Source organism: Gymnogyps californianus, chromosome 4, assembly GCF_018139145.2.
Source record: "Gymnogyps californianus isolate 813 chromosome 4, ASM1813914v2, whole genome shotgun sequence".
NCBI classification, from domain to species: Eukaryota; Metazoa; Chordata; class Aves; order Accipitriformes; family Cathartidae; genus Gymnogyps; species Gymnogyps californianus.
Genome location: NC_059474.1, coordinates 19,967,402 through 20,111,580, shown reverse-complemented (window position 1 = coordinate 20,111,580; position 144,179 = coordinate 19,967,402). Strand labels below are relative to the sequence as shown.

The following is a 144,179-nucleotide window of genomic DNA, read 5'->3' as shown; positions in this document are numbered from 1 at the left end:
ATTTTTAGTGAGTGCTTTAAACCTTAAGCCCTTGACCTTGTCGTCTTCTGGAAGTTATGTGACCATTCAGTTCCTCAGGACAATCCTTTTTTCCCCTTTTCTCGTGCCTGGGTTGTAGGACTCTAAAATAACTGCTTTGCTTGTAGAAGGCTGCTTAGAAAGAGAAGATTTTGTCCCATGGAAATATACCAACAGTGACAAGCAAATCTCTTAAGGCTTTTTCTAGACAAAAAGGACAGTGGGTAATCCAGTAACTGTGTGAAAGAGATTTATTCTGGAACTAACTCGTATTGCAGAAGCAAGCATCCAGCTTCCTCCATCCACCTTGAGTTGTGAAAATGTAAAACGAAGGGAGGATTGAGCCCAGGGTGTCCATTCTTGCTGCCTGAGCATTACTCTCGGGCTTGCCACGGCCCCACAGGGCTGCTACAGCCCTGCAACAGCTGGAGAAGAAGGCCTATTGTGGTGGAGAGGTGAATCCCACCTCCAGTGTTTGTCTGTCTCTTCCCCTGAGGTAGTTACTAAAATAGTTATTTTCTTGCTTTAATGTGAGCAATGACTGAGGTGCAGCTCTTACCTCCAGCTTAGAGAAGATGACTTCACCCTTCTTCACCCATGGTTTGAAAGGGAAGTTGGCAAACCTGGGTCCATCCCACCATGGAGCAGCCTTTGGCTCCCTCAGTAGTCAACGGTGGTACCTGCAGAGCTGTCCTTAGGTCTCCGGTTGGAAAGAATCACACTCTGCAGTTGGCTCTCCTTGGCTTAGTGGGAGCCCCCAGCTGCCCTCATCCTGACTCAGGTAGGTCAGCCAAGTCCTCAGGTTGAGAGGATGAAGCGAGGCCTCAGAGACGGGAATGAGACACTGGGGTAAAAAGCAACTGAATCAGCAAAACTTTGAGTGAAAATTCTGCCATGCTTACTTCCACTCTCCTTTTCTTGACTAATGTTTGGGCTTATTTCTTCCGTACCGTTACACTGGTGGTACTGAGTTATGATGAGAAAAGACTTGGTCCATCACCAAGCACTAATTTTCAGATAATTAATACTTGGCACCAGAGTAGCACTTAACAACCATGACTGGAAGATGGCTGACGAAAAGTCCAGGCATGGCATCATCTAATTATTGCTTCTTTTGTATGTGCCAAGGACTTTAATAATTTGTTACTTTTTCTAGGGGAAGGGGAAGTGATTACAAGTTTCTTATGGGAAGCAGAGGTACCACTGGGCTATCATTAGCAGTGCCATGGGTATGAAGGGCAAATTAAGCTTGGTGATCCTGCCAGGTTTACGTTCACCAAAGCCAGGCTCAGGATTTATAAATATTATTCTCTGGTGACAGACATAAGTGGCCCTCTTAACAACATGCCTCTCTGTATTTTCTGCCCTTCTGTCCTTGTCCTTCACATCAGTTCTGTCTCTTAATTTTTTTTCCAAGACATCCTGGTAGCTCCTTCTCAGTTGAACTCACTGAGTCTGTTACTCCCTTAATTTCAGTCTCCTCCTTGGTGTTCAACTCTACTTTGTGTGTTACCAAAAAGAAAAAGACTGCTCACCAGGTGGTTATCCCAATCTCTCACTGCTCTAAACTTAATACAGTTTTTTAATATAAATGAGCTATCTGGTTGGCTGGGGAAAACTGAGTGCGTGTGACAGCGTGGCTCAATCACTGGCATTCTTGCCCCTAGGCCAGAAGGTTGAACTTTCATCAGTCCCATACAAGGATGTTGTCGTGGTTTAACCCCAGCCGGCAGCTAAGCACCACGCAGCCGCTCGCTCACTCCCCCCCCACCCCTGGGATGGGGGAGAGAATCAGGAAAAAAAAACCTCGTGAGTTGAGATAAAGACAGTTTAATAGGACAGAAAGGAATGAAAAACAATGATAATGATAATAATAATATGACAATAGTAATACTAAAAGAATTAAACTATACAAAGCAAGTGGTGCACAATGCAATTGCTCACCACTCGCTGACCGATGCCCAGTTTGTTCCTGAGCCACAATCCGCCCCCCCCAGCCAACTCCCCCAGTTTATAAACTGGGCATGATGTCATATGGTATGGAATAGCTCTTTGGCCAGTTTGGGTCAGCTGTCCTGGCTGTGTCCCCTCCCAGCTTCTTGTGCCCCTCCAGCCTTCTTGCTGGCTGGGCATGAGAAGCTGAAAAATCCTTGACTTAGTATAAACACTACTTAGCAACAACTGAAAACATCAGTGTGTTATCAACATTATTTTCCTACTAAATCCAAAACACAGCACTATACCAGCTACTAGGAAGAAAATTAACTCTGTCCTAGCTGAAACCAGGACAGTATCCACCCCTTATTCTATACCATCTGCATCATGTCCAGGTCCCACACTTTCCAATGCATTTTCAATTAATCACCACCACTTTTGCTGTCTTTTGATACATATACACACAGATATCATTCCCTTAATCCCTAAGCCTTTAAAATGTCCATTTAAAATGTTCGCTGAGTTCATTCAGTCCATGACTTTGGACTCCATCTGTCATAACAGTCTGTCTGGGCAGGAGGGAGGGTGCGAAGTCCGCTCAGTCGGCAGAGCAGGATCCGGCTTTGGTGCAGTACAGCGGGCAGGTGACATTGGGCGCAGCAGGAGGATGGTGTGTAGTGTTGGATTGTTGCATGCTGCAGTCAGTTCTGGTTCCATCACTAGTGCACTTCACTTGGTTTTGTCAAAGTTCATTCTTTATTAATTTAGATAATTCTTATTGTAATACTGTTGATATAGCATATAACAACTATAGTAATGATGACATACAGTGGCAGGGTTATATAGCAATTAACATCGTACAATTTAATTCATTGGCTGTTCTCACCTAAAATCAAATCCCCTTGAGGCACACATCGGACTTCCCCATCCTTCCGCATCACCCACCAAGTGCATCCAGGTGCTTGAGCAAAAGCAATCCCACGAATAGGTTTGCCTTTGCCTGAGGCAGGAGTAACCCAGACTGTCTTCCCTAGCATATTTTTTATGTGCACTACAGGGAACTTATCCCCTTCTACAGCACGTAAAAGTTTCAATTGGGCATAGCCAGCCCGATTGGCAGATCCTCTAGTGTTGACTAACCAGGTGGCTTTTGCTAAATGTGTATCCCAGTGTTTAAAGGTCCCACCACCCATTGCTTTCAATGTAGTCTTTAACAACCCATTGTATCGCTTGATTTTCCCAGAGGCTGGTGCATGATAGGGGATGTGATATACCCACTCAATGCCGTGCTCTTTGGCCCAGGTGTCTATGAGGTTGTTTCGGAAATGAGTCCCGTTGTCTGACTCAATTCTTTCTGGGGTACCGTGTCGCCATAAGATTTGCTTCTCAAGGCCCAGGATAGTGTTCTGGGTGGTGGCATGGGGCACGGGATATGTTTCCAGCCATCCGGTGGTTGCTTCCACCATTGTAAGCACATGGCGCTTGCCTTGGCGGGTTTGTGGGAGTGTGATATAGTCAATCTGCCAGGCCTCCCCATATTTATATTTCAGCCATCGTCCCCCATACCAAAGAGGCTTTAACCGCTTGGCTTGCTTAATTGCAGCGCATGTTTCACATTCATGGATAACCTGTGTGATAGTGTCCATGGTCAAGTCCACCCCTCGATCGCGAGCCCATCTATATGTTGCATCTCTTCCTTGATGGCCTGAGGTGTCATGGGCCCACTGAGCTATAAATAATTCACCCTTATGTTGCCAGTCCAGATCCACCTGAGCTACTTCAATCCTAGCAGCCTTGTCTACCTGTTGATTGTTTTGATGTTGTTCAGTGGCCCGGCTCTTGGGTACGTGGGCATCTACATGACGTACTTTCACAACCAAGTTCTCTAGCCGGGCAGCAATATCTTGCCACAATGCAGCAGCCCAGATGGGTTTACCTCTGCGTTGCCAATTACTCCGCTTCCATTGCTGCAACCACCCCCACAGAGCATTTGCCACCATCCATGAGTCAGTATAGAGATAAAGTATTGGCCATTTTTCTCATTCAGCAATGTCTAAAGCCAGCTGGATGGCTTTCACCTCTGCAAACTGGCTCGATTCACCTCCTCCTTCAGCAGTTTCTGCAACTTGTCATATAGGACTCTGTACAGCAGCCTTCCACCTCTGATGCTTTCGCACAATGCGACAGGACCCATCAGTGAACAGGGCATATTGCTTCTCATTTTCTGGCAGTTTATTATACAGTGGGGCCTCTTCAGCACGCGTTACCTCCTCTGGTGATATTCTGAAATCTTTGCCTTCTTGCCAGTCCATGATCACTTCCAGAATTCCTGGGTGACTGGGGTTTCCTATTCGACTTCATTGTGTGATCAGTGCGATCCACTTACTCCACGTAGCATCAGTTGCATGATGTGTAGAAGGGACCTTCCCTTTGAACATCCAACCCAGCACTGGCAGTCGGGGTGCCAACAGGAGCTGTGTTTCAGTACCAACCAATTCTGAAGCAGCTCGAACTCCTTCATATGCTGCTAATATCTCCTTTTCAGTTGGAGTATAGCAGGCCTCAGATCCCCTGTATCCCCAACACCAAAACCCTAGAGGTCAACCTCGGGTCTCCCCAGGTGCTTTCTGCCAGAGAGTCCAGGTAGGGCCATGCTCCCCGGCTGCGGTGTAGAGCACATTTTTAACATCTGGTCCTGCCCAGACTGGCCCAAGGGCTACTGCATGAACTATCTCCCGTTTAATTTGTTCAAAGGCTTGTCATTGCTCAGGGCCCCATTTAAAATCGTTCTTCTTCCAGGTCACTTGATAGAGAGGGCTTACAATCAGACTATAATTTGGAATATGCATTCTCCAAAAACCTACAACACCTAAGAAAGCTTACGTTTCCTGTTTACTAGTCGGTGGGGACATAGCTGCTATTTTGTTGATCACATCCATTGGGATATGGCAACGTCCGTCTTGCCATTTTATTCCTAAAAACTGAATCTCCTGTGCGGGTCCCTTCACCTTACTTTGTTTTATGGCAAAACTGGCTTTCAGAAGGATTTGGATTATTTTCTCCCCTTTCTCGAAAACTTCTTCTGCTATGTTGCCCCATACGATGATGTCATCAACGTACTGCAGGTGTTCTGGAGCTCCACCTTTTTCCAGTGCATTTTGGATTAGTCCATGGCTCATCCCCAGTGCTGCAACTGGGTGTCATGCTACTTGAGGAGGAGGAGCTGCACTCTGGATGAAATGCTGCATTGAAGCACCTTGTCCTGGTGGCTGGTGGCCAGGTGGAAGTGTAAATATCCCAGAGAATGATTTTCTTTTTTCCTTCATTTTTTTTTAATGAATAAGGTATAATCCTATTGTCCTGGTAGTATTTCCTCTTTCAGCAGAGCAAGTACAAATGTCGAGGTCTGTGTGTAAGAGCCATAGTGGCTTCTCTGTTCAGGCAAACGGTCGCTACCTTGACAGTTTAGTAAAAGGTATTTAGGGTGCCACATATCTGAGAGGCAAATTATAAAACCGAGCTGTATTCTTGAATATAAGAAAGCACAGAAACAAAGAGCCAAGTGCTGGGTTTCATACTGGATAGCTCATTAACTTAAAAACAGAGTACGAATGTAAATTATAACCCTTGTTATTACTCATAACTACAGTTCAGACAATAACTTGGCGGTTTGCCCATGACTCTTTTATAAACCAGTAACCTCCGGAATAAATTATACATCATACATAATACATAATTGTCCTTAAAAAGGCAATAATTGTTCTAAAAGGTACAGTTTGCAGTGTGTTTCACATGAAATGTATACCACAAAGCCAGCCCAGTTGCTTGGGCTCCAGGTTTCTGGATAACCTGTGTGCTTGGCAGTACTGGAGTTTCAAGTTGTTGCCCCAAACCTGCGGTATGCCAGTACGGGACTATTTCACAAAACCAGTATGTGTTGTCTTCTTGTGTTCTGCTGTGGCAGGGATCTCTCTGCTTCCTCCAACTTGGGCTATGGCAGGTGCCCTCACCTTTCTTTGATTTCTTCTTGATGAATCCTGATGTATACAGCATGTGTCATCCTGGAAGGGCTGATATCCTGGGGTAATCGCTGGATTTAAAACAGAGTCTCATTTCTGTGCAGTCAACCTAAATCCTTCATTCTCCCAGGACGGGCCACTTATACTCAGCTGTGCTCTGAAGGGGACATCAGGACAAAGCCAGCAGTAGAAACGCATACCACGAGAAACATCCTCTCCCCAGTCTCAACACCTTTTCATGTACACAAGATTCTGTGTACACGTAGGCTCTTTCTACTCTTATGATGATATTCAGGTGAAGAAGTAATACACCGAGAGTACCATACTAGGAGGAGTTCTGATGTTTGTCCTGCTAATGGCCTGATTACCTATTCAGAGCTACTTGTTGGTTTTATGGAGACTCGTATTATCTCGGTGCCAGTCAAATGTTTTTAATAATGCGCATTTAGCAAAAAACTCATTTATAGCATTTTGTGACCCTGGAACCCTACCCCAAATCCTTTTTGAAAAACATGCTTCATCATGGTTTTTGCTTCAGATTTTTTCAGTTTGAAGTTTTACAATGTTAATGTTGGGTTGCTAGCACAAGGCTTGCTTTCTATAATCAAGCTTCCAATTAATTCTCTTTGCTTGTAGGTATTTTTGTAAGATAGACAGCAAGAAGGTTATGTGTACTTTGTCTTTTTTTTTCCCCTGTGTTTATTTCTCTGCACAAGACACATTACAGGAAACCTTTCACACGGGAGTTGCCGTGTCGCTGTAATAATTGATACCAGAAAGTTATGTGAAGGTCTTATTGTGCTAAATAAACTACGTTTTTCTCAGAATGAAAAGATAAATGGTGGGACCTAAAAAAGAAAACCCTTTAAAAATGACCTACGGTGTAAGATATATAAACTACAGGAAAAGTACCCACATATTTTTATCATTGGAAAGAAAGGTCGCTATTTTTCTACCACAGTAACAGAATAATAAGACGTTCAGTTAGCAAAAACTCGTACAAGCGAATGTTAAGATGCTAATAGATGTTGCAAGCCAGAACTTGAACAGAATTCTGCTTCCTAATGTGGGTTTGCTGCCCTTCAAATGATTAGATTCTGTCAATCAAAGACTGTTTTCACATATAAAGCTATTATAGCCTGATCTTCCTCATTTCTGAAGGGCAACCAAACTTGAATGCTCTTGGTGATAAAATACTGGTTGGTTTATGCCCTGATTTTATAGATGGATGTTAAAACAAATTTAGTCTTAAACTTTCTGTGGAAATAATTTGAAATGTAATTTGCTATGCATGTATTCATCTTCTCTCCTCTTGCTCTTCAGATTTTTCCACTGATATATTGATCATAGTGGATAAAAAAGGTTATCTCGCACCATTTTCCACCGTGGCCCATCTCACCATCTGGTCTTCCAGCTGAGCTTACTCTAAGCTATCTAAATGAAGAGCCTACAAGAAAACATATCTTTGCTCCTGAGCTAGCAGCCTAAATTTAGTGTAGGTAAGAGTGGTCTTGGAACCGGGTTACTCTGCCGGTGTAGGGCTTGTAGGCTGCCTACGTCTATAACGTCCTACTAGCCCAGGTCTCAAAGTGACGTGGAAGTCCAAACTCTTTGATGGTCAACACTACTCCCCCATTCTTGCTCTGAGGTGACTCTCAGTCAGCTGGCTTTGCATTCATGGAAATTTCCCCACTGTAAGGGGAGACAGAGTGGGAGGGGACCCCAGGGAGTGAATGCCATGGCAGCCCTGCCCCACGGACAGTCCATCTCCCCACAGCTGCCTGGGTCAGGGCTTTCACCAGGGCTCACTGTGGTGCAGCCATGGGAGGTGGCAGCAGAGCTGTAGTCGATGGAGAGAGCTGAAGAACTGCAATCAAAACACGCACAAAACCCCCCGAGATGGAATAATTTTAAGCAAACTTTAGTTAAAATCTCGGTGTTTTCTGGTACACTGTTGTGTTTTTTCTGTGTGAAATACTGGATGATAATAAGGTTCTTGTGTCAACCTGTGGTAGTGCCTGTTGAGATTTCTGAATGATGTTTATTAATTTAATTAAAGACAGAGAATTTATTTAAAGGTGTAAGCACAGAGACAAAAGTAAGGTTGAAGTATATATTCAAGCTCTGCGTTTCCTGCCTTTTTGAGCACTTGATTTCAACATTTGTGTTACAATAACACGAACAGTATTTTTGGGAGTTGTGTGTGTTTTTGACAGATAGTTATGGATACATCAGGCGCTGCTCTTGCTCTCTCAAGTCCAAAACTCTTGCTGGCTTTGGTGATGCAACGCTAAGCGTCTCGTCTTTTGGGGGTAGGCCACTATTTCAGGGTAGAAATAACAGTTACCTGATGAGGTTATTGTAAGGTTTACATCCGTAGTGATACAAATGGGACAGACTACTGCACTCTAGTCACTTAAAACTTGCTCTGTCTAAACATATCTGTCCAACTTGCCTGCTAAAATATCGCTGAAAAGGTAAGAGAAAAGGTTGCAGACATGGCTAGACAAAGTCCACTTCTTCCTCAAAATAATAATCATGGATTTAGCTATGGTACTTGGTCTAAACAGCCTGCTTTTGTCAACAGTGGGTGTCTAGGACCACATATCCTACAGAGCTGTTGACTGGGAGGCTAGATTCATCATCTGGCAGGCTGGATGCAGGGCCACCTTACAGCCCACCCAGTACCTGACTCTGAATTTACCAGAGCACTGGAAAATTGGGCAAAACTTTCCTCCTGGATGCATCCTCCTCCTGCCCAGCCTAAGCCAACGTTGGATGGCTTGTGTGCTCCTGGCAGAGGCATCTCACCCCTCCCAGTACCACGCTGGTTGGTTTGCCTTGCTGTCTCATTTATTTCAGCCCCCATATCCCCGCTATGATACGTGGCTCCAGACAACTGCCTTTTTGATTTGCCCCGCAAAGTTTTATCTACTGTCTTCCCTCCCTCCTTCACGTGTCTTTTGCAGAAAACTGTGTAATCGGGGCTTAACATACAGTGTGGCGGGATGCTTAACTGCCTGCTCTGACGCTGTTCCCTTCCCAGAGGTACATCGGCAAGTGCCAGTTATCATGTCCTTGTCAGCCAGAGGATGTCAAATAATAACTAGCTTTCAGCTGTGCAGCACGGTGCTTCCCAAACAGCGTGGGACAAGTAATTAGAAACAACTTGGCTTTTCCTTGCTTCGGCTGTGAGGAAACGCCCCCGGTTAGCCCGTGATTTTAAGCTCGCTCTGTGTTGTGGCAGAGCCCGGCTTTACCGATGGTATTGCTCCCATCAGGTTGTGATAGAGTTATGATATCTCCTTCCCTTGCATGGAGTGCCCCATGTTTGTGCGCTGCACGCTCATTAAAGGCTCATACCCGGCCAGAGTAGTTTACATTTCTTTAACGGCTTTTAGGGTGTTGTCTGTGGAGTTAGGTCTGTCTGGAGACAGCCAGAGTTTAGAGCAGTTAAAGCTTTTGAAGGAGATTACCATAATTAGAAGTGATCAACATTCAGTGCCCTCTCCCCTCCCCGCTCCCTCCCCGCTCAGCCGTTCTCCAGCACAGCTTATTGCGGGGCAGGCTGCAGAGAGGCAGCTCGGAGAAAGTGGCTTTACGGTGACAGACACATATGGACACCGTGCCCAAAGGGTGACGTCGCTGCCTACCTGCGAGACGGTTGTTGCTGTATTTCCGCCAAAGGCAACTGAATCAGCACTGTGCTCAGTTAGCAGTGCTGTTATTGATGCTCCTTACCTTCATCTGTTCGTTTGCATTTTAATCATGACCTCATCATTTATGTAATTGTGATTCTTGTTTTGTTTAAGTGCCATTCCCCATAGGATTGCTTAAGAATGCACCTACAGAAATTTTACTTAGCAATCTTCCCTCAATTACATCCCTTCCAGCACTTGCTAATGTTTTGAGGTAGTAGCCAAAAGTCACGATCGTGAAAAAAGGGTTAAAAGCAAGAAATACAAGTACATCCTGGATAGATGAATCCATTTTTCCACTAATTAATAGCATACTTCTAACAATGGAAAGCTATTAAAACATGAAGGTATGTTTTGTGAATCACATTTATCAACCACTATACATGCTGAAGTTCCATTATTTATTCTGTATTTTTAACGTAGCGTATGGATTTTTTCATTCAAATGTAGAAAGTAGCAACAAAAAACATTTTTTGCCTCCATTTAAGTATATATTCATGCAAAAGCGAAAATGTAATAAGAACAGTGCATTTTTATGTCAACAGTAACCTTTATATGGTGTTCTTTAGATAAAACTGTGAATATTGGAAAAGAAAAAAGAAAGGTAAGTGGTTCTTGTATTCATCTTAGTCCAAAATGTTTTACCCACTGCTGGTTGCTGGCATTGTTTGATGATATGACACAGTAACGGAGTATCAGACTATCAGAAAAGGAAATTCCCAATTTAATTGTTACTTGCAGAAATCAAAGCATTTTTTGCCTTTATCTTAACATCTCAAAAATAAGTAGCTGTTAAATTTCAAATCGTGTAGTCTTCCTGATTTATCATCATATCATGGATGCACTTGGTTGTCTAACATCAGGGAATCCAATAAGTCCTGTCACATAAGAAGAAAAGAGAAAATCCTATTGGATAATGGTTTGCGTTCTCCCCTACAGTGATTTATTTCTGTCACAAGACTTAATTTTATCGCGAGGCAGATGCTCCATCTATATCAATGCAATACATTGCTGCATTCATTTGTTTCACACCAAAATTGTACCTGATCTATTTTCCGATGTATTTTGGCTTATTTAGTACACGGAGTGATTAGATGGTGTTTAATCACATGTGTAATTTCCAGTTTTCATAATTCTCAAGCATAATAAAGCGAGGCCCATGTGAAGAAGCATCATATTAAATTAAATTGCAGAGAGTAGCAGTTAGAGATGCAGCTGGTGTTAACGTTTTGATCTCCAGCGTGTCACGGCAGAGCACGTCAAGTGGAATAAGCCGAGCTTACTCAGGTGATCAGGTGATCAGGCCGAGGACAGCGTGCCAAACTTTGCCTTGCATTAATTTCGCCCAGGCTATAATGAAAAAAATAGTCATCGCACCTTCTCCTTTGAAATCTGCAGCTCCTCCAAGTGCAGAAAGCCTATCCAGCATGTTTTAACGAGAAATGCGTGTCCTATCAACACTTCCCCCCACCCCTCCGTCTGCCACTTAATACAGATTATACTCTCCTGAATAATCATCTTTATTCAGCGGGGCAGCTGAGGTCCACAGGTTGGGATCCTCTGCCAAGTGTCACTACACCGTGGGAGTGGGCTGCAGCTGCTTAGCTGCCCTTGTCTGCGCTGCCGCCGGCCGGGAGAGCCGAGCCGCCTCCCTGGGACGCCGAGCGGTCCCGGGGAAGGGCTGTCAGGCTGCTGAACTTCTCAATCAGCGGAGGATACATGTGATTCCCGTTTTGACATTCTGCCTGGAGGACCATCTATTGTCAGCTGCCATTGACAAGTGACAGCAGAGCTGTGACTTCCAGGAAGTTTATTTTCTTCTTCTCCCTCCTTCCTACACTTCCCTTCTCTTTTTATAAATAAACCTTGACCAGGCACTCCTTCCTTTGGTATGGAGCGTGGACGAGTGAAGGTAGGCACGACGTAGTTTCCCAAATTTACAATTTAGTGGTAGCACTGCAAGGGAATGAGTAGATGGGGAAAGAGACCGAGTTAATGACAATTCTCTAAACAGCTGTTGCACGATTCAGCTTCACTACTTCAGTTAATTAATCAGCACCTTGCTGGCAACTCTAGGGGAGATACTCGTTAGATACTGGTAGCAAACAGACAATGCTTTCATATCAAATATGTTCAACAACATCTAATACAGCGGTAACTTCCACGAAAGAGGTCAGGGAATACGGAGGCTCATAAAGGCGCTCACAAAGCAGCATTTAATAACCTGGTACACATGGACATGCTACATACACTGCTTACTTTGTTATTGCTCTCTGGCTTAAAACACTGTGGACTAACAACTGCAAACTTTCACGTGTTCGTTAGAGGTATTTCTTTACGATAATATTTCTATATATATGTTTATATAAGTACCATGTACGAGTGCACACCATATATTGCTGCATTTGTGTATGATTTCAGAGACCATACATTCTAAATGAAACTACTCTGTATTTTGCTGCAGGATGAAAAATGGGCAAACTTAAATCCTTAATGCAAATATATCTTGTAGAAAGTCAAAATGTGATTAAGATCAAAAACTCAGTTGGGAGAGCGCTGACTCTACACATTAGGTTGGAAAATGGCTGTTGTCTCAGAGATTTCCCTCTTTCCTCTTCGGCTTAAAAAGGAGATACTTTGCATCCTACCTACTAAGTCGATAACAGCATTCATATTTTATGAGGAATAATGCACAGAAACCTTAAACCAATGAAATTACATCTCTACATTTGTAGTGTATTTTATATTTTAGTACAGTCCTAAAATTGCCATTAATGAACGTTAGCTTCAAGTTCAAGACAAAACTGGCTTTAAAAAAAATGTTACAGCCCTGTTATGACAAAAATTTCCTTCTGCCATGTTGATTTACTGGTAAATCGCAATTCAATGCACTGTAGTTCCTTTTCAGAGACCTCTTCTCTTGCTTTATTCACTTTTCTGATTTAACCCTCTTGTAGGGTAGGCAGTAAATTGCGATGAAAATGACAGCGCTTAAGAGACTGAAATATATTTGCTGTCAAATGTTCCATACATGCTCAGTTTAATTCTTCAGTTGACTTTATTGATTTATTAAGAATGATAATAGCCTGCATATCGCTTCATATACATAATTGTCACATAAATCTTCAATATTACTGGCACGTAATCATGTCCACTGTGGAACGTAGTGAACGGGTTTAAATGTTTAATGCAGTGTTGTTTGTGGAGTTCAGCGCCAGGTGGTTTTATGGGGCTTGGGGTCGTTCTGGGTCCGTCCGAAGCCCTGCGGAGCTGCAGGTAGTGGCATAACCTCAGGTAGGACTCACTGATGCAGTTGTAGGAGTCACCAGTGCTCTGGAACAGGGCTCGGAGTTGTATTAAGCAATTTATGTGGACAATTTATCCAGTCTGCCACTACGTACTGATGTAGACAATTATAGCTCCAGCTCTTTAATGAAACGTACATTATGGTAGAAAGAATATCATAGCTTCTATTATACTCAGGGGAACTATAAAGAGAAATGTCCTTTTTTAAATTAGCTTTACGGCACTGAAGCTTTTATGTATTTACATGCAAGTACACTATTAACCCAAACTACTTGTTTTGAACTCTCTCTACTGTCAGCTCTGGGGAAGTGACACAGGCTGGTAGAAGAACTTCTTTTGTGCCTACCTTTAAACATTGCTGGCCTTTCATGTTAATGGGGAGCCTGCTAAAACTTCCACTTTGCCACAGTCGTTCACACGACAGTGAGAGCGGGATGCTTTCTTAATCCTCCCTAATCTGTAGCAAAAACCTCAGACAAAAAAGGATTTTTGTCTAATCCGGCTTCTCAGGTATGGTTTACTTTAGATTTGAGCTATAAATATCTTTCTTTACTTTGTTCTTCTGAGAAGCAAACTGTTGAAAATGGGGCACAGATTCATTCTTCAGCTGCCCGTTTGAGAAAAAGAGAAAGACCATTTCTAATTTGGAAAAGAGGAAAATACAGACAGGGCTTTTGGTGTGTGTCCTCCGTTTGGTGAATGCACTTGGGAGCAAACCGTGTTGCAGAGCTGCCTTGTTGCCTTATTAACCCCCCGGCAGCCATGGGCACGGGGCGCTCAGTGCTGAGTGCTGTCAAGCATCAGGAAGGTTCAGCCTCTGTTTTCAAGGGCTGAAGACAGGTCCATCTGTACCTGAAGAAACTGTCTCCATAAACCTTGGTTTTAACATTTTAAAAATATATTATCGCATTCACGCTTATTCATTCTTATACGCTAAAAATCAAAATCGCACTGTGAAATGGAGAGATGGGGTGGGGGAGAGACTGTATGCTTGGCGTGAAATAAAATTAACAGTTTTGCCATTGACTTCTGTCAACTCAATATTTCATCTGCATTTTCTCTATTTATATACTCCACATGTCTCAGATATCCTTAAATCACAGTTGTTCTTCAGCGGCAGGCCAATCCAAACAGAAGTGAACTCAACAGATTGTTTTCCTTTGTTGCCTGTAATGAAGCTAGATGAAATACCCACTTCACTGCAGTCCAGTTTCTTGAGTACTGTTTCTTGTCTGAGGACGAAATTTGGAAAGGAGGAATAGTTAAAAAGTGAAGTAAAAGCCTGAGAAATGAATTGGAATAACTTGATACAAGAGGGTATAAAATTAATGGACTGTCTGAAAGCTTTCAATTATTCCTGTTTTCTTTTGCAAACTTTTGGGGGATTATAAATGAATATAAGAAAATTGCTGCTCAGAATTTACTTGATATCCAAAACCAGGCTTCAACAAGACTTTTCGTAAATCATTATTCCCTGGTAACAGTGTTACGATCATCTCTGTATCCGGATGAGGGCGTCTGTTTAAGGCTGTCACTGAGCTAAAAAGAAAGTACATTTATGTCATCTACCTGGGTATGGCTTTTGCACATCATTTTCCACACAGCCCCAAATCTTCATCATAGCAATCCCTGGACGTCTTTGTCCAGTCTGAATCAATTTTCCTTTCCTTCACTTTGAAAATCTACTGAAAAAATTTCCTTTTGAGAAAAAAAAAAGTGTCAGTGCCCTGCAAATAGGATAATTCTGAAATCTGTAATGTTTTCCATCTACTTAATGCAGGGGAAAGGTAAAGGGTGGGTTTTATAATCCCTTGAAACCATGTGTGTATATCATAGATATAAAATGTATATAAAATTAGAGCGAAAAGGTTGAATTTGGATCTATAGTCATTTGGAGTCAGAGATTAACGATGACAATGTCATCTGGTAATGAGGGGCTAATGGGGCTAAACTTCATCAATTAAATCCTTTTTCTTTTATAGATTCATAGATTATAATGCCAGGAGGGAATACTGTGATAATCTAGTCTGACCACGTCTTATAACATACACTATCAAACTTCCCTGAAATAATTCTTGTTTGAACAAGAGCATTTATTTCAGAAGTAAAGCATCCAACCTTGATTTAAAATTGCCGTGATTGGAAATGCCTGAGAAACCTTGATAAATTGTTGGAATGGTTAATTATATCTCTCTGTTAAAGGGGCACACCTTCTCTCTCCTCTGAATTCTCCTCTCTTCAGGGGGACCTGGAGAAGCGAGGTCTTTGTGTGCTGTGGATGTGGTGTGGTGTAGGTCGCCTGGGGGTTTCTCATCCTCAAACGAGCACTTCCACGCGGTGGGGAGAGCAGGGGGTGAGCCAGCGCCTGCTAAGCTGGGTGCGGGTGTGTGCCTCAGCCTGCCTCCCAAGGGCAGAGGCAGCAGGCGCAGGCTTGGTCAGTGCAGGGGCACTCCCCGTGGGCGTTCCTGCAGTGTTCTGCAGCGTGAGGGATGCAGGCACTCCCCGTGGGCATCCTTGCAGCACTCTGCAGTGTGAGGGATGTGGGCTTTCCCTGTTGGCCGCCTGAAGCGGGGAGCAGTCTGTGTCCTGTACGGTGTTTAGCATCCTGAGCCTTCCTGTGCCTTGGTAGGGAGCTACTCTAGTTCAAGCACACCTTTTATTTGGGGACACCGGCTGTCCATGAATATCGGGATGTGTTGCTCTCAACTAAGTACCAGCCAGTGAGTTGTTCCTTGGTGTAAAGGACAGAGTTTGCATCCTGGGACTTATCTAGGCTTTATGGGCTTGCCAGTGTTAGGTATAGGGGCAAAACTCTCTTGGAGCAGATACTGTTGAGAGTTGTTTTACTTGACTGTCTTTCTCTCTCCTGCCATACTGTCTGTCTCTGCTACTCTCCTCTTTGCTCTGAGAACGAGTTTTACAGTGGGAGATAGAGCAGGGATGGAGCGGAGAGATGCTGCCTGAGTCCAGAGGGACTTACTTGCCTGCGCTGCTTGATTCCTAACCCAGTCACTTCCTCTCTGTCGCCTCCTCGCAGTTTCTCCCAGCAGTTTCCCTGCCAAGTGGCATCCTTAGGACGTGGCTGGGATGCAGTGAGCACTCTATAGTAGTTAGCAGGGAGCACTGAGAAGAGAAGGAATGGGCAAACTAGCTCCACGACATGCTCAGCCCTGTCCTCAACTCAGCTGCTTTTGCCAGCTGCCTCTTTGGAGGAAGAAGGAATGAGGTGCGTTTCAGGGTCCTGCTGGAAGTGAAGAAGGGCATGTCAGTGCAGGGAGTAAATCATGGATGTAGCAAAGCTTTGTCCTCCATCATAAGCCTTTCTCCTCAGCCCAGCCTGTGCCTGAGCTGGCCCCAGCCCCAGCATGTTCCTGCTGTGGGGATGCAGTGCCCACTTAAGAAGTGCTCATCTAGAAAGTGGAAGTGGAAAGATTTTCTGGGAGACCCAGAAGAAAAATTACTTTAGTTAGTAATTGATGGTATTTGCACATGTCTAGCGTTTTAATATCATGCAAGGTTTTGCATGCACTGGAAAGTCCTGCGCTACTGATTCAGATGTCTTGCAAATGAGGGACATAAAAATAACAGGAATCACAGGGGGAATGTGAGATGCTGGGATGGAGAACCTGGTTCTCCAGATCAAGAAGCACATTTCTTACCGGTATTACGTTCCTAGATTTTTGTGTGGCTCATCCCAGTGTCTCTCCAGGTTCTGCACATTTTCTGCAAGGAGAAAATCTTTTGTATTGAGCAGAATATTTTTCGTGTAAAATTTTGTGACAAATAGTTGTTACTTTTCCAACCGGAGAAACTTCAGAAATACATTTAATTAGCGGGCTGATAGCATTGTGAATGTACTCTCTGTGGGATCGAGATTCTCCATTTCATGCAGTGAGAAACAAAGACACTCCATTTGGCAGCTGAAGACGCTCAGTTCGGTCCCGCAAGGGCTGGCCCGTCAAACAACAGTCTGCCATTGCATTTTTCCTGAGAACAGGAATTCTGAGGGAATAAGGATTGCTTCTGGCCAGGAGTTAGGGCAGCCCTCAAAACTGGTCAAACGAGGATTGTCAGTTTATATTATAAGCCAGATGAATATTTTTTTTTTTCTGTAAACTGAAAAGCCCTGAGTGTCTCAGAAGGAGTTTATGGCCTTTCATCATCTTCATTGATCAGGATCAGCATTGATCAGGTAAATTAATCAGAAAACGGCTTTGCCTCTCACCATCACAAAGCAAAGCTCCTCCTGTCCTGTCCTCCAGCATTTTTATGAGATTTTTTTTGGCTGAGAACAAAAGTTAGAGAACCCAGAAGTACCAGGCATCCACAGCTCCCAGGTGAGACTGCTCCTGCAGCAGACATTTCCTGAAGAGCTTCCCATGTCGGTGGTACCTATGCAGCTCCAAGGAGTCAGCATCACCAAGACACTGGCCTGTGAACCTCCGCTGTTCCTGAAACGCCTAGTGCTGCTCCTCAGCAGGAGCTCTGTCTCCAGAGAGGCCAGATGTGCTCCTGCTGCTCTGAAATGGCAGATAAATGGGGTTCTTGAAGGCAGATGGCAGTTTCTTATGGATAATGTAGTATTCCAGTAATTACTGTAGGAAAATGATGTAACCTAATGTGTATTAGTTCTGCTACTATAATCTAAAATGTATTAATGTTGTGGCACTACTATTCTGTTTAATGGTTGCATTAATACATACGCTGTGGATATTACGGTACACTTGCATTTATATCGCACACTTTACTGCAATATTTACAATAGTATTACTTTCAAAATTATGGACAAAGTTGCCTGATTTCATGGGTGGGTCCTACCACAAATAGTAGATTTCACGGCTTGTTATAGATTATTAGGAAAGTCATATGTGGGAATCATTTATATAGCTTAAGTAGTTATCAATACAAATTTTATGAACAATAAAAACAAACACCAGTCTCTCAGCAGTAAAGCTATTAGGATACATATTATAGCATTTGTATTGAGGCTTCTGACCACTTATTTTTTCCTGGGTATCAAGTTCAGTTGGTTGTGAGAGTGCTCAGATGCTGAAAACTAGACTGGGTAGCATATGTTTCATGAGGACACGGGCAGGATTGCACAAGTACCTTCTTGCCAACAAAAATACACCAAAACATGAAAGAAAATAGTCCTTTTAAGTTATGTCCAAAAATACCATTATAAATACAACCCATGGTTAGTGCATTGTGCTTCCATATACTATAGGTATAGTATGTTGTTATAGCTCTCTGCCCAACTCTTGGGGAAATAAAGCGGTCCCAGACCTCTCAAATCTTAGGATCTTTGGCTTGATTTGTCACATGCCTGTAAGTCTTTGATTTCCAGTTCTTCAGCCATGAAGGTACTCATTACACAGACTCCTGTGAGTCCTTCTTCCCCACTAGCAGCCACTCCAGATATGAGCAGTACTGAAGTAATGGTCCAGCCTGCGATACAAGGAGGACTCCATTTTGCTTACTTGCAATTTCAAAGGCATAAAATGAACTGCACTGGGAGGAAACAAATCCATCCATAATTCTTGTTGCTATTTTCTGATCTCTCAGTTTATTTTTCTGTTATCTAGAACTATATTGCATATTTTAGGCTATAACACTGGCAGGATCTGTTTAAAGACAATTAAAATGCAAAATTTAAGGTTGCATGGGAGTATAATTTTATATGATTTAGTGTCTGGCTTTTGCCAAGTACTCCACTGTCACCAGCATAACATTTGGTAAATAACTGAATTTAAGGAGTGTGCTAGCCACAAGGTATTATCCACATCAATCTTTTTTTCTTTATCTGCTTTGAACAAAATGTTTCATATATTGGAAATTTGTTAATGAACAGAATAAGGCTTATACAAAAGGACTCAGCATTTAACATTTTCACACACTATTGAAATGTTAAACTTCAAAGATTTTTTTCTTCTGATTGCTAAGCCTTAATTAAAACAGATTGCAAAATATTAAGTGTACAGTGAGAGATTTGCAGGAGATATTTGGAATCAGAACATCTCAGCGATGGTTTAGTTACATTTTCTTCTGACCTCTGAGCACAGAAGTTACCCCAGCTGAGGCTCTGAGAGTAAATCCTGACAGCATTAAAGTCAGTAGCAAATTCACTCAATCTCTGGAAAATAGGCCCTACAATTACAGACTTAAGAAGCTCAATCTACTTACTTTGTCCAAGAGGAGGATGTGAGATGATGGGATGATGGTCTACAAGGTATTACCTGAAGACGATACCTTCGATAGCAGATAGCTCCTTAATCTAGGCGAAAAAGGCGAGCTGAGATGCCAGGGTTAAAAGATGATCCCAACAAATTCAGAGGAGAAATTGGCCACACTTCCTTAGGAGTCGGATCACTAGCTTCTGTGGCGAGTTGCTTGGGAGCGGGATGCATTCCCTGCTGGGAGCTTTTAAGTCAGATTACAACTTCAGAGCCCTGTTTCCCGTGGGGGGTGGAGGACCCTGCTGGGACCCCTGGTGCCAGGACCTGTGAAAAGTCTCCCTGCACTAAGTGCAATCAGAAGTTTGCTCCCAAAGAGTTTTATCAGTTTTGGCCTTGCAGCTTACAGCCCCATCAAGCCTCACCCGGTCAGTGCCATTCCCACCAGCTGCACCATGGATGTGTGGGTATGTCACACATGCTAGTGACAAGAGAAGTGACAGGGAGTAGCCGGAAAATCAAACTTAAAAAGCATGTGGGTGATACCAACCTCTCCTAGGCTGCCAAAAGCTTGATGGTCCCAAGAACTGCCTGTTTTAGAGTTATCAGGGGCCAGCAGACAGCAGCTATTGCACTTTGCTGAGTGACACGTCGCTTCTGCAAGAAAGAAATTAGAATTTCCTCCCAAATTAGAATTTCCTCCCCAAAGCTTGCCTGGAGGGTGTCAAGGTTAGTGCTTTCTATCCAGTCCCTCAGCATCCTTCCCTGCTGAGAAACATGCTGTCCGCCCTGTGCCCCACTGGGGATGTGAGTGCTGGGCTCCCCACACTGTTTCTCCCATGTTACCTGGGACTCAACATGACTCACCAGGACTGCAGCGGGAATGGGATGAGGGGAACTTATCCTGGCGTAAGACCTCTTTGCAGTAAAAATAGTTTTCTGTAATGACACAGGTTATTATTCAGACAATACAGTGGAAGCAGGATTAAGATTCGGTCATAATTGTGTGTTTGGTGTTGTGTGTGCTGTACACAGAAGGATGATGTACCTAAATTACGTATCCCCAAAGTCTCCCTGACAAATACTCCGTGAGAGCCTTCAAGAGAAAAAAAAAACCCCAAACCCCGTGTCTTCTAAACCTGCCATTAAAAGACCAATCCTATAAGTGCTATTTTATAGTTCTGGGGTATTTCATCGAGTTGTGTTTTATCAGACCTTGGGGTTCTTTGCAACAGGCTTTAATTGAGAACTTCAGTCAAAAAGTCATTGTGTTTAATTACTAATTGATGTGGATAGCTATAAGGAAAACTATTGTGAATACCCCCTTTTTTTTTTTTCTTATCCAAGCTCTATTCATCTCATGTAAATGTTTCAGAAGCATTTTTACTCTGCCTTAAGGCATTTCAATTAATGCTCAGATACATGCTGGTAAAAGCTTTACCTTATGGTTGTTCACTCTGAATTCCCTAGTATTCAGCAGCAGGTTTAGGACATCAATAGGTAGTAATGACTAACATGAAAATGTGAATTAAATCTTTTTCTCTTGAGAGACCTCACATTTTCCATGTTGTTTTAGGAAGGCTGTGCTCCCTCCTTACTGGCAGAAATAGGTCCCTCTTACGGGGGCTCAACAGGGTTTCCCACAGGAGTGTTACTGTGCCTGTAGCTTGACAGTGGTCATGCCCAAAATGAAATCTACATTTTAATGACATCATGATTATCATGAAAGCTGGGGACAAGACTGTCCTTAACTCATCCTGAGACACCAAGGCGTTGCAGTAGTATTTGTGATATGCAGGGGTATTTAGAAAGTGGCTGTGATACTCTGCGAGTGGAGTTTGCAGCTGACAGCACTGACCTGACAGACGTAAAGCTCCGCGTTAAGATAATTTAAATAGACTTCTAGTTATTGCAATTATTCAGTGCTGAAACTGTACAATTAATTGTAAATCCCTTGGATTACTTCCTTCCTTCTCTAAAAGGGAACAAAAAAACTTTTCATGGCCTTGTAGGTTTCTGCTGTTTAACACTTAAAAGATCACTTTAAAATGACATGGCATGCATTGATGGCTTTCATGTGATATGAAGAGTTGGTTTTATCATTGATTCTTTTTAATATGTTAAGAGTAATATTTATCCAGTTTGCATTTGTGGAGCCAAGTCTGTTCTAGTTAACTGGAGAAGAGGCTTTGGATATGCAGCACTGTGGAGTTTAAATGATGTGTTTACAGGCAGAGGGAGAATTTTCTGTAATACTTCTGTGATATTGCAGTATTACTGTAACAATACTACTGTATATTTCTGAAATACTCATTTTTTCACATAGATTCTTCCAATAATACCAGGGTCAGTCTTCCCCACAAGCAATCCAGTAGTTTGACTAACACTTCTAAGCGTGAGACAATCTGAAAAGGTTGGTGGTATTTAAAAGTAGATAAAAGAGTGTAAGAAAAACCTGAAGCCCAAGCAAACATAGTTTAATGATTTTCTGCAATGGTTTCACAGTCTCTCGATGTTCTCCAGTTGTCTTTTTTCTGCTTTCTAGTCTAGTGTGCTACTTCTAGGCTGAAGTAGATGTTACTGATATGCATGTGGTATCATTTTATTAATAGAATAATAATATACACATATATTATATTGCTGAGCAGGACACTGATCTGGAAAGAGAGGAAGAAAAATTCATCATGAAACCTATGATAGAGTATGTTATGTGAACCTAAGGAAAATATCTAGATCATATCTCACCCTCCTGATTTAGGCACATAGTGAACCAGTCCTCCTGAAGTAAATACCTACATTGTGAATAGAGAGAGGTCCACGTAATTTAGGTTCCTAATCCCTAATTAATTAGATTCCTAATCCAGATCTCCCTCTCTGCAGGCTTTCAAAGGCACCTACTTCTCTTTGTTCATTACAGAGGAAATTTCCACCCTCATCTCCATAAACGTGATGGAGCAGATTGAGCAACAGTAGTGAGGAAAGCCTGGAAAGTGGAGTGACTGGGAGCAATAGGACAAAATGTGATTTAAAATTTGGAGAATGGAAATTGTGCAGAATTGTGTGTGTGTATGGATTTATGATGGAAAGGGGAGACTTTTTGGAAACAGCAGAAAGAAGAAAAAGAAAGGGAGCATTTCCACACTCAGATTGCACAAGGCTGTTCGTAACCATCACTCATATGGCACTCACTTCAGTGGAGCTACTACTTGGTAATTTTATTGTGATGCCTATTTTCACTGGAACTTTTAAGACATAATCAGTGTTTCTGGAGCATTGAAAGTTTAAGGGCAGAAAACCTTCTCAAAAAATGACTATACTAGAGCTAACTGAGTTCTACAGAACAGTGGTGGCTTCAAAACTTAACTCCAAAAGTCTGGTTCCTGCCTGGATTCCCAGTTCGCTGGGAATCCAGTTAGCTAATAAAAAATGTGCAACATTTTCTCTTGCCTAAGTTGCAGCAGCTATGTAAATATCAAACTGTTATTCTGGGTAATCAAACAATGGGAAAGTTGTTTGTGTGTACTACATTATTGTTAATTAATTTACATCCAGAAGTACTTTAAATGTATATGCAAACATACATTAATCATGTTTTAAAGGTGAATGTGGGAAGAGCAAAGCTTGTAAGAGTAGCCATGTATATGTAGAAACCGTTAATGTTTCCGATGCCCTGTGGTAGGAAGAAATATATTAAAAATTGATTTTTGGTTTCTGCCTTTTTCTTGGTAACATTTACAATAAAGGATATAGCAGAAAGTAGCCTTTAAATTGATATTTCAAAGCTTTTTATGTTTGGGATATGTTTTTCCGTATTGTTAATGGGTTTATATAGCAGAGTAAAAAGGTCAGCTTCTGAATATGACGGTTTTATTCTTCTATTAAAAAAAAGAGATGAGTTTAGCATTCATGAATTATTTAAATATCAACCAAAATATTTGGCACACTGCTACAGTAAGCGATATTCTTAAAACAAGGCTCAGAAAAGTGGCTGTCCTTTGAATGTAACATGAATGCAGTGCAAGAGGGTGTATAGCATTAACTCTCTCTCAGCTTGTAGCAAGGTGTTGCTTGCTGCTGTATCTGCACACTGCGTGCACACTGCGTTGAGTGATGAGATGTGTATTTATGGTACTTTCACCGCCATGATTCAATCTTCACCCGTTTACACTTTTATAATTGAAGAGCCTCTCTTCATCCAAGAAAAGCGAACTATAATGCGTTTCATAGCTTCTCCCAGTTCATAGCCACACTGTATTGAGCAAGCAGCCCTGTCAGATTGTTTTCTTTTAATAAGATGCTTTGGAAAATAGCAGTCCTTCCCAGGCTTTAAGGTACGTCTGAAATGCGACTCTGAGGAACCGCAGCGGTATGGAGTTGCTCTAGACACAGTCTCTTTAATCAAATGCTGGCTCTAATACTTTTTTTTTTTTTAACTTTTGCAAATAACATGCATTTTTGAATAATTTCATAAAAGTAGTGTTGTCAGGTGGTAAGATTTACAGCATTTTGTTCTAATTCAGCAGAACTCTTCAGGGATAGGGTTCTGTATTTTTTTTACAAGTATTTTTTAAACCTTCAATACTGTCATAATGTTTTGAAGTGCTAATTGCCAAACCTCCTAAAACGTATAAAGAATGACATTTCATACAGCATCATTGATCATATTTTTAGGGAGTCCGTTGATGGATTAATAAACCATCGAAACCTTCTGTGCAAAAAAAAATGTTGATAATAAATGGACTGTAATCTAAAAAGCCTACTGCTAAATGAATTGAAGTTGCAGCAGTAACTGGAAAACTGAATAATTATAATATCACGGTGACGAAACCCTAATGTGGAAGTTTACTTTCCCAGTTAAGTCTTCGCAAAGAGCTGCTCATGCAGGTCGGGAGCACATTGTCCTCCGGCCATCCCCACCGCTTGCCTTGCCAGTGGGGCAGTCAGGGCGGGTGGCAGTGGGTCTGGGCAGCCCATCCGACCTGGAAAGAGCCTTTCTACAAATATTTACTGAAAATGTGGTAACTCTGATGCCATTCAGTGCACTGTGGTAAAATGTTTAGTGCCTTTTTAATGTTGGTGTAGCAGCTGTAATACATGAAAAGTGAAAATTTACACGGTAGGTGAAATAATATATAAAGAGTAATAAGTAATTTAAAATCAGGCATTGAACATAAAGGTGTCATTTAGCACTGGTTTATATTTTTACAAACTTAGAGTCTTGTTCCTTGAAGTTTGATTACCACAAAAACAGATGGATTCATTTTAACATATTTAATTGTGTTGAAAATAACTCATTCTTAATTGCATTTATATTTAATGAATATAAGTCAGATAGCAGGTTTAAGACAGAGAGAGAGGATTATGATACAGGCTTTTAATGCACACAGGCTAGGGTCGAGTCAACTTTCTCCTCAAGCTGTAACCCGCTAGGACATTTCCCCCCGTTTTACCTCCCAGCTCGTGTCTTATCAGCCATGCAAGGGGTATTTTTGGAAGGGGTTTCAAGGCATTGTTCTTACACAGGACATACATGACCTGGTGGGTTGTCTGTGAGACGCTGTATTCCCATATTAAATGCCTCAAACACCCAGCCTTCCCACGACAGTTCTGCATCTGCCTTATTTTTCACACTTATTTTTCATGTTTTTAAAAAATAACGTTATGCTATAGAGTGGTATTGCGAATGTAATTCAGTGTCAGCACATGATGTAGAACCGCCAAAATAATTGTCTGGACCCTTTATGTATATACATATATGTGTACACATGTTCATATACATATTCATGTATGTATGTGCGTATATAAAGGTTTTGCGTTCTGCTCCCACCCTGTGGTACCATCAGACAAGCATACCCACCATACCCACGTCAGTCCTTTTTTACCATCTTGTGCTGTGAGAAAGGGCCAGATCCTGCCGATACCACTCTCCTACTACGCTGGTCACCATAGCACGGCTCTCCTCCGTCCTGCCACGGAGGATTTTGGACTGGCTGGGATGAACGCAGGTCAGCGGGATACAGCCTGCAGGTGACCTTGTCGCAGGTGATGGTACGGACCCCATCATGAATGTACGTAGCGACTGCAGATGCAGAGCAGCCTTTTTTGAACTGGGACTTCCCTGTGAAAGGAAGGACACAGGGCAAACCGTGATTTTTTACACCCTTTCTTTTATCGTAATTGATGTTTCCATCTTATTCTTCTGTTCCTCTAAGTTATGACATTGTGTCCAAAACGACATTATGATATTCCCTCAAAATGTCATGGCATGAATGAGTAATTTCTGGTGAGCAAATCCCCAAAGGGACAATTTGAACTCTCTCTGCTCCTGCTGTTGAATCCCATTCAATTAAACGTGGAAATCCACTGTCAGTTAAATGTGGAAGAGGAAAGCTTCACGGGATCTCCCCTGAAAGGCGGCTGTTAGCGTTAGGAAAACATTGAAGTCAGCACTCTTTAGTGGTGTTTCTTTTGTGAGACATACATTAAAAGAGCTGAAATCTCTTGAGATGCTTCTGATAAGCACTGATATTAAATGCCACGGTCCTATCATGCTTCTTTAAAGGTGAGCATTATTAATAGAGCACTGTGTCTTTCCATTGTGCTTCAGCTGTCTTAATGCTTTGGTTTCTCTCAGTTACTTTGCTGACTGCTGTGTCCAATGTACCTGTTTTCTGAAATCAGAGTAGCTATCTCTTGATGCAGAAGTAGCTCTCCCCTTCTTCACTTAAAAAGAAAACAACTCTCCCTCCCACTTACATGTTAGATGGCTTTGGTTACTTTAGTATCTATTCTGTATTAAAGAATTAATTCGGTGGTGGTGGTGGTACTGTTGTTGTTAGTATTATCATCATCATCATCACCATCATCATCCTCATGCTGGGACCTGGTGGTGGCCAGCTGTACTGCAAGCCTTTTCCTTAGAACTTTTCTGGAAGGTGTCTGTGTTTTGCTCTTCTGTGGCTGAAGCCTGTACATCTTTTCTAAGCCCTGCTTCATCTTTATCAAAGCTGGTGTAATCCCAGCCAGCCTCCATGCAGAGCTTTCATACACACAATGTTCGAAACAATCCTCATTTTCAGACCCTCAGAATGCTAAATAGGGAATTTTTTGGTGGTTTCTTCTGCGTCGCTTCCTCTAGATCTCTGCTCTGACCGCTGCAATTCTCTGCGCTGTGCTCCAATCGCTTCAATGTAAGCCTTGCAAAGAGCCCATAAATGCTTGGTTGAGCACCTTACTCAAGAGATTAAAATGCTATTGATTGAAATTATTGGTTCATTGTTCGGCATTTCCACATGAGATCAATAATAGTTCTTGTTTTCAAACAAAACTGCAAAGTAACGCTGCCATTGTCTCATTTATAGTGGGCTGTGGAAAATCTGCAGTGACTTATACTTCAGCTAAAAAACGGAGATTATTAAAAGAACAGCTTCTTGGTGGACTGTCAGTGCTAGTTGCCAGCTTGTGTTTAGCCATGAACGCTTCAAACTTCCATGTATTCTGTTCCTGTAAAGCATTCCCTGAAGTCTCTGTGTCAAGTAGATAAGTGCCAGTATTATCATTTTGATAAATTATAATTTATCAAAAACTTTGGCTGAGAGAAACTTTAGATTTCAGTTTTCCAAGGGTAGAGCAAAGTGAGGGCCAGTGTTTCAGTTATTCAACTAAATCATACTTACTTCCCACGACAGCAAATTAAACAGCAGTGCTTTACATCGATGGAGCACGCACTTTCTTTCGCCTGAGAGAATGTGTGTTGGGGAAGGTTGCATTTACATTCAATTAAGGCAGAAATGTTTCATGCTTACAGGTGGATATTTTCATCTGGGTGGAGTTTACTGAGTTATTGAAATGTATGTGAAATTTTACTGTGTAGTGAGAATGCAGTTCTGTTCAACCAAAGAAAAGGGTGCATGAAATTTTAGTATAGACGGTTGGCTTTATCTTTAAGGAACATTAAAATGGACATCAAAAAATACAGTAATGTAGCGGATTTAAAAAAAAAAAAAACAGCAAGGAAAAGCACGCGAATTTGTGTGACAACCAATTTCATAGCAAAAACTTTGCAAGAAAAAATTATGTATGTCCAATACTGATAAGACGTTGTGAGTGTATATTTTCAGATGTGGTTCTCTTAGTATTCCACCCATCCACGACAGCACTCCAAGAATAGTAAGCACAGTCCCCAGCCTTCTCTCCATGAAAGGGTAATATATATAGGGCATGAAACAAAACTTTGGTATACAGAACTGCCACTGCAAAGTTAAGGACCTGACATTGAAAGGAATTTGTAAAATTCCCTTCCCTGGCTCATCCCTCCACTGACAAGCTCTGTCCTGCTGCGTGCCATTTCAGTTTGCAATGGGGTATGTATTCGCTGTCTCTTCTTTTTCAATGCTGCTAGACCTCAATGCACGAGCTGGTCAGCGGTGAGTAAAAATATATCTATCTAAAGCAGCCACTGACACCTACTCATCTTAAATTCATTTGTTGGGCACAGTGTATTTAAATTTTAGCAAAGGTGCTTTTTATCACAGAGCTTTGAGTTCCCTGCCTGAGATGTGGCTGTTGGCAAGGGGCAGCAGAAATACAAGTCAGGCACATAGCTGGTAGCATGAAAGAGAGAAGAGCTGGGCCTCGGACTTGTTTCTGATGGCAGCACATCCTGAGCAGCTGCAGTGTGTTTCAGCCGAGCTGTGGCCTGCCGTTATTCAGGGCTTCTTCCAACAGCGCCAGTCTGAGAGAAGTCACGGCAAAATATTAGCTCTCTGCATAGTTGCTGTTTTTTCCCCCGAAATAACAATCCGGCCTTGTTCTTGCACAAGTTGTTTCTCAAATCATTTAAAGAACAGCCCTTAATAACATGCATTTTCATGTAGGTAGACAGAGTGGTTTTGAGAAGGGTTTTCCCGAGCATTTATTTTAGACGACGTAGGCTTAGTTATGACATTCTTGTGTGACATTCCTGGAGGCTTGATATTTGTGATCTTCACATAGTAATAACGTTCACTGTGGTAGGTAAAACGTAGCTATGATAATTATGCCTTACTGATGTTTGATGACAGGATGTTGTTTCTTTTTGTTTCCAAATAAAATCATGAGGAAAGAAAAGAAGAGCAGTACCCTGCTGCCAGAGAGGGAAGGAGCGCCTGGCATGATCTGGGCTGGCTACAGTGAAGGGGCCAGCCCATGGCTGCTGCTTCTTTGCTGCGAATGAATTTTTGTGCTGAACATGCTGTCAAGAGCCTGCCGAAAAAAACCTGGGAGTCCCCATTTCTGTGGCAGCAGGCCCTATATCTATAAAGCATGCAGTATGCAGACAGATGTGGGGATCGGTGACAGCATCATTCTTTTTACGGTCTTCATACGCGTAGAAAAAGGCAGGGCAGAAAACTAATTACTTTTCATTTAATGACTTCTTGATGTCGGGGGCTTATAGGATCATAGAAGCAAAAAGTGTTAAAATCCCATGGACTGAAACCATCACTTCTTTATGGCCTGCCCTTTCATACCAACCCCATTCAGAGATGTTACATACACTTATATATATTCAGAGCCACCCCTCCCTTCCCCTCACACAAATGGCATTTCATTTTATTGAGATGTAGATAAATGTGCAGGGGGAGAGTATTCTGGTTTTTTAGGCCCTTCCTTAATACTATTAAATAATAGTGTAATTAAAGGCTCCAGCAATTTGCTATCTCTTTTCACATAGAATTACTTCAGATGTCTGGCATACACACTCACCCTGTTGTTCAAAGCCATTACAGTCCATACAGTCAATAATCTGCAAATTAAAAATTCAATAAGTAGATGCATTAAAAATTGCATGGTTCCAATTCAGTCCATACTCCCGATTCAGGCTGCTTAGTGCTGGAAGGCAGTTTCTGAGAAGCAGGAGATGGTGCCACCGTTGCAGGATGCCTCAGCTCATCCTCAGCGCATGCCTAACCATGTCGTAACTGCAGAACAAGGGCTTGCTTGCAGGCCGTTGTGAATCTATAGCTATTATATGAATAGAGAACATAATAAATGGGTGTATGTGCTGATTTCTCTCCTAAAACGAAGCTATCCAAGTAGCTTGGCATGCTAGCAAGGTTGGTGCTGGTCCATGCGTAAACCTCAGGGGAAGCCCGCATCTTATTGAGTTAGCAGCAGCCCAGCCTGGGTGTTCCTGAAGCAGGCTTCCCTGCTAAGGCTGCTCCAGCCCAGCCTCCCTCAATCTCGGTCAGGAAGCGGTGTGGCTGAAAGCCATCCATTCTGAGAATCACTCAATGGGGATTATTGAAGGAGACTGATGTTAAATCTCCATAGACTTTCTTCTGTTTGTTTGTTTTTTTGTTTGTTTTAATTCAGCCTGTTGTTATGGGGTGGGGGGAGAGAGGTAGGAAGGTTGCAAACCATCATGCTTCATGTTCTTGCTTCCAGTTGTTTTGCTGGTGTTTCAAGACCTGGTTTCTAGTGGGGAATTTTTGTATGAAAGCCCAAACCATCAGTCTTCCAAATGTTGCTTTTCAGTAAGTAGTCCCCACTAGTGAGAGGCCACTGTAATTCAAAATTTTCATTTTCAAAACATCTCTGAGCTTACCCCTGGTGGGAAAAGCTTCTTACCTTTGCAGCAGTTGGGTTGTTAACGCTGAGCTCAGTGAAGGTAGTTTTCCTTTCAAACAAAATACGTGACTAGGAACTAGCTAATACACCGTAGCTACACTCTGGAGGCTCCGCGTTGTGTGCAGTCTTTGGGAGCAGTTCTGTAGGCACAGGTTGCTTGCCCCCTTTTAAAGGACATTTAAAGCTGACAAAATGATCGCTCCCCAAAAATAGAAGACCCTGTTTCTGAAGGGCCTTCTGTCCTTACTAGGGTTCCTGTTCTACCCACCAGAAATGCTATTTTCCACAGCTTTATCCATCCCCACCTTTTTCCCTGATGTGAAAGGAGCTTCTTCGCTGCAGCAATTGTGTCTCCTTTGAATCCCTGTCAGTCTCTGCCTTTAACGCAAGAGATGCCCTCAGACTGCACAGCATGCTTGGGAAGATGTAAAGCCCCAGATGGCTGTGCCCAGCACAGGCTTCACTTGACAGCAAAGGTAAAAGAAAACACCACCAAAGCTACCAGATGACATTAGTTTTAATCATGAATGATCAATGCAAAAATATTTTAGACCTTTACTCACACATGATATTAAGGGCAGTTTTATCTCTAATTCTGATTGATCAGCGCAGTGTTACACAAATGCTTTATATGTCTCTTTCTTTTATCTCTGGCGAAACATTTATAGCGTGATTTTATTTTTTTCTTTCTCCATTGTGGCAAAAGGCAGAAAGACCACGAAACAGGAATTTCCTTCTGGTGCCAGGATGTAGGGAGCAAGGCAGTCACAAGCCCAGTGACAGAGCAGACTGCGCGCCCTGTGCTTGGAGGGGCAGGGACCCTCACCGGGCGCAGGAGCAGAGGCTGTGTGCCGTACCTGCGTGCTGTGTTTCTGTCCCAGCTGTACAGGATGATGAGCAGGCTTGGGGATGCCTGGAAAATAAATTGCATCAGTCTACTATACACAATACGCACTAAAGTGGAAGTAAAATTTTTATTCAGGGTTGGGGAAGGGATAGGGATGATGAATTTTAGCTCTGGTAGGTTTGAACGTGAGCAAACCTCATCTTTTGGAGGCTAAGAGGTGTCGGATCTGATAAGGATGCACAATGCTACAGCATGCTGGTGGTCCTGGGTTCCTCTCCCAAGTGCATTTCACCAAGCAGAACTTAGCCTGTTTATCCTGATAATTAGAATCTAGTTTTCTATTTAATATTTACTAATAACACCATGCACTTACAGGGCCTTCCATCCAAGCACTTGACAAACCTTAATGGAATAAGCCTCATAGCACTCTGGGGAGGGAAGTGAATACCATTTTGTTTATCATGCTGAAATAGTAAGATGATGTAATTGTACCTCTCTGAGTTTATTTATTTCTTTTCTCCCATTATCTGTCTGATAAAAACCACTAACTAGCAAAAAAATCTATTGTTTTAGAAATCCTTCTGGTAGTTTAACTATAATATAAGATTAGTAACTAATTTAGACAGGAGCATAATTAGCGTAAATGTTTCCAGTAACTCGCTCTGATGAATGCCACTGCATTTGGATATTTACTTGTAGGACATGAAGCTGAATAATAAAGAGGTTTTCACTACACAGAGTGTGTGAGCAGTGTCTGTGAATGGAAAAAGGCTTAACCGGGACTTTCTGAGCTTTCCTGAGACCAACTGTTGGTGAGCAGAGGCAGAGCCACATCAAGCGTAGGTTGAGTGGGGCACCAAGAGTGCACAAGGCGATGCCATTGGGCCCGGTGAGAGGTGCTGCAGAAGATGGGAGCAGCCCAGAGAGATCACGTGTTGGGTGGAAGATGCTGAGGGCACCAAAACGTCACGCTGTGGTTCTGATTGGGAGGATAAGGAAAGAGTAATGAGAAGGTTGTATGTGCAGTGGCAATGGGGAGCTCTCTATCAGGTACTCCTCATGTAGTCAGCTTTAGAAATAATCCAGAGAATTGCTAAAAAAAGGCAGGAAGCGACTTGTATGGGTGATGTATACTGTTGATGTGAGTTGGGGCAGACAAAAACTGCAAGCTTTTCTCCAATATCGATACATGCTAGGCTTTAGTTACACGTTGGAAGTACTTATCATACCCACAAAGTCTGTCATCTGCCTGTGGCACTGACCATGCAATTGCTGGAATTAACACTGTGCTTTATGCAATTAAAAAAAAAATACTTGTTATTTTATATCAGGCTGGGACAGGACTTTATTAGTCTTAATTTGAAGGTAATGCACTAATGGCAGTATTTGTCAGATGGGTTTTTGCAGTGTGAAAGCTGGTAGGAACTGTGGGAAAACAATCCAGGATGATGATTTGGGCTTGTTTTTACGTTCCAGCCCGGAGTGCCTTCTGATACAGTACAACAGCTGAAATGTATAAAGGACACACATTTTACTTCTGGCTCAGAACAGCAGCAGCAATTTGGCGAATGGGCCCACCATTCAAATCCTGGTGCATTTTAAATGACCAGGTGTCCACTCACTTGCCCTGCCTCGTTCGTTGTCAAAAAAAGGAGCTTCTCGCTCACTGCAGAGTTCATTCCGAGTGACCGCATGGTGTGTGATGCCTCCCCTTCAATCGATGTGATGGCATTTACATTTCCTCTCTGATCAGACAGTGAAGGAAGACTTCTTCATATTGCAAAGGATCCTGTTTTTTCCTTCCAGTCGCTCTGCCCAACAGATACTGCCAATATTGGGCCATGTGGTACAGCAGTTTTGGGTTTTGGACAAATCCCTGCAACAGACTGGTTAGGTATCTTCTCATTAGAGCTCCTGAGATTTCTGCACAACCCCTGTGCACCAAGATAAAAATACCTTTAGGTTTGCATTTCAACAGAACTATCAACTATCTTTTAAAACATATTTTTAAATATCCACGTATGAATGAAAGCGTTGCACTAAAACATTACATTAGATAGAAAAACGTATTTTCTTCCTCCTTCTCTTTCTCTCTTTCTTATAAATGACTTTATCTGCTTCAGAGGGGAAAGCCTAGCCAGAATGCTGGACCATCTATTAATTATAGGGATTATGTTTAGACTGCTGCATTCAAGATTTAACTCCAAACTAGAAATACATATATATTTTCATATGATAGAAATACCATTGTAGAATTGAAACTAAATCACCTTGATCTTTTGGTTCATTCTTAATAGTGTAACTGAAATATTTGTTGAGACCCCTTTAACTTTAGTAGGCATTGGTTCAGACCCTAAATGAGGCAACTTCAAGGATTTCTGCTTTTTTTGCACCACTTTTTATATTATTATAATAATAATAGTAACAATAATTATAACAACAGTAGTAATAACAACTGTTAATCTAGGATATGCTTTAAAATACCTCCCCTGGACATTAAAAATGCTAAGTATAATTTAGTTTGATATTTTTATGCCATCATAAGTAATTTTTATTCATTGTAAACACATTTCTAGTTGTATAAATCGGTTTTGTTTAGTATTCACTGCAGATAAGAAAATGTATTTCCAAAGGTTTTCAGGTGTAAAAAAATCAGCAATTCTTAGAAACATAAATGTTATCTAGTGTTTTCGATACAATTAGAAAGTATCAGCAAAAAATCCTAGCCTTGGATTCGTTTCCTATTTCAGATAATGTATTACAAGCACTCCCTAATAAATTTAGCAGTCGGAAATTGATTTATGCTGAACCTTTGTGGTATTAACATTCTTGTATCATAATTATGAGCAAAAGGAGCATAACCTTTTCCTAATATATGGAAAAGAGAGATGTGATGTTTCAGGAAAAATCATATGTCACCATTTTTACTTTTCTCTCTCTCTCTCGTTAGCCATGCTCTCGGTTCTTCAGCTAACACTGATGCACAGTGACACATAGTGAAAGTACCAAGACTGCAGCAAAACTGTATGCTTATATCTCGTTGTTGGGAATACAATGCTTGGTCTTTTGGCACACTCCCTAAATATTGAAGTAGCGTACAGATCCTTGCAGGCTTCAGGGGCCTTTATTAGTACAAAAATAACAAAACCCTTCATACCCTCTGCTTTAAAGTGTTGACACAGACAAATAAGGCCTGATTTTAAACTACCTTGAGTAGCATTGGTGTCATGTCTTTCTTCGTTTTTCAGAACCATTTTCAACATGATAATTCTCATTATGAAAAACGAAGTATATTAAGATAAAGGGTTTTTACATTGCATTATATCTGTGAAACCTACAAAGTACATGTTATTGTTCTGCATTGGTTTTGATGCTGAAGAAACATCAGATCAAAAATGTTTTTTTTCTCTGTATCGGTGGTATCTCTACACCTTAAATTCCCATTAATATAGTTAGAGGGGTTGACACTTAAATCCCCAAACAACCTACGCGCAGCTGTGCTGTCTATTTAAAGGGCAGCTCCTCTCCCCGGCTCCATCCAGCCTGCCTGGGGTGCCGAGGTCTGCACAAGTGAAGCTGCGTAACGGAGCTGCTGTGTGGGATCAGGAAACAAAAGCTGGTCAGGAAATAGTTTAGAGTTGTTATACTGTCTTAAGAAGAAAAAAAAAAAAAGCTTTTTTTCTTTTTTTTTTAATAGTCCCAAGTCCTGAAAATCAGAGCATAGGCAAGGTTTTCCTCTTAAGAGCAGATGGGCTTTTTTTGCCTGTCCTTGGCAACGTACCACCTCCCCATCCCAAAATTATTGAAAAGCATCAGGTACCAAACAAGGAAGTGAGGAGCTTTTGGAGAATAATGGTTTTTGTCTGGAGAAAATGTGAGTTGAAAAGAGATATTTCTGATCAATAAGTCTATTTCTAAAAAAGGATGACTTTCTATCAATACATTTTTTAATAGGCTTTAAAAAAAAAAAAAAACCACCCTTGTCCTCTAAGAGGCACTCATCTCAGCATTAGAAAGCAGCTGCAGTTTCAAAAGAGATCTTTTCTTTATCTCACCTGGGTGCTGTATGAGGTCCTGGAAACACCCACAGGTGCCTCACCCTCCTCTCCCACATCCCCTTTGCAGTTTGGGACCCCCTGCAGAGAGAGACTGTGTGCTGTGCATAAGGGCTCAAATCCAGAAGAGTATTTAATTCAAGTGTGTGAATAATCCTGTTGAAGTAATTTAAAGTAATCATATGCTTAAAGTTAAGTGTGTGCTTAAAAGCTTTGCTAGGCTGGGGCATGGCCTGGCCCCCCTCCCCCAAACACCACACAAAATCAGATCTGTGGCCAAGAGATCTACTGCATCAAGCAGGATTGCCTCCCATGTCTTCTGAACTTGAATTTCATCAGCTAATTTATACTGTAGCTACTGGTATTTCCTGCTACACAAAATACCCCAAAATATTGAAGAGAACGTTCTCAAGAGGTTAAAAAATATGAAATGTGAAAGACATAGTAAGTGAAAATTGCAAATATGACACAATTGCTAAAAAAGTAATTAAAGAAATTATTAATGCTAAAACCAAATATGTTTTGTGTTATACAAGCATATGCCTGGGACTTGCCTATTAACAAAACTGCAATACATAGAAACAGTGAAAATCCCTGTACATTACTAAACTGCTAGAGTGGAAAAATTAAACATGCTTTTTTTTTTCCTGTCCACATTCGGTATAGTCAGTTTGTTCTAAAGACGATCCTTTTTTTGTTCTAGTGTCCTACGTTCCTTGGTTTTGTTTTTGATTGTGATTATTGCGAAAGTAAATGTCCTGGATACAGTTTGACAGAAGATATTATCACATAGATAATATACGTCACATTCAGAAGCTGATAAAATGGATTTGGATTTCCCTTGCTCTGCTGCAGTGTTGATGATGCTTCAGAAAATGCAGTATAAAGAGACTTTCTATCTTTTTATAATTTTAGGTATTTAAGACCGCTATCAAAACCTGGGTTTGCATGAATGTATAGGTGTTAGGAACGTGCATGATACTAACTCCTCCTCTCTCTTCCCTGTACTGCAAGAGAAATAAGCTGTGTTATACCAATTTGTGAACTATAGTTTATATTTTTGAAATGCTGTCATTTGACTGGTTAATTTAGTTTTAGCTGTCCATTCAATTTCAAAATACAAGTGAGTTCTGTTTACCCGATTTCTTACTGGGGGGATGTAGTGGTATATGCCGAGTATATTTATGGTTTAAAAGAATGATGATTCAGCAAACTTACTGCATAATAATCCTTACTTCATTGTTATACTGTAAGTGGTTAAAGCCAAGTGTACATGAATATATAATGTGTTCCTCCAGTTTTGTAGCATAGTAATACATTATACTGGTGAGCTACTGAGACATTTATTCCAAAGGAAATGCAGAGAGTGATTTAGAAATGCCAATAACAATAATGCAATTACAGTTGCAAAACATCTTAGTTGACCAAACAAATCTTTTCTAAATGCACCTAGAATATTTCTTTAGCACATTTAATTAAGTATATATTCAGCATATTTAGTTTAGGACCCAATTAAGCACGAAAAGCATAGAGGTATAAAATACAGTGCTTGCCTTCCAGGCACTCCGGCTTAAATTCAGCAACAGTTGCATTTGGAGCTATAATACTGCTGCAAAGATGGGAAAGACAATACAAGCACAAGAGGCCATATTGTAAACTGGCACTGGTATCTACAGTAATTATAGCAATCATTCAGATGTTCTAGCAGTCGATACAGCTGAACTTCAGACAGGTTGCAGCTCTTAATTTATTAATGCAATATTTTTGCTTTATGAATTTCTCAAGTCAATCTCTTCCTTGTATGTATGCAATTAGTTGTGTTAGATTCTCTTCAACTTTGTAGGAATGGGTCCTAGTGCAGTACTTACAACCATCTTTGAGTCTCTGGTTTGTGTGTCAAGGTGTCAAGATGTCTCAGAGGCAAAGAGCAGAACACATGCAGCGAAAGCGACAGTGACATGAAGTTACATCGCTCCAAACAGTAAATCATGATGCCGAGGAAGCGGAAGACATTGACAATAAGGTCTAAACAGAAGGACATTTTGACCTACAGCATAACACCAGGTTAATGACTAGCTGATACTAACTGGCCCTATTTCCAGTGGCCGATAAAAAAGCTGCTATGGATGTTTGTCCAGCTCCTACCCTATGCAGTCTGGGTGCCGGGCAGGACGAGGCAAGGAGCAGTGCTCAGCGTGCCTGCCAGGCAGCAGTGACTCTCACTTGGGTGGACAAGGGGCACCATGCAGCTTCCCTTCCAGTGGGGGTCCCAGGCTCACATGCTTTGCCAGCTACCAGGCAATGTTCATATGTTCCTACCGGTACTTTCCCAGGTGTTTGCACATATGCCAGGAAATCACTGATCTCCTCCTATAAGGAAAAGTAGTGCCGCGTGTGCCTGGCTGCGTGTTTCTGTCTGGCTGCCATCACTCACGGTCCAGTAGAGTGGCTCCTTGAGTGTGGGGGTTTTCACAGCTTCATCTTTCCCTTGCATAGCTGTGGCTAGTAAAGCTATCAGTTTTCTCGTGCTGTCCTTGATCTGGTGTTAAGCTTTATATCAGGGTTAGAGAAGCAAGGTGCCTGCGTGGCGGGTGGCGCCCGCGGAAGTAAGTCCCTTCTAGTACTGATGGGAGGGCCATCGCTCGAGTTCATGAGTGGGTGCAAGCACTGGGCGTACTGTAACTAACAGCAGTGGCTCTGCCATAGAAACAGACCCTGCGATGATATCTTGTATGAGTACCGTAATTTGTGTGTGTTTTCAGGATGGGCATATGGTACATCTCTCTGAGATTTTTTTCACTGCTGACTGATGGTTCCTGTTACAGCAGCATGTCCTTAAACTCCAGTGTATGCCTGAGGTTTAGGTTAGGCAAATAATGGAAAAATGCTAAAAGGAAAAACCTCTGAATGTCTCGTAAAGGATTTCTTGCCCTTGAAAAATTGATAGGCTGTCATTTAACCTTGTGGCACCTCTTCGAGCTGTCAATCAGACACTGAACATTTGAGACTTGTGAAGTATGATATGGAGTCACAAAATGGTATCTGCTCATTCAAAATAGTGAGTATGGGATTAATCTCTTGAAGTATGTTGATAACAGATGGAATAAAAGATCACATGGCACAGCTCACATAGGCTAAGGTTAACCCCAATGTCCTGGTCAGTGTCCCTTTTCTCATTTAATGCCACTGCTAATTAACTGGCACAAGTGTTTGCAGCCATATGTGGGATGTTGCTGAAAGCCTGCTGACTGTTGGCATACCTTGATACAATCGCTACCTGTACGGCACTGCTTGGTTTAGTTTAGTTTAGTTTTGTGCTGGGGGCCCTTAGCAATGGGCTCTTACATTTACCCATTTCCTATGAGTCACTGCATCTGCTTGCAAGTGAGGAGGTTCGGTTGCCTCATCAGAAAGGTAGTGAGCTGCTCAGCTTTTGGTCTCTGTGTCTGCTTCTCCGGCAGCAGCAGAACCAGTCGGATCAAGCTGAAAAAGATACAGCAGCTAACATGGAGATGCTGGTCTTCTCCCCAAGTTTGCCTTTACATTTTGCACTTCGTGCAGATATTTATCATGGCTTGAAAGAGGAACTGCGGCACAGGGCCCTTCCTTTGTTATAAACAGGAGGATGGTATTTTACGGGAGCACAGCTGTGGTTTAAGTTCAGCAGGTTGCATAGTAAACTTTTTCCTCTGAAGTTACATTTATGTTCAGGGTAAAATGATTTTTTTGCTTTCTAAGCAAAGGAAAAGCTTCCTGTCTTTGTCTAAATACTTACATTTTAATATATTTATGTCTTTATTTTGAGTAAGTGCCAAGTACACTTATGTTTCTATGTATCCAAGAATAACAGGAGCATCCTATAGATTATGTCCCGTATCTCTTCTGCTTATGCTTTTTCCATGGCATATTTAGTGATGTGACCTCATCAAAAATACTTTGTACAATTCAGGTCGTCTGTGTGCACAAATGATAAATTCAGTTTAGAACGGGTACTGAGAAGATCAGAGGAATGGAGAGCCTGTCTTGTGAGAGGAGACTTAAAGAGCTTGGCTTGGGTAGCCTAGCAAAACAAAGGCAGAGAGAAGATCTGATTGCTTACCATAAATACTTCAGAAGGATAAACACTAGGGAGGGAAAGGACCATTCAAGCTGCAAGACAATGTTGCCACAAGAATAAATGGGTATAAACTAGCTACGAGTAAAGGTAGGCTGAAAATTAGAGGAAGAAGTTCAGACCATGAACAGGGTGAGGTTCTGGAAGAGGCTGCTGCTGAGGGTAGCAGGGGAGATCCCTTATGGGAGCTGGTGATTGCTTTCCAAGAGGAACTGCACCACATTGTAGCCTGTGACACCAGGGGCCTGGATTTGACGACTGAGAAGATCATTTCCATTCCCGAGTCCCTGTAGCCCTATTTAGTGCAAGGTTTGTCTTGTACAGATATGCTGGCAGGGCTCGTTTCCCCTTCTTCCATCTAAGAGGGGTAGATACCAGGCTGTGACTTGCTTTTCTCTCTGAGCATCATGCTGCTGAGATTAGAATCAGGACTTAAAAGAAGATACAAGAATAAGTAATGCTGTGATCTTTCAGAGGATGTTTTATTTTCATCTCTATTTCCTTCCTCACATGTGTACGATGCAGGGAGATTTTGCTCCTTTGTACACCAATGTTATTTTTCTGTCAGCTTTTTGGCATGCGAAATTAGGAAAGAAATTGTCCTAGCGTTAAACTAGAGACCCAGGGACTGGGAAATACTCCTGCTCTCTATGTGTAGCAGTACAAGGCTATTCTTCAACCTGAAGGGGCTATAGAAGGCAACACATTATGTTGGCAATTGTTGCAGTGAACGCTGCATCGTCTGGCAAGAGGCTCAGCTTGATGTGGACAAAAAGTGAATTTCTCCCTTGTGCCTACATCCTTAGCTCCCTCGTGATGAAAATAGAACCTGCTTTAATCTTCCAAAGGCTGACAGAAAGATATCTTGCAGACTGCAAGTCAGCAGTTGCCCACACAATTGTTTGGCAAAATCTATTTTTAAAAGTCCATAAATTCCACAACTATACAAACCGGGATCTAACAAAAAAATATCGTCACTAATGTACTATCCTTTTAAAGAAAGACAATACTCCCCCCTCTCCTTCTTCTCTCTGGTGGAAAACCTGCCTATTTTAAAATGTGAATGCAAAGTGCCTCTGAAGAGTCGCGGCAGGCCAGACGCTGCCCCTCCACTCTTGCTTCAGTAGTGTTTTGCGGACCCCGTTGATGGCCACGGGATTGAGATGCTCCCTCCCGCCGGGAAGGGTGTGGGAGTGGGGCGGCGGGGGACTGCCGGCGCCGAGGTCCCTGCAGCGACACCTCGGCAGATCTCATGCGAGCGACCTTCTTGGGCGTGCGTCAGCAGGGCTGGAAATATAAACTAGGAAATCAGGTTAAGCCTCTTCTCAGTTGTCGTTCCCCTGCGCATAACCTTCTTTCCTGCTCACTGGAGTGCACTACGTGGGAAGCTTTTGCTGACTGTGGAGTCCGCCTCGTAATTTTTTTCCACTTATTAAAGTTACAGACTCAGAATGAGTTAAAATTGCCTGTCCCTACTACTGTTCAAAAAGCCTGGAAGATGTAAGAACACACTGTGCGCATGAGTCACCTACACTAAGTACCCTTTGAAAATACAGCCCTGGGCTTTGATGTACGGGCCTGTATTATTTTTCCTATATTTTAAATCATTCACAAGTGGTTTTCAGGCTGACCTGCTGGTCTTTTATGCAGAAAATTCTACAGATTACCTGAAGTGAATCTGTAGTGCAGAAGTTTATTTAACTCTCTAGCTTTACACGTAAGAATTTCATATATGAAAGGGTTATTTGTGCATGAATGAGCTTGCACTCCAAACATAAATTGTTTATGTAAATACCTAAATCTTACTGTAAATCTTCAGTGAGGAAGCCTCCTTTTTGAATTAACACCTCCCCCCCCCCAAAAAAAAACCCTAAACCCAACAACCCAAAATGAGAAGTGATTATGATAGAATTATGGTTTTCAATGTGTATTATTATATGTGCCTACATTTAGATTCCCAAAGGGACCAATTTACTAATATTAAGTATTCTTGCAATAAATGGGATGTGGTAAAGAGAGAGCTGCATATCTTTTTTTTTTCTTCCTTTTTTTTAGAAAACTTAACAGTTGAATTTCAAATTAATGATAGTAGCACCAGAGTTCCAAACAAGTGGGACTTTTTCCTAAACCTCTTATCAATTAGGAATTATCATAAGGCAAAATATCTGCATTAATTTGCCAAAGGGAGAATAAAGATTGGTGTATTGCAGTACTCACAAACTTATTCTGGTGGTGCTGCAATGCACAAAACTTCTAATAAATTGGGGAAAATGATGAATTTGACAACAAGCAATTAATGCTAATCTTTCCCTTTGCAGGGGTATATTTTATGCTGGTGTTGTAAGAGCAGAATTATTAGCTCTTCTACTTCGCTTTCAGCCATACTGCATGCAGCATTCTGCAGTATGTTGCAGTATGTAAAATGCCTCCTCAAAACAATGCTTGTGGCTCACAAACGGCAAGAAGCTGAATTTGGGGATGATCCTGTAGACAGCAGAGTAAGACTGCTTGGCTACTTCTGCTGTCCCCTTTGTAAACTCCTTGTCTTCAGCAATGAGAAGATGCTTTCAGAATAGGTTGCATTGTATTCTTGAGCAGCTCATTGTTGTGAGCCTGAAATTTGGATGGATGTGACTCATTTACTGAGGAAAAGAGCTAAACACTTACTGAAGCAAATGGCAGGTTTTTATAAAGCTAATTATTCAAATTTTTCTTCATATATAATTAAAATCATGTTAAACTATTGCAGGGAAAAAAAAAAGCCCTGTAATTTCTTGTGGTTATAATGGTGTCTGGTTAGCAAACTCTTGTTCTTCTGAATACCCAGTGCATGTGATAGAGCATGGGACACATTCAGAGTATTTGTGAAAGTCTCTCGATGCAGAGCTGACACATATCATCAAAATAAATAGCTTAATGTGTCTGTGTGCGTTGTGAGTGGGGATTTCATTTTTTAAAGTCCCTATTGTTCCTATTTTTAATTTCTGAGCTGTTTCATATTGGAATAGACCCAGGCACATGGGACACTATAATAATATTTAGGCATTGAATATTTGCAACTTTAGTTTAATTTCTATTGCCAGTTCATTTCAGTTGGCAGAAAAAAAGATATGCATACATAAGCATCAGATTTTTTTTGTCTTTTTCTTCTTCCATCCTTCCTTCCGTCCTTCCTTCTGTCCTTCCTTCCATCCTTCCTGTCTCTCCATCTCCCTTTCTCTGCATCTCCCCCCCCGCCCCCAGGTTTCAAGTGTTTGAGGTACAAAGTATTTAGTAAACAAATACTGTTTTTTTCTTTGTGTATACATAGATACAAGGTGTAAAGATATATAACTTCGTGTGTGTTAACACATCAGTGCTGAGTGACAAAACCAAGTGCTTCCTGACCTGTGAGACATGGGATTACCAGAAGAGAATAGCCACATTGTTAGGAGCGGAGGTTAAGGAGCTGGTTTAGCATTATTGTCATGCTCTATCTTGAAATTAATTTCAAAACTAATTATAGTGCTTGCTTCTACTATTCCTTTTCTTACTTCTGAATCTAGCTGCATCTCTTGTGTGTTTATAGTTATGTATAAATTTATATATGCATTTTTTCTTCTCCTGTCCCATCAAACACCTCCACCAAAAGCTAAGTTCCCCTGCACTAGACAAAAGTGTCAATATGCCAAAGGCCAATACTTGTGTATTACCTTCATCTCTGGTTTCAGCAGCAGAAACAATAGCTATCCACATTTGTTTGTGTACCTTTATAGGCAACTGTAAAGCAGTTGCTTGTGTTGTCTTGTATGTCTGACATGAAATGATTCAAGTATTGCTCTACTCCCATCACCCAGTGGTCACTGGACCATCCAGTGGGCACAGCAAATTGTGCTCCTGGTCTAGCCCAAGTAGCTGAGCTGGGCCCAGGGGATCTTGGCATGGACAGTGAGAAGAGGAAATTGCCTGTAGCAGGCTGGAGAGAAGGAAAAAGTCTAGATGAGATTTCAGATTATGTTGCTTGGTTTCTGGAGTGCTTGCAGGTTTCTGACTATATACAAGAAAATATACAAGTTCTCATGTGCTTACACATGCACACAAATGCCCCATGGCATGTGTAGGTAATTTCCACCATGTTCAAGACACTGGGATATATCCACAGGTCTCAGCCATCATCCCGTTGGATTTTGATGTGCAAAGTCCAGTGGTGAACTCCATGTAGGACCATGCCAGTTTCTACTGGGACAATGGGAAGCCAGAAGTGGTCCTTAGAAAGGAACCTTCCACAGGCCCAAGTAGTGCCTTAGACCACAAGCCTCTCGGAAGAATATTCTGGGCATGAGCTTTTCAGTGAGGGAATAGGAAGATTTTAAAGGTGTAAGAGGCAGACACAGCCCATTAGGTGTCCCTAGATGAGTAGTTCTCGTTGCAGTGCACTGAAGTGACTGAGGGAGGAGAGTGGAGATTTCTGTAGCAAATCAGAGAGTTTCTCTGCCAGCAGCTAAATCCCATATGGGAGCATCAGCTGCACTTCCAGACAGGAGTGGAGTCCTGTGGCTGCTGGAGAGAGAGTGTTAGTTCCAGACTTAAGATTGCTGAAACTCCCCACAGGGCTTTCCAACCAAGAATAGATCTGTTATTCCCTGACACAAACTGCTGAAGCTGGGTCTTCCCCATCTGCACAGTGCCCCTTTTTCCCCTGAACAGAAATAAGGCAGCTCTTGCCTTCCGGAGCTCCTATGGTTCAAGCAGGAACTGGTATTTTCCACTGGGTTAGGTTCTGTGAGCTTCGCATATTCTTTTTACTATATTTTGCTCTGCAGAACTGCTCAGGAGATGGGGGACATTCCTGTCACCGGGACTTTGCATACATATAGTAGGGTCCAGGACTGCTTGTTGAGTTTTCACCCGCAATGTTACTTCGCATTTGTTAGCACTCTTATCATTTGTGCTGCATCTTAAAAATCACTGCAGTGCTCACTGTGAAGGTGCCCCATAGACGTTGATACTGCAATTTTTAAGGAGCAAAGATCATTACATTTTTAAATGTTCATTTAGGATTCTGATTTAAAGCCAGAAGAAAAACCTAAAAGAATCTAAGTTAAAACAGGAATAGTTCCATGCTAGAATAGCTGCAAATGGTAAATCATACACTTAGTTACATTTGATTGAGAGAGTTTATTGCTCATGTGAGCAAAAAGTCTAGCCCTAGGCACTGTGCGGGTAGTTACTGCACAAGCGTACCACCTGCAGCCATGCCAGAATACCCAAACCCCCTGATACCACAGCATTTGCTGTCCTGAATAGGAATTGGAGGTCATGCCAGATTGCGTTGCAGTGCAGTGAAGTGGACTAGAAAGAGGCCACCCACCTCATTTGCACTTGTGCCTTACAGTAATCGGTGCTTGAATGTCAGTGGGTGGTGATAAAAGGCTAATTTACTAACCCCCAGTGCTGTGCGGACCCCCTTTCTGCACGTGTGGTGGAGATCATAAAGTCTGCAAGATTGCCCACTGTACTGAGGCCTCCACGTTATTTTTACATCTTTTTTTTTTTTATTTAATCTTGTATGCTCCAGTTGAGCTACATTAATGGATTAGAATACAGTGTGATCTTAGGAGAATTCCACTACAATAGATAGATAGTTGGATGGACGGACAGACAGATGCAAGTTTAAAGCACAAGAGGATTTGCATATTTAGTTCTGCTTTACAGCCTCCTTTAGAGAGTGGGATTAATGATCTGCTAAATTATCACAGTTGAGAGTCTTCAGCGTTAGTGTGAATGCGTATCCTGCTAGAGCTAGTTTTACAACTTTTCCAGAGACATTTACAATTCTTACTGGGGGCGAGGTGGGGAGGGGAGGGGGGGGGATATCTGGTTGTTGATAAAGCAGCTGGTGACTAAAGGAGAAAGGAGAAAAATCAGAAAATCATCCCTTTTCTGGCAGGTCTAAGAGCCTTTCCATCACCCACTGCATGCATTTACAGCGAGAGAAGGAAGAGTGTTCTCCAAGGACTGTTTGCTTTTTGAGTACCCAAGATGCTATGTTAAGCACTTACTGCAAGTTGGCTTAGAGAAATGTCTTCCAAAAACATTTATTTGGAAAGGGAAAAAAAGCTCATGAAGGCAAGTGAACTTAAGACGCCTAGCACACCTTTTGGTCCCTGATTTTAAAGATTTTAAACAGCATGCTTGAGCAAGGTGTGCTGCAGAGGATCTGGGGCAAATGCCACTACTGACTGAGCCAGCACCAGCCTCATAAACTTCGCTTTGATCTAGCCATTAAAGGAAAGAACATTACTTGGCATATTTCTTGGTTACACATATTGCATTCTTTGGTCCCATTAAATAATAATGAATAATAAATGGCGTAGTTTGGAACAAAATTCTGCACAGCTCAGTAAGAGAAGAGGGTGAACATACCTTCCGCCTCTCATGGAGGGAGATGTGAGTGCATCCCAGAGCCCTGCCTAGGGTTAGAGGTCTTAAAAAAGCAGGGGGCTGTTTCCAGCCATTGCACTGTTGTGTAACACCGGTTTTGACATGTGTCAGTACACGAGACAACACGCTCAGGCTGCAGTTAGGTAGGAAAAAAGGATGCTGGCTCCCGAGATGACACCAGGTAGTCTCCCCACAGTATCTGGACTATATCCTAGAGGAGATTCTTCACAAGAACAATGCAGGAACTGGGGCCACCTAATTTTAGGAAACAAATTTATGCTCCTAGATTTATCCCACTTAATTTAAGGACTTAAGAGCGTGGTTGTTTTTGGTTTCCTGTGCAGTGAAGAGAATGAGACAGATATGTCCATAAAGTGATTCAGGTTTTAACTGAGCCAAGAGGTGCCAGCTTACGTCCACTGACTGTAGGCAACCCAGCCTCTCTATGTAAGTCTTAATGTGAGCACCCCTTTCCTCTCTTCCTTCAATGTAATACCCAAGAGGGCAGGTATTAACGTAATACCCAAGAGACCTGCAAGTGCCAGGGAAGGAATGTCTTTCTGTTGCGCAGTTTTTCTCTCTTTGCTGAGGGTGTCTTGCTGAGTGAGTGAGAGGCAGATCATCATTCTTGGCAAGCTGGGGCCTGATCCAGCCGCCCCTTTCTGTGGTCTTCAGGACAAGGTCTGGGTGAGCAGCCTCTGTAGCCGGCCCGAGCTGACTGCTGGCAGACGGTTACCAAACACTTGCCCTCTTCTTTCATTTTGAATGCCCTGGCTTCACCGAGCTTGTTTGACACCAGCCTTTTTGGCTTAATGGGGGGCTAATATGGGGATATGTTAGGTGCCCAGTGGCAGTTTAATGTTACAGAGATTAACATTCGCCAGGCACTTAGCAGTAAGATTCAAAATCCAGATCTCCTCCTCAGGGGGCATAACTTGCTGTTTTAGGAGGTACAGATGGAGTGTGCTGCAGTTTATAAGGACAGAGATAATTCAGGAAAATAAAGTAAAATAAATTTTGTCGCTATTTTTCCATTTTCTTTTAACTTCTCTCTAATGCTGTGTTTCCCTTTCATATTTTTTGCCTTTGTTTCACTAATTTTCCTTTTTTTCCTTGAATTCCCTTGCTTCACACAGCAGTCCCTTTCTGCATTTCCTTTTCCTCCCCTTGCCCTCTCCCCAAGCTGATACTCTGCACTAGCCTTGCACAGCTCTTCTCATTTCTTGGTGGTCCAGCTGTCCCCTTTGCCTTCTCCAGAGAGCCGCCCCACACCATGCGTCCAGGCTGGCAGCTGCCGGAGCTTTGCCATATTGCTGAGGCGCACCCTAGTAGAGCCCGAGAGCGGAGCCGTAGGACATGAGCAGTCTTGTACCACTGGAGCTCTGGCAGGATAACATGATACTTGTCAAGAAGGATGTCTTCACATCTCTTGTAGCTCTGCAACAGATTTCCCTTCACCTCTTGTTTAAACAGGGTATTTGTACTATTTCCCTGGTTTGCTCAGCACCAGCTCATAGCCTGCTGCTGGATTTGGCTTGGTGTTATTAATTATCTGTATTTATTTAGCAACCTGGAACACCAAGGCACCATTGTGCAGGAAACTTTACACCCACAAACAAAGAAAGGCAGCTCCCTCACCTAAAAAAAAAAGAAGTCTAAACCAGCAGACAGCTATATGGGGAGATCACATTAACTCCCCCCTGGGCTAACCTGGCCTCTTAGTGGTGGATACGAGTTGTGCTTCATAGGGTACAGAGGAGGTTGTTCCCTGTCTCTGGGGCTGGCCATGGGCACCTTGTGAGTGAGGTCAGAACAGCCTAGGCATTTGTAGCTGGAGTTCTTGACTTTTCTTACATTTCCATTGGTTTTGACATCTCTCAAGGCCTGCAACAACCAGTTCTGTCCCTTTTTTTAGCTCGATTTCTTGCACCGATTTCTCACACCAATTTCTCTGTTTCTGGTACTTCCTTTCCTTCTTTTGACCGCTGCAATTTGCCCCTTTTTGCCCTCCCCGCCGCAGATCCTCCCAGCCTTGCTACCTTTCCTTGTGGCACCCACTCCCCTCCGCGTACCTCTCCCCTGCCCTTGCCCCCCTCCTGCTCCCCAGCTAGGGTCCCTCCTCCTGCCTTGCCTCTCCCCTGCCTCTCTGCTCCTCCGTTTGGCCCAGGGTAGCTCACGCCTCCCTGCAGCGCCGGAGGCAGGGGAGAGGCAGGAAGCACTGGTCAAAAAAGGAAAAGTCACCCCGCGTGCCCCCTGCCAGAAGTGCTTCCCTTGCCCTGGAGCCAGCTTATAAAAAATGGAGAGAGATGTCCAGAGGGTGCCCCCAGCAGCCGAACCTCCCCTCTGCAGAGGAAGGTCTGCGGGGTGCTTGGGGGGGCAGGAGGTTTTCCACCACAGGTGCAGGGAAGCGGCCTGTAACGCCAGCGCGCCTTGTGCTGGTGTAAAACTATCTAAGCCAAAGTTCAGGTGAAGGGCAGCCATGTAGCCAGAAAGTCATGTGGCTCTCATGTTGGTTAGTATGTCACTTTGAACAGCTCTTATCTGATATTATTATGACTAACCCGGTGCTGACAGCATGGAACAGATTACAGGAGCCATGTGATGATTATTTAAGGCATCGCTGAGTATAACACGCGGCTAATATTAACCCATTCTTTCCAGGGCAGCTCTGTCTCTCTGTGAGCGACACCTGCAGCAGGCACCCTGCCCTGCCCTGCCCTGCCCGGGAGTGCTGCCACCGAGCTTACCTCGGGTGCCATATTTCAGAAAAGACTATTTTTTAATCATTCTTCTGTTTTAATGTGGCCTTACAGTTCGGAGCAGTTCTGCAGGCTATGATTCCTTTTTTTATTTTCTTTGATTTTTTTCTCCTTTTGTATTAAAAACAATAAAGGATCAGTTGTGACAAGTGCCCGTATTTTGTATTTCTTGTGGCAGCACGTGCCAATAAAATTCAGAAGCCTTTTTGTTTTGTTATGGTTGATCTTTAAAGTTATTGAGAACGGCGCTGAAGTCATAGCTGGCAAAATAGACCTCACTGTTCTACATAAATGTCAGCAGCGCCAAGGCGATACTTTCCGAGAGGTAACGATTCGCGCGCTGACGGGGAAAGCGAGGCAAGCACACATATTGTACCCTTTAAACAGGCTGACACCTGCGCGGGGCATTTCGAAAACAATGCCAAAAATGCGGCGTTATATAAAGCGTGACAGTGGCCCTGGCTGTTAAACCACTTTGACAGATGTGTTAAATGCTGTGTGCGAGGATACCGGGCGAAAAAGCTTGGACTCCCAGTGAAGTGTGGTGTGCCGGCCCCGGGGCTGCGGCCTCAAGCAGGCTGAGGGGGCCAGGGCCATGGCGCCTCTCCCTCACGAGGTAACATCAAAGGTGCGAAGAATTTAAATTCCACGCCTGGAAACTCTGGTCACATGAGTAGCGTTACTCGTGTGGTAGCCCGGAGGGTAATGTTATATCAGCGACCGCTGGAGCGAAAAGTGAAACGCTGGTGGGATGGGGGCCGTGGCTTGTCTCCTCACGTGGGCCGACCCGCCAGCTGGGCAGCAGGCGCTCGCTGTCTCCCCTTGGGGGCTGCCTGCAGCCCACCCTGTGCCCCCCCTGGCAGCATCCATGGGCAGGGAGCAGGGCGACGGAAAGTTTAGGCATTGGGATTGGCTTCCCTTTGCACGAAGGGAAGATGCGGGAGTGTGAAATCAGCGTTATCGGGGGTGTGAAAGCCTTTCCCGGGGCTGTGAAGCCAGAGGAGGTTTGGCTGCTGGCTTGGTCAGGAACTGGGAGGAAGCCCAACAGAAAGGTGTTGTGTGAAGGAGAAATCGTGCCCCTCCCCTCGTCCTATACGCATGACCATATTTCTCTTCCTCTCATGTTTGCAAAACCTCAGCCTCAGGAAGAAAAAAGGTGAGGGAGAAAGGTTGAGAAGGTCTGGAGCAGGAACATGCAGTTGGTACCAACCCTTCCCTCCATTTTAAACTCCGAGCCAAACCCGACTGCGATCACAAGGATTTAAGGACTACAAAACATGGTTGAGACTAATTACAAGTGAGACTCGAAAGGCCCAGAAGCTTTTGGAAAGGGGCTCAAAAATCTCTCAGGTGGGGCCCTGAGCACTCTTTGTTTAAATTAAAAAAAAAAAAAAAAAAAGGAGAAACAAACGAGCAACAAAAATCCCCTTGCTTCTACCGACAGTACATGCACAAGTGAGTATGTTGGCAGAGAACATCCATGTGGGATTTGTATTGCTTCAGGAGGGGAAACTGCAAAAGTGCAAGGATGTCCGTGCTTGTGTGGGGCTTTGCTTCCTCCTCCAGCAAAACTGCAAAAGGTAGAGCCACCGGGGTAGGAAAAAAGAGAACAACTGATTGAACTGTGTAATAGTAATAGTCGTAGTAACAACAGTAGTACTAATTCCCTGTGAGCTTTGGTTGGTACTTGAGCCCAGCTCTCAACGTGCTCAGGCATGCTGGTCAGTTCACCCTGCCTATGTGTATCGTAGTTGCTCCATCTGTAAAACATAACTGATGAATTGGTAACGCACAGATTTGTGATGAGCTCAGGTCATTAATATTTTGCATTGCGTGGAGATCCTTGATTAGAAAGTGCATGGAAGGCTAAACCATTACTTTCTTCTTTTCTTGAGCTGAATTACTCACATTTGGAAAAAACTACTTTCTGCAGAGGCTCTGTGAAACGTTTGTCCTAATGCTCGTTTATCGTGAGTGGCACTGATGGAACGGGTGCTGGTGTGAAGCAGATGTATCTGTGTAATAGTTTATTTTGATGGCTCCTTTAAGAGGCTTCATAATCTTTATATTTTACCATTGGGCTTGGAATTTTATGCTCCTTTAACAGGTGTATTACCTTGATCAGATGTTTTCATTTTAAACTATTGACTTACGAGCACATGGCCTGCAGGGATTGATGTGCAGCAAATGGATTCCTTTTAAAAGATTTATTCTTATATTCTCTTTTTATTTAGTGTAGGAGTTCACTAGAAAACATAAATGATTGATAATGACAGTTCATGAGTAAAAATGAAAGTGTCCCACAATTAAAACTTTTGTTTTCCTTAGTTTAAAAGCACATCTGTAGAAAGAAATCAGTAAGGATGGGAATACACGTAGAAAAATTCAATCTAAAATCAGACAGAGTTTAGTTTTCTGGGTTAAGATTTAACAAAACCAGCTTTTTAAACATTTCTTCTCCACTCACAGCCACTATTGTTTTTGCGCTCTTTTATCGTTCAAAGAGTTCAAGCTATTTGAAAAGGATGTGTACAGAGATTACTTTAAAATGACTCATTGTAAAAGCTCCCTACCTGATGAATTTGTCCTATCGGAACCAACATCCATTTTAACAGAATCCACTAAAAAAGCTCAATCTGTTCAGCCTGTGAGACGGAATGCCGCAGCAGAGCCCTGCCATGAAAATAGCTTGTGTAATCAGTGGAATATAAATGGCAACAGCATCTTGTACTCCCTTTTATGATGGTGGAAAGAGAAGGAATTCAGTGGGCAGCCATATGACCAGGTCCTGCATGACTGAGAAGCTCACATTTTTGCATTGCGCTGTGGCACAGGATCTCATGTGTCCAAGAGGAGGTAAATTGTTCCTGTGCCTTGTGACCAGAATCTGTGTCTGGAGGAAGAAGCAGAATAAAGGACCATTATTTTAGCAAAGGCATTAGAAATCTGTGCAACTGCTGGGAAGCATTAATTAACAAAATATTTTCTCATAATGGCTAGCATCCTGAAAATAGGAGTGGAGAAGCTGCTTGAAATAAAAAACTGCATATATGTCTGGGCAGCTTATAGTTTTAAAGCACTGCCTATGCCAACAGAAGAGGCAAGGACATGGCAATTACTGAAGGTTTAATACAAGGATAAATTTAAAGCAACTTTATTCTATGTGTGAGCCTCCTACATGAATGCATGATTTGTGTTGGTGCCAATGTGGGTGGCATTCGTTAGACTCTAGTTGGAGTCCAGTCTGTATTGCCACATGAAACGAGTGTGATGGGGTCAGGTCAGTCCTCTCTGAATGATAATCCACATCATAAAGCTACTGTAAATGATTCAGCATGGTTTAGTATTATTTTCAGCCAGTGCCCAGGAGAGGCCAGGACTGAGCTAGCATTAAGAATGAATTGTCCATGCTTCCCACTCTTATATAACTGCAGGTTCAGGTCACAGAGAAGTACGTCAGGAAAATGAACGCAGGCTCCTTCCGTAACGTAGATTACTTGTCTTCCTTAAGCAAAGGTTGTGAACCAGAGTGGAGGGATTGGACATGGGCTACAAATGCGTTTGGTTTTCAGAAAGCACCTCAGAGCTTCCCAGAGAAATTGAGTTATGATTCTGCAAGTTGTCGGGACTTTTAGGAAAGGTGCTGAATACCCTCTACTTCCACAGTGACCAAGGACGTTTCCCCCATTTTTGTAAGCAGACGGCATGTTGAGTTTGCACCTTTAATTTCTAAGTGGATATAATGTGTTAACTTAAAGCCAAAAATACAGTTGCAGACAAGTCATTGCTGCAATTGGTGGCCATTGTGATTTTTTTACTGGTTGGTTCTTCTTTGATCTCTTACTAAGGCACCTCTGCAACATTAATTTCATTAAATTGTTGTTTGAGGTCATACCAAATTGCCATTTTCTTCTATTGTCATCCTCAAAAGGGTCTGAATAAGTTACTGATGTAGATACCTAGGTAGTTTTTTAAGTGATTGTAGAAGGCTACAAAAAGGCAGACTGGGATGCCGGACTTCAGAAAGGGACAGACCAGAAGGAAAGAGAGAAAATTCACAAAAAGCAGAAACTGTAATTCCTAATTGTCTAAACTTCATTTTGTAGCAGCTACATTTAGGCTGGACTGATGGCTGTATGAGTGCTCCATTTCATTGCGTAAAAACCATGAATATTGTGGAGTTTTACTTATGTACCAGGAAAAAAAAAAAAGCAGAGCTCTGTGTGCTTCAGACTTGGCTAGCGAGTCCAGCCGAGAACAGATAGAAACTCTGCCAAGCACTTTTTCATTGAGGAGTTTTCTTGAAGCTTTAAGAGGGGAAGATCAGAGCATTGCAGACAAAATTGCTGATTCCTGCTCAGGGCACTTCTCTCTTCTCTGCGCTTAGGACCATCCTGCAAACATGGGCTGGGCGTCTGGCAGACCTAGACTGGGTTCAGTGGCTGTGTTTGTGAGTGCTACCCATGCACAAGGACCATTTGACTTGGGACTGAGATAAACAGTATCTGCTGGATTTTGTTCGTGTATTTTTAGGAGTTTTGAAACCTTGACGTTTTGCGTTGCTGCAAATGGACGGTTTCAGCCTGTCCCTGGGCGGTATGAGATCCCCTGTGGAAGGCTCAGTGGTGTTCATGTTACTATCTCATGATGGAGCTTACAGTATCAGCTATAATGTCGTACTAGTGCAGGCCCCACTCTTGGGCTCTTCTTGCCTTGTAAAAATGTCAGTATCTTTTTTTTCCTATTTCTTCAGCAGTTACATTCTCCTTCCAAGTACAAATGTGCTCCTTTACTTACAGACTTTTCTCTCCTTTAGGACTCTACAATCCCGTTATTTCAGAGAGGACTGTGTCTTAAAAGAGTAGAAAAAATGTTTGTTTCTGGTTTGGGTCTTTTTTCGCTCTTATATATAAAGAAATGCCATGAAAAACCCATGGAGATGGAGTTCATTATGTTAATCCCATCTCTAAAAACGCTGCCGTGCTGCGGGCCTTTGTTGTCAATAAAATGTCAAGCAATGGCATGTACAGCATGTTGTGCAGACTTCAAAATGCCGCAGCTGTAGGACTGTGCTGTGTTTTCTACACAAGAGCTGAGAAACGTGGGAGGGATTAATATCGGGTGCAAGCCCAAGTGTTAATACCGAAAACCAAAGCAAAAAAACCCTTACAAGGAGTTTTCTTCAGCGTATTTGTAAAAATCGGTTGTCATTCTTCATACTTTGAAAGACATCTGTTCACATTTCATAGTTTACCCCTAGTTTACCCAGGAAAGCTGCTATACTAGTTTGCTTTCTCAAAGGCGCAATATCTTTCTGAGTGTTAACACCAGTGTAAAACCTACTAGTTTCAAAGAAGGGCAAAATCTAAAAAATTGGGACCTTTTGGTGCTATAACGTAGTTATAGCCATTAATTTATCACGCTCGTGATAATATGGGGCCAGGTAAAATACCAGAAAGCAAATTGCCCTTTTAATACCACGAAAAGGGATTTTTCTTCAGCACTGACCCATTTTCTGAAATTGTGGATTTTGTGTTGTAAAGGACCTGATGCTTTTTTAGCACAACTGTGACCAGTTTGGAGGTCTCCCCTCCTGTTGTGGGCTTGCCTGGCTCCAAAAAGGTGAGCCAAATGCATTAATAATATGACCCTCACCAGTAGAAAGCAATGGGGAAAATACTACTTTCCTGGAGATGTGTTTTTATAGGTGTAGTACAGAGACTAAAGGATGGCACCATTTTTCATTCTCCTAAGTGCTAAAACAGGAAACTTTGTCAGAGTTCGGGCAGGGGGTAAGGAGGGTAATGACTGTGAGCAGGTAAACTACTCCTGCCCTAACTCTGAAATAAGTATCACACCTTGTTTCTCAGACATAGTCTTCTGAAAATTTTCCTATTTTATTGGAGGAGTATCACCGTCTTTTCACACAGCACTGACACAGTGCTAGCTACTGGTGTGCATTAATACCCGGTCTACGTTATGGACACAGTTTCTACTGATTTTCAAGAAAAACTAAATACCTTGGAATGAGGACTGGCCATACTACACTAGTAAAACTTTCAAGACCAGTGATTTAGTTTAGGACATAAGAGGCATGAGGGTTGTCATGTGGAAGTAAGAGGGATGACGGATGATGGTTGTAATTTCAGGTCATGTAGAAAGCTCTAGCCTAATCCATGACCATAGCATTTTCATCTCCATGACGCTTTCACACTGATTTCAGTGACCGGATGGCAGAGGGAAGAGACATATTACTATTATTGTTTGATACGTGTGAGCCCCTGTGGCCTTCCCACTGTACTCGCCTGGATCAAGCTTTGCCATCTGCACAGGGGGCCAGGCACTCTGCTGTGCAACTCCATCCACCTCTCCCTGGAGCAGCTTTGTTAGGTTTCATATAATTACGGTTGATGTCTCTCAAAAAATATTGCATGTTATGTTTTATGTTCCTTTTTGACACCTCGTGATAGGGTTTCTTTCAGCAAATCACCATGTGCAAAATGTGGAAAGATTGCAGCTGTAAAATTAATTTCATTTGTATTTAGCCAGGTGTGGGTATTAAGAGACAACCAAAATCTGGCATGATAAATCCTCTTCCAGGAAAAAAAAAAAGTTAGTATCTGCATTCAGGGTTTCTCTTGTCTTCCAGGCTCTTCTTTGTTGTTTCACTGAACATGCTGGTGCTGCCAGGTTCCTTACAGCCATTCTCATTTTGTCTGCTGCTGCTTTGTGTGCTGATTCAGTAGCTACAATAGTATACCCTCCCTCCCTCCCTCCCTCCTTTCCTCCTTCCCTCCTTTCTTCCCTTCCTTCTCTCCTTCCTTCTTTTCTTTCTCCAATATGGGGGCAGACAACCTGAAAAATACTTTCATCAGCACATAAAAAGGTTATAGTTGCAACCAGCTCTGCATCTAGTGATTCTGTGACAAAGTGTTTTATCAAACCTCATTTTTTTCAGTGTGGGGGCATCTCTTTTTATGTGTAATATCAACAGAGGTGCTCTCTTTATGTACGCTTTGGGGCTGTTACAGGTAGCTCCAAAACAACCTGCACCTCCAGAAAAGTAATTTTCTACTCAGAGGAGGATCTGGGTTTAGCACGGGGAGCCAGGGCTGTTGTCAGGGCTTCGGTGGGTGGTGTGGTCTCCTGGGCTAAGTTAGGCAGCAGCACGGGACTTTCTAAGGGTAGGTATGAGGATGAAGAGGTGCTACTTTTGCACAGAGCCCTTGTGACTCTACTGACATTTCTACTTGGAAGAATCCCCTTTTTAAGGGTGAGAAATAGTTTAGTTTGTCTGCTTGGCCCTCTGTGATATGTTCCTACCTCACACTAATGCCAGTCGTATCAGATCGTTCTAATTATAAATGTGACAGCTCTGAGAATTTGGATTTTAAAATCCTGGGTTTTTTTCATGTGATATGTTGCAACTCCAAACCAGAAAAAGTTACTAGTAGACTTAACCAGGTTAGAAGGCAGTGCTTTAGCCACAAAAACACCTAGTCCGCACCTGGATTTGAGCCAGGGAGTACATCTGCTATATATCTCAGAGAGAAAAACGAAAGTATCCTATGCCATGAGATTGGTATCAGCAGGGTACCCTGTTTCCAACCATGCACATTTGCTCTAAGTCATGAAATTAATTAATGGAGAAAATTTCTTGTAAAATAGAGCAGCAGTTCTGATTTACATGACTTCCGTGCATTTGCAAGTATTTTTTCTCCCTATGGCTAGAGCTGTATTAACAGGTTTTGTTCCAATAAACGAACTAACACGCATGTATTAGGCAGAGATCTCAGGGATCCAGTCTCTGCAACAACTTTGGCATTCCCTCCCGTTTATTTATTTGCACCGATCCAGATGCCCCCCTCTCTGGGCCGTCTCTCTCCCCACCAGCTTAGCTACTAAGCAACCTCTTCAGTCGCTGCAGTGAATCAGCACTTCTGGCAGGCTCGTCCCTCCTGTGTGCTGCCTCCAAGCACGATGCCGGTGCGGCGCACAGACCCCTCTTGGTCTCGTTCACCGCCGAAGGAGCAGGGCTCGGCCTTTAAGGCAGAAGTTTTCTTGCTGTTTTACAAATAGCAAGCTGTTTCTTGCAAATAATAGATCAAAAAGTCACACTGACTTTTACTTCCTTTTAGGAGGAGAAGCTTTTTGCTGGTGGTGATCCAGGGGATATTTGCAGCCTCCTTGAAAGCACTGTGTGGGCATTTGGATAGTTTGTAATCAATGTAATAAATATACTAAGAAATAAAAGAAATTGAAACTAGACACATTGCACTTGGAAAAGATGGACCTTGTAAGATTCACAGATCTTTGAAAATTTTGAGAAACTCTCTCAAATAACTGTAGAAAATAAACAAAAATCCAATAAACACATGAGCTCTCTCCCCTCTCCAAGCTTCTTTGCAAATTCTTTTTTAGGTCATGCTACCTACAAAAGAAAGGAAGAGAAGAGAGTTTTTCATTACAAGGAAGATTTTCAAACCCAGGAAAGTCTCTCACTCCAGTTAACCCCCCCCAGAAGATACTCAGTTTCTCTCTGGGCCTTTGGAAAGGTTCCCCAAATTATTCATATCTTCTTTGGTCTGGCAATACAGAGCAAGACGGTGTTTATAGACCCTTTGCTTGGAATGAGTAATACTTGAAACCACAGCTAATCTCACTGAGCTAGTTGGTGAATAAGATGTTATTGAATTAAAGGCTCAGAGCATGGCCCGCAGGAAAGGACAAATCCTGCTTCACTGGAATCTGTGGTAAGGCTGTTGATGGGGTTGCAGAAGGGCAGGATCAGGCTCTGTGTTTTGCTTTGAATGCATTTTTCTTAAATGGAAAGGGAAATGAAAATAATTTGCTTCCAAAAAAAGTTTTCATAACCAGTACAGTAGCAATATGCAGCAGGATTCAGAGGTCCTAAGCTGTATTGTTGCTGTTTTATTGTTGAATAGTTTTTTCTCCTCTTACCTTCAAATCTGAACTCAAATATTGGCTCCAATCCTTCGTGTGTGTTTTCATGTGTGGTTCTGTAGGCATTGTTTTCCTTAACTTCCATTGATGTAAACAGTTAAATAACTGAGGGAACTGGAACCATCTAGTATTACTCCTCTTCATCAGATAATTGGCGCTTTGCAGGCCTAATATGCAATATGTTGATTAGTGCTTTTGTTATATTAAGGAGTTTATTTTTACCGTACGCCAAATCTACTGTAGATTAGTCTCCTGTATGCAGTTCATTAGATGTCTTGGATGCGGTTTTCAAAGTGATGTCAACCTTGCCTCTGCTTGGGAACTCAGTCCTGCAGAAAATCACGATACAATGTATGCATGCAATGCCTGTCATCTTGAGTGAGACACTGGGAACCTCCAGAGTTCAAAACATGGGCTCCTGGTGTTGGCTCTGAGGTGCCACAGCTCCCTGGGTGGTCTCGAACAGAGTCGCCTCCTTCTGTAGGGTGTGCATAGAGAGTGCCCCACAACATACGTTGATCAGCAGAGTGCTGCGCTTCTCAGGTGGCATTTGTATGCGTCCGTTTCTTACCTTGTATGCTGAAGTGTTCTCGCCTCTGCTGTGCAGTGAGTTGTATGAAAGAATGTATGCAGGTGTTGGCCCACGGAGGGATGTGTGAGTATAAATGGAGTCTGTATTTTCAAAAGTGGTCCATTGTCTTGGGGATTAATGGGAAACTTGATCACCCGGTTATTGCCTGCAACTGCATACCCTGTGAATACACCAAGTATTCCATGTCTAGTGGTATGGGTTTGTGTTTTTTAAGGTGATGGCTGTGGAGAGGATTATCTTTTTTTTCTGTTTACTTTATTAAGCCAATTAGAAATGTTCAAGACTAGGAGGTGTTTTTCCAGGTCTTATGATCCCATTAGTTAAACAATGGAGGGATAAGTGAAGAAAGAAAACAAACTACAGAATAAGCTGTGTAAATACAATACAGTAACTAACTTTTGGTCTGGTAGCATCTTGCTGAGCAGTCTGATTATTGACTACCCAGCCAGTTCTGCTGATACGACCAACATAAATTCATCTTTGCTGTTTTTTTACCAATGTTAATGCCAAAGAACCAGAGGAGCTCTAGGAAAGGAGAGTTGGATTCAATTCTGGTTCATGAATCACATATTGAATTGTCAGGAAAGGAACAAATTCTGCCCCAATTGCCACTATAACTATGATAGGTTGTACTCGCGTGCCTCAGGGCAGAATATGGTCTGAAATGAAATAGATGAGGTCAAAATCTGTTTTCATTGATCACAGAGAAGGCAGTGAAGCTGTAGAGGCAAACGTGACAGCAAAATATTGTCAGCAAGGCCATTCCTCTTGCCAGTGATGCATCACGGCAAAAAGAAGGCTGTTTGATTTTCAACCTCCATGATGTGTTGTTGGGTTGATAAAAAAAATAGTCTTTCTGTAGGCAAGCAAATTGAACTGAAAGTAAGACACCGTGATTGACACTGAGTTGCAAGATGCCATTTATATAAAGTCTTTTTGCATGGAAAAAAAAGGGGCATTTTGTTTTTGTTGGAGAAAGTATTAATTTATTATATTTTTTGTACTTATATTTTTAGGATCTTGCAAAAGGGAGACCAGGAATGTGATTCCAGGAATAATCTTCTTTTATTCCATCGTATATTCTGCAGCGCATTCCATAAAGATGACAATAATAAAAAAGGAAAGGACGCGATATGAGAAACAACTTTCTTTCTGTTAGGGCGGATGGCTTTATAGATACTGAAGCAGCAAAGAACTCAAAGTGGTTTCTGAGAAGTGTTGACCTCCTTTCGTGCCACTTACTGTGAATTAAAGCTGTGAGTGAGAACTAGTTTGGGCATGTGGTACAGCACTTACAGCAACTGCTGCCAAGGAACAAGATTTGTGTTTCTAAGGAAATGCAACAAAAGAAAATGGTTTAAGAGGCAGTGGCTGTCACTGTGTAAAAAAAGTATCTATGTACAGATAGGAAAGAAAGGCCAAATTGGGTTATTCTATACGCAGGTTAGCGTATGTGTGAATTCTTGTAATGTGAGATTCAAAATCAAACGACCGTGGATTGTGCAGGGTTTAGCATAGCTCACACTGTTAGAGTTTACAAAGTTGAGCTAGCTAAAAGCAGTTGTGACCTGCTCTGTGCCTGTGACTGACTGTTGTTTGTCATTCTTACGGGCATTATTAGTAACAGTGACCTGCTATAGGAAAGGGATACATTTAGAGCAAAGAAACTGGTTTTTTTGTGGCTTTTTGGAGCTCCTTTCTTAGCAAACCGAAAGGCAAAAATCTTCAGCACTTCTAAACCAAGGCTGCCAAACAGTATCACTTACCACTACCTTTAGGGTTATAAATATCTTAGGACATGACATCCACTCACTGATTTGTAGCAAAGATGTTATGAGAATTGTTCATGCACTGAAGTTTCATTAAGGGATGAAACCCATAGCAAAACACTGAGGAAAAAATATTGCTATATTTACACAGTGTCTTAACTCCTTTTTTTTTTTTTCCCCTCCTGGGTTGGAAAGGGAACCACCTGTCTCCTTTGCTGATGTCAGACTGCTCCCTGGAGACACGGTGCTATTGGAAAGCACATGATACTGTACATATTTACACCACGCTCGTATCTGATTGAGATTGGGCTACGAGACCTGTGAGTTCACAAGTTTCTTCATCATACTCTCATGCATTAAACATGTGTTTGAACTCTGGCTTGAAAGCTGTGTGATCTTATGATAGATGCATTTATGTAATAGTTAAATGAATGATCATGCGCTCTCCAGCTCCTTTTCCATGCAAATGCAGAGGAAATTGAATATTATAATATTTCAGTGAGATGTCCTCAATAACAAATTACTGTTTAAAATAACCAATATTTGTATGTATATCAATTGCCTAGCAGTTATTTTTGTCTGCTATTTGCATGATATGGAAAAGAGTTTTTCTAGCAAACATTTTAAGCTACTTGGTGCTGCTTTCCTTTTGGAATGATCACAAGGGTGCACATTTAGGGACGTATTTTCCATCTGTTTTTTTGAAGCTGGCAAAGCACATAATTTGGAATAGAAAAGAAGAAGTCTGAAAGTACCCATATTTGAACTGGTATGTGTTTGAGCCATTCTAGGAATTCTTATTCTGTAGCAGTTGGTAAAAGTGAAGGACTATATTGTGCCCTTGGATGCAGTATACAGGCAGTGCTCAAGGCTGGTGGGAGCCCTATGTGAATGCCCAGGGACACACTAAGGCCCCTGAGAGCTTTACTGCTCTGTTGCCAAGGCAGAACCTGAAATGATCAGGATGGCTCTGTGAACCCCAGCTGTTCAATGCGGTCCTGCAGTGTGCAGGTTTGTTTGGGATGGGTCAGGTCCTTTTGCAAAGTCCCAGCCTTGTGCATCTCTTCATACAGCCTTGAGTGATGTACCTGCCGGAGGGACTCGCTGCGTCTTCTGTGTCCTGCAGTGGTGGGCATGGGCTGCCAGTGCGACCAGGCTGTGGGCTTGCTCAAACATCCCTGTGACTTTTGCCAGAACACGGTATCTTTGTAAGCCAAAGTCAAGCTTTGCTACAGCTGTATGACCCACGTACGGCTTGAGGCCTGAGTTTCCATGCCGAGCAGCGCTGACATAACGGTACTCCTTTTTGGAGCAGCGATCTTCACCCAACGAGCTACAGCTCACCCACACTTCCTCTGCTCGTCCAGTATCACCTTAACTCCTCACGCCAGCTCACCCTTTTGATGAGACTGCTTGTTGTACGTGGTGAATAAGGATGACAGAATCTGGCCCTATTGCTCTGGCAGTGGTTGGATCAAGTTGGGCATGGTTCAGTGCAATAATTTCTCATAGGTGGGCATTTTGAAAGCACCAAAACACTTGGGGACACTACTGCTCCTGGGAATCAATGGGACTGCAAGAAGCTGGGGAAAAAAGGCTCCAAGAAATGTGAACTGCCCCTGAACCTTGCTGCAAAACCTCTCTAACTATGGGGAGTAGAGCAAATTTTGAGCCTTTGGGTTAGTAGTGTGTCTGGGGTCTCAGGTTGCCCAAATAAAGCCCTGAGAAAAGAACTGTATTTCTTTTTGACGTGGTCTAGAGTAGGATGGCCACACCACAGCTGTTGAGCTGCTTATGTCTCCTGAGCAGTTCAAGCACAATTCCTGGGCTGTGGAGATGTGTTTTCACTAACAACTGGATTTTTTTTGGTTGGGGGCTGGTAGGTCCCAGTGGAAAAGCCATACCAGTGGGTGTTGCTGAAGGCAGCACTGCTGGGTCACCATGGGATCTAGCTTGTTGCCAGTGCATGCCCAGCTCACGGTGGTACAGAGGTAGCTATCAGTATCTCATGCAAGATCCCCTTCCTCTAGTTTTTTTAGGATATGTGATATATTTAGTGTAGTTCTTGGCCGTATGTTATGGATTTTTTTAAAATGGACATTGAAGGATAAAGAAGAACTGGCCATCCCTATCCTAGAGACAGAGAAGTTACAGCTAGAAATGAATTCTTGGGTCATCTGTTTCATCCTCATATGCTAGCACCATTTTTTTTGTATACTAAACCACAGTGTTGTAATATATGATTGATATTAATTAGGTTTCTGCAAAGTACTGCACTCCTCAACTTGAACTGAACCAGAAATAAATATATTGCCATATATTAACATTTTATTAGTTGAGAAGAAGAACAGGATGAAGGCACCTATGTGAAATCCAAAGTATGAGCTTCAGATTGAATTAATGCCAGCAGCGCCTTGAGATTAATTTGGTTACTATGGGTACAGAATAAGAAATAGTATACCATAATGTAACTATGTTTACTGATTCATTTCTGGCATTAAAAACTAAAACCACATTATATATGCAACAACAGTCTTTTCTTCCTTGGAAGAAGAAGGTGGGTACATTTTAGTAATTAAAGTGAATGTTGGCCATCTGAAAAGTGCCAGTACTCTACCGGAAGAAGAGCTTCTATTCTTTTACAGGATCTGCCCCATCACAAGCAGCAGAGCTGCAATATACCAAAAGAGGCCTAAAAACCAAAGGAAATACTACCACCCCAGGAAGCTTCCAGTCTTCTACAGCTTCTCATTAAATCTCTCTTGTAACACGGTAACATGTTTCATGTACCATTCAACTGTACTGGTCAAATGTCAGTTTTCTATCCTTGTGCCACTTCGTATCTCATCAGTATGTAGGAGAGGGAACAAGTTTTGCATCTTAAGATGTTGAAAGCTGGGTAATAATAAAATAATGCAATGGAAATACCATATATTCAGAAAGCAATTATTTTTAAGGGTTTCAGTTTTGACATGGCTAGATTAAGTATGAAGCTTTTTGTTTTTTATACTTGCTGTCAAGAATGTTGTTAAATACTGATACCACCTCCTAAGAGAACAACTTTTAAATACCAAAATGAAAAGGATAAGCATTAAATATTTTGGTAGATATATTGTGCCATAATGTCTACTGCCTTGTTCTTAATACAAAGCACAGTAGGGCTTAATTAAAAAGTGATTGTACAATCTATCACGAACCTGCATTAGGGATATGGATGCCAAGAAAATTAAGTTGAATAGGTGGTGATAATGAAATCGATATTTTATTGAATAGTTTCTATTCCTATGCCTTTGTTTGCTATTCTTGCCTCTCTGTCAGCAGGTAAGACATTTTCCATCCAAAATTCTTTGAAAGAACTCATTTAGTCTGTTGCTGCTTTGTTTCATTGTTTGATCAGTGTAAGTTATTTTGTTCATTTTTTGACAGAGTAAAATGCTTTGATAAACTTTTGACTCTGTCGGAGCAGAGCATGACAGTAAACAAAGAAAAGCAAGTCCTTTCGAGCTTGTTCCTGCTAGGAGTAGCTAGCTAACAACTGGTACAAGGGTGATTTTCTATTTCGTGTAAGCAAAAGTCACAGTCACTCAAAGCCTCCAGGGCAGCCCCACAACCTGGTTTAGTACAGATTTCTCCTGTTCCAGCGCCTGGTGTGGCTTCAGGACCTGCTAAGCAGATTGTTTAGCAATAGAGAACATGAAAATATATTTGCTGAAGCATAACACTCAGTGAAGAATGTATACAATAAAAGTAAGTATTTGTACAGCCTGGGCCAAAATCACCCTTGTTATAACTTCATCAACTTAAATGCTATTGATTTTTCAGGTACCACTGACCTGAAGTTGCTGGGATTGTGCTTGGGATGAATTTGACCTATACTGTTAAGGCCAAGCAGAATCACAATTTAGCAAGTGCAATGCAAAGAAATAGTTACCGCGTACTCTGCTGTCTTGTAATTCTACACCAGTCACTCAGTTCAGTGCACTGTTGGAAAGTCTCATCTTGAAACGGGTAGAAGTGTGTCTGCAAGCGCTGTAGCAAACAATAAGACAAAAGAGCTTATTGTTCCCCTTCATATTTTTAAGAGTGGTATGTTGCAAACCAGACAGCTTGTTTTTTCTGAGCAGAGCTGCTGGGTCAGGCGACACAGCTTCCTTTTCACATCCCCACTTACTAGGTTCAATGTTGCCCGTGTCCTTTTTGTGGCAAACTCAAACGGCCAAAAGGGAAGGCTGGTTTTGATGATCTTGCCCCATGTCCCAAATGAACATGTATCACATATTGCAATGCGCTGCACATTGCAACTTGCAGCTCGTCTCGTGCCTGGGTGCAATATGCAACATGAGATAATGTGCTAGAGGAGAAGACACACAGCACAAGGCTCTGAAAGCCGTGAGAGGCACTGCAAGCTTGCGTTTCTGGTATGCAGCAGTATAGATATTTGAAAGGTTAGGTTCAGTCTATTTTTAGGTAGCCTTCACATTGGGACTGATCTAAAAATGAAGGTGATATAAAAATTGCACGTGTCTCTCCTGATTTGTCAGAGATTTTTGACAAAATGCATTAAAAAGGCTGTTCTCTGAATCGGAGATTTGTTTTTCCAAAGTAAAGCTGTACCTCTTATTTACAAGAGGAGTCTTTATGTTCTTGATTAAAATGCCAGTGCTGTCTATTTCACTCCAAGATCAGCATTTTCAGATTTTAGCAAAGTTAAAGAAATATGACTTTCCCACTTATTGTTTGGGAAGATTTATTCACTTGTGTAAATGAATTTTAAAAAATTGGCAAGGCCTTTTATCTCGTATAAAATAAATCTGAAGATAAATGATCTTTTCCGCTAACATCACCTATCATTAAAGTGGCTAAATGAAAATCAAAATGTGTTGCTATTTAGTGCCTGCTCGCCTTTTTACAGGAGATGAAATTGAGCATGTTTACTGGGCAGGAATTGTCAGCAATGCTTCGATTTATAGCATTGTCCAGGCTATAAATTAACAACCGCCGTGTGTTTCTCCCACTCTCCCTAGAAGATGGTAGCCCTGTCTCCCCAAAGCGTACGTCTCCAGCTTGCTGTGCACGGTCCTACCCTGCCTTAAAGAAAACCTGCAAACAATGTAAAATTGTGTTGCATTGAACTGAAGCGCAAACATTTTTCCATGTCTTTGTAAATAGGAGTGCATGTGAGAATGAAACAGCTGGAGGTCTACCTCCAGAAAACCCCTGGGGATGTGTCACACTCATTTCTCCAGTCTATGCAATCTCAGTTTAATAAATTGGTAATAATATTATGATGAAGTGCTCTTTGGTGTTAGTTTGCTGTTTTTTCAGAGGGTTTTTTTGCGTAGCAACTTGCAACATAAATTAAAATAATCTTCCGTTCAGACAGTTTCCTATTTTTACTTGGTTCTTTGTTCCTCAGAGAGGAAGGGGGAGCCTGCGATGGGCAAAACGGAAAGGTGCACTCTGGTGAAGTCTCTGTTTCAGTGCGAATCCTACACGGTCCTTTCAATGCTTTTGGTTAAATGCATTGCCCTGGCTTGCTGTTCTGCATGTGGAGTTCAACAGAGCAGAGACAACAAATAACGTTTAATTGTGTCAGATTGTCGGGGAATATTACAACGGTAGAGATCCGTTAGGGACAAACCTGAAAGTAGCACACTTGTCTTATCTGTTGATTGGCATGAAGTAATGAAAGTACAGTCATAGCTCTTTTTGGGAGGAGGTATGAATCTTTGCTGGTACCCACTTACAAAATAATTATGAGACTAACCAGTGCCCCAGGGCAAAGGATGTTCAGCAAATACTAAATTTCTCGGGAACAAAGATATCCAAAGTGGTGATAGCTGATGCAATCTCAGCACTTTATCCCTGTTCCATTCATAGGGGGAAGCTGGGGAAGCCTGAGTGGTATGAAAATAAAAAAAGGTGGAAATGTGTGGAGGAGTTTCTGCTTTGAACTGTCTTGGTCCCATCTTCTGTGATAAGGTCTGAGTCAAAGTCTGCCTAAATCCATTTAAAAATTCCCATTCCCTTCCACAGGATTTTTAACTTGCACAGGAGCCACTTTAACTCCCCTTTTACTTTACTGCATTTTCTTGTACAGGTATGCAGGCAAGTGATTTGGATAGAATAAAATAAAAACAATAATAATAAAAAACAAATAGTAACTCAGCCCAAACCTTTCTATGGCTAGCAGTTCTCCCATTCCATCTCTGTACTAGTTTGTTTGGCCCTGAGTCAAAGGTGGAAGTACTGACAAATTTCTTGTCAAAAGCATCGCTGGAGGAGGGTCAGCCTCCAAAGGTTTACAGCTGCACTTTGTACAGCTAATAACCCCTGGGCTAAATGCTTATCTTCCTTTATTTCAGTTATCTGAATTGGGGATGGAGGGAGGATGACATCTCTTGCCATTTGTGCAACTTTTTTAGATTAATATTGCAGCTCCAAGAAAAATGAATAATTGGACTTTTGAGCAGAGAGTGGAACCACGAAACCCATAGGGATTCCTCTAGCACTAGTCACTAGTTTGCATATTGCAAGTTAACTGCAATTCATGAAGGGTTCTGGCTAAAAATAACTTCAGGGCTCAATTTTGGCTGGCAGGAACTACTAGTTAAGAGGTCAGGCGAAGCTGATCCTTGAGGAGCCTTGTCTGTGTGAGACTGCATTGGCTGTTGCGGTGAGGTGACCCCGTCTCCTCTTAGCCTGTCCTTGGTTGACTCAGGAAAACGGGGTGCAGGGGCTGTGGGCGGCTGAGGAAGAGGACATTTGCTGTAGTCCAGGACCGTCAGAGGCCAAGCAGTGAGTGCTGGCTGCTGCACACGTGAAGCTGTACTGCCCACTGACAGCAGTCTCTGCAGGAGCTCGCCCTCCTCCGCAGCCAGGCATCACCCTATAAAGGGTGACTTGGTGCATAAGCAGATTTTAAAAAAAAAAAAACAACCAACAACTCCAGTTCTTTTGTGTGATATCTTCATTTTATTTTGTTTGCCTAAAATTGTAGCAGAGCAAATCTGTGGCCTGTGTTGCTAAAATCCCATCAGATGACTACAGTTCAGAATTATTTCCACATTATATTTTGTTTTAATACGAAAAATGCCAAGAGCTAGGCCCAAGAAAAAAGGCTGACTCAGTTCCACTGAGCTCTGTCTGAAGAAAGTCTTATTTGAAGATGAGAGATGTGTTGGTAAGGCTGTCTGTCATCTCTAGTTTATTAAAAAAAATTGCTAGGAGGCACTAAAGCTGTCCACTGCCTCTCCCTCTGTTCCTTCACTCAAAGGTGCTTCATTCACATCGACTTTACCATAGCGGTTTTGTGTAAAACAAGATTTGATTTTAGAGTATTTAAAGGTTACTGTTCTCTCCAGCGCTGCGCTGCAGATTTCTGTGTGCTCCACTGCAATCGCCTTCCCAGCCATCTTAGAGAGCAGATAGGCTATGTTATGGAAATACGGGATTTTTTTCTTCCACTAGCTACCACGAGCCTTGGCGTGGATCTGGCAGGGAGCGTGCTCTCCTGTGCTGCTGTGGCAGCCCAGGCACCACAGCTTCCCTCCGAGCTGGGAGGTCCTGGCTCAGTGGCTAAATGGCCAGGTGGCAAAGCAAGCCCCGAACGCAGTGTGACAGCCGGGTGGCAGCCTCAGCGAGGAATGGTAGCTTTGGAACAGCCTCGGCTCCCAGCAAATTGCTTACGGTTGCATCAGGGAACCTTTTCTGTATCCTAAGATATCGAATCCATGGTGGTTTTTCCTGGGATCATCCTCTTCAGATCCCTCTCAGAAAAAGTTGGTAAAAACTAGATTGGTATTAATGATGAACGAGTCAGGAAACAAGGGCTCCAGGGTAATACTCTAGGTGCCCCAGGGAAGATGGTGCAAGGTGGATGATAATAGGGGTAATGGGAGGGATCTGGGTGGGGTTTTCCAGGGCCCTGCAGAGAGTTACAAATACAAGGTGTATCCCTGAAGCTTCCCGAGGTTCTTCTATCCTTTGTGGCTGAAGCTGGAGAAGACAACTGACCATCCCCAGAAGGGGTGTGAGCATCCCAGCAAGGCTGGGAGAGGGAGAGGAAGGGCAGAGCTTCTGAGTGCAGGGGGAGCGGGGATGCCCCCAGCCGCTGAACAGGAATACCAGAAGCTGGTTCCCTGGGTCTGATAATATCAGACGTGAGCAGGTTTTGGTCTCTTCGCAGGGACTTGAACACGTGGAAGGATAAGGGGAAAAAAAGAACTTTTTAATTTCTTTCGTGCCAAGGAAATATCAGCAGTGAGGTGAGTAAAGGAGTGATGATGAAGATCTGCAACAATCTGCGATTTTGATGTGGTCCTGCCTGCTCTGCCAATGTGCAAGAAGTTGCAAACCAGGAATCTGTCTCCTTGGCTTGCCTGGGCATCTGCGCTCAAACAGCACCAAAACCTCCCCAGGAAACTGATGTGTTCACATGGCTCCGTTTGTCAAACATATAGGGGCAATAAATTTAAATGTAGATGCTCTTTTACAGATTAGTGTCTCTGCAAAACAGTAACACCCGAGTGAAAGACATTGCTCATGCTGCTTTTAACAGGCCTGACAAGCTGGATTTTCCTGCAAATCATAGCAAATGTGGGTCCTGGAGAACATATGCTCCAAATGTTGGGGGAAAACAAGTGATAAATGTATTTTTTATGTAATCAGCTGGAGTCGCTTCGCTTTTCTTGTTTTAATAATGAGTAAGTGAAATATGCTTGTGAAGAGGGAGATGTTCAGTGAGATAGGAGAAAATTTAGGAAGATTTCTTGTAGTGGGTACCTGTGCTCCTGCTTCACTTAGGCACTCCTGGAAGGTTTTACTACAAGCACCAAGTTACAGAGAGTTGCATGTCTGCAAACCTGGTTAACACTGATAATCGGCTAATCTGCACTTCTAGTGAATATTCACAGCCAGGTCCATTTGCATGTGAACAAGCAAGTGATTTCCCCTGGCATTCGGTGCTGTTTATTTGAGCCCTCAGTCTGTTGGGGCAGATGTGGCAAAATTCAGCCTGGGGTCAGTAATGTCGGTAACGCATTGCTGTTTGGAGAAAGTTATTTTGGACTCTAATATACAGCTCTTCAGACATCAGCCTGTGGCCCAGAGCTGGGCCAGGAATTAATTTGGCCCAGATCTCTTGAGTTTTTCAGAGACCTGGTGCAGAGCGCCATCGTGGTTTTCCTCTGTTAAAAAAAACAAAATCTCAGTTCATAACTGCCCTAGCAAAACTGGAGAGGGCACACTGCTTTATTCCATTGTAGAATTACTGCACCAATGAACCCTGAAGTTCAAGGAGTTTGACTCACTGGATTATGCTATTGAGGGTGTATTCTGGGTAGGATGAACTGGATAAATAAGGAAAAGAAGCTGAGAAGGAAAAAAAATCAGCAAACAAATAGGATAGAAGTGGAACAGAGAGAATGGACTGGAAAACAAATACAGGACTGTGCAAAAAATAAGAGTAAAGATGCACAGAAGGAAAATTTCTAATAAAAAATTAATAGGGTACATATACTTTATATAGAACACCATTCACGCTAACACACCTTTGGAGTGGTTTGCTCTTTTATATACAGCGTTGTCTGATCTTCTGCTGTAAGGCCGTTCACTCTTGGAGGGTCGAGCAGAAGGGGTTGAACTGGTGTGAGAACTGGTTTGCAAACCTTAGCTTGCTGAAACTCCAGCACTATTTTTATATGCAGGTTTGGTTGTCCTTACTCCACTGGAAAAGTAGCAAACTTTGCTGAAAATCAGGAAGTACCATAGTCTTGGGGGCAGTGAAAGAAATTCTTCCTCAGTGGCATGATGAAGGGACTAAGGGATTTCAGAGTCACGGGGGCTCCAAAATCAGTAGCTTCTTTGAGAAATCTAAATTACAGGGAATAAAAACATGACCATAGTTAGAAAATGCAGGTGAAAGAAGAGGAGGAAGAGATAAAATGAATGCTGAATCCAGGAAAAAGTCAAGGACAGAGGGCTTGAAGGCTTCGGTCTTTGAATTCTGTTCCCTGTTGTTGCAGGCAGCCATACCTTCCAGTCCTGTTAAAAATGCATCAGGATTTAGGAATTTGTGCCCAAATGCTGTTGGAAGGCTTGCCAGAACTTTCTTGAATTATGGCCCTTGAAGAAGAAAAGGCAAAATTTGGGAATCGCTGAGACTAGGTACAGAGTAACCTGAAAACCGGGCAAGTGCAGTGATTGAGGAGGTGGTCTGATGACAGACATTGCAACAGGGCAGATTGGGTCAAATGGACCTGCAGACTTTACCAGCTGAAAGAGGGTTTTCTTTGTATGGTTTTGTTATGGAACCAAATAATGTGTGCGTGCTCAGATATTGCCCCAGGAAAGATGTTTGTGCAATTCTTTCATGTTGTCAAAACACAAGGGGAGAGCATTGCTAAAGCTACTAGGGAATGTTCAGAAGACAAGGTTTCCTTTGAGGAGAGCAGCTTAGGTGCTGGCTGGGTTTCACAGGCTTCATTTACATGTGCTGAGGCTGCAGCGTTTCCAAACTACACCACCACTGCCACTGCCTTCCTCGCTTTTCTCCTCTTACGGGCATTATGCTCAAAAAACCACATTAAAACATGTGAAAAAAAAGATCCTAGTGAGTAAATTTATACTATGGCTGGGGTTAGACACTTCGATTAAAAAAAAAAATGCTTCCCAAGCAATGGGGAACCCTTGTTGAAACCTTGCAGTCTTTTGTAGTTGGAACCGTGCTTGGCATCCCTTCCAGATAATGCTGGAACTGCCAGCAAAGTTCAAGCCGTAATGTGGACAGGGCCATAGAAAAGCTCTGGGGGACTCTGTTATTGTTACCTATTGCTTGCACTATCTACAGTGCACTAAGTTCTCCAATCTCTAAAGCTTGTATGGTGAGAGCACCACTAAGGTCACAGTTTATATTTATCAGTTAACTTGCTAATTTGAAGGGAGAGCAGTGAAGTGGAAATGTAGAAAATAGAAACAACATGAGCGGGTCAAAATATCCAAAACAGCAATACGAAATGTTCCAGTGTAAATACATTTCTATAAAAGGTGTGAATGAAACTTCAAAAAAACGAGATGATGGATTCGGCACAGTCAATGAACACAATTATAAGTAGGTATTGAAGGAGAATATTCCACCAACCATGGATCCACAGATAATAATTAATAAGAAAGGACTCCACTCCAGGCAGGCAGGTGCCCAGCATTATTTCACAGTTGACTGTTCGGGGGGTAGAGGTACTCACCTTTGCCCCAGATCTTAATAATTTACTGCAGTTTTATCATTAAATCAGCATATAATTGGGAAGGAAATGAGTTTTTTTCGTTGTGAGAGCAAAGCAATACCGTTAATTTAATCATTCGTAGGAAAAGCTTTCTGTAGTCATTCAGTATTTTGCTGTGGTTTTTTTTAATTAACTAAAGTAAAAACAATGCCATTTTTGTCATCTATGCTTGGTGAAAATATGACAGTGTGATGTGATTTGCAACTTAAACACAAGCTGGGAAGACTGTACATTTTGTCAGGACTGGCAATAATGAATTACAAGGGAACACAAATAAGCTGACAATATATCTGAGACCTCCTACCATTTCTGAAGTTTCCAATGTCTGTGGGAAAAAGGCTATTTCAAGAATTGTACTTCTTTTTATTTATTTTTTCTCTCAGCAAAATCTCCATAGCCTTGTATAATAATTGAATTCATTTAGCCTTTAGAATACTCAAGTTTGCAAATAACAATGAAAATGAATATTTCATGACAAGGATGATGATCAATTATAGTTTTGTGACTTTGACTGGTAGCCTGGCGCGACGGAGCCAGCGCTTACATTTCACGAGACTTTTTGCACCCAGCTAATTAAAAAAGCTGCAACTTAAGACAATAAGAGGCAGGTGGGGATAGTTAAACAAGACCTTTATTTGTGGTTTTCTTCCCTGTTGTGGGCAATGTTTTGCAGTTCAGTTTGGTACCTGGAGTTTGTTGTGTATGCAGTGCAAAGGGGCATCATAAACCAGTTGCACCTGCAGCAGCCCCTATTGTCTGGGAAAGCCTTCGAGGAGGAGACACTTCTGTTAACAGCATGTCCGGGTTGTCACACGACAAGAGCTTTTTTTTTTTTGATTTTCAATGAGAAAACACTGGGTCCAGGTCAGAGGGGTTGGTGCACAGTGTTTGTACAGAAATGCACCCCGAGGCAGCGGTGCTTATAGGAAAAAGCAGGCAGGTGGTCTGAGCAGTTATGGGCAGGACTGTGGCAGTTGCTGGTAACAACCCTGGTTCTAGGGGGAGTACACTGAGACAGAGAAGTGATTAAAGAGCAGCTGAGAAATACTGTAATCTAGCTGGGAAGAGGATCAGGCTCCCTCCTTGTAGCAGGTGAGATAACTATATAAATGTTTTTTATAGATGCTTACTCCATTCCAGAGAAGTGCTGGGGGAGATTTTTGCTGATGCATTTGGTGTGGAAAAACTAACTTGAGTTGCAATTATCGATGAGAAACCATTAACCTAACCAAAATACTTGGTGAGGTGCAAAATCCCCGAGTGAAAAAAAATGTTGGAAGGTGGTGTAACTTTTGCCGAACTCTGGGATAGCCTTTCCAAAGGAAACAGCGCTGGGGAGCCGGTGCGGGCGCTGCAAAGGTTGGGCTTGGGCTATTCAGAGTACGCAGACTGTAGCTCGCCTTGGAGTTACTTCACTTTTTCTTTATAATAAACACAGCTCTGCCTGTTGTTTGCTTGGGGGGGCAGGGGGGGAGAAAACAAGCCAAGAAATTAAAAAAGATGGGGAGGGATGGGAGCTATTCTATGGCAGGAGCAGAGTTTCGGGGGTGTGGCGTGGAAATCTGCTTTGAATCACAGCGTGGTGCTGCGGCCGCCGAGGTCTGAGCGGGTTTTGCAAAGATTTACTTCACTTCAGGCTGGGTCTGCCCCTGGGTGACGTCACGGGCTGGAGCAGCGGCACCAGAAGGCTGGATGAGTGACAGCCCAGCCTACTTTTTAATAGCTTTGTCATGTGACGGGGAACAGTAGTAAGACAGGTGCCTTCGGTTCACTCTCAGAGAGGGTCTCGTTGCCTGCATGAGTGTCTGCTGCCTGCCTGCCTGACTCTGGACCGTAGTTTGCCAGCTTTCCTGCCGTCGCTCCGCAGCTGGATGGCGTGGGACATGTGCAACCAGGACTCTGTATGGAGTGATCTCGAGGTGAGGGGCGCGTAGCGTGGGCGGTGCGTGGGGTGCAGGCAGTCGGTGGGGACGGTGGACTGGTCAGGGAACCGGCAGGACAGCCGAGGCGGCATACTTTGCAAACAAGTCCGAATCTTATCTTAACTCCAGTAAGTTTGCTATTTTAAGGTTACTCTGCGATGCCTTGAGCAAATCAAAGCTGAGCTCCTGTCATCAGTATCTCCTGCAGTTGGAAACTATTTTCATGTGCCTCTGGCTCGCTTTCCTGTCATATGCAATATTTATGCTCTAAGATATTGATATGAATCGGTGTCTGAAGTCTTTCCAGTGGCGTTTAGTGGCCTGGTTGGAAAAATGCCATGTTTATTTAGAATAAGATTAACATTTCTTTTTCTAAAAAAAAAAAAAAAAGTTAAAATTAACAAACAGCTTCATATTTTAATTGCTTGTTTCACTGTGCTGTCGAAGGCTTTTTCCTTGTTTATCAGCTGCAGAATTCAAACACGCACACAAGAATGAATACCCTGTTGTTTGGCTTTAGATGCTTTTTAAAAGAGATTTCTGGAAGGAGACGTTTCCCTGCTTGTGGTATTGGAATAACGACGCTGTAGCTAATGTCCCGTAGAGCAGGGTTCGCAGTCAATCCGAGTAGTCCAAGAAACGGTTAAATCCCACTGTACAACAGAGACAACAGGATGAACCATGAGAATAGAGTTTATGCAGGACTGTGTGAACTGCTGCTGCTGCCGCTGCCGCCGCCGCCGCTGCTGCTGCTTGTGTAAAAATAGACGGCAATACATCAAATCCACAGCTTCTGCTGGCTACAATTCATAAAGGAAAAAAAAAAAAGCAAGCAGCTCCCTGGTAATCTCTGGAGTATAAAGGGAGGTTTGAGGATTTCTGCATGTTTGCATTCGGCAAAATGGAGCGTTACCTGAAAGTTCAGGCAACTTGCGAAGCAAGGCAAACTTTCTTTGGACCCCATGGAGAGGAATCTCAAATACAGACCTGCTCAAAGGAACTAACCCTCTGGCTGCAAGCTTGGAATAAGTGCTTAAAATGCTCCCCTCGGGCAACGGGGGAGGGAAAAACAGGTTACAGGCGATGCTTTTTAAATAAGATGTTCAAGACGTAGAGAGCTACCCATCTAAAGTAAAAATGTTACCATGTTTTCCAGTATATTTTTCCTATCTGGCGGAGCATGTGTGCGGATTCTCAGGTCTTTTTGTCATGTTTTAAATATTTGCAGCTTGCCATTGTATCCACTGATTTCTGTTTGCATATTGTAATTGCTCTTATCTTGTTTTGATTTCTTGGTAAAGTGGAATAGATATGGATAATTCATATGTCCTGTAGCTATTATGAGTCAAGGCTGTAAGTGGATGACTTTCTGGCTCCAAAGTCCTAATTGTTTCTGAGTAGCTGGAGTATCCTGTGGGTTGTTGTCTGGCTTGTAGCATGGGTCTCAGCTGCCGTAGCTTCATTTTTCCATCATGTATTATTCCTAATGCTGCTAGGAGCTGATTGAGGAACCAGCTTATATGGAAATACTGAAGATATATTTTAATCACTAGAGTTCCTGCAGTAATTTCAAGCTAGTAACAGAATAGATAATTTATGTCAATGACTTTTTCGTAGTGCAGAGAAAAAAAAAGAAAAAAAAAGGTTTGATCTTAATATTAATTGTGTGGTGGATGGATTAACTGTGGGTAGGATTTTACCAACGTGCTCCTGCATTGCACTTCCTATAGCAATACAGTAGCATCTACGTGCTGCTTTGGCTCGAGGGATCACCTTTACTGATCTAAAATATCGCAGGCGGCAGGTACTGGAGGCAGCTTTCATTTTTTGAATCATTAATGTTTGCTGTCAACGTAAAATGTATTATATTCTCTCTCACATAATGACAGGACGGCGTGTTGCTTAATAAAGGCCTGCATCACTGTAGCTGATCAGCGTCCCCAGTGCTTCACAGCTTAATGAAGGTGATGTACAGTAAGGTTGCAAAGATTGATAGAGAGAATCCACATGACACACATTCTGTCAAGTCTCTCTTTCTTTCCTGGGTTCATCCCCTTGGCTGTTTGAAAAACTTGTTAAAAATAAAAAGCAGATTATTTTTTCATTAATATAATTAATATGGCACAAGTCCAGTCTTTTTTTTTTTTTTTTTTTTTTAAATTTACCTTCAAAGGCACAAAAACATCCAAAAGGTTAATGGAGAATTATACTTAATTATAATGATTCATTATCATCAGTGCAGTTAAGCTAATTTATTGTTTGCGCCTGAACTAAGAGAAAAAAAGTCTGTTGGAGTGAAATAACGCACAGTAATTAGCCTTTTGTGTTTAGTGACTGCTTTATCCTCCTAAATGTTACTATAAAATTAAGGCTATAGTTATGGAATAACTATCATATCAAATAACGGTGGGAAGACAGTAAAACGTATGCTAGCAATGCAGGTGCACCTGTTACAGATGTATAGGCAAACAGTAAATATCAGCATGTCAGATGAGGACAGTTTTAGGACTTGGAGTGTTAAATCTGGCATCATCCAAAGGCCAAATATAAATTAATAACAGGAACACTTGCTACTGATGTGTCTCAGATTAGAAGCATAATGTCATATTCAGAAACATTGATTTTATTATCATGTCAACATTGGCAAGAGCATATATACTTCATTTCAGCAATTAAATTTTTTTAGGTGACATTGCAGTCACTATAGGCAAATGAAAGCTGTGATGAGCAGGATTTTTTTTTTTAATACCATTGTTTATGTTGCTTCAAAAGCCCACTGTAGGAACTTAAAAATACAGATTACCAAGAGTAAACATGTTTAAGTAGGTGGTTCACAGAGGGAAGCTATTTTTGCAAACGAAGGCAGTAACAGATCAGCAGGATACTTTAGAAATCTACAGTATCAGTTATAAACTACTGACCTCCATAACACAAACCTGAGAATGATGCTGAGAATCTACCTTTTCAGTCAAAAACTAGATTATCCTTTAATGAGATCACAGATTTCAGCCAAGCATCAAAAAAGGTTATCTCTGCATTATAAGATTGCTGCCAGAAGGTTGTGTCTCGCACTAAAGAGGGAACTCTCTAATTTTTTTCTTTTTTTTTTCCCCCCCTATGACCAAAACAACAATAAAAAATTGTGTGCAGTGACAACTACTTAAGTGGGATTTTGACTTCTTAAAGTTCTGCAGCCCTTTAAATAATAGGAAGAAAAGCAAGTGTTATTTCAGAGCCTCATTTTGCAGCCTCTCAGCTCCCTTGCCCCTTGGCCTATTCTGTGATTATCTCGTAGTGTCCTGGTAGACGTAGAAGTTGTCTGGTAAATTATAGCTCGCACCAGCTGCACCGAGTCTTTGTGCCAACGGACAAAATCTTTGCTCACGGCTGCGCTGCTGCATCCAGCCCGCGCACTGCAGACGCACCGAGATGCCCAGAGACAAAAACCTCAATGAAATGCACCTTCAGCAGCTCTCGTTTGCATTATTGTACAAGGCGGTCCTTGCGAGAGTGACATAACCGGTATTGAGCAATTCACATCCATGGACACTGTGTTAGTGCCCTACAGACATCTGTCTTCAGAAAGTGGCACTTTCTGGGTTGACTTCAGTCCAAATAGAAGTTGGGAAATCATTCAAACCACCCAGTCAACTGACAGGAGTCGAGGAGGACCTGCTGTTGGCCATGCTTAACACAATGCTAGAAATACTCAGAGTGGAAGCCCTTAGACTCAGTTGACTTTAAATGGCTTTTAACCATTCAGCGCTTGGTGCCTTTGCAGCTTTATGTGTGTTTTGCAGTATACCCATATCAACGTAGATGTTTGGAGATGAGTTACAAGGGTACGTGGTACAGTGCAGGAGGAATTGCTTAATCGAGCAGCATTGACGTATGGGACTTTGCTATTTGCCAAGCTGTTACTACATGTTTTCCATAATTAGTGCAATCGTTTTGGTGGATACTCTAACATTTCAATTGCCGTGCTAAAGTGGATGCGTGTTACTAATTTTTTCGTGCTTAGTAGGTCAGTCAATATCCTATCTTGCTTCATACTGGCATATAAAAGGACACTTATTCCAGGTTTATTTGTATTTATCACTACTCTCTTCATAAGTCATGGAGACAAAAACATTTTGCACTACTGAAGAGGATCCATGCAGACTAAACTTTGTTTACTGCCTCAACCAAAATGTTTCACAGACCCTCTACGTTAGGATTACTGAATCAGAGGCTGCCGGAGGAGGAAAACCCATTTGGTTCCCTCAGTGCAGCCGCTGTCTGAGGACACTTAGGAAACTGGCTGGGACAATATACGTGTTCACACCAAGCGGGTGAAAGGCTGCATGAACTAACTATGCCTGTCACCCAAAGGTGAATACCAGGATGTTTCAGAATGCACTTCGGTTGCCAGGACCCTGACGTGTAACTGGGTGGCTGTGGTCTGTGCATTGAGTGCATTCGGGAAGAGCACAGCAGCATCACTGACCCATACTTTTTTATGCCCATATGGTAGCCACCATCATGACTGACCTCAAGGATTACGGTGAGGATCTGTAGAAGTGAAAGTGTGACTATCTCCAGCTTGAGCTAGCCTCCAGGGCTGAAGGCTGTAACAGGCTGTGCCTCTTTAACCTGAATGCATCAGGAAATGCGTGACAGACCTTGCCCAGAGGTATTCATCTGTAACTTCTACCTGCACTGGTTCGCTCTGAAGCAGGAGAATAAGGCCATGCTTTGGCCTCTGCTGTTGGATTTAATGAAGCTTTGAACACTATTGTTATCAAAGAGTATAAGGAGAAGGAAAGTTGTTGCCCCGGACAGAGACGTGATAGAGAAGGCAGTTTATGCCCTTCTGTTTCCCCCTCCCCTTTGCATACCTGTATAGAGCTAACAATGATCTAATACTTAGTGGGTTTTTTTTACAGAAAACAAAGTCAATTCTAGTGACCCTGTGCCATAGCTTAATCGAGGCTTAATTCTTATCACATGATACTAAAGTTAATAGATTCCTGGTAATTAATGAAACTATTTCTGTGTTGCTGTTTCCTGCAGTGTGCTGCTCTGGTTGGCGAAGACCAGCCTCTTTGCCCAGATCTCCCAGAACTTGACCTCTCCGAACTAGATGTGAACGACCTGGACGCGGACAGCTTTCTAGGGGGACTCAAGTGGTACAGTGACCAGTCAGAGATCATCTCCAATCAGTACAGCAATGAACCCACCAATATATTCGAGGTAAGGCAAGGCGATGCAAGTGCACATTGCAAAGTCCTTGCTTGCTTTTTTCCTAATTTTTTTTAGCCTCGTGTACAACAGTTTTACTATTTTTCCCCCATTAAGAGACAACAAACTTGGTGACATGCGTTACAGTTTCTGACTGATGCCCTTAATCCTCATGATTAAAACAGGCCTGCGATCTGGAGAGAGAGGGAAAAAAGCCTTGAAAGGAATTAAATGGAACTTTTGATTTTTGAAAGGAAATGGCTAAAGAGTGCCTAGAGCGCACTGCCCTGTGGCATCATGGCAAGGAGTTGCACAGTTGTCAGCTACAAAGAAAAACAAAAGTTGAAACGTGTTTGTTGTCTTTCACTTGCATTCCCCAGCAAGAAGTGGAGTGCAGCACAGCAGCTAGCTGATGAGTAGCTAGAGCATTTCTAGTAAAGGTTTTTACCACTCGGAGCCTTATTGTGCAGGTCCTCGTAGTTGATGTATAGGGGAGAAAAAAGGTGAATGTGGCAGAGAATGCAGTGAGGGCTGTCAGTAGCTCAGGAACCAGCACATCGTTTGGGCTGTTTCATAGATCTCCTGGTGGAGAGCAGTCTTAAAGTAAAAGTTGAAGGGTGGTAGGAGAGATTTAAATGTTTTCTTTACAATTCTACCTTGAGGATCAGGGTATACGAGAGGAGGGTTACTGTCTCTTTATCTCTGTCTCCAGTCTTCTTTCTTTTGTTGTGTAAAGCCTTCATGATTCTCCGGCCTGGTGGTTACCGGGCAGCTGTGCCCCTCTGAACCCTAACCTCCTTCCCTCCTTGATGATAGGAGATGCTATAGATCGTCCACTGACTGGGAAATTGGACAATAAATTGATTAGCTGGCAGGAAGACCCTGTGCAACAGCAAACTACGGGTGCTGCCTCTCACACGGCAGGTACCGCAGCTCCAGGAAGTACAGCTGGCCAGCTGGCTCGGGGAAGCCCCGAATTGTCACGGTGGAGTTCAAAGGCTGGAAAAGGTTAACTGAAACAGTATAGTAAAATGCTTACCTAAGATGTCCTGAATGAAGTTCTTCTTTTTTGTATACAGCTCTAAACCCACAGTGATCTGCCTGATGCAGATGAAGTTACTCTGAATTTATACCAGTGTAACTGATAGCAGAAACCGGTCCCCTCTGTTAAATTTCTGTCATTTACACTCAAGTAACTTGGAATTAATTTTATTCAAATCAAAATGAAATTAGCCCTGCAAAGCCCTGTGCTTAGGCCCTCTTTTTTCATTAGTTGTATTATGTTACGCACCTTGTTTTACAAAGTTTCCAAACCCTGTCTTGTTCTTGAATTGCAGTTGTACCGCCTCAGGCAGGATACGGCGTATTGGTGTGTAGGTTTGGATGGTCAGTAGCAGGGAGGCAGGGGGGCAGGGGACACATTTGCAGCTAGCATGGCAGAGAGTGGCTTTGCCTTTTTTATAACCGAGGAGACATATTTTTCCTCATTCATAAAAAGCCAAATGCAGAGGCATTTTCCTTTTGGAAAAATCAGTTGAAGATGCAGACTTTCAAAGTGTAAGTTCCAGATAAGTAATATTATTAAGCATCTACCAACTCTAAGCACACAAATCGTTCCAGTAAAACCAGTGGAACTTGACCACAGGCTCATTGCTTGCCCTGTGCGTGACTGCCTGGCTGCACTGGTGGCCACAGCTGCCGAGTACAAAATTGTCTCAGATAGGTAGTGACGATTCCCCTACACGCCTTGTATAGAAATTGTCACTTCCTATATGAGACAATCCCCGTTCTGAAAATCAAAGCATGTTGCAAACAGCAAGACGACCAGATAGGTTTGTACTTAACCTCATTGGGAGATAGTGACATGAGGTACTGGTCATTACATGTAACCTCTCACGGGCACATTTAGGTGCATCTGAGGATGAGCAGCCCCAGTGTGAAGAAATAGGTGGTGTGCAGCTGGGGGAATGCATCTAGGCAGCAACTAATAGGTCAGAAATAATAGTGTGGAAATGAGATATGCTGCTTCTTTCCTAATGGGCAAATTCTGTTGTCCTCTTTGCAAACGCCTGGATTTCCTCGCGCTCATCAGCTTCAGTTGCAGGCTGCATCGCTGTCTCTGACATCACAGCTTGGCCCATACTTACCTGTAGGGACGAATTGTGCTCTAATAGCATTTTGCAATACTGCAGTGCAAAATTAGACTATTTTCAGCTTCATGGTGTGTTATATGTACATTTCTTGGTTGTTTGGCCTAGGAAGATGGGAATGAAACAGTTATTTTCTCCTTCCATACATTAACCCTGTCCCCATTCTCCATCGTGCAGCTGGATACCTTGCACTATTTCTCGCCTCTGCCCTCTGTAATGTGACGACTGGGGGTGCTCAAGAACAGAAGAAGATGTCTTCTTCCTCCAGAGATTATCTCACATACTCTGCGAGGAACTATTTGTTTTAGCTGAGAGAATGGAAGTTTTGTGCGGTTTCCCATTTGGTAATCTCTAGATTTTTCCATATTGATCTGCATTGGCTTTTCTTTTTAAAGAAAATAACGGTTTTTTAAACTTTTTTTTTCTTTTTTTTTCTCATATCATTGTGGGAGTAGTATGTTTTATCTAACTTAAGCTTCCAGATGAGGCCTTGTCATACAAAAGTAGAAATAACAGTCTGTTTGGGGTGGAAGGGAAAGAACCAGAATGGCAAACAAATGTTGGGAAGTACAAGAGCAGTGTTAATTGCACAAGCTGTACAGTGTTAATTGCCAAACCTAACCTTGAATGAAGCACACTCTCCTTTGAGGTATTAATGCAGTACATATGACATTGTCTAGGTGAGGGCCAGTGTTCAAAAGCCCTTTACAAAGTTCCTGGATGTCTCTGGTGCACTTTTTTTTAAGAAAGACTTGTATTTCAAAAGGTGAATTTTCAGGCTTTCTGCAAACCATGTTCCTGGAAGCTTGCTTGAGCCGAGCACCCACAAGCTTAGACACTCCCAGTGGCACTGGGAGTCTCATGGACTAGAAATTATTAATAGTTATGGTAGCAACCAGGAGCCAAGTGAGATAAAGGTCCAATTAGTCTAGATAGTATGTAACTGTTGAGTATAAATCCCTGCTCTCATCCACTTAGGTGTGATGAGATACTGGCCTTCACCCTAGTATTAAAACACACTAGTATTTTGTAGACAGACCTGATTCATCACTGCATTATTCTACTCACATCGCAATGTAACCGATACTAGTCCCGAATCAAGCCTGTACTGTCTGCCCCAGCACAGAGGCTCTTCTTATCAATGTGTGTACATATGCATATTATGAATTAGTTGATTTCTTTCTATTCACAGCTTGATCACTTCTGGTTTTCACCTAGGTTTCTTTGCCTGTTGTTCTGACTACTGGAAAGATAAAATGAAGGAGTTCTTGCCCCTCAGGGCACTGTCTATTGACACAAGTTCATGCAAGTAAATAGTTAACAGGTCACCCAAGACCAGTTATTTAGATGGTTCACTGCATCTCTCACTTTCATGATTTGCTTTTGTGAAGAGCTAGACTTTAAAAAATTGTATTTGTAAAAAATTGATTTGGCTACTTTTAGAAAATCAAAATTATTAGTTTTTCGTTCTCAAAGCCAATGCTATGTGAAAATGTGAACAACCGTACAACTTCATGTGGCACAAGTGAGAAGGCTTTTTGTTCACGAAAACTGCTGTCCCCTGAGGCTTCTTCAAATATACCGTACTCTATCATGTGAGGTTAGTCATATTTAAAATTATTTATGACCCATGCCTAGCATTATGGAGAGAGAAGATATCTACGGTGGATATATCTCTTTGTTGGCATTGCTTACAAATAACTCAACTGATGTTAAGAGAAAATGCAGCCCATAGATAGGCAATAACCTGTTAAAGTATAATGAACTTGTGTAAAATCATAAAGATTTGTTAGTGTGATAGTCTCTTCTCATACTTGGCAAAACACTTTTTTTAGCCTTTAAAAAGACTTCAGAAAACCCACATTGCTTGCCCTTCTGTGGATTTCATTTGTTTACATAATTCTGTATTCCAAAGAGATACTCACCCTATTTGATGACTTTGTTTTTAATTGTTTTGCATAGGTGTAGCCCAGGTTACTTTTCAAGACCATGCTATGTGCCGTGTATTTGGAAAGCCTAAATAGGCTACTATGTTTTATTGTAGGCTGCCAAAAAACGCTGTATTACAAGCAATGAGAATCTGGGGAGAGAAAGAGATGCACAATGAAATGCATACTGTCTTGCCCCTGGCAGCAGGGAAATTCATGGAGATAAATGAATTCTTATTTGTTTGGAAGGGTTTGCATCAGGAAGATGATGAGGGTAGAGGGGAGCCTTAAACATCACCAGGGTAATTTGCATTGGTTCAGATTATAAACTCCCTCGTGTTCTGTGGTGCTGCCAGTCTCTTTCACTATTTCAGGTTATTCATTCAAGGTTTGCAGCCAGATTGATTAATGAATTACCAGATCTTGCGTAAAATGACTTGGCCTGACTTTTAAACAACCACCAGTGTTTTCTTTGCCAGTCTTGTGACTGGTGTTAATGGGTTTCCAGAGAGCTGAGCCTATATAGACTTTCTGTACTGGCCTCCCCTAGCATTTTTTCCACTTTTTAATTTTCTCCAAAACTAGTAGCCCAGGGCAGGCAGTTCAAGGAGATATAATCTCAGGGAAAAAAAGACATAGTAGTCAAATCCTTGATGGCTGATGCCCTTCAGTGCCAAATCAGCATGATTTATCATAGCCATCTATTCAGCACAACAGAGGCTGGAGGTGAGCTGCATGGTGTACCTCACACAATATGCATAACTAGAGCTCTGAACTTTGAAGGAAAGCCTCAGAGCTATTTGCAAAGTGCTGGTGCTTAGTGAATACTAAATTACATTTAGGAAATAGTCTACTGCTACCAGTTATACTTCATTTTTATTCTTGACACAGACACCTAAATCAGAGAACAGTAACATTTCAGAGATTATGGTAGCAGTTTGGGTATGTTCCAACACTATAATAGGATCAGAATTTTAAGGCCTTTTTTATTATTACCAATAGTCACTTAGTTTCTACTGCAGCGTACTTTGTAGGGAATTACAGCTTTTACTAAAAAGATTAAAATGCTATTATGCAAATGATTGCAGTATGTTATTATGTTTACAAATTAACATCCATGGCTCAACACACAAATTAACTAACTATTCCATCTATATTATTAAGGATTTAATAAAGTAACTGTTGATAAAAATGAGGAGCTTGGAACAGTTAATAGGAACTGATTGTGATTTAACATAGAACTTAAACATTGTGTTTAATGTTCTAGATGGTATAATGGCAGAATAAAGCTTATCAAAGTGCTTAAAAGAACTGAGATTGTGTGAATGGCATAGCAGCACGTCTGAGGCCTCAGAGAGCACAAACTAAATAGCTCTGGGCAGTAACGTACGGTGGGCAGCATATCGGTGAATCTGAAGGTAGCCCAGGACCATCTTGTATCAACATGTAGTTTCCTGCTCTAATAAGTAGGTTTTTTGAAATTCAGATTCGTACACATTGAATGTTTTACATGATAAGCACATGTAGGGTACTTGGGAACTTGTGTCCCTCTAAAATGCATCCTGTAATGAAATGCTTCTATGGCAAATGGGATTTCACTGCAGAGAGTATCGCTGTATAGCAAAAAAGGGGAGGGCTGAGTTCAGGCTGAGATGACTTTACAAACAGCGCTGCAAATTGCTATTCCTAGCAGTTCATAAGAGATCATAAAAGCAAACAGATAAGAGCTACTGAGGTCCTAGAGAAATGATTGTACAGTATGTGGTTACAGGATAGATTTAGTAGGGAAGCAGACAACATTGTAGGTTTAATACAACAATAAACGTGGAAGGCAAAAGATGCAGATTTGGGATAGGAAACTTTATAAGAACAATAAAAGGTAACAATGTGTCATAAAAACAGCTTGTGAGACTAGGAGAAAGACCCTCAGTTCCAGGGGAAGAAAATAGCAGAGGCTGGGCGAAAGTGCCAGAATTTTTATATTCCTAATGGAGCAATGTCACATTTCTTGTGTGTTCGAATGCGTTACCTTTTCCAATGTCTCTGGCCTGACTCAGGTTTCTGCATCTACTAAATAGGAGACCAGCACAACAACATTACGTCTATGGGGATGATATATGTAAACTATAATCTATGACTAGCTATGCTGACATTTAAAAAGGCTCAAGCAGTAAGTGGAATTTATTTTACTTGAACCAGCTGCTATGTAATTGGGAAGAGTTTATGCAAATGCTCTGTATCTAGTGTTAGCAAGGTGTGCTGCTGCTCCCTTTTCTTTCCCGCTTGGACAAACTACAAACTGTCTAAACGCATCTCTGTTTTAATGCAAGAACCTTGCATGTTGGTTGAAACCTTCAGGCAGGAAAGAAGTCCCAAATGAGCAAAAAACAATTGCTTTGAGAGCTTATTGTTTGATGTATGAGGCCACCAAGACCATTCCCCAGGCGTGCAATCAAGAAAATGCAACTGATCCCCTTCACAGTCCCATTAAGGAGATATTTCACCTGGAGCAGCCGTGGCTTGAGATACTCACCGTGTCTCTGCTCTGCTGAGCACCTGTCCTTTTTGCAAGAGGGAAGACTAACATTCACCAGAACAGTAGTGAGCTAATTAGGTCATTAGACGAATGTCTTGGCCCCTGTTAAAACCAGCCCTTGAGGACACCATGTTACACTGTGTTCCCACTGGCTACATATCTAAATACAAACTGGTGTCAGCTGCCATACAGACAAAAATGTAATAGCCTCCTTTCACAGAGGTCATCTTAAATCCACTTTGGTCACAGTCACACTCCACATCTGTTTTAGTGAGATGCAGCTTCTTAAGGTGGCATTTGGACTTCATAAGCACGCAAACAACCAAGCTATAAATTGCTACTGCTGGAGTTATTTTGAATAAGTGTATACTGTTTCATATTTATAATGGTGAGGCTTCATAATATTCGCAGTGAATATATAACACAGATCAGTTCAACAAGCATGAAATTGTATGTTGTCAACTTGTCACATAAATAGAGCCATATTCTAGCTTACGATAATGTTGAACTAAATATTTTCTCCCTAGAACTGCAGAGAGGGTCACAAAAAAGTGGGACAGTGGCTCTGTCTTTTGTTAGAAAAACGCTCCCGGAGTCATTGCTAGTGGGAAGTAAATATTTCTGATAAGGTTCTTCTGTTTTTTTCTTCCCCATTTGCTTAACAACAGCAACAGAAAGTTTGCCTTTCTTAGACAAATGCTAATTGGCTAAACTGTTAAATTTATTTCCCTTAATGGTTTTATTTCTAGTGTAACCTCTTTTCTTTTTTTTTTAATTGTTGCTATTTTTGCACTGTGCATCATTGCTAATTGCTACTAAATGCTCCATCTTAACCCTGGCATGCTCTTCCCCTGCTGCCCCATCCCACTTAACATTAACTCAGGCCCATGCCATTACAGGAGGATAAAATCATAGCAAGGCTTAATTTAGGAATTTTTTTTTTCTTAGTGCCGCTAACCTATTGTGCATATTTAGGTCAGGAGGAGGAAATTGCATGGAGCAAATTTGTTGCAGGGAGAAAGTTTTGGTATTGAATCATGTCAAACTGTTTTTTTCCCCATGAGCAGAAAAAAATACAAGGAAGAGTGTGTGTGTGTATGTGTGTCTGTGAAAACTGATCCACTTGTAGCTCATGTTATACTACAGCGGTTAATACTCAGATGCACCAGAAATTTGCAGCCTTTCTGGAGGAGTGCCCCCTGCCAGCTTTTTGGGCCTTTTTTTCTGCAGTGTCTGGTTTTTATTTCGATAGCTTTGTGCAGGTGCATACGGGATCCTAATGCCTGTTTGCAAGTGACAGACTGCAGCATCGGCACGGGCATCTGTGCGTACGCACACTCAGCCATGCAGACTGGTTTCAGGTCTCGATGGAAATCAGCCCCTTTGCAATGTGTAGTTGGTGGCTTTGGCTGAGTTTTCCATTCTGACAGAACAGAGTAACAGCCTTGCTTCATAATGATTGAGAAATTAATTAGCACTTTGTGGTGGTGATGAGTCTGAAGGGCCATGATTGGAGTTTGCTTTTTACCACATGCAGTAATCACTGGGTTTTGTTTATGAAAGCACAAAACCAAAACCTGTTGAGATTTTGGTGTTGTCATGAAGCCTGAGCTGTGTGATGCACTGGAATAATACTTCCATTTCCCCACACACATCTGTGCTTTTGTGCTTTACTGTGAGTAACACAATGGGGTGCTGGTCCATAATGGGTACTTCTAATCACTAAGACGATAATCAGAAGAGCAGAGTATTTTCTGTGAGGAGCCACAGTGGCAGCCTTGGGCAAGTGTTGTTGACTTGTTGATTTATGACAGTTTGAGTTGCCTGAACTGCTCACAGCCATCTAGCTCATCACATGAAGTTCAGGAGGATCAGCCCTTCCAAGCACGTTACAGCATTAGAGGTGTCAAATGGGCAGACAGAACTTCCTACACCTCTGCACTTCTGTCTGCTGCCGCATCTGCTCCTCGAGGGCTCAGCGATATTAAATCTTTATAGGGATTTGGAGGGGCAGTCCATCAAGTGGTCTGATGGACTGCAAATCTCTCCTACAGGAGATACGCTTGTGTGAAAATAGAGAAATTGGGTGGAAAACTTGTTTCTCACCCAAGACATTACTTGCAAGGAGGTGGTGATAATGGTTATCTGGAGGATTGGTTTGGTCAGAGGAACATTCTGCTTCCCCGTGAGCTGCTAGAAGAAACAATGGGAGTTTTCTTCTGGAATGGTAGTTTCTCCTGGAGGGAACTCAAAATTTTTTCTGAAAGTACTCCTAAACCTTTGTGAAAAAAACAATTGTTCTCCCAAGTTGCTGTTTAATCAGTGACATAACGATTCAGGAACTGCATTGGAGAGCACAGGTAATAAACATGATGGAAGTGAGACTTCTCACTGGGATTTTGACTTTGGTGAGAACGCTGCGGGCTTGTACGTCAGTGACCTTAAGTGAAGAGCAGGTATGATGAGAGTTTTAAAAGTCTTCTAGTATTCAGGATTTTTTTTTTTTTTAAATATACATCAGTTGACTAGCTGTGTCTAGCTATAATGTGCTCCACTCTGCCAGACCCTGTGGGTTGAGACTGAGTGAAGAGGACCTTGGGTCTATTGTTTCCACTTCAGGAGGGCTTGTTGGTGAGGTGTGGGCAGCCAGGCAGTGCAGGTGACAGTGTGGTTGGTAAAGGATGAAGAACGAACTTGGAGCAGGGGAGGGCTTCGCAGAATCACAGAATGGTTGAAGTGGGAAGGGTCCTCGGGAGGTCATTTGGTCCAACCACACCTGCTCAGGCAGGGCCACCTAGAGCAGGAAGTTGAGGAATTGTTTCTGTGTTCCTCTGCTGCTGCTTCTCCCCCCTTAAAATGACACTTTATTAGGACTGGTAATGAGTTCCTGATCCCATTTGGAAAATCTTACACTATAGTCTTAAGCAACTATGGAATCTCCAGGAGGCATGTCTGTATATAGCAAGAAGCCCATCACGGCCAAATCCTAGTTTTCAGAGGAATTTTCAAGTCAAATTTTCATATAAGGAAACCTGCCTCTTAGCTTCCACAGGTCCTTAGCTTGTCCATTTTCACAGGCTTGTTGTTGGACTAGTGAAATCTTAAAGTTGTCAGGTAAAAAAGGATGCATATGCAATTATTTTAATAAACAAAAACGTAAGTGCATGCTTATTGACATCTGGTTGGATGTGCCCTGTAAGGCATTTGACCCTCCAGGCATGGACAAAAGGAGCAATAGGCTTTTATTTCTACCTATCTGGGGGAAACTTAGGCATTTTTGAAATTCCTTTTCTAGTTTTGTGTTTGTTTTACTTTTTTCCCCCCACCAGGACTGGTGTGGATTTTCTTGGCTGTATTGACTGTTCTTAAAAGCCCAACAAGCACTCTTCACAGTAGTATGAAGATATCAGGCAAAACATTACCAATTTTCACCTCAATTGCATCTGGAGAAAAGCCAGAAAAACTTGTGGTTTGTTTTTTTTTTTCTGAGGCATAAGAAAATATCGCATGGTCCTTAACACTATAGAGACATTCATCCATTTCCAGTGAAAGGGTGTCAAACGGCTTCCATGCGATGAGAGTGTTGCCATCTCTTGTCATTTTCTTTGCTGTTGAACCCACTCTCATATAGGAAGGGTCAGGTCAAATGCCTCTCTGGAGACCAAGTCTCCCATTTGCAGCAGGAAATCTCTCGGGTGGAGAGGATAACATTACAAAACAGAGGCTAACATTACAAAACAGCTCTGCTGCCTCTGGCACAGTCTAGAGCATCACAGACCAATAACTCCTATCATGTCACTCTTGCAGCACCTTATTATCTATGTTTTTCTGTAAATCCAATCCAAGACTGTCATTACCAGTTTCAGGTAGGTGAACACCATCTGGGTGAAATAACCATGTGCCAGTGATGGGCTGGAGGGGGCTCTTGTTAGTTAATCATCCCTACCTTCTCTTTGATGAGTTAATTTGTCTGTTGAGCCATGTAGGAGCCCCCAAGAGCTCCCAGGAGTCCCTTGTTAAAATTCTGCCTACAAATGGGAAGATAGGGATGATTTCACTCTTTTTGCTGGAGCCTGTGCTATCTATGATATTGCTAAATCATCCATAATGTATAACTTTCTATGCAATCTTTTTGTTACAGTTCTGGCGGCACATTACTTCTTTGTGCATTTACTTTTTAAACATTGTCACTGGATACCTAACCCTCCTGGAAATCTCATCCCATGAATTAAGGTTAATTGCAGTACTTCCATGTGGCCTTTTAGTAGCTGGCATGCCAGGTTCCTTGGCTGTGATGCCAGGCCATAATCTCCCCTCCCCCGCCCCCCTCCCCCCCAGTTACTAAACACAGTCTTTATTTACTTGTCTCGTGGTAATGTCTAAAAACCCTGTAGTAGGGGGATAGTCTCTTTGTATGTACTAGTGACCAGCGCATCCCTGTTTTATGGTGTGCACTTTGAAGTCCTTGGAAGAAGCAAAGTGAAAGAAGAAAAGAGCTGGTCCTTGGGGCTTGTGAGTGAAGATAAACTCACGTTATTCTTCCTTCAGAGGCCTGGGAGCACCGCTGTCTAACTGGGCTCCTCTTCCTCCCAGCCAGCTGGAGACAGTTACAACCTACAGAGCTTGCCCAGCCCAGGGAATAAAGTTCTAACCTACAACACAGCTAGGAGATGCTAGCTTGAAGTTGCCGTTGTGTCAACGTGATTTGGGACTACCAAACCTGGGGAGAAGCTGCCTTAAGATGGAGAAGCCTCTCCATCCCAACATGGAGACTTGTTATCTCCAGACCTAAGAAGAAGAAGAATTAAATTTAAAAAATTAAACAAACAAACAAACCCCCCCAAAAGACTAGGAAGCTAAGAAATACTGTCATTTGGAAGATGCTCTGCTCCCTTTTTAACTAGTCAGACAGGGCTTGTTAGCTCTGATACAGTGCTCTTACAGCCAGATCAGGACTAGCTCTTGCAAGGCCATAAGTACGCTTCTGCATAGTGCTGATGGGTGCTGTGGGTGGATTTATTAGCTTTCGCTCAATATTGTTTCTCCTAGGCTCTGTTCTGAGAGAGAGCAAACCTCTCCTGCAGGAACACAGGGAAGGTGATGGAGGGACACTGGAGTAAATCTGGAAGAGTCAGTTGGGATCCTACCGGGCTATGAGCTCTGGCTAGAGGCAACCATAATGTACCAAGCAGGTTCCTGCAGAGTTAGTCGGCATCTCTGTATTGTGTTTTCAGAACTGGGTTGGGACAGATTATTTGGCTGTGTCCTGTACAGACCCAAGTGGTGTTGTCCAAGAATCTGCGCTGTGCTGCAACTGCCTGGGGAGCTGCCCCAGAATACTAGGAAGCAGGAATTATGTCAGGGTCTGCACGCTGAGTCAGTTCAAGTCCAGTATGGTCAGAGCTAATAGGCCACGGAGGGCTAATTCTCCGCTGGACCACCAGTATCACCTTACGCTCCGCTCCTGGCACTTGCAGCTCTGTGAACACAGTCCAGATGCACTTGAACTGCCTCTCTGTGGACCCCATCTGGACCCAAGAGGGCTTTTAGGGGCAGCTCTGTGCTGCACAGAGGCGGTTGTTCTCTTTCTGGATCTCTCACAAGATTAGACTTGTGAAACTTTCATTTTTACACCCAAAGCTAAAGAAGGAAAAAGACCTATCCCTAAACTTCAACCTATAATAGTTCCTATTTCCTAATCCATGTTTTTGAAAATTGTGTATATATGTTCTTAAAGACGTGCCTTGGCCCAGCAGGCATGTCAGAAACTTTTTAGAAAATGCCTTTTGTGGGTACTGGGCTTTTCTGTTGGTCCAGCTTGAAACATCCAGGAATGCTGCCTTCTCAAGACTGTTACTCCAAGTTGCACCACATGCATAACAGGAACCTCAAACTGGACCCTTCCACTTGATCTCCCATTATTCCCTCCTATGCGATCACTCCAGCTTGCCCTCCATCACTATAACATTAGCTATTTGCCACAGCTTCTGTCATCTTGCTTTTTTCCCCAACCTGAATTCACAGGGATGAACAAAAATCCACTCATGTCTCTTGTCCTTCCCTACACCTGCTTCTGGGAGTGCAATGACAGACACCAGTTTTATTGTGTGCCAATGTTACCGCTCTGTTTACAGCAGATTTAAGAGTTTACATTAGGCCACAGTGTTATCTCCCAGTTTTCCTAATTCTATCTGCTGGCAATCCCAACTATGTGGTTGGGGTGGCTGCCCCTGTCCTAAAGGAATTTGTGTCAATTTCTGCAGGGACAAATCCTCCCTGCGCTAAACCGCTTTGCAGTATTTGCTCAAACTGAAATTTTGACAAAGACATTCTGTCCACATCCACCAGAAGAGATTGCCTTTTTTTTCAGATGCACTTGGAGGTAGATGCGTTGGAAGCTGCCTGTACCTGGCTGATAACTGAGACTGAGCATCTATGTAGCACGATCCATGCCCTTTTCTAATTTGTCTTTGAATGACAAATGTGTCTTCACTGAGTCAGCAGAAGAGGAGATCCTACAGTAGAATTCATTGCCCTTCTATCCCTTTTAACAGAGCAGCTAAGTTTTCCCAGTTCCTCCCCAAAATCAGTCTTTAAAAGAGCTCTTATAAAGACATCCCTCAAATGTATTGTCCAGAACTGCATTATATTCTCTAGTCATTTCTGATCAAGACTCATCATGTACTGTTATTTCTTTAGAATCCCTCCCTAACCATACTGGTATATTCCCAATTAAAAAAAGAATTCAAATCTTTGTGAAAATCAAAGTTGCAGGGATTTGGAGATAGTCCACATTAGTCCTCATCACTGTTGCCCCTAAAGAGTCAAATCTAAGAGTTGAGTGTGGATGACCTCAAAAAAGAAAAGCAGATTTCATTGCAAACTTCTGCATTTCACGCAGGAACCATGAACAAGTTAGCCAAGGTTCTCTTGAGAGGCTTTAAGATGGGAAATTGGTCAAATTTTGCATGGCTTCAGTTTTCATTGCAAGTGCTCTGTTCAGTTCTAAAATGATACCTTTTTTAACTTTGAAACTGCTAACTGATAAGCCAGACCTTTCTCATGGTAGATGCCTTAGCAAAATAACTGTGTGTGAGGAAGATGGCAGGACAATAGTGTGGTGTAATAACATGCTTGTTTTCAATAGCAAAGGAGTCAAAAAGCTCATAGACTTGGACTGAAAACCTACAAAATATTGCTGTCTGCTATTTAAATGTTTGAATCCATCTGAATTGTTTCTGTGCAAGAAAATGTGTCTCCCAGTGCCAAATTTGTACACTCCAAAATTCCTGGAGATGTCTACCTCCTACTTCTTGAATACTTGCACCTTTGGATATGTGCAGGTGTCCTTTCTGGTCCTCAAAGCTACTCAACTAGTGAAGGATCAGGGCCACTTCACATGATGTTCTCCCTGTCTGGAATCCAATAATTGTTTTGCATCAGGGCATAATTGTGCCTATAGGTATTAGACCAACCCGCTAATTCAGACTCTGTAACTCTTGAGTATCTTTCCAAATTGCATTCCATGATTTGGTTAGATTTTATCTTATCTCTAACCTTCTTGCTTCAATAAACACACAATATCTAGCCTGTCTTCTCCCACCTTATACACAAAGAAAATCATCAGGACTTAATCTGTTGCTGGCGTTAATGGCACGATTCCTCATCCTAATTCCAATTCACTCTGCCTGATATCCCACAAATGCCTTTGAGAAAGTATTTATCCCTGATCCTGTGCCAAAGACACTTTCTTCCTCCATCACTGCTGTCTGACTTCCTACAGACTTTGTAATGACCTTTGCAGGCTGTGGTAGATGACACAGTCTTACATACGAAAGTCCGCAAACGAGTGCCACATCTCAGGCTGTCACTTCAGCTCAGAAGGCCCCTAACAGCAGATCCCTGATCTTGAGCTATTTCTATAGCCAGAAAGTGTAGTCTCTTCACTAGCAAAGAAAAGAATCGAAAAAGTATACAGTAAAAAGGGAGGCAGCAACACAACAGCTTTTTTCCTCTCTTTTTCTGTCTGGCAGGTGGTCGGACATTGCAGACACCCCGTGCACTGCCCTTCCGTGGGCTCTGCTCCTTGGGGCCCGTGTGCGATAAAGCTGCCGTCACAGCAGCCTGATGGGGACAAACAGGGGTTGCTTTTGTGAATATTTTTGTTTCTAAGTACCATCCAAATTCTAAAGTAAAATATTTTCCTACTTGGCTTATAGTAATTTGGGAATCTTTGAGATGAAGCTCTGCTGAACCTTCAGTTCACTTTCTCCTGCTTATCTTTCCTTGGGGCAAACCTGTCTGTGTGACTATCTGTACGGGTAATGACTTACCCAACCAGCTTTGGATGTTTTCTGGTTTTTATCTTCCCAAAACAAGTTATGCAAAGAGAGGGCCCCACTCAAACAATACATTTTGTGGACCCTTTGTTTTTCCAAGACGCTTGCTGAGTTGCTGTTATATTATAGCCTCTTCCTCCTGTGTTTTGCAGGAGTTGGGGCCCAGCTTTTCGTGTTAAGCTGGATGGTCTCCGTGCTCACTTTTGAACTCATGCAGGTATCCTGTGCCTTTCTGGTGTGGAGGTACATCTGACACACCTGCCTTGTTCTGTTGTGGCCATTCACTACTGACTCTGTGTTAACTTTCTCTGGAAAACTGCATTCTGGAATGCCAGTAATAAGTGAGCAACTATGACGGGGACTTTTTCTGTGCAAAAACACTAAGTTCCATGAATGCACAAAATGAGCCTCCCCTTAGTTATGTTGCTGTGACCCCAACACTCTTGACAACCATTTTTCAGTCCTCTTCTGTCAACTGGAAGCTTGGCTGCAAGTGCTTTGGCACAGGGACTGTGTGCACTGTAGGCATCGGTAAAATGTTGTCCCCTGCTTGGAAGGGGAGGCTGGTGTTGCTGGTTGGAGCCCTGCCCTCCACCATGCCCATGGGCACTCTCCGGCCTGGAGAAGTTGATTAATCTCTGCGCATCAAATCCCCTGCTATAAAGTGAGGATTATAATCCTCCTTTCTTGGTCTTGTCTGTTTGAACTGTGAGTACTTTCTGCAGATACTTTCCCTTACGATGTGACTGGAGATCATTCAGTGCAATAGGGCTGTTGTCTTGGTAGTGTGAGAGTAACACTTAACTAGGAGAAATTTAAATTGCAGGAGGTGGATAGTAATGTTAATCATCATAATGAAGATGAAGCATTATATTTGCTACGTGACTGTGGAAGGAAAGGCTGAGAAATAGATGGCTAAAATCACTGAGTGCATATTTTCAAAGACAGGGCTTGCTCAGCAGCCAGGTGACAACAGACACGTAGTTTATTTGACAGAGAGGCTGTGAACTTAACTCCTGACTCAAAAAGAAAACTTGCTTCCCAAATGAAGACATATGGAGGGTTTTAATGGCAGTTGCAAGACATGTGGCTAGGTTATGCCACTGTGCGTGAGCTTATAAAGGCACTGGGTATATATCTGGTGAGGGAATCTGTGAATTCCACCACTATTTAAGAGTGAAAACATTTCTCACTCTGAAAAGAGAGTCAAAGAAAAATTGTGTCTGAGAGAACAGGCTCTGCCAGCTCTATGGCAGTCAGATGTGATGCCTGCCCAATAAGGGAAGGAACTTCTGTTCAGCTGGACGGTTGGGTTTTAGCTTGACCTTGCCCAGCGTTCGTATCTAGAAGTTGGCCTTACTCAAGGTGGGGTTTTTAAATTATGTTAAAAGTGACTCATACTAAAAAGTAGCAGTAAAACCAGGGAAGGAAAAAATAGTGGAAAACATGCTAAAATCTGTGCCTGAATCAGTTTCCATTTGGTACTCTTGCTACAGCAATCATCCAGGTGCCAAGACTAGTGTAGTGCCTGGGACGTCATGTGGAAGGCAGTGGGCGGGAATCACAGTGCAGAGGCACTTGCTGCTTGAATCCTGTGATGTTCTCGATCTGAGCTTGTACAGTGAGTACCCACGACGGTGTTACCCGCAGAAGTGCGGGGAGTTGAGGCAACAACAGCAGCAGGGATGTTGCATCGCACGACTGATTTCTGCGGTGATGTCTTTCAGACTGGCTGTAGCACAAGTAAAATGTATGTAAGGACAGAGAACATTTGTGCTTTGCTTTGGAGTTTCTTTGTTTTGATATCTTGTCATGGTTTTCAGTGAGGAGCAGATGAACAGGTATCCTGCTTAAGACCACTTACAGAGAACTGCTTGTAGCCTTAAAAAAAAAAAAAAGCTCATTTTATATGTTTTAAAGATGAGGTGGCTTCATTAAAGACTGTAGGATCTTGCAGTTTTACCCCAAAGAAAACAGTGATAGCTCCACAGTTCAGCTGGCAGGGAACCGTGTCAGACCGTGGAGCCTTGCGCATATGTGCGAGTCCTCTTACAGTACCAAAAATCATTTAGTTTTCTTCTGAAGTCCCAGGCAGTGAGCTAAAAATGTCGCACTCAGATACGCATTTTGGAATTTCAGAATTAAATGTAATAAAACAGATTTTTATTTTTACTCTCTTTTGATGAGACATGCAATGAGAGAGTGAGGACGCTGCGTTAGAGTATCTTTTGATTTGCTATTTGCTATGTGTTAAACATTTATATTTCAAAGAAGCGTTTGTACCTATACTGAGTGTTTGGCAAATCCAACAGCTCATTAGATGTTAACAATAGCAACGCTGCTAAATACAAAGGATTCATAGGCAAAGTACCCCTCAGGCTATATCTCTGAGAGAAAAAGTGGCAAATAGAATCAGAAACTAATTAAATAGTCAGCTAAAGCGAGCATAACTTTAAAAAGCTCTAAAACTACCAAAAATGGAAACATATTACAGTTATCTGCATTCACAGTGCAGAACAAGTTTGGTAGTATTTAAGATAATTCTCTAGTGCCTGCTATTTTTAGTCCAAGGGTAAGCTTCTGTAAGAGCCTTTCAGCGTTGCATCCCTTTAACCTGGCCTAACAAGCTAAGCCAGTAAGCTGTCTGATTTCTGTCTTACAGGAGGCAGAGAGATAGCCAAAACAAACCATTTGTGGTGAAAACACTCAGCCTATCTTGTCTTAAGAGCTTTCTTCGTATAGATTTTTTTTTTCAAACGTCCCACTATTAAGAGTTGCTTGTCAGAGACCAAAATGTCAGGCTTTGCTGTTTGGAAATCATAGAAGCGCAGGAATGAAAGGAGGATTTTATAGACCCAGCCTAATGGAAATAAACATTTCTGCATCGCCACCGGTGAAACCCAATCGGGGCAGTTTAGGCTATTGCTATCGATGCGTCTGAGGAAAAAGGAACGTATTTAGTTTTTCTCGGGGAAGGAAGGGCAGACATAAAGGGCCTGATTTGCCTCTCACTTACACTTAATCTGTCCTGGTTTAACTCCATTGACTTCGCTGGGTGACGCTTGGTTTGTGCTGCTCTAATCCAAGGGAAGTCAAGCTAGGGTCAGCGTTACGCTCCCTGTGCTGCCGGTACTCAGGTTTTGGGGCACCTTTTGCTATCAAAACAGGGGGCAAGGCCATATGCAGCTGTAAAAGACTGTGGTGCTCATCGCATGCTGGTGGTTTGGGGCTTCAGGTGGATAAAACTTTGCAATATTATTCACTTACTTACAGATAGCTCTTTTTTACTGGAAATACTATATGGTTCCCCCCCTAATGTATAGAATGAAGTGCAACTGTGTTTACTTTCTTCTCTCTCCCCTCTTCCCCTTCCTCTCTGTCCTTTTCTTTCCCCCCTTTCTCTCTGGCAGTGTGTGTAATCCTTACGTACGTTTACAAAACAGGATTTTATTGCTACCTAAACATGAGTAGTCCCACCCGCTCCTTTCAGCCAGCTGAGCAAGACTTGGGCACAGTATCCTGTCCTATGTCTGAAATAAATAGGTAGAAACAGGTGGTGCTGCCTGGGTTAATGGTAGTAGCTCCAGCCTTCTGCCCCCATAAGTGTCACTTAAACTGGTTTTCCCTTCCCGGGACACTGGATCAGGAGTGCGACTCTTTCGTCTTGGGCTGTTTCCAGTCCACAGCTCCCTTCCCCTCTTTCTTCCCCCTCATTTTGGGTGCTGACAAAGCAGGGCAAAATATCTTGATACAAAGGGAGGCCATCTGAGCCAGGAAAATGTAGGCTGTGTTGAAGCCAGTGATCTGCAGGGTCCCACCTCTGGTTTAGTATTCAAATGGCTGCAATTTACTTATTATTCCTGGGGTTAGGCACATCCCGTGGGGTTTTGGCTGTGCATCTAGCAGCTACATAGGCTGAAATTATAACTTGTGTTAACTTCAGTGGGGATAACTTTTAAATTGAAGATGCACTTGACATGAACAAATATGTCAGTGCATTTCCAGTAGGGAATGTGAGCACAGCATCTACCACATTGTAGGTAAGATGAACCCACGCCAGTTTTAAACTCGTCTTAGTTGTAGCAATGTAGTGCTCAGCTGCAAAACTCACTTGATAAGGAGGAAGAATTAGCCCTTACTGGCCTCTGGCTGGACTGCCATTAGTCCCGGAACAGGTTGGTACAGATACGGTATGCAGGAGCTGCTGCTCTCAGCTTCAGCATCAACATACCCGAAGAGCAGAGGACCAGATCCCCAGCTAGTGTAAATCTGCATAGCTCCATTAAAACCTGTGGAGAGGCCCTGATTTACAGTGGCTGAACATCTGGGTCCAAGTTCTTTTTCTTTTGGTTACTAGCAGGATTAAATAGAAGTACCCCAAATTATTTATTATAGGTGCTGTGGCAGCATCTCAAAGCCCAATTGTAAATCAGGACACCGTTGTGAAAGGGATTGTGTGAACACATAACAAAAAGATAGTCCCTGCCTAAAGGAACTTATGGCCTAATTAATAATGATATTTAGTGCATTGATAAGTACAGCTGGACTTGACTGCCTGTTATGGGTCATTTTTAAAGAGGGCAAAAAAAATGCCCAGGTTGACTTTCATCATTTCTGATGAAAAAGGGACTCGTTAACATCAGTACCTTGCAAAGAAAAATATAGTCTTTTACATCATACAGATGGAGGGCTGGTGATCAGGAACATGCACTTTTAAAAGACTAGCAGAGAATGAGCAATATATTCAATTTTGACTAAGAAATAAATAGGAGAGAGGCAACTGCAGCGGGAACTGTAGCATGCACCACAGTATGCATGCGCTACATAACTCTGCTAGGCTGGTTGAGGGTAAATGAACAAGGTAGCCTTAGTGTAAACTAGCAAATTAGTTTTACATTTTAGTGTCAACCTCATTTTATCAACATTATCTGTGAAGACTAGTGAGTTCCAGGAAACTTAGAAACAGGCCAACAGTGGACGTGCTCTAGATAGCAACAGATAGCTCTTCTGTGATCTTTTTTTTTTTTTTAATGTTTTCTGTTTTAAAATCACCATCTCTAGTTTACAATTCTATTCACATACACAAAATTGCATTGAAAGAACATTAAAGTCTTAGCACCTAGTGACAAATCAAGGAAATACATAGTTAAGGATATTATGAGACATCTAAATGAATCCAAATGCTTAACTGGCGGAAAATTCAGACACATCTCCTCATCCTGAAGAGTGTCCTCGGTGGTTGTAGGGGTTTACCAGGATGCACTGTTCATTCACTGCTTTTTGAGGTGAGGCCTTATTTGCCTGCTGGGACAAGCTTACATTTTGTTTTCATGGGACTGTAAAAGCGAACTGAAAAGCCTGGCAAAATGCACCTTTGATCTGTGCTGTGTTAAACCCTATACCTGTTAGCACCTTCCTTACTGTGGCATCTCCACATTCTCACTTGGTGCTTCATTATAAAGGAGCCTTTTATTGCTTTCAGCCTAGGACGCTCACAGTGCGAGTACCTGGGGTGTTCTATCAGCTGAGTATCTCCTTAGATATGGGAACTTTTGGGAGGTTTTTTGAAACTTTTTTAGCCTGGTAAGAGTAGAGCACACATATCTAAAGATACATTTTTTCCCTCTTCCTGGTGATTTCCTCAGTTATTTTAGGGCTAATGTCTACTATCTTTGTTTATTTTATCTAGCTAAACCACCTCTCTAAATGGTGTGTGTGTCACTCAACACGTCTGCTGGTACATACCAGGATGTTGGAGCCATTGCTGTGACACTTAAAGACAGGAGTATAGCTACATAGGTAAAACATATAGAGTAAATGCATCTTTAGCCTTGTAAACAAGTTTTTGTATTGTGTCTGAATAAACTCTTTTAGCCAGCTCAGACCAGATGGCAGCCTTCCAGTTAGATCACAATAAAAACTGATGGGAAGCCCAGATGTATTAATGATGTACTGATCCATTCATGCTGCAGGTCTAAGGAAAACCGGTGTTTTTCTTCCTGTGAGACATGACTTGTGTTTATTGTACCTGTTCAACAGGCATGGTGGTAGGTTTGATGAAGCTGAATGCACTGAAAAATTAAAACATCATAAAAAGCATTTAATGAAGTTGATACTTTACAAATGCTAATTTCCTGGTCAAATTAAATTCCAATTTTCTAACAGTAAAAGCACCAGATAGAAGTGTCTTATTTTGCTGTTTAAAAAGGAATTTTTCAGTGTGTGTACTGTTCACACAAAAAACAGTCTCCACATAATTGAACAAAATTAAAAAATATATGTAAATTCTTCTCTGCTATATTGTATATAATTTTACCCTGAAATTTATATTTGTGTAGAGTCATAAATCTCTAGAAAGAAGTAGGGATTATGATAGACATCCTGACACATCCAATGTAATTAAAACTAAAGCAAATGCAACACTGAAATAGAGAATGAACAAAAGTGACAAGATTATGCTTCACAGTTTGCAAAGGAAGGGTCTATACTACCACTCAAGTGCATTTTTTAGATGTCTGTCATTATCAAGAGGAAAAAGAAGTTTTTACATCAATTACATGTGTGAAATAATCACTGTAAAATATATGTAGCTCTTTTTTTCCCAGAACACACCATGCTGCCTGACAAAGGTATATGAATGTTGAAAAATTTTATGTCGGTGCATAGAGGGATTAGTGTGGGCATGTACCATAAATCAAGTAAATAAATAAATCTGAGCAAGCAGTGTTTGAATATTTGGACTGAAATACTGCTGACACCATCACTGAAAGCTCTGCAACAGGGAGAGTCCCAAACTTCTTCCCTACCTGACGCTGTAGCCTGTAGCCTGTAGCCTTCCTCCCCTTGCCTCCCTCTTTTTGCAGTACTCATTCCCTGTTAGAGCTTGTCTGAATTGGGACCCTTGGTCAGGAACTGTGACTCTCTACCTTCCTGTATATTTTAGGTGTGTAATAATAATTAAAAATCTCTGTCTGGGTTGTTGCTCAGGACCTTATCACATGCATGAACGATTGCCTGTAAAAGGGGAAGGGAGGATGGGTAAGAGGCGCCGTTTGCTGCGCCAGGGGGGAAGGTGCTGGGTGGTGGGCTCAGAGGGCAGCCTGCGTACCCTCTCACGCCCTGGGCAGCGAGCTACTCGTGCGGGTTGGGCTGCCCGTCCTGCGTCCCCCCTCCCCAGCGGCAGCTCACTTGCTGCTCTGCTCACCCCTGCTTCCCCACCAGTGCTGGCAGCAAGCAAACTTCACCTCCCCCTTTGCTTCTCTGGCCATCTTGCACAGCAAAGGAAAACTCCCAGCCTTTCTTTTTTCTGTGGCTCTTCATCAGGCTCTTCCTCCCCTTTGCACTTCTGCCCTTTCCCTGCTCTTGTTTTTCCCCACTGGAGATGCAGGTAGAGTTTTGTACTTCGATGTGGAGCTCTGCCCAAACCTAGCCCACTGCGGGTTGGACAAGACATGCCAGGTCTTCTCCTGCTGCAGTTCCCCACCCGTGAAGACCAGGTGGTTTTCCCTGGTACTAGGCAAGACAGCACGATAGTACATCCACGGCGTGCCTCAGCGTTACGGACATGTGGTTCCTGGTAAGAGGTTTGGTAATGCTTTTACAGTGTCAAATCCTGTACAAGTTAAAAAGCCCTTCTGGTGAGCTAACCTGGTCCAAACCATAGGTAATGCATTTATTTAGTAATCAGCAAATTAGCCTATGTAGTCAGTAAATGTTGAGGCCCAAACTGCTGATAAGATGATTTGCTTTCAGGTGTTTTCTCAATATTGTGCTCAGCATCAAGTATAAATTGAATAGAGTGACCTTTTGATACTGAGTCAAATTGACTGCATTTCCAAAGATTCTGTGGTTTCAATTACCATAAATTTTTTATATTGGGTCTACCACCGGTGCGCTGATTCCAGCACAGCAATATCTTATCATTGGTCACCTTAACACAGTCAACGACACGATAGCTTGCTCTCAGATGATTTTTTGTTTTGTCTTTTCCCCAGAATCAAAGATTACTATCATAGAAGGGAAGGATGCAGTTTACACAAATGAAATTGGAATGGCTTGCAAAAAGTGAATGAATTTTGGTCAGATGTAAAACGGGTTACAGGTTGCTAGCTGGATCCTCAGTTTGTGAGATGAGTAAGTCAATTAGTAACTCTTCAGTTTATTAGAAACTTAATTGCCAGGCTGTAATGGAAGCTTCTGAACTGCAACAACTTGTTAGAAGCAATAAAAAAAGTGACTTTGTGGTAGAAGAATATTTAGTAGGCTCTTTTAAACTGACATGTTTAGCTTAGAGCAGAAAGGTTAGATTTTTCACCTGAAAATAGTCCATGTCATAGGAGCTATGGCAGCATTACTTCGGATGATCAAGGGCACGATCTTAAAGAAAACCCTATTTGCAAATGGCCTGTGCCGTGGTTTCGCGTTGTGATGCTTTAATCCCAGATACTTGACAGAAGTTTTACGATGTCAGGTGAGCGTATCTCTTTCTGAGAGAAAGTAGCCTGAGTTCAGTTACCAAGGTTAAACATGAGAACTCTTTGAGACTAGAAATATACACCATGTTGAGTATATGAATAATAATAAATACTGTTGCTCTTATGTTGTTATACCCTGGAGAAGGGAGGGCGGAAACAGATGCTGCAGGTGCTCCCATCTCCTTCAGCCTGCGGACCTTGCGCAGGTCCTTCCTGCGGTGCCGTAATGTCCCTGGGAGCGATGCTGGGAGTTCGTTCCACTCCAGGGACCTAGCTCTGGAAGTTAAGCATTGCAATACCTGCATTATGTATAATTACACTATTTAACATCGTTTTGGGGGAGAGTGGGATGGCAGAGCATATTACTTCAGGTCTGTACAATATCTCCAGAAATCCAGCTGGAGTGAAGCTTTTACACAAATATGGGAATGTGATCGGTCCTACAGATGAGATATATACGTGGTCCATATGTTGGGCATTGGGACTGCCAAAATCAGAAGGCAAGCTCTGAATTCAAGTGGTCTTTGCGTACAGGTGCATATGAGGAGTAAGAGTATAGCTGTCTCCTTCAAGAAGAGAAGATCTCTTGTTTCCTTCCCATACCCTAAAGGCATTTGCACTGGTGGTGATAATTAATCCCCACATTTCTACTACATATAAAGAAACCTGGCTGTAATTTTCTCCTAGTGGGACTCCATTTTGTTTTTAAAGATAATTGATAGCTCTGGACTTAAGCATTTCAATTATGGGAGTGTCTCTTGGGGACCAGACTAACAGACCTTGGAAAAACATTCTAATGCAAATGCATCATGTGGATTTTTACTGTAAGACAGCACAGGATGCCTAAGGATTTGCAAAGCAGTTGAACAGTAAAATAAAAGCTGAAATACTTCTCAAAATATATAATGGCATGGGACTGGTTGTGAGCAGGTAGGGTGGAACAAGTGGTTCTCCACTTGGACCACTGATTCCTCTTTGGCCCTGGGAGAAAATACTGCCGGGTACAGCCAGCTCTAAGTCAAGGAGAAGGCACTTGCCTTGGACAGCACATTGAGAAGGCAGCAAAATTACCATGACAGCACTGTCTGTGCCGGTGCTGTGGCAGGTTGGCTCATTCTGCTCCAGAAGAGGGAAAACTTGGGCTGTAATTCTTCCTTTTCACCGTCCCTGACCTCAGCTCTCATTTTTCACTGGCAGGAGCAGGGAGACCAGCCTGCATCCTAATCCCTTCCCTCCTCCTACCTTCCCTGTGCTTCGGCCCAGCCTACGGCTCCTTATCCTTAGGTAGCAAAGCTTGGTTTGTGGGGCCAAACCAAGGTACCATCTGCCCCTACTCCTGCGTGTTTGTTGACAGGAGGTGCTCAGGGCTGGGGTGTTGGTGAGCTTTTCGGTGGCTCTGCATCCCTATGTGCAAAAAGGAGCGAATCTGTGCCCCTCATTTCTCCTAGTGGTGTGAATCGTAAGGACGTTCTTCTTCCAAAATGTGTCATTAAGGAATTAAGTCCTGTTGTAAGTCCCAGATGTGCTCACAAGTCATTTTTGTGCTTTTGAAAGTAGTGCCATAATGTATTAGTATTTTTAGATCGCTTGGATACTTTCAGCTGCAGGAAAATCTTTTAGTTTCTTTGTTAATTGTGCTATGAATAGATCTTAGGCTACTGCGGAGAAATGAGTCAATATGTTGAAATGGTGATCCCTCCTGAGTTTAGGTGTACACCTGGCTGCTCTGAATTGCTTACCAAGCTGGGCTGCTGGAGCGGTGACAGCTTGTACCAGCTGTGGATCTGTCCCAAAGTTTCCTGGGCTTTTTACGAAGACGTGGCAAGCTGCCACTGCTCCCAGCTCCTTGGGGCTGTGGATTAATACCACAGTTTAGGCCCTGATCTTTCAGTATGAATCACGGCGGGCCCCTGCACAGTTCAAATTATCAGTAAAGAAACTTTCGAGCATCATTCGTTAACTGATTTCACTCCTTGAGATACAGTAAGCAAAAGCTGTGCATGTAATAATGGCAAATGAAGGGTGGAGGGGAATCAACCAGAGGGAAGATGTTGGAGATACGATTAACGTTTGGAAAAGATTTTCTAAATGATGGGCTTAACCCTTTTCTGGAGTGAATCAGCAGACGCATGCTGACTGCAAGAGAGCTACAGGAGAGTCCCAAGTTAGGACATCTGCACACTGGCTTCAAAGTTTTCAAGAAGGGATTGGTGATGGTAATGACGGTGCTTTTAAAATTTTGCATGATTTTTTTAAAGGAAGAAAATTCTAAGGAAAAATCACAACATTGCTCAATTTATGCACCCTAAAGGGATGCATGTGAAAAACAAGGTTGCCGAGTCTCCATTATAGCTCAGTCTTTGGCCTCTGTAATGGGATTGCCAGCAAGTAACAGGTATTACAGACATAAAATGCTAACCATGAGGTGAATCTGGCTCTATCAATAGGCAGAATAAGCAAAAGAGAAAGAATTATCAGGGGTAGAGGATTTAAATACCTTTGTGTGGGTAAACTATCAACTCATTTCATATAGCTTTTCACTGGCCAAAGAGAGAATATCTCTGGAGACATTTTAGTGAAGGCAGAAACCCAATTAGAATAAGATTGTTACACAACTAATAAAGTGTTTTCAGACAGAGAATTATTTTTAGTGCTATAGAAATATTAAAGCATTAGAGCAAAACATGTAAAACCAGAGAAGAGCACAGTTAGAAACTTTTCATGGTCTTTAGACTCCTAGACCACTCATTTTTGAGGATTGGTTGGTGTTCTGGCACTTGACAGCACTAGCCGGCTTTCTCTGTTGCATTCGCCCATGCACAGTAACACCAATGCCAAATCTTATTTCTTTTCAGAGCTAATGCCATTCTGGATACGCTAGAAATTTTTGCTGTCAGAAACATGGAAGCACATGCGTTCAGTGACATACTTGGGTTCCTTGCCTTCTTCAGCTGAGTGAAAATTTACAGGGGTCAAAAAACCTCTGGTCCCAATGTCTTTATGTTAAACTAACAACCAAGGATGTTAAGAAGTTCATGCGGTGTGGCTGGGAAGTGATGCATAACTGCTTCTGTATTAAAAAGACCCATTAGTTAACAAGATGCAGTCATTATGTATTGTTTTCATAAGTGTTTAATAATTTGCCATGCGGCTTTACGTTCAAGATTATCCTCCACCCCTTTTTCTTACACACTGTAGTTCATTTAGGTGGTCTAAATACTTAGGATCTCCTCCTTTAGACAGAAGCAAACCCTTTCAATGTGACCCTGCTTGGAAGTTAGGGACACGGTGGAGTGAGTTCCTGAGAGCACACGGCGCATCCTCTGACCTCGGTGGAGATGGAAGGTGCTCAGCTCCTCCTGATTCACCGAGCCTGTGTGATGCGCAGGTTGGATGCCAGTCTGAAATGTGAACTTCTGCGCTGACAGTGCTGAAACCGTGAAAGAGCCTGCATTTGGCCATGGCGTTGCTTTTCCCCAGTGCTGTCAACACTAAGACTCAGGTTGCGATAGCAAAGCAGAAAGCTGCTGCTTCAGTGGTTATTGCTCAGACATTGATGTACCCGACCATCTCTCCCTCCGCATCTCCCCTCAGCACCATTTCTGCTGTATCTAATAAGGGTGTTTCTTTATAAACAGTAATTTAGGACAATTAGGAGCAATAACATAGTTAAACCTTTAAAAGGTTATCTGGCAATGTCATTTTCTTGACTAATGTGTTCCTGCTACCATGTCGTTTGTGAATAGACATGTGTTAGCCAGCTAGTGTGCTTCATCTGTGGTGACTTTGATTTATTTGCTCTGTAAATTGGGACTGAAGCAATAATGGAAAGTGACATTAATTGTTTAACAGAGTCCTCTTTGTCACATCCTCTGCTTTCTCTGGGGTGTTTGAATGTTGAAACTTGTACAAAACTAATTGAAATTGCTGTGATGAGGACCGGTGTCCACTCAACTTTCTGTTCTTGAATGTCAGCGCACTTGAATGTCTGTTTAAAGCACGAGAGCTGAGCAGCTAACAGCAAATATCAGGGTTTCTTCTGGCATGCTATTATCAAAGAAGGCATTCCCCGTTAGAAATAGTAACACTTCCAGCTTTGTTGTCAGCTTTATAAGCTGCAAGGCTCAGTGGTGCGCCCCACCAGCTAGACTTGCACGAGAAGTTCCTGGTGTGGGGCTGGGGGTCAGGCAGCCAGACCCCCCCACAACCACTCCGGGGCTGAGGGCTGACTCTCGCCACCATTCATCCCATCACCTGCAAAGGGCTTGAAATGCCATTGGAAAAAAAAGTCAGCGCTTTGTTACATTGCAAAGTGCTTTTTTTGCCCAGTAACGCCTTTTCGTACTTTTCTAGAAGTGACATCGTAATTTTCCTCTTCTCCTTTCAAAAAGTGACTGTGAAAAGCTGGATTTGGAGCATGGTTTTAATCGCAAGGTGGCTTCCCTCTGCTTATTTCCATCCTCTGCACACTGAATTATCACGGCACAGTGCATGTGTCTGCTTGGTATGGTGGAAATCACCAGATACCGGAACTTAGATTCTTTTTCTCAGTGGCCAAGCCCCTTTTGGCCTTTTAAGTAAATGCTTCTCCTTAGCATTAGCTTTGCCTGAGTGTTTATTTGTTTCTTGGGGATGATGCTGTAAGCACCAGAACAATCTGTGCTCTGCCGTAGCTTTCTAGCTCGAAGACAGAGTTTTTCCATAAGAAGCCATGAGGTGTGATTTGGCAGAGAAGCCTGGCAGGAGCAATTATCTGTGTGGTTTATGAGCATCTCTGTTTGGAATCTGGTAGATAAAAGTATTACTGAAAAAAGTCATGCTAAGGGGATACCCAGATTCACTTGAATGTTTTTTTTTTTCTGAGGTGTAACTAGCAATGTTTTGTTGTTGACTGTTTTAACTTCATATGATTTTTTTGTTTGTCTTACTGGTATATTCCTTGCTAGTTCACTTTTGAACTGTGAGATTTGAACTTAGCTGAAATCTCTTCACAGTGTAAACCTGGAGTGTGATGAACCACTCTGAAGCTGGTGGAAAAACTCCCAATTTCTTATCCCTGGAATCAGTGAAAGGCTTTTCATTTATTTTAATAGCGCTAGGATCAGCCTAGGAATCCTAGATAATTGATCTGTCAAGATCAATTTCCAGTCTTTCTGAAAAATAAATATAATGATTTTTACACAATTCTATTTTTCAGAACTCTCAGTACTCCAAAAATCTGTACCTTAATATACAGTAGGGACTATATTTCATTAAAAAATCGGAAGGCATTTAAATTTACTCAATTTGACAAGAAGAAGTCTTGTTGCTGAAATAAGATATCTAATATAAATTAACATTACAGCCACATCTGATTAGGAATTAATCTACTTTTTATAATTGCAGTCTGAATTAGATAATTGCATACAATAGTCACATTGAGCACTCAAACGACATAACTCAAAAGGACAACTTCAAAGCCAAGCTGCCTAATACATTTCTTTAAAAGAAACCCAAAGAGCCCGCCATCTACAATATGAGTCCTGATGGCTAGTCTTATGCCAAAATGCTCAGGAATGAGAAGGGTTTTGCTTGGTTTTGGAGCAAGGATTTCCAGAAGTGTGGAAGGGAAAAACTTTCTCTCTTACACCAGGCCGCATATGTGAACAAGGTTTTCCAAATTTCACTGGTGATTCATTTTGGTCTTCTGATTAGCTGTCTTATTCTCTGATTCTTGTAATTTTGTCAGGTCAGTTAGCTGATGTTCAGCATTGAAAAGATAAAGAAAGAGACAGCCTGGACTGACACCATCATTAGGTGTCAGTAGCTTAGGCACATCCTGTAATACAATCCCTGGGTGATTACTTCTTGTTGTTAACACCAGATTACAAAAAAGAATTGTGGAAGAAAAGTGAACTAGAGCGATACAGTGCGAGTGCAAAGAGATTTCTCTTGAATGCAGAGATGGATAATTTTATTGCATTTAGTTACATCTTCCAAGATGCTGTTGCAGGTTACTGTTTCAAGGTCTGATTTAACTGTGTTTTGACCACTTTTTCACATACAGAGGCATCGTTTTGTTCCTTTTCTCTTCTAACCTGGTTCCGCTTTTTGTTTTGTCCCATCCCACAGAAGATAGATGAAGAGAGCGAGGCAAACTTGCTAGCCGTTCTCACTGAAACACTGGACAGCATCCCTGTGGATGAGGATGGATTGCCTTCATTTGATGCACTGACAGATGGAGATGTGACCAACGAAAATGCCGCTAGCCCTTCCCCAATGCCCGACGGCACCCCTCCAACTCAGGAGGCAGAAGAGCCGTCTCTAGTAAGAACCCTTCCTACTGTTTAACAGGAATTGGATGTGCCTCTGGCTACCCGCTGCATGGGTATGATGTAGTCACAGTAAGGTCTGGACTTTTCATAGACTGGAAAGGAAAATCAAGAACTGAAAATTAAGCAGGGAAAAAACCCCACCAAATAGCAATAGGATGACTAATAAGTCAATCTATTAAAAAGTGTGTTGAAGAGGTTGTTTTTGAGATTCTCGTGCTAATGGCTAACACTTTTGCTTATCATTCTGTTCAAATAAGTCAGGGTAATGGCTTTTAATTCATATTTCATTTCTTGGGGCTCTTTGTGTATGTATGTTTAGACGTCACTTTTGGTGATCTGTAAAGAAGGGCCCATTGAGTCTGGCGGGAGGTGGGGCTAATTTTGTGCCTTTAACATTGATTTGACCAGTGAGCACCAGCTTAGTGCTAATCAGGGCAAAACTGAACCTTGGGTGAGGATGTGGGTGAAACCTTATACGCATTTTGCTCAGTAAAACCAGTTTGAGATGTGATTCTTTTTCTGCTGAAAGCCCCTTATCACTGGCTTTTGTGGAAGCAGAACCAAATACCTGCATCTTAATGCTGTATCCATTAGTCTGTTAAAGTTAACGTCTCTGTTTAGATCAGAGGCCTCTTCTGTCAAACAGTTCGCCAAGAATTTCATTTTGCCATGGATTCAGAAATCCAGGACCCCAGTCATTTCTGCTTGCCCCACAGTATACTGCAGTAAAGGGAGCAGAAATACGCTGCCAAGCCAGAAGAAAATGAAATCTGTTTGCTCTGGGGAATATCAAGCCCATCTTTCTGTTTTATTGTACTTTGCTTGCTGAAATTGATATAGCTAACTTTAAGTAACTATGCAAAAATGTAGATAAGTCATTTTAATCCATAAAGATGCATAACTTTACTTTTTTCTTCCACCTACCTTTCCCTGATTTGTTTGTAGCTTAAGAAGCTCTTGCTGGCTCCAGCCAACACTCAGCTAAATTACAATGAATGCAGTGGTCTCAGCACACAGAACCATGCAAACACTAATCACAGGATCAGAACAAGCCCTGTGGTTGTTAAGGTACAAACTTAATCTTTGTAATAAGGAAAAAAGAAAAAGGGTAACAAGGTCTTTTATGCTTTCAGCATCCAAGCAAGCAGTAGATCTATATGTATTGTATTAATCTGCCTACTATCTTGCAACTGCTTTAAAAAAAAAAAAAAAAGTGAACAGATTATAGAGTGGGTTCCCGAAAATCACCTGAGCTCCTTTATGCTCTGAATATTTCATTTATGTTTTTTATCTTGGCAGAGTTCAGTTCTAGTCCCACCGTCTGTTAGTCTCGCCTACTTTATTGATACACAGAGTAGTAGGGGGTACAATAACATTTGCTGATGGGCTGGTGTTGTTTATGAGTGACTCCAGGATGCGGGACTGCCGTTTTACCAGCTGTCTGAGCTAAGAAAAATGACACTGGATTCTTGGCAAAAGATGTATATCAGCCATTAATTGGATAGAATGGGGGCTCTGACATAATTCTGTTAGCAGGCAGTATTAAACAATGTTTGTCTTGCCATTCACTGTAACTGAAAACGGAGCGTTTAGGGGTACTTAAGAGAGTTGTGAATACTGGGCTCAAGCAATCAGCAGCAAATTAAGGTTTAAACCAGCTTATTTTTTTGTTCACAGTAAAGGCGCTGTAGGGTCTTGTTAGTTACATGTTGCTGAGTAGGAACATTGAAATGTAGGAGAAATGAAATAAAAAGCTGCATAAATGTCATTTAGGAATTTTAAATGTAATTTTCTTTCCTTGTTCTGCAAACAATTATTCACAGCTCATAGATCTAGTACACTTAGACTGAACACTTCACTGAAAATCTCATCTCTTCAGAAAACCTATATCCATTCTGATAAGGTTCAGCTCACTAATTTTAGCTTTTTTTATTTTATTTTATTTTATTATGCCCTGTTTTTAAGACTGAGAATTCATGGAGCAATAAAGCGAAGAGCATTTGTCAACAGCAAAAGCCTCAAAGACGTCCCTGCTCTGAACTTCTCAAATATCTGACTACGAATGATGACCCTCCTCAGACCAAACCAGCAGAGAACAGGAACAGCAGCAAAGAGAAATGCACCTCCAAAAGGAAGCCCCATCTGCAGTCTCAGACAAATCATCTGCAAGGTAGGTGTGGGACCGCAGAACACAGCTTTGGTACCAGCAGTAACGCAGGGAAGCTGAAATACCGCGGTTGTGAATACCCTCGATACCTCTTCTGTTCTTTGGATTAGTATTGTAAATCCAGCATCTCTTCTGTGTAGGGAGAATTTTAAAACAGTATAATGAAGTTAGGATTAGTTAGCTAGATTCAGCTTTTAAACAATTTTAATCCTGTCTCTGTTGCCCTCAGCCTCAGAAAAAGAATCTCAGGAAAAAAAAGTTTAACAAATACTGCATGTTAATATACCAAGCTAGCTGGAGATACTTATTCAGAGAGTACCGTACCACTAAGAAATCATTATGCCCCTAAACAAGCTGGGCAGGCCAGTTCATTAGTGAGCTCCTTTCTTTTTTGCTAGCGTAAAACTGAAGGCATTGTTAACCTGCCACATAGTCCTTAAGAGACAATAAATAGTGCTCTCACTGCTACAGAGAAAGCAATAAATGTGTCATTCCTGTTAAAGCTGGAATGCCGGTTTGTAATTTTATTTTGTAAATAGTTGAAAGTTTAGCTGCCGTCCTGATGTTTCTCTCTTTTTAGATTCTTTATGGCCAAAACTAAACACTTATGTTGACTTTTAGTATCCCCCGATGCATAAAGAACTGGTCTATATTACAAGTAGCTTCTATGACAGACATGCAAGAACTTCAATCCCCCTCTCACTTTCTCTCCCCCTTTTCCCCTGCCTTTTTTCCCAAGATGAAGGAAAGCTGTAAAAGCTTATGAGCCCAAAGGGAGCTTTTTTTAAAGTTACTGTTACTTTAAAATACATCTATGTATATATATTGGCCTGGCATCTAGAAGGCCAGGTGTCTATCTCAGTCAGATCAGTGCAAATCCTGGATGACTCCACTGAAGTCAATGGAATTTATCTGGCTGCAACAGAGATCAGGGTATGACCCTAAATGTGTTGTTCTGGTATTTTTAAAGCAACAATTGTAAACTGTATATGTTTTTTCTTCTTTTCCCCTCCCCTCTCCCTACATTTTCAGCCCCCATCAAATCTAATTTTTCACTCTTCACTAGGAAGTATAAGCAAACTTAATAAAAATAATCTTCCCTTCCTGCCACTAAATACCCTTCTTGCAGCTGTACATTCTGACATCCTAAGTATAGTTTTCCCCATTATGGTCTCAGATTCTCTGAACAATGTTTCTTGTAAGGAAGAAAACCAACTGCCCCTAGAGCTTCTTGCATGCCAACTGCCACTCCTTCTGGATGGCTTCAGCAGTCTGCTTCACAGCAAAATCCAGACTGAACTGTACGTGTAAAACCTGGGTCTCTTACTGCAATGGTACTGAAACAGACCTACCAGAAGTTACAGGGGGCTTTATTAACACTGTTGGGTGTTAAGATGATACATGATAAGGTATATTGTGTATAACATGCTATATGCACGTGTGTTATACAGATACATAGATGTATGCACACACACACATAAATACAGATTATAAAATCTTCCTATTCATATCAGAGCTGCATTTTTAACCCAGCTGAGGCAATTGTGTAGATTCAGTGCAAAGAAGCAGGGCACGTTGGGTTGTAGAAACAGCGCAGAAGGAGAGGTTAGGAAAGTCCAAAGGGACATATAGCTAACTTACCAGTGTTTAACAAATGACTGTGACTTTGGTGGTATTGCAGGTGAAATTGCAGGCAGAGAGAAATTACTCTCTTCTTTAATTCCTGCAGTTTAATTTACAGGCTTCTGAAATGTTGTTTTTTCATCAAATTTGCCTCATACATCAATATATGACTTCAATATCAATGGATTTGCATATAATACAAATACACGAATATAAAGCTTTCAGCTTGGACAGTCAATTCTTGCAGAATCAACCTTGCAAATTTAACTGATACTTGCAGACTTGCAGTCATTTGTTCATACATTTAATCAAAAGTACAAGAAAATTGGCTCTAGTTTTAAAAAATAATCAGGGTCTGATATTTTCTTTCAAAGTTAGGGAAAGCTCACAAAGGATAAGTCAAACGGTATTTTCCTTTAGGGTTACTGTTGCAAACATATTGCAAACCCACGGGAATGTCCACAAACCCATTCATGCCAAAGATCATCTGTGGTTTTGCATTGAAATTTGCCCATGAGGAAACTTAGTTCTTTTGAACCTGAATGTTTTCAATTTACAGGGACAAGCAACTTCATGTGAACACTTTTTAATAAGAAAAAACACACCACAGTAGACCTTGAAACTCTAATAAACAGGCACCACGGAAAATGATAGTGTCTTGGCTAAATATTTACACTATCAATAGCTGCATGTGAGGATGAATCCTTTGCAGGAATACTGTTTGGTCAAGCCCTTGCCTAGCAATAAGAAAACTGATGGGTGTTTTGCTATGCGAATTTCTCAGTGGGAGAGCTCAGTGATATCTGCCTAAAATGAATACATACGAGTGTGAGATAACGCCTTGGTTCTGTGCCCATATCTGGCAGATTTGCACTGTGCCTCAGTGCTTCAGAATTTTATGTATATATTCTGATGTGGGACTATTCTGTGGGACCAATGAGAGCTAGAATGAGACTTTTTAGAGGCTTAAATAGCTCTTACACATTCAGCTTCCTTAGAAAGCCTAAATTGGGTAAGAGTATGTAGATTTTTATCCTCTAAAAAAAAGTGGAAGCCTTTGTATAAAACTTTATTCCACAGCTTTACTGTAAGGTCTGGGTTTTTTAAGCCAGTTTTACCTCTAGGTAGCCACTGGCAAACATTAGTATCCCTAAATGTATAAAAAATACACAAAAAGATGTGTCAGGTTACATTCAGTCTTGCTGCACCTGATTTTATGCACAAATCAGCAGCAGTGCTGGATCAGACAAATAAGTCGTTGAGGTGCATCTCCTCACTCCGGCAGTGACTTCTGAGGAAGGTGAACCCGAGGTGAACACCTGAGCTTCCATTTCTAACTTTCATATGGGGAGGATGAGAAACAATATGCAGCTCTTGAGAATTGAGTTAATTTTTTAAAAAATGTAATATTACTTCAGGAATGCTCTAGAGCTTATAGAAGTAATCAATTTGCATATAAAATCCTTTAATGTTGATGGGAGCTCCAAGCCTGGGATGAATGCGAAATACGCAGTAGTGACACTCTGGACAAAAGATCTGCAGTGCAGGAGTGTTCAAGGGGAACATTTTGTCTTAAGTAATTAATTTGCAGAAGAGATCCCCTGCTGTTGTTCTTGGTACAATGCTCTCTGTGTTTAAACATCAAACTAACTTCTGAAAAGTAAAATTTGCAAGTAATATTGTTTTTAATTTTTAAACATTTTACTGGCAATTAAAGGAATCTTAGTTGTATTACAATATCCTAGTTCTTGGCTTGCTTTGGGAAAATAGAAGTTTGCATGAATAAAATCTACAAAGACTTGTATTTCTATAGCTAGAGCTTTGGTTTTTGTGTATGTTGGGATTGTAGTGCTGAGAGCTTCAACCCCATTTTTAACCATCTGTGACTATGTCCGTGGCTTGTCATAGTTTGCAGGATGATTTGCAGAAATTTGGACTATAACTGGTTGGACTCTGGCCTCATAGAGACAACCTATTCTCAGTGCTATATATAAAATTGTATATTGTAGAAGTAAAATTAACTGAATATTCATAACGTTCTGTTACTTTGTAGTTATTCTGCTGCTCCTGTTTCCAAATAAAACGTGAACTGTAGTCTAAATTAACTCCAAGAGAAATAACATTTTCACAGTGTATCCTGTAGAGTTCTTCATTGATTTTTAACATGTACCACTTTTCTTCTGAAAGGTTCTTGGCATTTGGGTTGTGTACTGTATTTCAGAGGTACAGTAATTGATGTAAATCATTGTTGAAATTTAGGTGCCCTTTTGGTACCAATAATAAGGAATCAGGATGAGTCTCCTTATTTATCTATCTAAGATACACTGAAATGGCTATTGAACTATCAGAGCTCAGCCCTAACAAACTAACATGGGATTCCAGCACCAAAATAAAAATAAATCTTTTTAGTATATGTTATGGAGTGTTTAAATATTCCATAATCGTTTTCTTTTTCCCTTTAGCCAAACCAACAAGTTTATCACTTCCATTGACACCCGAGTCACCAAAGTAAGTACTAAAAAGTGCAAACATTTATAAAAGGGAGGGGGGTTCAATAGATTTTGGCTACAGCAACTCCATTTCAGCTTGTTTTTATAAATGTGCCCTGTCTTCCAGTGATCCCAAGGGTTCCCCATTTGAGAACAAGACTATTGAACAAACCTTAAGTGTGGAACTCTCTGGAACTGCAGGTGAGAAATGGGGAGTGCTGGCTCTTCCTTTAAGCATGGCTTGTGTGTGTGTTTGTTCATTTTAATATACCACATGTACACCGAGATCTCACAGAGGTCTCCAGTAGATTAACTTCAGTGCATTTAGCATTGACGTTTTATCCAGTTACCTGAGAAGGAATGTGTTTGAAAATATGACTCCAAACCTACACAAGGGAGCATAATTTCTGGGAAAATATGAATGAAACCATTTATCTGTTACACTTCCCCATTTCCCCATAGATTTGTGTACTGCTGAGCACCATCTTTCAAAGACAAACCCCACAGCACAGTGTAATAGATGTTACAGATGAAAAAGTTATGTTATCCGGTCTGTCTCCAGGCCGGTCTAGGGCTGTACGTGACTGAATGTTTCAGTGCTTTGTCAATTCTAGATTAATATGTCACAAATAACAGCTTTCTCCTCTACCACTGAAAAACTATTCCATAGCTTAGCGGTAATTTTTTAAATTGGTATTAATTTTATATTCTTGCTTTCTCTTTATTTCTTCCATTAGCACACTTCACACAACCTCCCTTTATCCTCCTCCTCCTTTCAGATCCCTGGTGTTTGTACCTTTTGAAGATTTGTAGAATTTTATCGTGTGCTGGTTTAGTTCATGCATCACCCATTGTACTCATTTAATTCATCTGCTCTTCTTTCCGCTGAAGTCAATTCCTTCAGACTCATATCCTTTTTATTGCTTTCCTCTGAACTCTGTTTTGCCTCCGTTTTCCTGAAGTGTCCAGAACTGAGCACAAGAGCACACGTTGAGCTCCACCTGAGCTATTGCCAAGACTGTTTTCTTTCTCAGTTGTGTAATATTGAAAAATAAGAGATGTACTTGGCATGTGTTTCTCTCAGGATAACAGTGGATTGTAAATTATGTGATCCCTAGTGTTTTGGGAGGCATTGCAAAATGTGTCTTCAGGTACCATAAATCAGCTTGGTGCCCCTAAATTCAGTGGCAGCGTTACACAAGAGCAGGCCCAAGCACTAGATTTGTGTATGTACTTTGGGCTTTCACCTCCCTACGACCATCATTTCACTTTTTCAGAAACTTCTTCATCAGTTCAGCATTAAAACGTGCACACTTTCCTCTGCCACGTCCTGAAAACCTGCAGTCTTAATCATTCCTCTTGTGACAAAAGGAAGCATCCTTCCAATGCACCTTCTTTTTGCAAAATCAACCCAAACATGGCAAAATTCACTGTGTGCAGCAGGATAATCCCATTCAGTGCCAGTAGGCCTGAAGCATGGAGAAGCCTCTTTTATCATTACTGAGAGCAAATCTGCATGAGGATGCCCATTTGTAAGCACACTGGTAAGTCAGTGCTTAGTGCTGCCAACTGAAAGGGGCAGATGAGGTGACTACAGCAGAGTGGTACAAGCAGCAGTTGAAATCACTGAAGGGAGCAGTGTTTTCTCCCAGCCAGAAAGTCAGCAGGCTGCTTTTCCCATCAGCTGACTAGACAGAAACTGGGAGTCGGTCTGACCCCTGGACAGTCCTCTAGTATTGCCTCCGTAATGGCAAGGGGAATGGTCTGGTATTACCAAATACATTCTGCTCCATCAGCTGTGCACAGAGGAGGAAACACAACAGCTCTGTAGTTGTCTTAGACAATATAACCAGGAGAACTAGCTCATTAAAAAACACATCAGAAGCTGTGAAACAGCACAACTGGGCAAATATGTGAACAGGAACGTTGTACTATGAAAACATGATTTTTTTTTTCCCTCTGGAAGTAAATAGAGTCTAGCTAGAAAATAAACTGATGATAATCAGGAAGAATAAGAGTTGGTGGAGCGTGTGTGGCCAGGGAGTTGGGGCAGTGTTACCAAGCAGCGTACATGATGGTGGCTCTTGGACTTCATGTTGCACTTGCTCTGGTCTTCACAATGCCTGATGAGGAGGTTCTGGGAGATTGTATTTCATCACTTGCTAGCTGTATTAATCTCTGCCTTGACATACACATAGATTTTATTTTTATATTCATATATGTATATAAATCTATAAAAAGATGAGTGATTGTGCATGTCTAACTCATTTGTATTGCAGTAGTGTCTTCTGTCATGAGTCTGCTTGTGCTGGAAGCAGGCAAGTACATAACAGAAACAACCTCAAGTACTGAAGAACTTACAGTATATGTGAGTAAATCATGGCAGAATTGGGACCCACTTCAGTAAAAAAAAAAAAAAAAAAAAAAAATTAAGGCAAAAAATAGTGGCGGTAGTGATTAATAATACCTTGGAGTTCTTTAGTGAGACCCTGGCAACTCCAAATTATATCCAGATAACCGCATTGCTCATTGTCCTTAAATAGGGCAGGTTGCACTGTACAAGCACTATTTATTATAATTTAAATAGGAGTTGCCTTGATCTTACTGCTGAATTGAAAAGACCATTAGCAGTGCTGCTCGCACTATCGAAGCACAAAGTATTTTAATATAAATAGCAGCTCCCTTGATCTGTCTGCTGAAAATAACATTGGTTCCCTCACTGATGAATTAACTATAGAGTCAAAAAATAAATAAATAAAAGCATTTCCCACATGAGCCATCAATCTTCGTCACATGCACATTTTGGATTCATGTATCTAAAGTCAAACTGAAACTGTTCTCTTGCCGATGCTATATCTTGCTTTACAACGGATTTGTTAGTAGTCGTGAATGTAACTTTGTCCTCCCTAAAACTGTCAAAACATTGAATTGTCAAATTACAAGGAACAAATATTTTTTTAAAGTGTTTTCAAGCCACACATAAAAATTCTTTGAATGCACTTTAAATAAGTGGCCTATGATAGAGGACTAAGTCCATGGCTATCTAAAATCCCAAAACCTGCAGGTGATTTCTAGTACTATTCTGAGGAAGATGGACCAGAACATCATGATATGGAGGGAGTCCTAGGTGATGATAATGTAGTGGATGAAATTTCTGTGTAAGGTGAGTCTCATTGTGAGTAAGAGGCTCGCAAGAGGTCCTTCTCCCTTTGTTTCCACAGCTAGCTGCATTGCCAGCGCCTTGCTAAGAGGCCGTGGGCTTGAACTTCTCTAATGTCTTCCAGGAATATGGGACGTTTCTGTGTCACTGGAAGGCCTCTTTCCTCTTTGTTACCAGTCAGGTTGAGGGGGCACCTGCAGGCACAGGGACTAGCAGGATGACTCACCCTCTGGAGGTGGCTGTGTTTCTCTTGGTGATTGAGGGCTCCTCAATGACTGTCTTAGACTTTCTGCTGAACTTCTAAATGCCAGAACTTAGATGTCGTGGCTCCTAAACGTTTGAAATTCAGCTCTCTCTGTTCTCTCAGTGTCTTTTTAAACCTTCACTCCTAAATACTCAAAGCCATCATGTAAGTGCATGAAGTGAGTTTACACGCATAAGGCTCAATCAGTAACTGGAAGGCTATTTCCACCCTCTTATCTACAACAGGTGACTTGGTGAAAAGTCTCTCATTTGCACACAGATCCCTTTAATTTACTTAAGCATAAAACTCCTCACTGGTCTTTCTTGGGTGCAAAATTTGATTTCTCCAAAAAGATGACAGAGAAGGCTATATGAACACAATCAGCTTGAATAATGATTTGGAATTCATGAGCATCCTTGAGGATACTTATACCCTGCTATTTGCCCACCTCTAGATCTGTGTTACCTCTTAGTTGTCAGAACAAATACTTAAAATCTATCATGTAAGAACTTGTTTGACCTCAGAATGATTTCTGATAAAATGAGATGTGAGAGGCAGAGACTTGTCCAGAGGGAATAAAATCTAGTAAATTATTTTATATTTTCAGGCGCCTGTGTTTATTCTCTGCAGCACTGACAACAGGATTAAACTGAATACTCAACAAGCGTGTAGATTTTTATTGTATGATGGCTATTTAATTTTATTATATTTTCCTGGCTTCTGCAGTCTTGTGCCACACAAAAGCTCTTCTGATGCTTTTACTGAATTGAGCTGTTATTTTGTGTTCAGTGTTTTAAGTGGCCTTAAATAATGTTTCCCTTGACAATCCATTTTCAAACTTAAAAGGTAAAAAAGAATTCATTTTCAGTGCCTCTCAAAAGCCCACTGCACATGTAGAAAGGTTCCAGGGCTGCGTTCCCCAAAAGACACTAATTCTCAGCCCCCTCAAAGCACAACAAACGTCATCAAACATTTAAATGCTAACAGTTACAGTAGAGTTTTAGAAAGATCGGTGTCTATGTAAAACAGCATTGCAAATCAGTCCTAAAAGGTCAAGATGTCACATTTCATGCAAAGGCATTCCCCTAATTTCTGCTTATCAACCTAGCTGAGCTAAAGGAGTTACGAAGAGGTTTTTTTAGTGCAGTTTTGGAATGTTATCAAAAGTAGTTTCACTCTCCCAGGGACTTTCTTGAAAGAAGTCGCTTGGCCAAGGTGGCAGAGTCGGCACACATGCAAACACCTTTTGTTGCACAGACACGGGGAGGACGGTGCTGCTTCGGCAGCAGTGCTGGCAAATTGATGTACGCTATTTTCAAGCACAAGATCACTGAGTGAGTTCGTAGTATATAGACAGAGCAAGGCAAAGTGCAAACTTACCATTTACTGAAGCCATTCAATTAAAGAAAAGTCCCTACAAAGAAAATGGTTTTATAGCATGTCATGAAAAAATACTTGCCTTTTACTTTAAAAAGAAAAAAGACTGTTTAAAGGGGATGATTGTAGAGTATGTACCACTTCTAACAGATTTGCTGTGCAGAAGTACATAAGTGTGAGTGATGTAGAGGTACTTGTTTATTATAGAGCACATTTCAATGCAGTAATCATAAATATTGCTAAGGTTGTGCTCTGTTGAAATATGACCTACATACTCTTGATTGTTTGTGTTACGTGATTTGTCTGACACCCATTACATTCTGGGTAATGGCAGCCATTTGTTGCTGTGCACAGCAGGCTCTTTTGACAAAAGAAAATAGGCAGCAATAAAAAAGCTATAGTCTGAATTACATTCTGCACAGCGCTGCACTGCTGAGAGTTTGTGCAAGTGTGTTAACAATGCTCTGAACTGCCTCTTGTCAGCCTTCAGCCTGTAATGGCCATCTGTCCTTCCATAAATCTGTCAAAACCTGCTAAGTTCAAGAGAGAGCACAGAATATACCTTGTACTGTCAACGCTAAAATGTACACATTGGTGGAGAAATCGGCACGTATGAAATAATCCAATGGTTATAGAATATTGTAACGCCATTGATGTGGGATCATGGCCCTCAGTGAAGATTACCAGGGATTAGTGTGAAGAAGAGCAAGTGTGCAGCCAACTGGTTTTCTCAAAGTTCACGGTTTGGAGATTGGTCATGGGACATGCTGAAGCTGGACTCCGTAGCAGTGACATGAATTCAAAACTTCACTCCCTCCTCCATCCCCCAATGGAGGTTTGTTCAAAAGTTAAATGAACATTTTCCAGCTTTTATCTGTTTCTACTTGCCTATGCACTTCCTGCTTCTGCTGAAAGCCAGGAAAAAAGCCAAAATGCCACGAGGAAGCCCTTTCTTAGGCTGTCCCCAGCACAGTTCTGCCAGCAAGAGAAGTGCCAGTAAATTTAGCTCAGTCTGTACTTTTGTGAGGGTTTTTTTGGTGGGGTTTTTTTTTCCCCTCCTCTAAAGATTGTTGGACTCCTTGTCGGGCTTCTGGAAATCATTGTGCTCTGTGTTTAGCTTGCTTCCTGCCAGGGCTAGCTTTAAAGAAGTAGAAATGGAAACAATATTTTATTTTGAATATTGGATTACCTCTGGGGTTTCTTTGCCAGAAATTCTTAAATATGCATGTTCATTGTGGAGTGGTTGTATTTCTGCTTCATTCTTTCTTTAAAACTACATCAAAAAAATCAGTAACTAACCCCAGAGCTTCTCATGGGCTGTATAATTTCATGAGTAAAAGTGACAGTTCTAAATTTTTTATCTAGAAAACAGTCTTTGCTTACTCAAATCTTTGTGGAATCTGAGCCTGAAGTTTTAACCCAGAAATTATTACTGCAGAATTTTGAAGAGGACTGTTCTATTCATTTTACCAAAAAATTGTTTGGTAGTCAAAAATATTTGTTAGTGAGGAGGTGGATAAGATGTGAAATACATACTGCTGACTCAAGTGAATTTTTGGGAAGGAAGAAAAAATTGAGGACTCAAATTAAAGGAAATAGTTTAACAGTGATGACTTTGCACAAAACTTTTTCACTATTAAATTCAAATTTGAGGTAACTAGAATTTTAGGTGTCAATATCTTTTTCTCAGTTTCTCTGACTTTTGTGGCATTAGACAAAGTCTTCCCATAGCCACGGGTAGCTCATAACCATTTTTTCCAAATGTTCAGAAAAAATCAAGCTTCTCTCTCACATCAAGTATTCATGCCTTGGTACTCCTATCTTTTTCTGGAACAAATTCATTGCAGCTAATGCAATGGGACTCCCAGTCTCCATTTATGTTCCTTAGGGAGCACTATGCATTGATGGACGGTTTTCCTTCTTTACAGCAAAACACTATAAAACATGTTCCATTTGCATTGATCTGCTGAGCTCTGTTGCATGGTTAAAAATACAAAACAAAACTCTATAGCCATGTTTGAAATACACATTTCCTGTAAGCGTGTCTGCCCTCTCTTTTCATTCTTGCTAAGGAAGTAATGGAAAGCTCATTGCTTGGGCTAGAAGAAGAAATCTTGGGCAGTATCAGCCTCTGGAGCACTTAAGGATGGTCTGGATTATCTAGGAGAACTCCCTAACCTCAGTCTAATTTGTTTAAGCATATATACTTCTAAATTACATTAGGGTCAATTGGACAGAAGCAAATTTTTCAAACATAACATACTAAGTACCTTCCTGAAGAGTAATTATTTCCTGAACAGTGGCTGCTGTTCGCTGTTACTCTGCCCTGGTGTCCTGGGTTATCCTTTTGTAAAGTCTGAAGAAATTCTATCATTTCTACAGAAAATATTGAGAGTTATATTCTACCCTTATAAAAATAATTGGAAGATGCTGCTTCAGTTCCCAGGTTTTACTGGAATGGGCTGTAGTCCTTCCTGCAATTTTGTCTCACCGTAGTGATATAATCTGTTACAGTTATGTGAACAATCCTGGTTGTTAGTGGTATCTTTAGTCTTTGAATACTTACCTGTTTTGTTTTGACTCCCTACTTCATGACTCTCACTAATATTTAGTTCTAAATGCCATGGTTCATTACAGTTGCAGTTGTCCTGTTGTTCACTTGGGTTTCAGTTGCAGAACCACATTTCGGGCAAAATGTATTAGTTATGCTTACAAGAATGTATTATACATACATTAGCAATGGTTTACTAAGTTAATGAACTGTGGAGACCAAGAGTCGTTACAGTCGAGTTGTAGAGTTGCTGTACTTCCTTGCATTCAAGTTCTGCGTCCTACCAAGGGTCCTTTGGTAGCACACATTTATTTTTCTCGGGCTTTCTTTTGTTCAGATTTTTGTCTGCTAATTTCTTTAGGTTTTTGACAGTGCCAGTCTTTTGACTTTTGATTTTTATATCAAAATCTTTTTGATTTCTAACAAAAAAGTCTTTCAGTTTTTCTCTCTTGATCTTTTCTATCGAAATCTACAGAGAGAGAGGCAGATGTCATGGAGGAAGGGGAGGGGCAGAAACGATGCTGAAGATTAATGGCAATCCATTAGTACTGTTGCTATTGTTGTTGCCAGGCCTTTGGTGTCTCACACCCTACATACTCTTATACCCAGTATTAGTAGTGTTAAATTAGAGTGACATGGAATGGGTCTTGCTTTGTATCTGTTTTAAAGAAGCATGTGAGCCACCTTTATACACGTTGTATGTGTGCTTAAAAATATTCTGTTCCTTTCTTTCCCCTTAGGCCTAACTCCACCTACGACCCCTCCTCATAAAGCCAACCAGGATAATCCTTTTAGGACTTCACCTAAGCCGAAGTCATCATGCAAGACTGTTGTACCACCTTCAAAAAAGCCCCGCTATAGTGAATCTTCCGGTTCTCAAGGAAATAACCCAATCAAGAAGGGTCCAGAACAGTCTGAGCTGTATGCACAGCTTAGCAAGACTACAGTACTGTCCAGTGGACATGAGGAGAGAAAGACAAAACGGCCCAGTTTGCGGCTGTTTGGTGACCATGACTACTGTCAATCTGTGAATTCAAAATCGGAAATACACATTAAAATATCCCAGGAACTTCAGGACTCCAGACAACTAGAATTTAAGGATTCTTCACCTGGGTGGCAGTGTCAGATTTGTTCTTCTTTAGAACAAGACCAGTATTTCAAGAAAGAGACTTTACAGACAAGTAAGCAGGGATCCCACGGTAATAACAGAAAACAGCTCCAAGACCAGGAAATTCGGGCTGAACTGAATAAGCATTTTGGTCACCCCAGCCAAGCTGTTTTTGATGAAGAAGCAGATAAGACCAGAGAACTAAGGGACAGTGATTACAGTAATGAACAATTCTCCAAACTACCTATGTTTATAAATTCAGGACTAGCAATGGATGGTCTCTTTGATGACAGTGAAGATGAAAGTGATAAACTATGCTACCCTTGGGATGGGACACAAGCCTATTCATTATTTGATGTATCGCCTTCTTGCTCTTCTTTTAACTCTCCATGCAGAGATTCAGTGTCTCCACCCAAATCCTTATTTTCTCAAAGATCCCAAAGGACACGCTCTAGATCAAGGTCCTTTCCTCAACGCAGGTCTTGTTCCCGTTCTCCATATTCCCGATCGAGATCAAGGTCGCCCTGTAGTAGATCCTCTTCCAGGTATGGTACAGCAAATTCATGTATCATCATCGTAGCTAATAAGAAGGAAAACAGCAAAAACAGAAAGCAACTTAAAGGAAACAAAGAAAAAAACAAGAAATAACTTAATCCAGTGCAACTCATTCTATTGCTCCTGAGCTGATTAACTCTGAAGGTTACGGGGTTGCTACAAAAACACTTGTTGCCATTATCCTTTAAATTTGCCAAGTTTACACCTTCTGAGTGGAGCCAGTCAGGTCAGCGGCAGAGCAATTGGTGAGAGATGTACACAACTAACCTTTCCCATTATCTGCAAGCTGCCCGGTGCCAATCTAGCTGCAGTCCCTATCAGATGAAGTTGACAGTGGCTGACTCTCTGCTCTGTTAGCCTCAATAAGGAACATTACAGAAGGGTGGGGGGAAGTCACTTGAGGCCTCTTAGTTGACTAGGAGATCGCAAACTGTCACTGGAAAATCTCACTGATAGCTTAGAAGAAATTGTAAGTTTGGGGAAGAGGTAGAAAATGGTGTCAATAGATTCAAACTGAATGACAGAGGTGAATGTGTTTCTTCCTGCAGATCTTGTTGCTATTATGAGTCCAGCCACTGTAGACACCGAGCATTCAGAAGTTCTCCCTTACGTGCAAGATCGCGATCCAGATCACCGTACAGTCGCAGACCCAGGTAGAGCGTTTTGCCTGCATTTGGTTTGCTTTGCACCTGGTTCTCAAGAGATAATGAAGCATTCCAGAAATTGTATTACTAATTTTACATTCACAAATGCAGGTGCTTGATTTAATGACTAAGTTATGTTTCCTAGATATGACAGCTATGAGGAATATCAGCATGAAAGGCTGAAGAGGGAAGAATACCGCAAAGAGTATGAAAAACGGGAATCTGAAAGGGCCAAACAAAGGGAGAGACAGAGGCAGAAAGCAATTGTAAGCACTGTGAAGATAACTTTCATTTTGAAATAGATTTCTGTTTCTTTTCATAGGTTTCTAAAGCTAGAACTCAGACTTTATTTTCTTTCTTTTTTATAAAAGAAAAAACAAAATACAAAAATCTGCTTACATGTATTTCTTAGTATTTTGAATTTTAGGCAAATATGTTTTCATAACAATTTCTGTTTTGATGTTACAATACTAATTTTTTCAGGTTCTGTAAATTGCAACTCGCCAAGTTTTTCACAGTCAACAGATACAAAGGGCTTACTAGAAAAAGGTTTCATCCCAGACAACAGACAATTAAAAGTGAACCAGTCTATTTCTTATACAGATCTATCAGTTAACCTGCATTTTATACTATATATCACCTACCAGAGTGCCAGTAATCAATGTCTATTTTCTGTATTTCTGGTTTTTTACATAAGCAATATAAGGAGTCAGCTTACGTACCGATTGCTGGACTTTCATAGTAGCTGTAATTGTCTATACAGAGGGTGCAGATAACAGAATTCAAAACTGGGATCCAAAGGCATGAGTTTAATTTTTTTTTTCCTGTCTATGACTCGATTAATTTTTAAGTTATTTTTAGCAAAATAAATAGTCTGAAGACATGATGCAATTTAAAAATGTCACTTAACACTGGCCCTTTCGTAATGAAGATGTATTATTTAATTATTTTGTTCATCAATGTTCTGTGTGAAACAACTGAAATACCTGAGGCAAAGGAAATACCCATGTGGGGATGAGCAACTCTCTTGGCTGTTGTAGCAGTAGGACAGAAGAATGGGTATTAAAAAGACAGGTGGCTTTTGCCCCTTTTTAGTTCCCCATTGGCAACTGCGTGATGGTTTTGATAAATCAAATTGGGAACTGCTGTAAATCTGGACTCCTCTTGTAGTTGCTGAGCCCATTTGGTGGCTCACCTTAACATTTTCCGCTTGGTTTTGTGTGTCCTGCTCTTTCCATTGAGTTGGACCTTCACTGCTGTTCTGGCTGTGCTCTGGCTCTTGCGTGAACTGGTGCAGACTGGGACACTTCATCTTCATTTCCAGATTTTCCCTTAATGCTCTGTCCAGGGCTCACCAAAATGAATAGGTCTTTTTTCCAGTGCCTTTAGTGGACTTTGTAGTAAAAGGTGGTTTGTCACACACTCGGCAGCATTTCTCCTAATACTTACACCTACAGAACTGGGAGTGTGCAGAGATTGACAGAGACTAGTGTAGTCTACAGCAACGAGAAGTTCTGGGAGGGAATAGACACCTTTGTTTTCTGATTTTTGTCTCTGCTACTGTTGTTGTTAGTGAGCTTCATCAAATCATTTCACTTTTCTCTGCTTCAGGTGCCCTATCTACAAAGTGTGGGTGATAGGTGTATTTTGTAAAGCATGAGATTTAGAACTATAACATGCTCTGCTGTGCTGATCTGAAACTCAGTGAAGGCAGTGGAATGATTTTGCTTGGCTTCAGACAGGTCTATATTTAAGTCAATTGTTGCTGTTAGTTTTAAAATATCTGGCTTCCATCTGCTTAGAGATGAACACTACCTTCCAGCAATCATAACTTACACTGGCTGTTCTCTCTGAGATCTAACACAAATTAGAGATTCAAGTAGACCTCTGTCATGGGCGTATCTTGCTACTTCTCAATTACTGTACCTTACTGGTATAAATAAACATGAATCCTCCTGAGGAGGTAGAAAATTTGATTTAATTTAAAACAAACAAATATTTGGCAAGTAGCTAAACAAGAGAAAAGGAAAAAGGAAAGAAACGTAAAAAGCTCCAGATATACTGCATCATAACTTTCTATGTTAAAAATTTTAGACAGTTCAAAACCAAGGTTGAATTTATTTTCTTTCTAGAATGAGCATTGTCATGGTAATTAACTTCATTAATGAAATTATTTATTAATAAACATAAATCAGAATTCAAAAATAAATATCAATAAACAGAACATGGCAAAAACTTAAAATCCAGTCACCTGTGTAAGAGCTGCAGGAGATGTAGATGAAATCCTATTAACTCCTTTATCCAAAGTCTATCAGCACTTTTACTTTAAAAATCTGTATTGAATCATGCCAGTTTATTCCCTGTGCAAATAAGTAGGGGTTAGGGGACAGCAGAGAAAGGGAAGCCCTGATCCCATGAAGTCAGTGATAAAATTTGTATTATTTCTAGCATACTCTGCTCCTTTTCTTACTCCTTTTGGCTTATGGGTCTCTTCTGTGTTACTCCTTTCTTGAGGGACTCAGCTCATTTATTGTTCAGCCACAAGAATCTCCTCTCTCTTTCCTTGAACTCTTTCTACAGTCCCATAAATTTAGATTTCTTTGCTCTCTGCATTGGGGAATTTTTTATTTTCTTTCTAGCCCATTCTTGTACTGCCAGAAGTGATTCATGGCCACATGCCTCCAGATACTGTTAAAATAGTGGCCCAAAGATTGAGCAGTACTAATGCCTCAGGTGTTACACAGGGCAGGTGGCTTTTCTTCATGAGAAGCACCATGCTATGATCTCAGGTGTTAGTTGTAGAAAGGATGCACAGTGGAAAGGGAACAGAAGTTATGACTGAGCTAAAAGCCATCAGGTATTATTGGTTCAATATCTAGAATTAGTCTCCATGTGACAACAAGAGTGGGAAACCTCGGAAAAAGAAATGAGAAAAAATTTCACATATTTTAATCTGTCAAAACCATATGTGAAGCAATGCCCTCTGATCGTGCAGGCAGCTTGTATTTTGGCAGACGTGAAGGCATATTGGCAGAATGCTGAGGAGGCTTGTTTTAGAAGCCTGTGCTCATGCTATGTGGCAGAGGCGTGTTTAAAAGGCTGCCCCTTCAGTCTTGCACGCAACACCTTCACTGCAGTAGCTTCAGATCAGCTAGAAGCCTGGGCTAGCATTTCCCTGTATGGATTCCTGAATTTCTATCTAGACTTACAGCTATATACAGGTGGCTTGACTTCAAAAGGTACTGTGATATTCTTCTCTTCTTCCTTTTCTTCTTTTCCCCTCTCCAGTTATTGGAGAATCAGTGCTTTTTTTTGTGGATTGGGGTCTTAATTTTGAGCAGTCACGCTTGAAAAATATGGGCTAAACCCACAAGATATTTTCCAGTTAGAGAGTAAGAACAATATTTTTGTCATTCATTCATTTATTTATACTTTTGATTGTGATACCTTTGCTAACTGAGCAAATGTTAGCATAGTTTAGTTTGATCTTGACTTGATTTATTTCACTGGGTCCCTATTTTGTTTTAGAATGGGTCCTCATTGAACATAAGGATGGTCTGCCACCAAGACTTACTTAACTTTATAATGCTAACCAGGTCGTAGTGGAGACACATTCATCATGAAACTTGAGGAGCAACTGCAGGACAGGACAGTCTACTTACGGCTTTGTAGAAACTGGGATCCACCCCCCAACCAAGGCAGATCACAGTGTTTTGCTGAGAAGACTGAGGATCCCTTTTTTCTTCTGATACACCCCAGGAAATTTGAGTTACGCGGTCTTTTACTCCAGCAGCTCATTAGACCATGCAGCAAATACTTTCCAAGGCATGGCGTCAGAAATACAGTTAGCACATTTCAATTCTGGAGTCACCAGTTCGTGGTTCCCCATTGACATGGTGCACCAGGGCTGGGAGGTTAAACTGTCTGATGAGCAGCCTGGTGTTCTGGATCTCTGCTACTCTGCCGCTCTGGCCACAATACTGACTTAGGGTCACATCCTCCCTGCAGCTCATTTACTGTGTGCGCTGGCTGCTGCCAGGAGGTATAACGAAATCAGCTTTTATACCTGAGTCGATGTCGTCGTTTAAGCCCAGCCGGCAACAAAGCGCCACGCAGCCGCTCGCTCACTCCTTCCCCCCGGCAGGATGGGGAGGAGAAAATACAACAAAAGGCTCGTGGGCCGAGACAAGGACAGGGAGGGATCACTCACCACTTATGGTCCCAGGCAAAACAGACTCGGTTTGGGGGAAAAATAAACCAATTTAATTTGTTACCAACCAAATCAGAGTAGGATGATGAGAAATAGAACCCTATCTTAAAAACACACCTTGCCCCCACCCCTCCCTTCTTCCCGGGCTCAGCTTTGCTCCCGATACCTCTACCTCCTCCCCACCAGCAGTGCAGGGGGTGGGAATGGGGGTTGCAGTCAGTTCGTCCCACATTGTCTCTGCCGCTCCTTCCTCCTCAGGGGGAGGACTCCTCACACTCTTCCCCTGCTCCAGCGTGGGGTCCCGCTCACGGGGGTCAGCCCTCCATGAGTTTCTCCAACGCAAGTCCTTTCCACGCACTGCAGTCCTCCACAAACTGCTCCAGCGTGGGCTCTCCCACAGAGTCATGGCCTTCTCCAGGCCCAGCCACCTGCTCCGGCGTGGGGTCCTCCATGGGCTGCAGGGGAATCTCTGCTCCACCGTTAACCCTCCATGGGCTGCAGGGGGATAGCCTGCTGTCTCACCACAGGTTGCAGGGGAATCTCTGCTTCGGCGCACCTCCTCCCTCTCCTTCTTCACTGACCTCGGTGTCTGCATGGTTGTTTCTCTCACATCCCACTCCTCTCCTCACTGTAGCTCCTCTTCTTCTTCTTCTTCCATCTTCTTCTTCCTCCCCTTCTCTTTTTACTGTAGCTCTTCTTCTTCCTCCATCTTCCTCCACCTTTTTACTCTCTCCCTCAGGAGTCTTTTTCCCCTTCTTAACTATGCTGTCACAGAGGTGCTACCACCATTGCTGATGGGCTTGGCCTTGGCCAGAGGCAGGTCCGAGTTTGGAGCTGGGGAAGCTTCTAGCAGCTTCTCACAAGAGCCACCCCTGTAGCCCCTCCCCTGCTACACAAACCCATCACAGTAGAAAATTACTATTAACATTACTACTTTTCATTTCTAAGTGCTGACAGCCTCCATGAGACAAGTATCAAGAGTCCCTGTCCCAGACTGCTTACAGACGTAAGAAGATAAATGTGCTGTAAGGCCACTGCAGCGGAAAGAAACACATGGTTTCAAAGAAAATAAATTGCTCTACAACAGGAAGGCAGGAGAAGGGTGGTTTCATAAATGAGTGCTTGGCTTCTCTAAAGTCTAAAACCAGAGTCAGCCTATAATGGAGTGCCTTTCCACTAATGGAGGGTCCAAAGTACGTTGTATATTTAGTTTGGAATTTTTTTGTTGTTGCTCATCTTGATGGCCTTGATCCCAGGCACTTTACCTTTGCTGTATGAGTTGCTGAAAATGTATCAAATGGATTACCTAAATCTTGAGGTTTACTGGTCCATCATTATTTTTCTAGCAGTCACCGTGGAGCGTGGCTGAACTGTTTCAGTCCTCAGCCACACAGCAGCACTTGACAATTCTGTGCAAAGTTCGTTCATTTTTTTCCAGTTTTTGTGATTCTTCCTTTTGCCATTCATACTTGCCCACAGGTCATACTTATTCTTCTTCAATACAGAATCTAAAGAAAATTTTTATTATTATTATGTCAGAATCTTAAGCTTTAATGGCTTTTTCCATCCATAGCATTTCTATTTTTTAAACTCTGTGCAACTGTTCCCATTGCACTTTCAAAATGGTATTTGGCCTCCAGCTCTAAGGATAAAAGACTTCATGGCTTTCTACGGGAAGAGAGGTCACTTGGCATGGAAGGCAACACAGGCACGGGACTTGCACCCAGCCAGCCACCCATGCTGGAGGAAGCAGCAGAGCCTTTGACAAGCCCATGGCAGACCCCAGCTTTAAAATGCCCCTGGATTTCTTCTTGCAGCTTCACGTAAAGCATTACCTGGCTCTCGGAGAACTAGGTATACACCACAGACGTGCAGACAAAAAGCGGTAGGGAAAATGAGGACAGCAGAACTATGCCGTGTTACCTCTGGAGTGGCTGCCTTCAGTTCCCACAGACCCTGCTTAGCAGCACCACAGGCAGGCAAAGCAAACAAGTGTTACGTGAAGAAGCCTAGTACAAAAAGCATGCGAAAACTAATACATCTAATGGTCTGCACTTTAGTTCCTTGTGAAATAAAGGATTAAGAATGAGAAAGGGAAAACAAAATAAAGTTTTGGAGGAAGCCTTTGCAAGACAAAAAGATCCTTAGCATCAGTGAATGTTTTGCAGGATGAGTAGTCCCTTTATTGACCCTTAGATGTGTAAGGTATATCCTGGTCCTGTTTTCTCAAGTTTTGGCATTCTAATGCTTTAGTATTTTCATTTGAGACTTGAAATACTGCTTTTCAGTCTGAGATTTTCTGCCACGTCTGCCTATTCAAATGTTTTTACTGCAAGGAAGAAAGAGCAAGATTATGAAGAAGGAGCTTTAGATAAACCAAAAGAAGACAGAAGTGTTGGGCCTGAGAGAGCTGGCTGGACTCCTCTTTCTTTTTTCGCCTGGCAAAGCAATGAACTACACTTAAAGCTTATGATGCAAAATAAGTCATCTGCACTTTGGGGAGGGAAATATGAACAGTATCTTCTGGAGTTTCCTGCAGGTTCCCTCTGCCCACATTAAATTGAAAACAAAAGCTTTTCTCTGCCTTTCTCTAGGTTTGCAAGTCATATATCATCTCCTCTAACAAGTGCAGTAAAAAGCATACTTAATATGCACATATGGACTTATGCATGTAACTTATTATAAAATAGAGGTCTTTAACATTTAGAGGTGTGTTGTAATCTTGTTAGGCTTGTATAGCTCTTATTATTAATGGGAATAAAAGGCAGGTGTCTCTGTGAATACAAATACATTCTTCATAGTTGCTTTAAATAAACCAAAGTTAACCAAGACAAAGACAATGCTGTATGAATCCTATGTTCTCCCGTATTTTATACCATGATGGCACTCTGCTTAAAAAAAATACTTGAACACATCTCCTCATGTGTGCACACTGGAGGACATATGGTGCATTTCAGCTTTAAATTTGAATTTCCTTAATTTTGCAGGTTTAACTTATTCCCTTAATGATAGTTTAACAGGCTTTTTTTTTAATTGTTCAGTTTTGGTTTATTACAGATGTCTTAAAGGGATATTAGAGATATAAAGGTTATTAGAGAGATAGAAGGAGAAATTGCACAGGCATGCACACAGACTTATGGAAGAGCGTGCAATAGTTATTTCCATCACACTGTAATATAACAATCTCCATGTCAGTGAGTGAAACATTATGTTTTTTCAGTCGAGATGTATTATCTCAGCTAAAGTATATTAGACAGTCTGCTATGTTATGTTCTGCTCCATCTGGTCAGTCATTTAGGTTCAATAGCAAGTATCAATGGAATTGTTTCTTATCAAGTGTTTCAGTGCGGTTAAATCCTTGATTTGGTAAAACAGTCTGAAAAAGTAATTACTGTGCATATGCAGATTTTCCTGTTTTTGAAGTTTATGGCACCCAATCATACTGAAAGTACGCAGAATTAGAATGGGGAAAATGGAAGAAATGCAGATTTCTGTTGCTTGCACTCTACAGTCCCTAGTTCGCAGAAGCCCTACCCAAACTCCTCTGTCAGGAAGGTCAGGGCTCTGGACTGGCACACAGTAGAGACAGAGATAAAAAGCAGCAGCTGTCTGTAAAGTACCCCTTTTCCCTAAATTTATGGCCACCCATGAGCACACTTGTCCTTCTTTTAGCCATGCTAGCTTCTCCAAACTGCACTGCTATGGCAGAGAACAAGGGCAACTTTTGGACCATGCACTTTGGAAGGCATTACGTTTAAAAATGAAAGTGTCTGTCCCAGCAGGGTTGTAGAGGACTACGAAGGCAGTCATCTTGGTTCCTTATATAATCAAAAGAGGCAGTAGTTTCAAGCATCTAAAGGAGATACTTACCTGATCCCATTGATTAAGGAGAGCATATACATACTTTGGTAGAGCAACCAGGGACTCCGCTGGGCTGACCAGGGAGCTATAAAGGACCCAAGTGGTTCCAGTGGTCACGTCTTATGCCATACCTTAGTGGGTAAGGCTTTTGGATAGGAGTGTTTGATTCTTGGATCTCTGTTTTTGAGCTTTAAACTCACTTTCATTTCTCAGGAGCTTAGATTAACTGGATCTGAGCCCCTGAGATTTGTGAGGCCAGCAAAAGAGTCAGCGAAAATAGTTGACTGAGTGTGCTAGCGAGAAGAAGTTTCTGTTGGGAGGCAGATATATTAGTTTCAGCTTCCTGCTGCAGGAATTGTTAATTTATTTTGCATTAAACAGTTCCTGGGAGCAGAGTGCTCTCCTGGGAACAGGGAGCCAAGATTTTGGGCCCCCATAACTAAGAGTTCTGATGGTCCCTTTATCTCAAATGAGTGCTCAAACAAATAAAGAAGAGGCATCAGGATCATTTCTGTTTCTACATGTGTTTTGGTCTGATCTCAATCCTATAGTCTGTAGTTCAAGAATGACTAGTGCCTTATGCCTCTGTGGGGACTCATGGAAAAGATACATTTCGTGCTAGATCTGAATTGTAATGCTATAAGCTACCTGTCTCTTCAGGCTAGGACGTTTCTGAGCAGGAATGCAAGTCTATATTTACGTCCCTAGAGCCTTTTGCATCGCACAGTTGAGGTGCCATTAGCCTTTAGGCACCTCCGGGTTACGATAGTCATGAATTCTCAGCAGTCGGTATAGCTCCTTTGGCATTCGGCACCTAAATTCTGTGCAAGTCTCAGGTGCCAAAGCTGATGGTTTAAACTGACATTGCTCCACTGACTGACAGATTTATGCCAGCTGAGAATGTGGTGGTGGTGGTTCGATTTATGGGACAAATGTGCGGGTGTGTAAGGGATGAGCAGTAGGGCCGGTAGTGCCAGGGTTCTTCAGGCCAGAGGCAATCTGAGACAGGAAGGCTGAGCACCCAAGCCATGGGTAGCTGGTGCTTCTTTGCCCTGATTACCTTAAGGTCAGTGTTTTGAAGATTTTTTTTTTGCCTTGCAGCTCACTAAATGGCTCTACCCTCAGTAAAGTGTTCATCCAAAAATTCATAAACTGACTCTCACAGGGTTTCCTAGTCCTTCTGTCATTCTGCTGAGCATTTCCACTCAGGAAGGAAGGATATGACCATGACTTGATTGTTTTAAAAGTATCTTTGATGCTTTGCTCCAAATGTCAAAGGAACATACAAGTGACACCCTAGCCTGTAAAAATCAGGGACTTCAGTCATTTTTTTTCCAAAGAAATCAAAAGGTAATGGTGTCCCCAGGATATATTTTATTGTCCTGCCTTCCCCTCAGAAATATTTATTTTAATAAAAGTCATCTTCTGGACCCCTAACAGTTTTCCCTCTGTTATAAGGTATGGATTATGGTGGAACAGCTGATTGCAGGATGATTCAGCTATTGAGTCATCTGAGTTTATAATGTTATGTTTGTAATACATTTTGTTATGTCTATGGTACATTTATGCAATTATTGTGTTACTTTATACTGCTCCACAACTAAGATGGGTTGTGCCCAGTATTGTACAGATGGCAAGAGAAAGGGAGCTCCTGGTTTGGAAGAGTTTAGAGTCTTGGAGGGGAAGTGGTAGAAAGGGTGGAAGGGAAGAAGGTGCAGTAGGATATAAAGGGAGCTGTCTGTCAGTATATAGCAGAACAGTGACAGCAAGCAGTGAAACCTTCCAGGAGCACACCACCTGACAAATGTAGTGTCATTTAAATACCTTGGATGCTTTCCAGGAGAGAACTAGTTCACTTACTAGCGAGATGCAGTACGTCTTCCACAAGAGACAATTACTATAATTAGGCATCCTCTGCACATCCATGTGTGTGTATTTGCATGCATGTATGTATAGGTCCATCTCTATTACACATTTGTTAAAAATATGCCTTCCCTGTTGCTGTTTCTCAACAGGAAGAACGTCGTGTGATTTATCTGGGTAAAATCAGACCTGACACAACCCGAACAGAACTGAGGGACCGGTTTGAAGTTTTTGGTGAAATTGAGGAGTGCACAGTAAATTTACGGGATGATGGGTAAGAACTTTTGAGATTACTTCTTCTTTGGGAGCTGCCATATGTAAAAAATTATGGCAGTAAGATTACTGGTATGGGAGTTAACCAATGTAAGTGCTGTGACAGATGACATGCTGAGTTCAAAACCTTATTTATTTTCTTTCATCCTTATTTATTAATCTTGCTAGTTGAGATTTCCTGTCCCAGAAATAAGTATTTAGCTGCATGACAGGACAATCATGCTGATAAATGGATGCAGTACTTCTGGCATTTCCACTGCTGGATCTCCTGCAAGTTCTTGCTTTCAGGAAGGGGTTACCCTAATGTGCGTTAACTCTTTTCAGCTTTTGTTCACAACTGTATTTTTCAATTGCAGAGACAGCTATGGTTTCATCACCTACCGCTATACTTGTGACGCCTTTGCTGCTCTTGAAAATGGATACACTTTACGCAGGTCAAATGAACCTGACTTTGAGCTGTACTTCTGTGGACGCAAGCAATTTTGCAAGTCTAACTATGCAGACCTAGGTAGGTATTTTGCTCTATGTGAATTAAAGTACATAACTGGAACCTTGTAACTCAGGAGAATTTAGGGTTTTCTTCTTTTTTGTTTGCTGCTTATATTATTTAAATATTTGGGGGGTTAAAGGTAGTGGTTTTCACTTGCTGCAAGAAGCTTAGAAGTCTACTAATCTGAGCTCTAATCTGAGCTGGCTTCTTTCATATATTTCAGACTGTGAAAATTCTTTTAAAGCCCATTTCCATCATTATCAAAAATAAGTGCCCGATATTCAATAATACATTTCCATGTTGAAATGATAGCACCACAGAAACCACCTGCATGCTTTACTGTTCATTGCTATGCTATGACTGCTTGGTTCTAATACCTGATTTATTTATATGAGCGATAAACAGAGAACAAAGTAGATGCCTCACCCCAAAAAACTCATTATGATTCTTACTTTGCCGTGAGTTGTGCTGTAGATGTGTAGGACTTGCCAGAGACACTTCTTAAACACAATTCATAGTTTCTCAGGTTTGAAAGCTAGAAGGGCTTGTGACCAAATCTCACCCTTAGTACAGCAAAGGCCACGGAACTCAACTGGTGCTTCTCAAATCGTGCATAAGCATCTATGTATGAAGGTGTCTCCTTGCAGGGACTTCCAATCATGATGTAAGAGGCTCCAGCCTGTGGAGAGCTTAGGAAATCTCTTGGTGTTTGCTGTCCCACTGATGGGGGGCAGTATGCATACCAGTCTCCAGACTCCAGTATGCTGTGATAACTCCAGTCCCAAGTGTGCATACTGGCTGCGATAACACATGTGGGTCTGTCCTAGTCCTGTCTGGGCAAAAATGTATGGTTCTGCCCTATGCGCTGGGTCAGGGTGTGATGCTTCCCCTTGCAAGGATGTTTGGAGATGTTCAAAGTCTTACAGCAGGAATATTGATGTTAAATATATGCATAAAGAAACCATGCAGACTACCAAAACATCCTCTGTAATATTATGATATATTATAAACTCACCTCTTATTTAATTACCTTTTAAAATGTAAAGTATTCATTAAATGTTAAACCTTTCCTAATACCTGTATAAATAGACTAAAGGTATGGGAGATACTCTTTTCTGAATAACATAGCAAGGGACATTTTGCCGTTGAATCTATATTAATCAGTTATTGTGGTTTTTTATGAATAAATGACCACAGTCATTAAAATCTCTCATAACCCTGTAACACTGTGCTAATGAAATCTTGTATGTGCTGCCCTCGGCTTTGTACAATGCAGGAAGTGAATACAGATATATTTTTTCTAACCAATTGATGTCTTTTCAGAATAAATGATAAAGATGATACGCATTGTTCACAATGAATATGCTATAATTCACTTCAGTGGCTAAACAGATAATGTAAAGCTAAGAAAAGGCAATTGACTGCTGAAGAGATATAGGGTTGATGTTGAAAATATAAAAGGTAGCAAGGCATTTGTCGAAATGTAGGCTGATAAAAACAGTAAAAACAGATTGAAGTCTTGACTTGATTTGACTTATCTTCAGCAGTGGAAGCCAGGGTCGTCTCTGTATCTCAGAAAATCTGGGGTTTAAAATAAGTTGTCTGAAGGGAACCCTCTTGAACATTATTCATCACTGGGAGTATTCCCTGGCAGGTCTCTCCATACTGAGTGGGATTCCCACAGTATCTGTGAGCAGAGTATTTTCACGTTGTCCTGCTGACAGCTTGAGCTTCTGTACTTCAGACCGCATTCCCTGTATTTTGCGGAGTATCTGATAAAGCTACATAAGGAAATGGCAGGATGAACTTTAAAATTCATGAGCTAGTACAAGGACAGAGAGAATTAGTCAGCCTTGGGTTGAGTACAGAAGAAAGAAAACACTTCAAAAAAGTAGTCAGAAGTTTAACACCTCTCCTCTGTGAGAAGATACCGTCTTAACAGAACTTGTAATGAACATTTAATGCACAATGTGTCTTATAGTGGTAGATGGGGAGTTCTGATTAATTCAACACAAGAAATGGCAAGAAAAGGGCACTCTCGTAAAGGAGCTGTGACACAGGAACCGGGGAGAGTCAGTGTTAAGCAGGGATGACTCCAAAAGGAAATTCAGTGCTTGCAGCCTCGTCAATAATTGCTGTACTGGAGCTGTATGGCCACAAACATACAATCCCTCCTCTGTGCTAGGAACAGACTGACCTGTGTCTGAGAAACTAGCAAAGCTGGAGTAGGTATCGCAGGTCACAGGAGCTGGACCATTATTGCTGCTATGACTTATCACGTATGCTGCAAAAAGCTGAGGAGCCCACCTGAGATTGCTTGTACGGCGGTGCAGAGGCCCTACCCTGAATTGGTAACACTCTAAACAAGCAACCCCCCAAAAAATCAGAGTGGAAGCAAAAACAGAGATTCAGGGAGGTGTAGTGACTTGTACAAGACCCCAAGGCAGGGCAGGAAGAAGGAGCAGTATCCCCTGCGTGCTGCCCCCAGGCTGCCCTGGCTTTCTGCCGAACCACCCCCTATTACCTTGCTCAGGAGAAGTAAGTCTTGGATATTGCATGTTGCAAAACAACGGTTGCAAAATGATGGTGGAGTTTTGGGTAAAGCATCTGTCAAGATTATCTGGACTACTTTGAGACCTGTACATCGCAGTGTGTCAGTGCTCAAGTCCTTGGAGAAATTGTTTTGAGTTTACCTGCTCTATATGTACATGCAATTTGTGGTTCTCCCCCACTGCTGATGACATGTACCGCTTTTGTTAAGTCCTGCTTCTTACCAGAAAGCTCTGTCCATACCTAAAGCTTCTCTGATGACTGTTTCTGGGCTTTTATCATCCCATAAAGTTGTGGTTGTAAGTGGATTGTTTCTGCAGTGTTCATACCATTGTACAGAGAAAATAATATAAGTACTTGCTAGTGGTTCTTGCCTCTTACCTAAACTTACATCCTTTGGGTTTCAGATTCAAACTCAGATGATTTTGATCCTGCTTCCACTAAAAGCAAGTATGACTCCATGGATTTTGATAGTTTACTTAAAGAGGCACAGCGGAGCCTGCGTAGGTAACATGCATCACACCTGAGGAAAACGGAGGGATGGCGAATACCTCACGGACATCACGTCCTTCAATAATGGACAATTAAAAAGTCATACTTAGGAATTTCTCCTACTTTACACTCTCTGTTCAAAACCATGGTTTACATGAACACAGCTGCTTGACGAGTGGAGAGGCAGGATGGCTGTCCAGTAAGCATACGCGTGTCCATGGGTGTCAGCTTTGCTTTCGCGGGTGATCGGTGCCGAGGGAGCCGGGCGTTCCTCGCGAGTTCGATGCAAACCACGAGACATGGCAGCAGTTCCACAGAGATACACGTACAACGATGAACTGCAAAAACTGTACATATTGCATTTTAACAAAAAAAGAACAAAAACAAACAAAAAAAAACCAAATTTGAGAACTATGGCTGCTGATGTCTGGGAATCAGACACTGCATTATTTATTTTTTTTTAAAATGAAGCTTCTTCTCACAACACAGTGATAATATGACAATCCAGAAGAAACCACAGGTCCCAGAAGCCTACAATCTGTTTTAGCTTTGTTTTAAGGTTTTTATTTTCTTTGGGGGTTTTTTTGGTGGGTTTTTTTTTTTATTCCTTGCAGAAAAGAAAATGAAAGGCTCAAGCTTCCCTAACATTTTGAAGTTTCATCTTTTAATTCTGACACCCATGTAAATGTCTACAACGTTGATCTTCCACAGCAAAATTTTCAAAGCCTTGTTAATGGTCAAATGTGCAGCTTGTTCAGCGATTTATTCTAATGAGCGGACGTGGTGTTACATTATTAATGAGAGTTGGATATAACTATCTGAGTGTGTGCACAGATAGTTTATTTGCTACATTCTCTAACGTAGTTGAGTATTTACAGATGTTAAATGGAGTATTTTTATTTATGTACATACTGTATGACGATGTTCTTTTTTGTTACAGCTATGCACTGTAAATGCAGCCTTCTTTTCAAAAACTGCTGAATTTTTCTTAATCAAGAATACTCAAATGTAATTATATGAGGTGAAACAATTATTGTACACTAACATATGTAGAAAGCTGAACTTATGCTTATATATATTGTAAAAAAAAGAGAGAAAAGCGTGTGCGTGAGGGTGCGCGTGTGTATATGTGTGCGCGTGTGTGTGCGTGTGTCTGAGTGCAAAAATGCTTTACACACATTCATCCCTTCTTTGGTGAGCTTATGTAAGAATTTTGTCAGGAATTATCCTAGCCCAAAAGGTATTAACCACTTCTGCAGTATTTTTCCACATTTTTCTCATTGCTTGATTTTCTTTTGCAGTTTTATACACTGAATTTGTTAGGGGAATGAAATTTTCTCATCTAAATTTTTCTAGGAGATATCATAATTTTATGTAAAGTCTCTCAAATGGGTAATCATTAAGAAATGTTTTTATTTTATGTATCAACAGTAGTTTTGGAACTAGAGGTCAAAAATCTTTTTAAAATGCTATTTTGTTTTAATTTTTGTGATTTTAATTTGATAAAAATATGCTGAGGTACTAAGTACAGTATGATTTTTACAGTAATTCTGTGTCTAAACACTGTTCTTGAAGCCAGTAATCTTTTCATTGGCAGAGTTTGATGATGGTATTTATCTATATTTTTTACAGTTATGCATCCTGTATAAATACCGATCCTTCATTCCTTTGTTTACTGAAGAGACATATTTATCAGTTACAATTATCCTATTTATTATAAAGTATGAGATGACTAAAATAATAAAAAGGCCAGTGGAAATTTTATACGTAGGATGCATGACGGTTGTCAGTTTGGAGTAAGTGCTTTGTTTGGAAATTCAGCTTTTGCAGAAGCAGTGGGTTGGGTTTTTTTTCTTTTTTTACTATGCACTAGCATGGCCTCAGATGTGCCCATGACATTGTTGCTGATGACATTGCTTCTGCTAAATTAAATAGAAACTTCAGGAAAGAAAAAAACCACAAGAGTAAACTACTGCTATTCTGAGCATCAGAATTTCATCTGAACTCGGAGTCTCTAGACTGAATCAGCAAAGTTTGGAATTTGCTTGCGAATGTATAGATTTGGTATTCTATTACTGTTTGGCATTCATGACTCCTCTTAAAGGTATGGCACACCTAACTATTTAATCTCCTTTCCCACTCCCAATCTTAGAAAACCGATTCCACCCTCATGCCAGTGCAGTTGATTTTGATGGCTGCATTCATTTTATCACCAGCATATTGTGTTCTGAGAGATTCCACTGTCTGTCCTGTCGGATGCTTGCTTGATTTTTTTGCCTCTTATTTCTCAGTAGATAGATAGCAATAAAAAAAAAAGAAAAGAACTTTTTCGGAGGTTCTGTGTTACGACTGTAACATTCTTTAATCTGCATAATTCTTGTTGTTGCTCTGTAGGTTAAAAATGCAGGTATTTTAACTTTGTGTGAATGCCAAACTAAAAGTTTACAATTTTCCTTTCTGGATTTTGAGTATCTTCTGTTGTAAAGAAAAATATTAAAAGCAATAAATTATTTTTAAGAAATCAATATTTAGTATATCATATGTGTTCAAGGACCAGATGCATTACCTATTTTGCCTTTAAATTTCTGTGATTAAATTTTAAATACATTCTCTTTTGCCCTAGATTGCTGACATGAATAAATTGGTGTGGGGTTGGGGAGGTTGGGGGGGGGGATTATTTATTTTTCACCAAGCAGGCATAATGACATAAGTCAATTTTTTTTTTCACTGGCCTGGCAAACATTCTCATCTTGAAGATGGCTTTCCTCTGTGGATTTACAAATTATGAAATGAATAGAGCTAGGATTGCTGAATAAAGCTATTTGTATCCTTTGTAGACACTGTAGTAGGTAACCCACCAAAATATAAACTCAGTGTTTCCTTTTCTTTTTTTCTCCCTCAAGAACATTTCAAATTAGCACATGAGCCACATTGTCACTGGAGGCAAATTGCAGCATAGCTCTGTGTGTCTTTTAGATGAAGATTGTACTGTTGCTTTCATGCTGTGGTAAGTACCACATCCGCAATACAGGTACAGAACTGGTACTTAGAAACTATGGTCTTTCCTAGAGCTGTAACAAAGTGGTTCCTACAGAACATAAAATGATGCAAATCCAAACAGAGGGAGCCTAAAATTGAAGAAAAATACGTGTGCTAAACTACTCTGAAAAGCAGTTGGGCTGCCATCACCAAGAGCAGCACTGAGAGGAAAGTTTGTGCCTCTGGGGTGTAATACTTGGGTCAGTTGAAAAAAAAAAAAAACCAACCACACCACCTTCTCATCCCTTTAGGTGTAAACTTACAGTAGGTAATGATTATGTGTCCTTTTTGATGGCTGTAATGAGAATTTCAATCACTGTAGTATAAGATCTGATCTATGAATGACCTAGAATAGCCATGTAATATAATGTGATGATTCTAAATTTGTACCTATGTGACAGACATTTTCAATAATATGAACACTGACCTGATGGAGCTACTGTAGGATTTGTACAGTAGGTGAACATGTAAAGGTATTGGTTGACTATGCTGAACAGGGAAAGCGAGATACTAGTTAAGCCCAAGCTGGGCTATTTTCCACCTGCCAATTCTACATGTACTTTTGTGGTTTAATTCATTGTATGAAAATTCCTGTGATTTTTTTTTTTTTTTTAATGTGCAGTACACATCAGCCTCACTGAGCAAATAAAGGGAAACGAATGTTTCAAATCCATTTCTGTTTCTCTTTTTTATCACAAGTGACAGGTTTTTTCCCCCCAACTGGTCGTGTACTGGGTTTTCTATTATTCTTTCTAATGGTCGTAATTGATTTCAGATAGTAGTCCAGATCACGCCTGCGTTACTGCACTTTGGGCAGGGGACAGAACCACTAGTTTTAATATATTTAATGGTAGAAAGGTGCTATCTGCCTTTCTGCTGTGAGTACCCAAGGCTGTTGAAGGGCTGACATAAACCTTGTAGGAAAACTCTTGAAAAATGCTCAGTGGAGTTTTAGGAGTTGCTGGCTCGAGTTAGGAGGGGATGGGGAACGTAAGGGCTTTTCTGTGTGGCCATGCTTGGATCCAAGTTGTGCAGGTAGTAGGGACTGACAAGTCCAAAATGGTTGGTATCTTCCATCCTGAGATGATCAATACCTGTACTAGGAAAAAGCACCATCATGAGAGTCCTTCACCGGCCTCTCTGCCTCAGCAGACAGGCTAGGAGGATCAGACAGGTAGGTGGCTGGACAAGCATGGGTTTTCTGAATCCTTCCTGGACGGTACAGGGTGCAGCATGGTGGGCTTCCACACCGGCGTTGCCACTGGGCAGGCAACAGCTGGGCGAGGGGCTGGCAAAGGGTATTCACAGCCCTCTCCTTTACACGCACATAAAAGGGGAAGGAATTGCTTTTCTTTGGTTTGCCCAGGGTTTCTTCACAGGTAGCCAAAGTACCGCTGTAGGCCTATCCCACTGTGTCAGCAGCCTTCTCTGGGGGTTAACAGCACGACACTGTATGACTATATAGAGTCGTCTTCTCTTGATGTGTGCCTCAGAAGGTACCCGAGGCATGATGCGAGGAGCAGTGCAGGGCAGCCTATGCAGCTGGTGGGCAGCCTGGTTGTGGTGTTTAGGTAGAGAGAACTACTGAATTCACTTGAAAAAATTGCCTTTCTCAAGACAAATAGCCTCCACCTCATCTCTGTTCCTAACATTGCTGTTTATTTTATACTCTCTAATGATTTTTTTTCCTTGCAAAAATGTTTAGCTTTTGCATTTTTACCATTTACTAATCCAAACTGTTGTGCTTGGTGCTCGCAATGGTGGTAGAGCGAAGTTCTTTGCTGCATGGGATTTGCGTTGTTGACTCACTGCTCCTGATCAAATTAATGCTCAGAACGTAGTGGGCCAAGTCCGTCCCTGATGTACTTCATCAGTGTTGCTGCTGTTCCACAATGCATGAATTTAGCCCAATATTTCTCCAGTTACTAGACTTTTTAATTTTATTTATTCATTTCATATTTTTGCATAGCACTTTGATGCTTGCAAAAAAGCACTCTATTAGATTTCCAGGAAAGTATTGGTTTTTGCCTCCCGTCCCCTCATTTTATGTTATTAAGGTTTATAGCATAAAATCAGGATCTCGTTTATTAAGAAATCATCCCTTCCATTGCCTGTTCTCCTGGGTTACCATTTTCTCCCACGGTGAATGCTGCAAGCTGAGCACCTGAAATCAGATTCAGGCGCCTCAATGAGTGGCCTGATTTTCAGAAATGCTGAGCATCTCGCAGCTCCCATTGACTTCCATTAGACCTGCCGGCTCTCAGCACTTTTAAAATCAAGCCACATATTTAAAGCCTCAATTCAGCACAGCATTTACATTTGTGCTTAAGTCCATCCTGATTCAGCAAAGCACTTAAGCGGGAGTGTTTTTAGATCCATTGAAGTCAAGTGCTCGGCTGCTTTGAATAAAAATAGACTCCTGGATTGGGGCCTAAGAATCCAAATACAGACACCAACACCTAATTTTAGGCTCCATTTGGAAAACTTTGGCCTTGCCTATCACCTTTAACCTTTAATGCTTACAGAAAACACAAAAACACCCGTCAGGTCATAAGGGGAAGAGAGGGAGGTTTAGGGAAGAGAAGTGGAAGCTATGGACAAAATTCTTCCTTGCGGAAAATGTTTTGAAAACTTTGAATCCAGCTTTTGCAAGATGCCTTGGTTCATTGGTATTATTTCACATTACACTTCCAGAATCTCATTCAAGATTAATGTGCAGTTGTTCTATTGTTCTTCACCATTAATTAATAAACTGCTGTATTAAACTTTAACCAATGCCAACTTCCCCTGCTTTTCTGCGAATCACACTCTCACCATTGATATTCCATGTTCACAAGCAAACTAAACTATAAATCAATTTTCTCTACTTTATCAAACAGCAGAAAGTAATAAAGAAGGTCACAAATAGTACAGTAGTTCCTTGGAGGTTTGTAACATCATAATTTAAAGCTCAGAAAGATTGAATCAAAAGTTGAATTAATCCCTAAGGGAAAAGATTCTATATAGATTCTATTGATAGACATAGGGCAGCCTGTCTTCATTGGGAGCTGGTATATTTGTTAATACTTCAGGGCAAAGGAGACTAGTCTTCTCAGCAAAGAAGAAAATGAGATCCTCCACGAGAGGAAGTGAACATAGCCTCTGTGCTTCCTGTCGCTGTGCTCTCCTTATGCTGCTCTGCTGAAAAAAAGAGAAAGCCAACTCATCTTTTGCGACACGATATACCCTGCTGAATGGCTGGTGTCTGTGCAATTATGGAAACTGCAGCTGGATAGAATACATATATAAATCGTAAATGTTGCACTTGATCAGTGTTCGTTCCTCGACTGATGCTTTTTTAGTCGAACAACCTCAACCCAAAATCTTAGCAGTCTATGAACTCAAAGCAAAATGAAAGGGGTTTTTTTTTCAGTGACAAATTTTGGTGAAGTTACAAATATTTATTCTGTAGCTGGAAACATATTCCTCAAAACATGTTTAGCTTTTGAGGTTCCTTTGAATTATTGCAGCTTCCTTTCAACATGCTTCTGAAATCATAGTTTTACAAAGGCATTTCTGATTCTCTTTTATAAAAAAAATCTATAACCTTAATGACGTGACTGGACCTGATGAATTAAGCTCTTCCAAATTCAAATTGAATTAATGGGGAAAAAAAGACTCCCATATAAAGGAAAACAATTAAAAATAAAATTCACTAATGGCCTCAGTTGGAAAAGTTATGCACACAGGTGTGGTAAATGGTGAGATCTGAGATGAAATGTACCTTTTTGGAATGCATGCATGGTGAAGTACAAGATGATAGAAGGGTTTGCACTTGCATACTGACTATTTTCTGATGGTATTTGCCAGTAGAGAGGAACTGAGCTGCTCTGTGACAAAGGCAGCTGAACAGAAAACAGGTACAATTCCAGCCTCTCCAAAATCGGTGACTAAACTCCAACCCTCGTCAGCCTTTCGCATTAACCCCGGCTTGTGTAAATAGTGGACAGTGATCAAATGTAAATAATCTCATGGGCCTTATTTGCATCACGATAGATT

At 41.7% G+C, this 144,179-nt stretch overlaps 1 protein-coding gene across 1 annotated transcript; it reads left to right on the top strand.

The window, feature by feature from the left end:
* Window positions 1-72,433: 72,433 nt before the first annotated feature.
* On the top strand, window positions 72,434-137,121 carry PPARGC1A (PPARG coactivator 1 alpha). Its single transcript, XM_050895935.1, has 13 exons — window positions 72,434-72,481; window positions 77,537-77,716; window positions 107,243-107,437; window positions 108,391-108,513; window positions 109,411-109,615; window positions 113,698-113,743; window positions 113,852-113,925; window positions 121,797-122,709; window positions 123,268-123,372; window positions 123,509-123,629; window positions 133,450-133,571; window positions 133,927-134,078; window positions 137,018-137,121. Exons 1-13 carry the CDS (start codon window positions 72,434-72,436, stop codon window positions 137,119-137,121), a joined length of 2,388 nt encoding a protein of 795 aa, XP_050751892.1.
* Window positions 137,122-144,179: the final 7,058 nt, after the last annotated feature.

Coding starts and splice junctions, on each gene's coding strand:
- PPARGC1A (XM_050895935.1), top strand. CDS start 72,434: ATGGCGTGGGACATGTGCAACCAGGACTCTGTATGGAGTGATCTCGAG. Junction 72,482..77,536: donor CTGTATGGAGTGATCTCGAG/GTGAGGGGCGCG, acceptor TGTTTCCTGCAG/TGTGCTGCTCTGGTTGGCGA. Junction 77,717..107,242: donor AACCCACCAATATATTCGAG/GTAAGGCAAGGC, acceptor CCCATCCCACAG/AAGATAGATGAAGAGAGCGA.